The 144,179-nt window shown below is 44.0% G+C and overlaps 5 protein-coding genes across 9 annotated transcripts in view; 4 read left to right on the forward strand and 1 right to left on the reverse strand.

Moving 5' to 3' along the window:
* The first annotated feature begins 2,373 nt into the window (after window positions 1–2,373).
* Window positions 2,374–27,923, forward strand: grna (granulin a). Of its 4 annotated transcripts, none has more exons than XM_084329944.1 (14): window positions 2,374–2,672; window positions 4,361–4,504; window positions 5,086–5,223; window positions 6,040–6,168; window positions 6,585–6,669; window positions 6,790–6,896; window positions 7,949–8,102; window positions 8,802–9,050; window positions 13,162–13,281; window positions 13,384–13,481; window positions 15,843–16,385; window positions 17,098–17,334; window positions 18,074–18,334; window positions 26,589–27,923. In XM_084329944.1, exons 1-14 carry the CDS (start codon window positions 2,664–2,666, stop codon window positions 26,730–26,732), a joined length of 2,418 nt encoding a protein of 805 aa, XP_084186070.1. In that variant the 5' UTR covers window positions 2,374–2,663; the 3' UTR covers window positions 26,733–27,923. The 4 variants fall into 4 exon arrangements, with proteins under 4 accessions (XP_084186070.1, XP_084186072.1, XP_084186071.1 ...); XM_084329946.1 differs by having other exon boundaries at window positions 8,802–9,014; XM_084329945.1 differs by having other exon boundaries at window positions 8,805–9,050.
* Window positions 27,924–30,678: 2,755 nt separating this feature from the next.
* On the forward strand, window positions 30,679–45,264 carry rundc1 (RUN domain containing 1). The gene is made up of 5 exons (XM_084329949.1): window positions 30,679–31,202; window positions 36,388–36,546; window positions 39,646–39,844; window positions 39,946–40,041; window positions 40,143–45,264. Exons 1-5 carry the CDS (start codon window positions 30,807–30,809, stop codon window positions 41,009–41,011), a joined length of 1,719 nt encoding a protein of 572 aa, XP_084186075.1. The 5' UTR covers window positions 30,679–30,806; the 3' UTR covers window positions 41,012–45,264.
* Window positions 45,265–75,253: 29,989 nt separating this feature from the next.
* Window positions 75,254–82,940, forward strand: rpl27 (ribosomal protein L27). The gene is made up of 5 exons (XM_084329957.1): window positions 75,254–75,317; window positions 75,773–75,855; window positions 76,194–76,363; window positions 80,307–80,417; window positions 82,852–82,940. Exons 2-5 carry the CDS (start codon window positions 75,775–75,777, stop codon window positions 82,898–82,900), a joined length of 411 nt encoding a protein of 136 aa, XP_084186083.1. The 5' UTR covers window positions 75,254–75,317; window positions 75,773–75,774; the 3' UTR covers window positions 82,901–82,940.
* An 18,942-nt stretch (window positions 82,941–101,882) lies between these two features.
* Window positions 101,883–118,554, forward strand: ifi35 (interferon-induced protein 35). The gene is made up of 9 exons (XM_084329954.1): window positions 101,883–101,927; window positions 102,321–102,395; window positions 103,996–104,154; window positions 109,699–109,815; window positions 109,943–110,084; window positions 110,976–111,091; window positions 112,507–112,690; window positions 115,978–116,093; window positions 116,893–118,554. The coding sequence occupies exons 2-9, from the start codon at window positions 102,333–102,335 to the stop codon at window positions 117,082–117,084; spliced, it is 1,089 nt and encodes a 362-aa protein (XP_084186080.1). The 5' UTR covers window positions 101,883–101,927; window positions 102,321–102,332; the 3' UTR covers window positions 117,085–118,554.
* Window positions 118,155–144,179, reverse strand: part of LOC311241206 (branched-chain-amino-acid aminotransferase, cytosolic-like) — a 33,576-nt gene continuing 7,551 nt past the window's right edge. The window contains exons 1-11 of one of the 2 annotated variants that reach the window (XM_084329952.1): window positions 137,488–137,514; window positions 135,256–135,333; window positions 132,783–132,983; window positions 131,571–131,681; window positions 129,879–129,998; window positions 128,595–128,758; window positions 124,045–124,187; window positions 122,108–122,193; window positions 121,591–121,731; window positions 121,381–121,455; window positions 118,155–121,177 (exon numbers count right to left, since the gene is read on the reverse strand). In XM_084329952.1, coding sequence (XP_084186078.1) covers window positions 121,136–121,177; window positions 121,381–121,455; window positions 121,591–121,731; window positions 122,108–122,193; window positions 124,045–124,187; window positions 128,595–128,758; window positions 129,879–129,998; window positions 131,571–131,681; window positions 132,783–132,983; window positions 135,256–135,333; window positions 137,488–137,505 — 1,179 coding nt within the window. In that variant the 5' untranslated portion in view covers window positions 137,506–137,514 and the 3' untranslated portion in view covers window positions 118,155–121,135. Of the gene's footprint in view, window positions 121,178–121,380; window positions 121,456–121,590; window positions 121,732–122,107; window positions 122,194–124,044; window positions 124,188–128,594; window positions 128,759–129,878; window positions 129,999–131,570; window positions 131,682–132,782; window positions 132,984–135,255; window positions 135,334–137,487; window positions 137,515–144,179 lie in introns of those variants that run through there. The other variant, XM_084329953.1, reaches the window with a different exon arrangement.

Genomic DNA, 144,179 nt, shown 5'->3' on the forward strand with positions numbered 1-144,179 from the left:
CCAACGTCTGGGCGGGGCTTCGGGGCTTGTACTCGGTTTGACTGTGCAGTAGTCAGTTTGTGCTGTTTATTTTTACAAGCAGTGAGGACTCGACAGCATTTGCATTTCTGTGTTCCGTGTTGCAGGTTAGGGTTAAGGTTAGGGTTAGGGTTAGGGTTAAGGTTAAGGTTAGGGTTAGGGTTAAAAAATAAACAGCACAAACTGACTACTTCCGGGTTTTACAGGAAACGCTACTCTTCCTAATTTATGCAAATGACATGTCGTCAGCCTGTGACTGCAACTTGTTCCTGTTTGCGGACGACTCAGCCCTGCTGGTCTCTGACAAGAACAAATTGCAGGTTGAAAAAACCCTCAGCACGGAACTAGGCAAAATCTGCATATGGCTCGCTGATAACAAACTATCATTACACATGGGCAAAACAGAGTCCATTCTCTTCGGTTCAAATAACAAACTCAGCAAGACCGACGGCTTCTCAGTTACAGTGGGTGACAATATTGTCACAAGGAAAGACGAAATTACCTACCTGGGTTCCATCCTAGAGGCAAATCTTTCCTGTGACAAAATGGCATCCAATGTAATAAAAAAAGTCAACCAACGAACTAGATTCTTGTACCGGATCTCCTCTCTGGTAAACAAGAATACCCTGAGGACTCTGGCAGGAGCACTCATTCAAGGGTACTATGACTATGCGTGCACCTCATGGTACCAAAGCACCTCAAAGGCGCTTAAAACAAAATTACAAACATCACAAAACAAACTGGTCAGACTACTACTTGACCTGAACCCCAGAACCCACCTCACCCCTGCCCACTTTGCCAACCTAGGATGGCTTAGAGTAGACGACAGAGTACAGCAACTTGCAATGGGCCTGGTCTACAAGATACACTATACGACCGGGGTGCCCATGTACATGTCAAAATACTTCCCAAAGGTCAGTGAATACCACAACCACTACACCAGAGGAAGCTCAACAAATCATGTTAAACCCAGATTCGGCTCAAACAAGGGACTAAACACGTTTCGCAATTATGCCACAACAATGTGGAACGCCCTACCCAAAGCTGTAAAGGAATGTGAATCCCTGCCCACATTCAAAACCGCCCTTAAAGAGCACCTACGGGAGGCTGCAATTCGAAACTGGCCACCGTAAATGCCCAAAACCCCCACCACCTCCTAATAGACAGTCTCCTCCCCACCGCATGTATATATTCCCTCCCCGCCGTATGTATATTCCCCTCCCACCCACCCACCCCCTCCTAATGTACAGTCCCCTCCCCATCATATGTATATACTCTGTCAGGATCTAGGGGTAACAGTACTGTATATTTGAATACCGCCTATGTCACAAATGTATCAGTACTAAATACCTATATGTCCCTATGCCATAAATGTCATGTATGTTATGTATGTCATAAATGTCTATATGAATTGAAAATGGGGGACCCTGATGGAAACAAGACAAACGTCTTTCTCAGGTCTGCATCCCCTTAACAATTGTATGTATTGAGCCGTACTGTATTGTACCCATTCTGCAATCTGTTAAATAAAGTTTTCATTCATTCATTCATTCATTCATTCATTCATTCATTCATTCGGCTCAAACAAGGGACTAAACACATTTCGCAATTATGCCACATCAATGTGGAACGCCCTACCCAAAGCTGTAAAGGAATGTGAATCACTACCCACCTTCAAAAACACTCAAAAAACACCTACGGGAGACTGCAATTCAAAACTGGCCCCTACAAATGTCCTAACCCAGTTGTACAGTAAATGACCAAGTATGGCTTTGTCAGTATTCCAATGTACAGTGTCCCCCACCCCCCCCCCCCCCCCACCTCCAATGTACAGCCCCCCACCCACCCAACCCCACCCCACCGACCCAACCTCCTCCAATGTACAGTTTCTACGTCAAATGTATATACACTCTTTTTCTGGACACTTTTTGTATCACAAACAGTAGCCTACTGTATTTGCAAATCTGGTATGTCATAAATGTATAGATGTCATGTAGCAGTACTGTCTATCTGTATGTTGTGTATGTCATATATTATGTTATGATGAATAAAAAATGGAGGACCCTGATGTAAACAAGACGAAAGTCTTTCTCTGGTCTGCATCCCCTCATGTATTGAGCTGTACTGTACTGTACGTACCCATTCTGCAATCTGTTAATAAACTTTTCAATCAATCAATCAGTACAAGCCACGACGCCCCGCCCACGCACAGTCAAACCGAGTACCAAGCCCCGAAGACCCGCCTCAAACCGAGTACAAGCCACGAAGCCCCGCCCAGACGTTGGGCTTGCGGCTCTGCAGATATACCCTACTCGTCTAGTGTGTAAACAAACTTTTCTTGTTTCGCCAGGCAGTCCAATGCAGTGCAATATAAATGTAAAGAAGATATATCAGGATGACACTGGTGTTTTTCGATCACAGTCATTTTATTTAGAGAACATAAACGTCGTATTACAGAGTAGGCTACTCGACTGTCGGCCAGTGATAGATAGACCGGTAGTTAAAATAGAAAAAGAGCCACTCATGTCGAATGGGACGGCTCTCACTTGGGGGCGTGTGCACTGTGTGCAGCATTAATATTTTAGTTGAGAGACTTCCGAGGTACCTGCCATTGTACAGTAGCAGCAGCAGCCGTTGAGTCTACTATGCCAGAGGTAAGAGCAAAATGTTTTATTTGCTTTATGTACAAAAACGTTACTATAATTATAATGATTACAGTAATTACTTTTCGTGAATCAACTGCAAGAGTTTCACTATTATTACACCGGTAAAGTTGCATTAACCTAACTTTATACGTGTCTATGCACTATGCTGACCATCTTCTATCCCCAGGTCATCAGGATGCTCAACGAACAATAACACTATGTAACAACCATCAAATGCACTCACAGCACACACATCCACACGCACACAACTCACTGCAGCAACCACTTTAGAACACCTAAGCACACTTTATATTTATTGGTAAAGAATTTGCACTACAACCCATACCTCATTACACCTTACTGTAAATTGTACCTCAATTGTACCTCATGCCACTTCTGCTTTGCACTGTATAGTATTGTATGGTTTTGATTGATTGATTGATTGATTGAAAAGTGTATTAACAGATTGCAGAATGGGTACAGTACAGTACAGCTCAATACATAAAATTGTTAAGGGGATGCAGACCAGAGAAAGACTTTCGTCTTGTTTACATCAGGGTCCCCCATTTTCAATTCATCATATGACACACACGACATACAGATAGACAGTACTGCTACATCTATACATTTATGACATACCAGATTTGCAAATACAGTACTGTTTGTGATACAAAAAGTGTCCAGAAAAAGAGTGTATATACATTTGACGTAGAATGTACATTGGAGGAGGTTGGGTAGGTGGGGGGGGGGGGGGGGGGGAACTCAGTTACTTCTCTACAGGGGGGGGGGGGGGGGGGGGGGAACTCAGTTACTTCTCTACATTGAGCATTGTATGTATGTATATACTGAACACTTTTGTCTACGTACTTGACTTCTATTTTATACTTGCTATACTTATTTTATACTTATCTATTTTTGCCTAGCACAGTCTCTGGAGTGTAACAGAAAGAAGCATTTTGTATAAAAGTATTCTGTACTTCTGTATGACAACTAATAAAGAAACTTGAAACTTGAACTTGAAATGGCTGTATCCATAGAACACTACTTTAGATTTGTATTGCTCTTTATTTTATTTTATTTATTAATACAAATAAATAAATACAAATTAAATGTATACAGGGTTTTATACAACAAACTTTATACAGGATATGCATAATGAGTAACAATGATTTTGAGAGAGATATCTTCCTCTAGGTTATGTGTTTACTTGACAGAGTGAGGGGGATTTCCTTTGGAAGGGATGGAAAGTAGAAGTAATATTTTTGTTGTGCTTCACTGCACATTGAGAGTCATGGTAGGCTGCTCAGCTACCACAGTCAGCACAGATGAAACACTGTGAATACTAACCTTCGTACTTCATTCATACTATTAGGCACAATTAGCTTCTAAGTAATGTACCTTGCCTATAATACTACATATTATGCTAATGTATCTATACTATATACACTACTCAAGACTGTAGCACTCATAGTTCAACACTGTTACGGACAATGTCACTTACCCGTAGCTGCCCCGAGTTGTACCGTTCCTTAAAATGTGAATGTAGAACAGAAATAAAAGCATCACCACACACACACACACACACACACACACACACACACACACACACACACACACACACACACACACACACACAACACACACACACACACACACACCACTCTCCTATTAATCCTTTCTTTCGTCTTTGTGACCAGATGCAGATGTTGTTTGTCATCAGTTTGGCTCTGCTGGTCTTGGCCAGGGCTGATTATGTCTATCCAGATGGAGGGGCATGTGAGGATGGTCAGACCTGCTGCCAGGCCCCGGTCGATGGCTACGAATGTTGTCCATCACACCAGGTAGGTACACACAATTTTGGGGTTGCCCATATTTATTGTTGTGTAGTCAACTAACCTGTTGTTAGGGTCTTAATCAACTGAGATTATTTGAGTTGATTCGTTTATTAATATTATTATTATTATTTCAAATACTGAATGAGTTATTTGTCATTAGTCATACTGGAAAATGATACACACATCTGTGGCACCAAGAGAGGCCCTTCATGCATGACTGAGTCCATTTGCAGAAGGGCCATAATGTAGAGAAACACAATATTGGAGATTTGTCAAGTGAATCAGAATCACAGAAACGGACTATTCCTTTAGTTGCGAGGACAGCTCTAACTCGGCTGTCCTATACCTACCTGAGCCATTCATAGCAAAGTGCACGGTTGAAATACAGATGGCTCAAATGCACATACAGAATGGCCATTGTCTTTTACGCTAAAACAGATAACCCTCAATTCATACACTTGCGTTATCATGTTCTGAGGTGTTTTACTGTTTTATGAGGCTGATGATATCTCAGCCTTTATTTGTCCTGTATGATAGGGGCTTTACAACCACTTTGCTAGTCAAACTATTCTCATGGTTTCTCATAGGCTGAATGCTGTGAGGATCACATACATTGCTGTCCCGAGGGAACACTTTGCATGGCAGAAGAGTCAAGATGTGTAAACGCAACTGCATCAATCCCATGGATTGAGAGAGTTTCTTCCAAACCACCCGGACGCTCTAAAGTAAGAATGACAGCATGTTCAGCAGGTATCTTAATTCTTAAAGGTATCGCAATTAGGGGTTAAGTGACTAGCTCAAGGACACTTCGACACGCTGCTCAGGAGGAGCGGGAATCGAACCGGGAACCTTCCAATTACCAGACGACTGCTCCTACCTCCTGAGACAGTACAAAAATATTAGTGAAAATGAGCAACTCTCTCCTAAATCCAAAACTAGAGTGCTACAACTCAACTTGTGATGTCATCAAATATAAAGTCTAAAGTTGCTCCATAGACAATGAATTGGGAAAGAGTGTATAGATGACAGCATCCAGGGGAACGTTCTGAGTTCATATTTTCTGTTTCAGGGCTGTTGAACACTACTATAGAATGAAGCCCATTTGGATATAAAAAAAGAAAACATCGGTTCTGTGGGTCCACAAAATCAGTCTCTCATTCATTGTCAATGGAGCAGCTCCAGACTTTATACTTTATGACATCACAAGTTTGATTCTTACTTCTCTGGTTTCTGGCTTTGGGAGTGAGTAGCCCATGATCACACATATTGATTGAACTATCCTGACTATCCTATTTGAATTTAGAATTTGAGTGGTGTTCCACTTTAAGCCTTTCAGGTGTACTATTTTGGAATTCTAAGACTCCGTAGGTTTCCACGACCAATAGCCATCATTAGAATGTCCAGCTCTCAAAGCGCTTATCTCACACGTGAGCCTGTACACCTCGTCATTCACAGATATCGGGGGTCAGAAACACAGACATATTTGTTTACACAATCGCCCACTGTGAGTGTCACCATCTTCCAAACCCCCATCCCTCCAGTCTTTCAGGATGATCAAGTCATACATGGGTGAGGACGAAGACAACGTCTGTCCAGATCAGTCCCGGTGCCCAACCGAGTTCTCCTGTCTGAGGGCCTTCACGAGGTTCGGCTGCTGTCCCCTAGCACAGGTAAATGGTAAAAATGGTAAATGGTGCATTTATATGGTGCTTTTATCCAAAGCGCTTTACGATTTCTTTGTTCCTCACATTTTACCCATTCACTCACCGACGGTGGAGGCGACCACACAAGGTGCCAACCTGCTCATCGGGAGCAATTATGGGGGCTACTGTAAGTGTCTTGCTCAAGGACACTTCGACACGCTGCCCAGGAGGAGGGGGAATCGAACCGGGAACCTTCGGATTACCAGACAACCGCTCTACCACCTGAGCCACTGCTGAGCCACTGTCCCTGTCCCCCCCCCCCCCCCATAGCCTCGCCCTCAGCCCAGCATGGTCAAAGATCATGTTCCCATAATAAGTATGGTATATTCTCTATATGGTATATCACTGGGGTAATTGATCCATTTATATCCCTCCACTCGCAGGGAGTCCCGTGCCCCGATGGGAAACACTGCTGTCCCGAGGACCACCAGTGCAGCGCAGACAGCCGCTCTTGCGTTAAGATTAAAGGTTTGATTCTTGCACTCGCTTTCAAAAACCACTGTCCCTAGTTTCCCTTTTTAAATTCTTTTACCGTTCTGTAACGTTAACCTCTTTAAAACAACGTTTCCCCCTTTTCCATTGTCGCAGAGCCGGTCAGCGCTGTGTTGTGCCAGGACAAAGTGTCAGAGTGCCCAAACGAAACCACCTGCTGTGAGACTCCAGACGGAAGCTGGGGTTGTTGTCCCATGCCGAAGGTAAAGGGTTTGTTGAGGCCCGTTTCATTGTGCCATTGCGTAGGCATATCTATTTTTTACTATTTTTACACATTACATGACCCCTTCATTTGTAGTGTATGTCAGAGTTTCGAATGAAGAATTAGCTTGGCTTGTGCTCCGAAACCACCATGCCTAACCCCTGCTGGCCTATGGACAGCTGCATGAAGATAGGCTTTTACAGGGTATCTGCAGGGTATTAAAAAGTCTTATAAAATATTGAATTCATAATTCTCAATTTAAAGCCTTAAAGGGGAACTCCAACATTTTGGGAAATTAGCTTATTTAACATCTTCCCTGGAGTTAGACAAGAAGATACATACCTTTTTTGTCTCTGTGCGTGCATTTTAGCTTTGGTCATGCATATCAAGTTTGGTCAATGTCAGACCTTGCAATACACTGTAAGGCACTGTAAGGCTACTGTCCTGCCTCACTTCCAGTGATGAAGCTAAGCTATGCTAACGGAGCGTCTATTCCCAAAGCTAAAATGCACGCACAGAGACAAAAAAGGTATGTATCTTCTTGTCTAACTCCAGGGAAGATGTTAAATAAGCTAATTTCCCAAAATGTTGGAGTTCCCCTTTAAGCCCGGCTGTCCGGAGATTAAATAATATAAAATATATTAAATGTTTTTGTACTCAAATCGTTTTTTTTGTGGGGCTGCCGGGAGCTTGGTGCGTCTGGCGAGAGCTTGTATGGAATGCGTGAGAATTTAAATTGGCGCGCAAGTGCCGCAGCCAGTTCAGTGTCACTACTACAGTATGCGTTTTTGTTATTTTGTTAGTATGGTCGTGAAATTGGTATAACATTTTGCTCTAAGTGGTATTAAAAAGGTCTTAAATTGAACGTGTTGAAACCTGCAGATACCCTGTTTTAAGACTCCAACTTTTTGTCAGATTTGACACCAAAGTTCTCCTTTGAAATGGAATTGACATGGCCTGCTTCCCCTATCACGTTACCCTCTATCCTAACGAACACCTGTCCTGTACGGTTAGGAGCTGATGATTCCTCTTGTTTATTCACTATTCGACCAGGCTGTATGCTGTGAGGATAAGCTCCATTGCTGTCCGGACGGCAGCACTTGTGATCTGCAGCAGTCGAAATGTGTCTCCTCATCTAATGCTAAAGATCTGCCCATGTGGGCCAAGTTCCCTGCCAGGAGGAGAGCAGAATGGGAGAACCAAGACGGTGAGAGTTGTGTTTCTGCACACGGTATAATTTTCTTCTTCTTAAGTAATTCCATGGCATTTTTGCATAGCAACGCCGTAATTCTAGATTTCAATAGCGACCAAGCCAACGATGGTGCCAAGCAGCTCATGTCGGTCAGCAAGCCTGCTGCGAGGTATTGATATTAACAACAACGATGGAACTCTACCTTTGATCTTTGTTTTGTAAGGGCTGCGTGTGTGTGTGGGTCACGAGCAGATAATAGGGACTCTTTAAGTTATCCGTGTACAAATAACCACTAAACTGCTTACACAGACATTAAAGAGAAGGGGAAAATAAACAAAACAACCTTTACAGGTTACCTTTACAGGCCTCAAAGTGAGTATTTAAGAAAATAAGTAAAGTCCAAAAAAACAGGACGCCACTCAATAAAGAGGTATTGTAGAAAAATAAATAAGCCACAAAGGCAACTCCTAAAAACAGAGTTCATATTGAAAACATAAAACAATAAACCTCCAAGGGAGTTTATGTACCGTAGTAGGCAAAGGACAGTTCCAAAAGAACACAAGAAAACACTACCATAAAAGGCTCAACCTCTATAAAATAAATATGCCCTACTAAAGTCTGCAGAGGACAACACAGATGCATTCTCATCTGAAGCAGTTGACACTGTTCAAAGCAATTTCAATGAAAATGATTGTTTAAAGTCTGTTTCCACAGAAGAAGAAGCAGTGACAGAGGAAGTCGCTGTGTCAGACAGTGATGAAGGAGAAGAGGACAGTGATGAAGGAGATGAGAACAGCGATGAAGAAGAGGGCAGCGATGATGACGATGATGATGGTGGTGAGGAGGACGGCGTCGATGATGATGATGATGGTGGTGAGGAGGACGGCGTCGATGACGGTGGTGAGGAGGACGGCGTCGATGACGATGGTGAGGAGGACGGCGTCGATGACGTCGATGATGATGGTGGTGATATTCAGTTATATTTTACCTGTACGCACCATTGGTAACTTAGTACTTATCAAACTTAAAATGGGTCAGTTCAAAATTATTTGTTTGTTCATTTTTGCCTGGCACTAGTGAAACCAGATCCTGGGGCCTCGTTTATCAAAATGTTTGACTTTATCCTAGATTCCTTTATACTATAATAAAAAATAAATGATATAAAAATGTTTTTAAATAAAAACTGATAAACTACACCTATAGCATTCACACTGTAGGTAATAGTGTTAACGTATCACAGAAAAATTCATGTAAACCTCTGATTTTGACATCAAGAAGACTTTAATAAATCGTGACTTTGGCTTGGATTTGGTCATTGTAGAGGCAGAAACCAAACTTTGTAGTGGCCGACTGTCTATCCTCTGTGTGCTGACAGTCGTCCACGATGCACCTGCTTTTGTGCCTTTTCACGCTGTACCAAAGTTGTGATGTTGAATGAATTGAATGTCCAAAGTTGCCGCCGGTTCGGTTTACAGGGTTTATTGTTGTCCAAGGGTAAATGATAGTGAATTAAGGGTTAAACAGAACAGTCGTCAATTGCTCCGTGTGGTCAGTTCCAACAGTGAAACAGTAGCGTTTGAAGGTAAAACCTCGGCAGGTGCACAAGATTCCATTGATCACCTTGGCTATTTATAGTTATTGGGTGGTGAGCCCCCTAGTGTCCAAACATAAATGGTTCAGTGCATGGTTCTAATATATATAATAATAATAATAATAATAATAATAATAATAATAATATAATGATATATAAATCCACCAAGTCGGTTTCTGCCTCTACACACCGGCCCCTTAATTGTGCACAAACACAATTATAAAATGATATATGCATCAAAGAGGCAAAGAAGCCGACATAACCTACAGTCAATGCTAATGTCCTCATAAATAATCAATTTCAAATCATAGTTCTAAACACATAGAAACTTGACTGGGTCCTGTTGTTTTCACCTGTTGTCCCTGAGCATGGGAAGAACAAATCAGTTAGTGAGTCAAGTAACAGTCAATAACATTCAAAATGTTTCAAAGCATTAGGCTGTTGGTCAGGCTCCGGTCCAACAACCGGTTCAGTTATTATTATAAACATACAAAATCTATTTGAGCCAAAAACATATGCCCTTTTTCTTTTCCCTTTTTTTTTTAATAACAGAGCCATATAACTCTGATAGGCTATATGCATATGTCTATACAATGTTTATTCATTGTTCAACAGAGCCCTATAGCTCTGATAGGCATATAGCCAATGTCTACTGGTTGTGACCTTCCATCAGAGTCGTCAGGACTGTCTGCGGTAAGTCGGTCAGGAAGTCTCAGCCGGCTTTCCCAGGTTTCCCTGCTCCGTCTTCTCTTATAATTCTTTCTCTTGGAAACTGGCATGATTGCAAGTGTTTGGTCATCACCGGCCCCGGTAACACCATGCCCTGCTCCATCATCATCAGCTTCCTTGTCTTCTCCATCATCTGATGCTAGGTTGCTGCTTCCGCTTGTTTGGTGTAGATCAGTGTGAGACTGAGGGGCTTGGGTATGAGAGGTTGTTGGCAGCACATGCCGGCTTCGACCAGCAGGGGCAGCACATCTTGTCTTATGGCTTGTAGCAGTATGGCTTGGCCGCTGGTCCACCTCTTCTACCTCTTCTTTATCACTGTCCTCCTCCTCGTCTTCATCACTGTCCTCCTCTCCTTCATCACTCTTGTCCTCAGCAGGTCCTTGCAGAGTAGAGCTACGTTTACATATACGAACATGAGGCGCGCTCGCTTTGTCGTCCTCTTCTTCATCATTGACGTCATCGACGCCGTCCTCTTCTTCATCATCGACGCCGTCCTCCTCACCACCATCATCATCGTCATCGACGCCGTCCTCCTCACCACCATCATCATCATCGACGCCGTCCTCCTCACCACCATCATCATCGTCATCATCGCTGTTCTCATCTCCTTCATCACTGTCCTCTTCTCCTTCATCACTGTCTGACACAGCGACTTCCTCTGTCACTGCTTCTTCTTCTGTGGAAACAGACTTTAAACAATCATTTTCATTGAAATTGCTTTGAACAGTGTCAACTGCTTCAGCTGAGAATGCATCTGTGTTGTCCTCTGCAGACTTTAGTAGGGCATAACTGGTATGTGCAAGTTGGTAATGTCCATCACTTTTCACAGCAGAGTTCGACATAATTTCCACAAATCTTTTGTCTTCAACAGACATCTTCTTCTTTTCCTCACAACTTGATAGTGCCTTTAATGTAGCATCTGCAGCGTCAATGACAGTTTTCATCTCAAGCTCCTCTTGTAAGGTATTTAATGCTGCTTGTCTGTTTTCCAATTCACGACTTATTGCTGCTCGTCTGGTTTCCAATTCATGCTTCAAATCCCTTTGTTGTTTTTCAAGGTAATTTTTTTTCTTTAAATTGGCAAGACGTGCTATCATGGCAGCTTTTTCAGCTTGAGTCCTTTTAAGCATAGATGAGGCTGTTGAGCTCACACTACTTCTATGACTGCTTGGCTGGCGAGGCACGTACTTTCCCATCTTGGCTTCAGACAGTTATTTATTCTTTTTACTTTTTACAAATATCGTTTGTAGCTTTAAACGTTACAATCACATGGCGACGTGGTGTGACGGCAGAGCCTTCAAAGTGGGTTTATGTGCCAACGTTATCCCGTTTCCACACGTCCAGAGTAACATTAATTGCAATGGTTCCAATTATCTGTTGCACTGTCCACTGTTGTATTATATATCGGAATTAAATCATAGTTCATTGCGTCATTTAGTGTCCAGTTTTCACACGTCCAGACAATATTAATTGTGATGGTTCCACTTTCTAATACGGCGCAAGTCCGTTCTATAATCCACAGCATCACAATTTAATTAGTCCGAAGCTAGAATGCTCCACAGCGTTCGCAAGGAAGCGCACACAGTAGCAATGTCCTGAGTTGGTTCCATTCATAAATACAGCAGCGTTATCCGTTATCCAGTCAATGGAGGTTTTATTTAAAATCTTCTTACCTCTGCTTGTCCTTGGTGAGAGAGGTGATCCAACTTTATACTCACATATCACGTCCTTCTTTCACGAGGATATTTTTCCTCCTTTTCACTCGCGTCCTTCTGTCGTGAGGGTAACTTCAAACTTTGTACTCACGTCCTTCTTTCAGGAGGAGACCTTCAAACTTTGTACTCACGTCCTTCTTTCAGGAGGAGACCTTCAAACTTTCTTCTTTTCACTCACGTTCTTCTGTCGTGAGGGAACCTTCAAACTTTGTACTCGCGTCCTTCTTTCAGGAGGAGACCTTCAAACTTTGTACTCACGTCCTTCTTTCATGAGGAGACCTTCCAACTTTTTACTCACGTCCTTCTTTCAGGAGGAGACCTTCAAACTTTGTATTCCCACTTCCTTCTTTCAGGAGGAGACCTTCAAACTTTGTATTCCCACGTCCTTCTTTCAGGAGGAGACCTTCAAACTTTGTACTCACGTACTTCTTTCATGAGGAGAGCTTCAAACTTTGTACTCACGTCCTTCTGTCGTGAGGACACCTTCAAACTTTGTAGTGGCCGACTGTCATTCCTCTGTGTGCTGACAGTCGTCCACGATGCACCTGCTATTGTGCCTTTTCACGCTGTACCAAAGTTGTGATGTTGAATGAATTGAATGTCCACAGTTGCTCCTCTTACGGTTTACAGGGTTTATTGTTGTCCAAGGGTAAATTAAAGTGAATTAAGGGTTAAACAGAACAGTCGTCAATTGCTCCGTGTGGTCAGTTCCAACAGTAAAACAGTGTTTGAAGGTAAGTCCTCCGCAGGTGCATGGCTCATAATAATCACCTAGTGGGCTATATTGGGTGGTGAGCCCCCTAGTGTCCAAACATAAATGGTTCAGTGCATGGTTCTAATATATACATAATATAATATATATATATAATAATAACATATATAATAATAATATAATAATATATAAATGCACCAAGTCGGTTTCTGCCTCTACAGTCATATTAAGATCCTTTTACAAACAAGGCCCCCAGGCCGATATATGAATCATGTCAGGTGGCTGTGTGTTTATGTTTCTTCGCTCTCTGTCTATGTGTCCTTTCAGAAAGTGTAAACATGCTAGCACAAGCAATCTCCGATAACGGCCTTCCTGGAGCAGTCGCTGAAATCACGGCAGCCAATACGCAGGAGGAAGCATCTACATCGCCTGTCACTCAGGCAGAGGGTGAGAAGACAACAAATTCTTTCTTTTATTCTTATCAAAATAGCTAAGAAACAAATCTGGACCATTCTTGTGTAAAATGCCACCTTTGGTAAACGCTCTCAGGCTTTGATGTTCCCTGTGATGACACCATGGCCTGTCCAGATCAAAACACATGTTGTAGAACCGAGGAGGAGTCGTGGGCATGCTGTCCACTACCACAGGTTTGTTTTATTCTTTGTGTATGTGTGGCTATTTTGGTTTGTTGCAGTTTATCGTTTGTTTGTTTGTTGTTTGTTTAAAAAATACTTCCCGGTCTCAGTACTAGAGATGATACTGTTATGCTAAACATTAAAGCTACAATAGACCTGTTCGCTGTATACAAACTCAGTGGTGTTATGAGTTGTCATCACTAGACTGGATTTAACAAAATACACACGGCACACAGTAGAAGCAAGTTTAACAGCAGTTTTAATGTTGTTTAGGGGGAAAGGGGGGGTTAGTGTGATCGTCAGCCAGTCTGTAATCCTAGAGAAGCGTCTAGGTACATTAGCAGGGCTCGGTCCACAGAGAGCGATTCTCATACGGGCGGGGGATGATCCGGGAGAAGAGATGTCAGACAAGCTGATATTGTTACATAATTACTAAAAACGTAATAAATTAAAAAAAATTACATGCATACGAAAGCTATTGTAATTAAGAACTAAGGGGCTAAGAGTTGTATTTGACCTTGTAGGCTATATCATTCAGACTATCTTGTGTTGATAAAATATTTTTGGAAATATAATAATAATAATAATAATAATAATAATAATAATAATAATAATACACTTTATTTGTATAACATTGTATAGCATATTTGTATATGTTCTTGGGGGCACATAGTTGACAATAGTATTGGCAATCTAGCTTGCTCCTTTTCCTGTTGTTGTAAGTCTCCCCCAATCAAATAATGATAGCATAGCAGCCTAGTTGAGGTGACATGGTCTACCCCTGTTGAATGCCACATGCTTTAAGCTAAGTCGAATGGCAGAGCGTTGTGCAAAGCGAAGAGCACAGCAGAGTGTAAAAGGGTCATGGGTGCAAATTTGTGCATCTGTATATTTACGCTCATGACAAGCTAAGGACTGTGAAGCTCTGTATCCCCCCCCATGCTGCTTTAACACCTGCATTTCCCCAAGAGGATTAATAAAGGATCATCTTATCTTATACGTTCATGGATCTACCTGATAGTATCTTAGAGTAAAAGAGTAAAGCCAGTGATAAACAATGGCTATTCTTCCAAAATTATTTCCCCACATATTTGGAGAAAGTTTTATTTTTCATTTACCTCTTCTCTTTTTCCTCCTGAGACTTACTGTTCAGTTTTGCAACTAAGCCACTTCCCAATATCATATCACTATTCTAACCTCTTCCGCATTTCGAAACTTTTTTTTTTTATCCACTTTTTCTCCCATTTTCTATATTTTCTCCCATCCCAATTTCGTATCATCCAATTCAACCCTCCCCTGTCACGAACGCTGTTTCTTGCCTCCCACAAGCCGGCTGCAATGTGGACTAAGTCATACATAGCACAAGTCCCCTCCGGTACTTGAAGTAACAGCAGTCGCATCTTTTCACCTGCGCAGCTCGATCTCTCAGTGGCGAGGAGTAACGCGTGGGAGGCTCACGCTGCCCCCGACACTTCCTGATTCTACTGCGCAGGCGCACCAACCGACCTGTAGGAGTCGCTGTCCACAACGCCCAATCCCCACCCATCAGTTTCCCACCCCCTAATACGGCCAATGTGTATTAGTATGAACGACCAGCTAAACTGAAAGCAATGTGGAGCGCTGGGCTCGAACAGTCGAGCCCAGCATCTCAGCATTCGTGGCGAGCGCCTTGCACACTACGCCACGTAGCCGCCCCGCATTTCTAAACTTCTAAACTAAACTTTGAAACAGCCATTACTCGACAAAGACCATTTCATTTACATGATTGGAAGATCACCGGTTTGAGCCCTGGTCAAGGCCATTGTCAGAAAGTGGTGTTGTTATCCCACAGGGGGCACTCTGTCCTCTGGACTTGTCAGTAACAATGCCCCTGTTACGGTAATAGGGACACCATACAACTGAGTGCAAAGAGTAGGAGGTTCCCTGACGTTCCTGGCCAAATTCCCAATCAGGTCTCTGACATCAATCATCTAATTATCCCTCCCCCCTTAATTGGCTGACATCAATCCCCGTCTCCTGAGACGTTCAGCCATTGTGTAGTGTGATGTGTCTCGGGTGCCAGTGTATGGCAGCCATTGAGCCCGCGTAAGCCCAAGGTTGGGTGCTACACAGTGGTGGTGAAGGAGGCAATTTCCACCCTACATTGTGGGGAGCGCTTTGAGTCTAGAGAAAATTTAATGCTATACGTAATGATCGATCATATATTCAATCATTCAAAGGGGGTGGGACTAGGCTGGAAATCAGATCTCTCGAATCTTCCGGAATTCAAAAACGATATTTCGCCATTGTATGTACTGTATATATACTGTATTTATTAAACAGTCCCCTGCTCATGTTTAACATACACTATCATTCCCGTTTCACTCAACACAGGCTGTGTGCTGTGAGGACCATGTCCACTGTTGTCCACACGGTACCATCTGCGACCTGACCACCATGTCCTGTCAGAGCTCCACAGGGATGGTGGCCATGGTGAAGAAGGTGCCTGCGTTTACTACCTCCGCGCCTGCTAGCACAGAGACTCCACTGAGCCTGGTAACGACCACACAGGCAATGGAGCTGCAGACAGAGGAGGTGCCTGTGTTTACTACCTCCGCGCCTGCCAGCACAGAGACTCCACTGAGCCTGGTAACGACCACACAGGCAATGGAGCTGCAGACAGAGGAGGAGACTGTGTTTACTACCTCCGCGCCCGCCAGCACAGAGACTCCACTGAGCCTGGTAAGGACCACGAAGGCAATGGAGCTGCAGACAGAGGAGGAGACAGACGGTGGAGATGAGGAAGAGGGCAACTTTGACAATGACATAGAGGAGGAAGGCGACGTTCGGTGTGACTCCATCACCAGCTGCCCGCGTCATACCACCTGTTGCTTCATGAAAGCGGTTCAGAAGTGGGGCTGCTGCCCGCTGCCAGACGTGAGCTACTGCGTTCTGTTCACAACCTCTATACGAGTTCCATTTTCCATTTTAAAGTGGTCTATCACTGCATTACTCGTGTTTGTCTCTTTTGAACTTAAAGGGTAACTACGCCCAAATTCAGAATTCATATACGTTATTCCTCTGGTCTAAGACGGTCCGACTATATTAGTGAACATGAGAACAACTCTCTCCCAAATTCAAAACCTAGAGTGCTATAACTCAAACTTGTGATGTCATCATGTATAAAGTCTGGAGCTGCTCCATAGACAATAGATTGGGAAAGATGTTATAGATGACACTGAGAGCACCTGGAGGAATGTTCCGATTATACAGTCCATTTTATGTTTCAGAACTGAGAACAATACTATAGAATAAAGCTCATTTGGGTATAAAAACTCAAACAAACGTCCTGTGGGTTCCACAAAATCAGTCTCCCATTCATCATAATTTCCTGAATTTCCCCAAGGGGATCAATAAAGGCATTATATTATCTTATCTTATTGTCAATGGAGCATCTCCAGACTTTATACCTGATGACATCACAAGTTCGAATTTTATTTATCTGGTTTCTGGCTTTAGGAGAGAGTAGCTCATGTTTGAAAACATTGACTGGACTTTCCAAGGCCATGGAGTGATGGAAGCGGAATTGAAGAAGACATATACCCTTGTGCAAGTAAAACACAATGCTTCGTCTTTCACTTCTCCTCAGGCCGTGTGCTGCTCCGATGGAGAGCACTGTTGCCCGGCCAACTACAGATGTGATGTGTCATCGACCTCGTGCTCCAAGGGGGAAGTGGTCATTCCATGGTACAACAAGCTCCCAGCTCTTAATGGTGTCCAGGCTGCCCTCAACTCTGTGGAGTGTGACGCCCAGAATAGATGCCCTGAGGATTCCTCTTGCTGCCAGCTCTCCACTGGACAGTGGGGCTGCTGCCCCCTGCACAAGGTGTGTGTGTGTGTGTGTGTGTGTGTGTGTGTGTGTGTGTGTGTGTGTGTGTGTGTGTGTGTGTGTGTGTGTGTGTGTGTGTGTGTGTGTGTGTGTGTGTGTGTGTGTGTGTGTGTGTGTGTGTGTGTGTGTGTGTGTGTGTGTGTGTGTGTGTGTGTGTGTGTGTGTGTGTGTGTGTGTGTGTGTGTGTGTGTGTGCATGGGTGTATTTGTGTGTGTGTGTCTGTCTGTGTCATGACCAGACTCAAACTCTTGACAAAGAGTGGATAAAAACACTGTAAAATAAGGTTAACCGAAGATTTATTTAACGCAACTAAAGTAAACATTGTTTGATATTTGTGTGACCGATGTTTGTGAAATATAAGTGTGACCGTCATTGTGCTGAGGGGTTGGATGAGTGAACGACGTGAGGAGGTGTGTTGTAAATGCCAAAGGAAGTACAAAGGAAAACAAATAAACTAAATTGGTCAAAGGTCATGGAGGAAGTGAGAGCTAAAGGGAAAGCCTTGTGTATTATATAGGCCCCGCCCACAGGTGTCATCTGAGGTGAGTGAGAGTGAGTGAGTGAGCGAGCTTGTGTGTGTGTGTGTGTGTGCTTGTGTCAGAAAGAGAAAGAGGAGATTACTCTCATCAGCTATATTGAAATGAAAATATGAAGTGCTTTATCAGTACAGATTAAACTACTGTAATGTAAAGTTGTGACCACAAATTCACGCAGTACCCATTCATCCTCTGTATAGGCTGTGTGCTGCCCAGATAAGGAGCACTGCTGTCCACAGGGATACAGCTGCCACCTGGGCTCGTCCTCGTGTCAGAAGCTGACGGTCATGCTCCAGCTGCAGACGGTACCACTGACCCGGCTCTATGTGCCCAGGCTTGAGCCCGAGCTGTCTCTCTCGAAGGAGAAGGATGTCCACTGCGAGGGCCGGGCCAGCTGCAATGACGGAGAGACCTGCTGCAGGACGTCCGCCGTTACATGGGGCTGCTGCCCCTCTCCGAATGTACGACAGAGTGTAGATCACTAGAGTTCCTCCTGCCTCACACATATCAGTGTAGATCACTAGTGTTCCTCCTGCCTCACACATATCAGTGTAGATCACTAGTGTTCCTCCTGCCTCACACATGTCAGTGTAGATCACTAGTGTTCCTCCGGCCTCACACATGTCAGTGTAGATCACTAGTGTTCCTCCTGCCTCACACATGTCAGTGTAGATCACTAGAGTTCCTCCTGCCTCACACATGTCAGTGTAGATCACTAGTGTTCCTCCTGCCTCACACATGTCAGTGTAGATCACTAGTGTTCCTCCTGCTTAGCCTTTACCCATACATAGTCAGCTGAGGACAGCTAGGAGTGTGTCCCCACTCATTAGCAGTAATAAGTATCAATAACGAATGTTACCATGCCAAATGTCAATCTAATGCTGTATTGTCTATGTTTATCATACTTGATGTACAGTAATTCTCTCCTGTTAAGGTAGGAATTAGCTGGGGTTTTGCCCAGTGCCCTTGAAATAGGGACTACAAGTGCAAAGACTCCACTAAAAATAATACATTATGTAAAGAACATAATTACTATATACTAACAGAGTTAGTTGCTGTGCTTAGAAATGCCCCCAAATCATCTTTTGAGTACGTAAATGCAGTTTAAATTAAGTTCCTTTTCTACCCTGAGCCACGTACACCTTTCCTCCGCTACGAATGCAATAGAACTGTGGCAGTAGTAATAGAGGAGGAGTAGCGTATCGCAGCGGAGGTCGTAGTAGACCCGTAACCAGTGGTGCAGTGCTGGGCAACCGCGGTCAAACGGCGTTTGGGCTTCGAAGTGCGCGCATCCTATTATTATGCAAAGTCTAGGTGATAAGTGCCTAGACTTTGCATAATAATAGGATACCGTTTGGCCTCCGCCCATATTACGACTGCACCCCTGCCCGTAACATATCTCCTCCGGTTGACGCTAGTGTTTGAGTAGTCAAATCCCTGAACAGCTGTCATTGTTCTCCTTCCCTGGTCTCTCTATCTCTCTCTCAATTTCTCTACCGAGATCAAATGCAATGAAAATAATAACTGCTATGTATAGGGCCATCTCACAATGGAATAGGTTGCCATATATAATTAATTACTCAAGCAACAAGCAAAGAAAGGTTTAAAAAGCAAGTAAATAGGTTACTTTTGGCTACAGGCACAATGCTTGATATATAACATTTTATTATTTTACTAGGCATTTTGTAATATTTTGGTATAATGCTAATGTAATGAGGTGGGTTGGGTTGGATGGGTGTGGGGGGGGAATTATGTTTGATTATGTTATATTTCATATGGCTTTACGCTCTGCTCTATTGGAACTGTGCCTTTAATCATATGCTATCATGAAAACTTTCAACCACGTGCACGCACCTACACCTGCCTGACCATGCCCACATCCTACCAGCTCCTTCCCTACTTTCACCACCTGGAAGTACGTGCTGCAGTGCACCTCTTCAGATCAGTGCTGTAGTAGTAGTAGTAGTAGTTAGTAGTTAGCTGTGCTGACATTGTGTTTTTAATTTTTTCTCTCTCGCAAATTTGAGAAAAGAAAGATATAATGTCTTCACCACCAGAGGGTTTAGACGACTATCGTTCTGACCTCCACCGGCGCTTCACAGTCGCGGCTTCCTCCGTGCATCGTGGGGCGTTCCTGGCTCCACGGTTGTGGCAGGCAGGTGCACCTCAGCGGTGCCCGGAGGAGAGTGCGCGTCGCAGAGGGGCCGTCGAGCTCCCACCGAGTTCCGGCTCTGGTCCCACCGCCAGAGGGCAGTCAGCTGGTCTGACAGTCCCTCTGGTGGACGGTGATTTGCGACGCAAGCTCTTCGCCTCGGCTCGGATTCCTTCGTCGCCTCTCCATCTCATCCAATGGAAAAAGAGGATTACATGGAGGGGGCGGGGGAATTCTTGTTCGACGCCCCAGCGGAGACAGAGCATTCTCCCCCTCGGGGAGTGGCAGAGGATGCTGTATTTCCCTGGGGAGCCTCGTACTCCGAGACTGGGTTCGAGTCACCACCTCCGAGACAAGATGCCCTGCTATCATCCGCACTGGATGTTGGCTCCCACCTATCTTACCGAGACAGTGAGTGTAGCCTCCCAAGCGCGAGGGATGCGAGCGAAGCGGAAGAAAGTATGCAAAGGGAGTTGCGTGCTTTGTTCCCAGAGCTCATGACGGCAGCGGCCACGGGGTGCCACGGCTTGATAGTCCTAAAGGGGGACTGTTTTTTGTTAACAAAACGTGTGTTTAATTCACTGTATATTGGGGGATACGGCATGTGCAATATAAACCCACAGCTAAAAATGCTAGGGTCGCGTTCTTGCTTGAGAGTTTGTGCAAATTTCTCTGAAATTTGCTTTGGTTGCTGTTGTGTATAACTTGCAAGGCCTGTATTTCTAGCACTTAGCCAAGGGCTTATGTCCTTTCTCTCTACCTAAGCCAGTGTTCTTTCTTACGTGGTAAAAGTGAACTTGGCGGCTTCGTTGTACGATGAGGGTTGTGTGTTTCATGTAAATACGTTTTAGGATAAAACGTAGCATTTGAGTCTGCAACTGGTGTGCTATTGTTAGCTTACAGAGTTGTACATATGTAGCATGTAAACCAAGGATTTTTTGAGTCCCTCTTCAGTCTGATATTTTTTCTTTGCTTAAGGGTAAAGATAAAAAATAGCGGGTGGCAAGTTTTTCGCACATAAGCCAGAGCCGTGGATAAAAACCTGTTTTTTACACAAACGAGGTTATCGGCTGTGGTTGGCATGCAGGATGTAAAGCTATTACACTACAGGTGTATGTGCTTTCATTTTAGCACACTATAGAACTGGTGTCACGGCTCTGCCTTTTTTATTGCGTCGTATCAGGGTAGTAGGGTGAGGTAGTTGAGGGGGGTTTCCTTTACGAAACTGATTGACAGAGAGGTTGTGCCTTTCTACCTATCAGTCTCCCTGACGAAGGTGTTCTCTCTCTCATCACAGGGAGGGGGAGGGGGGGATTTACCTGTCTCCCACACCAAATTAGGATAGTGGGACACAGGATTTCCCCAGCCATTGAAGACGTCACAGGCGCGTTTTCTTATTGGCCAAGAGACATGTCTGTGAGTTACAGGGCCTGTGCTACAGACCGCTGTTATTGTAAAGGATAGATGATGCGATGCAGTCGAGACTGTTGGTCCTTCTGCTCTGCTCTCTAACAGTAGTGTATATTGGGCCGTTTTGTCTACTTAGTCCAATCTGTTACATGAACCTTTTTCAATTGTTTCACTCACGTTGAGGTCTCTCTGGGAAAACCGCTGTCTTCCCCTCTTACATAAAAAGCAGAATTGATGCGTTTTTATTCCCAGGCTCGTCGTATAAGAGCCCGTGTCTGTGTCTCTAGTACCGGCTTCCTGCTGCTCGTCCCAGACATTGTGGGGCTCTTTCTTGTTAGGAATTCGCCGTCACTGTTCTCTGGTTCTTTACGAGCATACACGCTGTTTCATAAATCAGCGTTTGGTCTTACGAGACCGATCAGCGCTGGCCCAGGGTGTTTTTCAATGATTGAATCCGCTTTTTGGGACCGGTGCGCCTTGGTTGCGTTTTTTTATGCTGTCGGCAGGGACGTTTTTTTTTATCTCTACCGAGTGCCAGTGCACTAGGTTAGACTCGAGGACTTGCGTACATCTCCGGGGGAAGATAACGGAGTACATCAAACATTGGCAGGGGGGTTTCACGCTCCTTAGGTGGGCCACCGGGAGCGGTGCGTTCGCATACTGACCATCTTGGTGGCACCCCCTGTGATGTTTTGGATCGACACGCGTACCTACCCCCCTCTTAGGACTGGGGGCGGCGGCGTGACAAGGGCACGGGACTTGTCCTGGTCGCGCCGGACCGGATCAGTTTAACCCGTTGTCCGCCGGTGAATGTGTGTGTCATATAAATGCCACTACGAGTTGCCCTTAACAGTGGTGTGCATTGGTCCATACTATGTTGTACCTTTTTGCACAATGTTAGGTGGGTTGGTCCTTCTCCATTCATTTCACCCCTCCCTCCCTGCTAAACCGGGGATGGGAGGGGGCTGTCGGGGAGGCTGCTTCTGTCAACTCCTCTATGCATCCCTGTGTAGGTCCCGGTCCTCCAGGCCCAGGTCGGGCCTTGCCCTCGTTGACCTGTTGGCCTGGGTTAACCCTTTTTTAAACCTGAAACGCCTTGAACTGCATTGTATAGCCTGTGTATACGCGCAGTTATGTTTCCGGGGTTTCTTAATGGGTTAAGGGAGCAACCATTTTCTGTTAATAAACATAGGGGGGTGGTTGTCTCCCCGGTGTGTCGGTAGCAGAGTCGACTCTCCGGTTGAGCCCGGGTCTGACCCCGGCTGCCCAAGAGTATGCCGCGCATGTTTCATGACGTCTGCCAATTGTGTCAAACTCTTTCTCTGAACCTCGACCCCGTGGGATTAATAAATTGGCAGGGTCAGGGTTCGTGGTGGAATCTGTTTGCTGGAGGAGTTGGCTAACCCCGACTCCGCGAGGTTCGTGACCCCATGAGATTGTGACATGGTGCACGGCATACCGGACACCCTTTCCGCCGGGATACTGTTCTTACAGTTAGCCCCTTAGGCGTGCCTGTCTAGTCTGCAGCGCTCCGGGCGTAGGTCGAGTTCTGCTCTTGTTAAGACCTGTCAGCCTGGATTGAGGGATCAACCTCCTTGGAGGGTTGTCTCCCCGGTGCGCCAGCTGGCCCCACGACATTGTGGGGGGGAAGCCTCCTTGGAGCACTTCGGAGCGGCGTGCCAGGTGGAGAAGGGCCTTCACCTATTGTAGGCCCTGTCCGATATGCTGGCGATAATAAATAATAATAATAATAGATCAAATTTATATAGCGCCTTTCATAGAACCCAAGGTCGCTTTACAATCAGGACAAAAAATAGGGCAAGGAAAGTAGGGGGGGAGGGGGAAAAGGGGATGAGGGAAAGTAGGGGATAATGGACCTAATTTAATCTAAAACTAACTGATGGGGAAAGCCTTGGTGAAGAGGTGTGTTTTTAGAGCGGATTTGAAGGTGTCCAGGGTTGGGGCGTTGCGGATTTCGGGGGGGAGAGAGTTCCAGAGGGTAGGGGATGCCACGCTGAAGGCTCTGTCCCCAAAAGTCCGTAACCTGGTGCGAGGGATGGAGAGGAGACCTAGATCAGAGGATCGTAGGTTCCGGGATGGAGTGTACTGGTGGAGGAGATCAGACAGGTACCGGGGGGCGAGGGCATGGAGGGATTTGTAGGTGAGGAGCAGGAGTTTGAAGGTGATGCGGAACCTGACTGGAAGCCAGTGGAGATGGATGAGGGTGGGGGTGATGTGCTGCCAGGGCTTGGTGTGAGTGAGAACCCTGGCAGCTGAGTTCTGGACATACTGGAGCCTGTCCAGGGCTTTGCTGGGTACCCCGAACAGGACTCCATTACAGTAGTCCAACCGGGAGGTGACAAATGAGTGGATCAGGGTCTCAGCCACAGAGTCTGAGTGAGGGTCGGAGACGGGAGATGTTCCTGAGGTGGTAGAAGGCAGACTTGGTGACAGATTTGATGTGGGAGTGAAATGAAAGTGTGGAGTCAAGGGTGACACCCAGGTTACGGACTTCGAGAGACGGGGAGATGGAACAGCCGTCAACGTGGAGGAGGAGATCTCCAACCTTCCCGAGCAGTGCCTTGGGGGCCACAACCATGAGCTCTGTCTTTTTGCTGTTGAGTTTAAGTAATTTGGTTGCCATCCAGGTTTTTATAGCGTGGAGGCAGTTGACTACAGACTGTGGGGGGAGCTGGGAGGATGGTGAGGTGCTGATGTAGAGCTGAGTATCATCAGCATAACAGTGGAAGTTGAGTCCGTGGTGACGTATAATCTGACCGAGGGGGAGCATGTAAATGGTGAATAGTAGGGGACCCAGCACAGAGCCCTGGGGGACACCGTGGTTGACTGGGGCCGGGGGGGAGGATGAGCCGCTGACGCTGACAAACTGAGATCTATTAGTGAGATATGAATGAAACCATGACAGAGCTGTACCGGTGATGCCTAGGTTGTCGGAGAGGCATTTGAGGAGGACTGAGTGGGATATTGTGTCGAACGCCGCGGAGAGGTCGAGAAGGATGAGGAGGCTGATGTGTCCGGAGTCTGCAGCAAGGAGGAGGTCATTAGTGATCTTGATGAGGGCGGTCTCTGTGCTGTGATGTGCTCGGTAGGCTGACTGAAGGGGTTCGTAGAGCTCATGGTTGGACAGATGTTGATGAAGCTGGGCGGCGACTGCCCTTTCCAAGGTTTTGCTTAGGAAAGGAAGGTTGGAGATCGGCCGGTAGTTGTCCAGCACCTCAGGGTCCAAACCAGGCTTCTTTAGGATGGGAGTGATGGAGGCGGTTTTGAAACAGGAGGGAACTATTCCAGATGACAGAGAGGAGTTGATGATGTCCGTTATGATGGGGCAGAGGGTAGGAAGGCAGGCCTTGACCAGTACCGTAGGCATGGGGTCGAGGGAGCAGGTGGAAGCTTTGGCTCTGGTAACCAGCTTCATGACCAGCGGAACATCCACTGGGGAGAAGGAGGAGAGAGAGCACTGGGGATGGAGGGATGTAGCTGGGAGCATGTAGTCCGGCGTCAGGGGTAAGTGAGGAGGGGAGGGGGCGGGCACCATGAGTTGTTGGTGGATGGAAGTCACTTTAGCTTGGAAAAAGTCCAGGAACTTAGAGCAGAGGTCAGGAGCATCAGTGTGGGAGGCAGTGAGAGGGCGGAGGAGACGATTTATGGTTGAGAAAAGCGATCTGGGGTTATTTTGCTGTGAGGTGATGAGGGTGGAGTAGTACGCGGTCCTAGTCTTGGAGAGAGCCTCTCTGTAGGACCTCACGTGGTCGACGAAGGCCAGACGGTGGACGGTGAGGCCAGATCGCCTGGAGAGTCGCTCCAGTCGTCGACCCACTCTTTTCATAGAGCGGAGGTCAGAGGTAAACCATGGGGCAGGGTGAGGAAAGGACACATTCCGGCTTCTGAGGGGCGCCAGAGAGTCCAGGCTGAGGGAGAGGGCGGCATTGGCCGCTAAGGTGTCCGGGGAGGTATCGGAGGGAACCGGGGCCATGTGGGTAGTGATGAGGTCAGATAGGGCTGATGCACACACTGACTTGGTGTCCCTGAATGTGAGGGTGCACGTTGGGCGCTGCCTGGGCGGGGGGATAGGGACAGTGAAAAGAATGGCATGGTGGTCAGATACCGCAAGGTCTAGACACTGCAGGTGGGAGGGGGGGTTACCGGTGGATGTGGGCGGTGGTGTCACCAGTGACCGCCTGGTGGGGTCTCGATGCCGCGGCCTCGTTGACCTCGCCAGGCCCCTTTTTCGGGGGGTCCTGGCCCCCGGGATTGGGGCTGGGGCCTCCTCCGCGCCCCGCCCGCTGCTACGGCCTTGCCACGGAATCGTTTTTTTTTACTCTGACCCCGCGATGTTGGGGGCTGTGACATGGTTTTAAAAAAATATATATATGTTTGCTTCACGTCCGTTCCCTGGTGGCGTGCGGGATGCGTGACCGAGTAGTCGCGGGCCCTTCTAAACAAAGGTGAGTCCCGCAGTCTGCTCACCCTGTGCGTTGAGGTACTGTTCCCTCTTCGCACAGTCGGGTCCGGTCTCCCTCCCGTCCTTCACTAGGGGGGGCGGGGGGGCCCGGATCCTCCCCGGTATTCTGATGGTTGTAGGGGACCTCAGCGGGTACATCTGTCGGGCTCTCCGCTCTTGTGTTCCAATAGAGCAGAGCGTAAAGCCATATGAAATATAACGAAGGTTATCATATAACCCTAGTTATATGAATATGGCGAGCGCTCTGCTCTGACTCACTGAGGACCCCATGTGTCTTCCGTTTCGGCGGCTAAAGGCTGGGGAAGGAGCTGGTAGTATGGCCATGACCCCGCTTATATATGAGCGGATGTGGGCGTGGTCAGGCAGGTGTAGGTGCGTGCACGTGGTTGAAAGTTTTCATGATAGCATATGATTAAAGGGACAGTTCCAATAGAGCAGAGCGCTTGCCATATTCATATAACTAGGGTTATAGGATAACCTTCGTTATGTATATTGTTTCGTATGTTTATTGTTGGTTTTATTTTTAATTATGTTGTTTGTTTGTATTTATTGTTTTGTCTGGACCCCAGGAAGAGTAGCTGTTGCCATTTGTAACAGCTAATGGGGATCCAAATAAACTTAACTTAACTACTTAACTTAACTTAACTTAAATACTGCTCTCCCCCAACAGGCGGTGTGCTGCAGCGGCATGAAGCACTGCTGTCCCGCCGGCTACGCCTGTACACCGCTCGGGACCTGCACCCTAAACGCACGGCTCAGCTGGGACAGCTGGCATATGTTCTTCTCCAACAGGAAGACGCCTCATATTGTGTGAAAACACTTAAGACTCATTTTTACATTGCGCTACTGTTGTTTTTCATTGCCACCTGCTTTGCACTGATTGGAGGCTATACAGGGAATATGTAGGGATGTGTAGGGAATTTTGCTACAACCACTGTTGCGTGTTTTTTCTTTTCTCAGGGGACATTTATGACACAGTCTTATGACACAGTCTTATGAGGAATTGTACTACGGAACACTTTTTCAACTTGAATCTGAACTTTGGGCACAAAGGTTTAAAGCAGCGTCATTACAAATGCTTGAAATGTGTTTCTGACTACTCTTTATATATTCAATACTAAAGATATCATACTTTCAATACTAAACATATACTTTATATTTACTTTTCTTTTCCGTCCAAAGAAAAACAACTACCCAGTGCAGCTTTAAGTTTGAGTCACTCCAAATGTGACTTGTATCACAAGGTTCAAGAAAACTTTAAACTGTCAGCAAATGGGTCACTATCTATATCCAGGTTCTTTGTACTTGAACTAAAAGGGCTGCTTGTGTGTTTAAGCCTAATTCAACTAATCAAATCCAATTTATTTGTAAAGCCTGCGATCACAAGTTAATGTCCCCATGGGCCGGACAGGTCTTCTTTAAACAAGTCAAGAAGAAACATCACAATAAATCAAGAACAAAAAACCCACCATGAAATCCAAAATAAATATAAAATAAATAAATGCAACACTCCCCAGCGACGGTAACGATAAACTCACAAAAAATCTAGCAATAGGAAAAAAGCACCACAGGCAATGTGGAGGAGAGAAACCTTAGAAGGTTTGCTCTTTGTTAAGAATACACAGTTTGCTCCTTCTAAATTAATGTACATTTTAACCGATATGTAGTGCCACCTTGTGTTAAACGAATGGTTATGCTTGCTGTAGGCCTATGGCTCTTCTGGTATCTACCTCCTACTGTATGTTCACACGGATCCAGACCCTGAATCGCTGTTCGCGATTATTTGCCTGCTTTCAAATTATTTAGTTCTTTCAAACATTTTCAGAGAAATTCCCAAATGTATGGCACAATTTAATCGCAGTTTTTACCATTGTTTTCTGATCATTTCCACTGAGTAGCTTTTGATTTTCCTTTGTATAGGTGCTATATTTTCCCGTTTTAAATGCTTGTCAACAATCAAAATAACTGTAATTGTGTGCATATTTGATTCATTAAAACATGCTGCTCTAAATGATGTGGATTTGTACCTGTATAGATAACACACAGACATGCCAGCAATGGAGGATGTGCAGCTCTTGTTTTCAGTGTTTTCATTAACCGCTGACTCGCTAAACCACAATATATGTATATATGCCATATGTTTAAACTAGGGATGCTCGATATTGGCTTTTTTACCTATACCGATATTGTCCAACTCTTAATTTCCGATATATAAATTCATATAGACATTTATGACATACACAACATACATGACATTTATAGCATAGGGACATATAGGTATTTAGTACTGATACATTTGTGACATAAACGGTATTCAAATATACAGTACTGTTACCCCTAGATCCTGACAGAGTATATACATATGATGGAGGGGACTGTACATTAGGAGGGGGTGGGTGGGTGGGAGAGAAATATACATACGGTGGGGTGGATACTGTACATTTGGAGGGGGTGGGTGGGAGAGAAATATACATACGGCGGGGAGGGAATACATGCGGTGGGGAGGAGACTGTCTATTGGGAGGTGGTGGGGGGTTTGGGCATTTACGGTGGCCAGTTTCGAATTGCAGCCTCCCGTAGGTGCTCTTTAAGAGCGGTTTTGAATGTGGGTAGGGATTCACATTCCTTTACAGCTTTGGATAGGGCGTTCCACATTGATGTGGCATAATTGCGAAACATGTTTAGTCCCTTGTTTGAGCCAAATCTGGGTTTAACATGATTTGTTGAGCTTCCTCTGGTGTAGTGGTTGTGGTATTCACTGACCTTTGGGAAGTATTTTGACATGTACATGGGTACCTTAGTCGTATAGTGTATCTTGTAGACCAGGCCCATTGCAAGTTGCTGTACTCTGTCGTCTACTCTAAGCCATCCTAGGTTGTCAAAGTGGGCAGGGGTGAGGTGGGTTCTGGGGGTAAGGTCAAGTAGTAGTCTGACCAGTTTGTTTTGTGATGTTTGTAATCTTGTTTTTAGCGTCTTTGAGGTGCTTTGGTACCATGAGGTGCACGCATAGTCGTAGTACCCTTGAATGAGTGCTCCTGCCAGAGTCTTCAGGGTATTCTTGTTTACCAGAGAGGAGATCCGGTACAAGAATCGAGTTTGTTGGTTGACTTTTTTTATTATATTGGATGCCATTTTGTCACAGGAAAGATTTGCCTCTAGGATGGAACCCAGGTAGGTAATTTCGTCTTTCCTTGTGACAATATTGTCACCCACTGTAACTGAGAAGCCGTCGGTCTTGCTGAGTTTGTTATTTGAACCGAAGAGAATGGACTCTGTTTTGCCCATGTGTAATGATAGTTTGTTATCAGCAAGCCATATGCAGATTTTGCCTAGTTCCGAGCTGAGGGTTTTTTCAACCTGTTTCAAGTTTCTTTAATAGTTGTCATACAGAAGTACAGAATACTTTTATACAAAATGCTTCTTACTGTTACGCTCCAGAGACTGTGCTAGACAAGATAAGTATGAAATAAAATAGTATAGCATGTAAAATAGAAGTAAAAATAGAGGTCACAGTGTTCAGTATAGACATATGTACAATGTTCGATGCAGAATAGAAGTAACTGAGTTACCATACAATATACTATGCAATGTACTAATATACAATACTAGTGCAGAGCAGAAATGGGATGAGGTACAATTTAGGTACAATTTACAGTAAGGTGTACGAGTTGTAGTGCAAATCCTTTACCAATAAATATAAAGTGTAAAGTGTGTTTAGGTGATCTAAAGTGTGGAGAGTGGGTGCTGCAGTGTGTTGTTTGTTTAAGTGTGTGTGCTGTGTGCATTTGATGGTTGTTGCATAGTGTTTATTGTTCGTTGAGCAGCCTGATTGCCTGGGGATAGAAGCTTCTTCTGAGTCTTTCTGTGCTCGCCTTAAGACTCCGGTATCGCTTGCCTGACCGCAGCAGTTCAAACAGGCAGTTGTTCGGGTGGCTGGAGTCCTTGATGATTCTCTTAGCCTTACCCCTGCACCGCTTGTTGTAAATGTTCTGGAGGGTGGGAAGCCCCCCTCCAATTGTGCGTTTGGCTGAACGTGTCACTCTTTGTAGTCTGCTACGGTCTTGTGCAGTGCTATTCCCAAACCAAGAGGTGATGTTGCCAGTCAGGATGCTTTCTATTGTACATGAGTAGAAGTTCTTAAGGATAGAGTTGTGCCCTTCCTGATGGCTTGTCGTACAGAACTTGTAAGTCGCTTTGGATAAAAGCGTCAGCTAAATGACTAAATGTAAAAATGTAAATGTTAAGGATCTTCTGACTGACTTGGAACTTCCTTAGGCGCCTGCAACTTGTTCTTGTCAGAGACCAGCAGCCGGGCTGAGTCGTCCGCAAACAGGAACAAGTTGCAGTCACAGGCTGACGACATGTCATTTGCATAAATTAGGAACAGTAGCGGTCCTAGTATGCTTCCTTGTGGAACACCAATCAATTCAGTTTAAGACAAAAATATTTTGGACATTAGGTCCTATTTTCCATATGTTACTTACTTTATGTTCCGTATGTTACTTTATGTTTCTAGTGTCCTATATTATGTTACTTTGTTTCTCGCATGCGCAGTAGTGCACCGCACAGACAGTACAGGGCCCCAAGGGCGTCGCACACAGGCCCCCAACGCACAATACAGGCCCCTCCTAACTATGTATGGGGCTGCGGCACTGCAGATATACCCTACTCGTTGGAAAGGGATTCTAAGGTGACGCTGCATTGTTTTGGGTCGTATGGCCCCTCCCCTCTTTGACGTAGGAATCACCCTTTTCCAAGATGGCGATGCACCTGTTTTGTCGACGGTAAAATCCTTGTTTTGTCTGCGCGGTATAATAACGGAACGGCTCAATAAAGTGAGGTGTTAATAAAGTGATCATAGCGCAGGTGAACTCCACGGTTCTGACAACATGTCTACGGAAGAGCTGTCGACCTCGGACAGCGAAGCTGCGTTCGCCGGCGCTGGCGAGAGATGGGCACCGGTCGGAGCTGTCGCCAGTCCGGAGGATGAGAGCGGGGACGTGAACACTGCTCAGCCGAAGCAAAGGCGCTCGTCTTCGGCTTCCGAGGAAGAGGTGGCCGCGAGAATGAGAAAACTAGAGGAGGAACAGGGCTTGCTTAATTCCTCGCTCCTCGCTCTCACGTCCCACTTCGCACAGGTGCAATTCCGATTGAAGCAGATAGTTCACGCCCAGACCGAGGAGAAGGAGAGGATGCTGGTGGAACTCGAGGAGTTCGCTTTCAAGGGTTGTCCTCACGTTGTGGGCTGCAGAGCACAAGATGCCCATCAGCTGGAATTAAACTCGGTGAGTTCTTGAATGGTTATTCAAATGTGTGATATGGACAGGCACAGGCACAGCATTGGCACAATAATAGACCAATATTCGACTCACATACACATGGGTTATCCATTTGACCATCAGTACTAATACCTGTATGTCATGTATGTCCCTATGCCATAAATGTCATGTATGTTGTGTATGTCATAAATGTCACTATGAATCCTAACACAACCCCCCCCCCCCCCAATGTACAGTAAATGACCATATGGTCTTGTCAATATTCCAATGTACAGTTTTGCTTGTTCAGTTGTACAGTTTTGCTTGTTCAGTCCCCCACCCACTCCTCTTACCCAACCCCCCCCCCCCGCCAACCTCCTCCAATGTACAGTTTCTATGTCAAATGTATATACTCTCTTTTCTGGACTCTTTTCATATCACAAACAGTACTGTATTTGCAAATCTGGTATGTCATAAATGTATAGATGTAGCAGTACTGTCTATCTGTATGTCATGTATGTCATATATGTTATGATGAATTGAAAATGGGGGACCCTGATGTAAACAAGACAAAAGTCTTTCTCTGGTCTGCATCCCCTTAACAATTGTATGTATTGAGCTGTACTGTACTGTACCCATTCTGCAATCTGTTAATAAAATGTTCAATCAATCAATCAAATAGAAAATGGGGGACCCTGATGTAAACAAGACAAACGTCTTTCTCTGGTCTGCATCCCCTTAACAATTGTGTGTATTGAGCCGTAGTACTGTATTGTACCCTTTCTGCAATCTGTTAAATAAAGTTTTCATTCATTCATTCAAACAGGATATTACAACTACATGACGACGTACAATCATCAAAACTACGCCTACGTTAATTATTGTAAACTGCACCCCACCACAGTATAGCCCAATCGCATGTACTGTAGCTGGTTCCGGGTCAGTGGTATAGTTGGTCAGAGGTTCAGAATCGGAAAGGTCTTTATTGCCAAGTAGTTTTCAGTTTTCACATACAAGGCATTTGATTTAGTCGTTTTTTGTGCGACAGACAATTACGGTAGAATAAAATAAAAAGGTGGAATATAAACTAAATTAAAATAGAAGCACAATTTAATTGAATTGAATATAATTATAAAATAATAAGACAAATAGGCCACGGCTGTACTGTACAGCTGTCTGATGCCTGATTGATTGTTGTCCAGCGGTCTCACTAGAAAGGCTTTCGTTCTGCTGCACCTGCCACCACTTACTTAACCCTGGCCATCACTTAGCAACCCGCATATACATCCATGCTCATACAGACAGGACTCTCTCTCATGGCAGCAACCGTCTCATTAACTCATTGGATGGACGCCATCGCTTAAGTGCGCGAGAGGGCGCTAGAGCGCCACCGCTTTAATCAATGGGAGGACTGGGAGATTTGCGAGTGCTTAAAATATATCTTAAATTATGGCTATGGGTCTAATACACCCGTCGATTATCAGTGAGTTTCTTGCAGTCAACATGTACAAAACAGATTGTTTTTTCATCGGTACATTTCCGTTTTATACCGTTTTGAATACGAGTATAGTTTTGGTGATTTCTAGTCATTCCAGAGAAAGACGCGATAATATCCCTTTAGTGGAATACACAAAACACATTGTCATTTTTTGGCTGATTATCGAATCTTCCTGAAATCAACGCTAGATCATCATTATTATCCTTCCTCGTGCATACATGAAATGGCCCTCGTAGCACGGCGCCCCCCACCTCCTGCACCCAACGGAAAACAACCACACATACATACACACACAGATACAGCGTCGATCGGGGTAGAAATACATATCATATCAACCATCAAATTTATATATAGTGTTCTTACCTTGTATCTGATGTAATGCAAAAGAAATCGGAGGTCCGTGCCACGTTCAACAGCATTGCATATGAGGGGGGGGGGGGCAGCCTCGCAGATGTATAGTTGAAATCAGGTTACCTCACCTGAGTATTTAAACCATGCCCGTAAGGCTTGGATCGTCCCAGAGAATAAACTATACCATTCCCAGTGGAGTGCAATACCAGCCGGAAGGCGTAGGGGGCGGTATTTGCCCTTTTGCGAGCTCAGACCCATTCCCAACGATAACATCAGGCTGGATGGATGAACATTTATGGATATCGCTAATAAAATAAATAACGATTAAAACCCGGCGACTATACTCGTGATTGGCGCTCAAGCGATGGCGAGTTAACCCTTGACTATCATCGTGACTGGCGTCCAATGAGTTAATAGGAAATTAAATCATCCCGCAGACCCGCAGGCCCGGCTGCTTTGGCCAGGCTCGTCACATCAGGGCTCTGCTCACCTCTGTTTTTGTTCCCGAGATCTGTTATCTCTGGAGGCGAACGCAGAGAATGCTGCTATCTAACTTGAGTGGGTGACTCACAGAACACGCCCCTATAACGTCACATTTCTTGTGTGTACACACACAGCTTCATTAAACTAAACCACTTTGGCCTCACCATTGTTTACTCTTCTGCTGTTTACCATTCCAGGGGAGGAAATTAGGCCACTTTACTCGCCAAATGCGAGTATTTTTTACGTTTGGCGAGTAATTCATGAAGAGCACTCGCCAGTCTGGCGAGTACTTGTAATTACAAAACAAACAAAAAAATCATTCTGCAATCTGCTGATTCGCTCACTGGCACAAGCCGAACTCTGACTCCCCCCTTGATTCCTCCCATTTGCGCCTCAATCCAACCATAACCAATGAACATCATCGTTGTACAGATGCGCTCTAAGCTCCTCGAATGAACACTCATTTTCTAGAAGATGCCGCCCATCTAGGGGAAGTGGACAGATCACTGCGCGCGGACCTACAGACTCCTGCCACCGGCTTGACAACGTAGACAAACTTAGACAAAAACACATCAGTGGATGAAAATGTAGTGTCGTCGCTTTCGGATATCAGTGCGGTCTGACATGGGGGCGAACAACAGCATGCGACGCGTCTCCTTCGAGTCGGATGAGAATGACAAGTCAACCAGGCACCAGCATTAGCCGGCTAGCTACCTAGCATGTAACAAGCTACCATAACGCGCGTTCAACATAGTGGACGACTATACTGAGCGGCTTTGCTTAAATGCAGCCGAGTGACATTTTATTATTACCGGGTTTCCCCCCATATCACCACTCGCCCATATGCCCTTCACAACGGTGATGTTGTCATACTTGGCATTCAGAATACACCTGCTGAACCCCTAGCGTTGTCGATTCGGTTCCAATGTATTGTCATCTTACAGCACAAGTACAGTACAACCAGAATACATTTGGCATACAACCAGAGTGCAAATGTAACAAGTCAAGTTGTTTTATTTAGCTATTACATTACAGTGAAATGCTTGGTTCTTTCACTGCCCAACTCAGTCCAACCTAGACCAGTCCAACCTAGTCCAGCCCAGCCCAGCATCTTTCACTGCCTAGTTCAGCCCAACCCAGTCCAGAATAGTTCCCTCTTTCATATTAATATGTGATATCCTAATATTTTGAAGAGTAGAGACAGTGTGATTAATACATGTTGTATGCTAATATTGTGAAGAGTAGAGACTGTTATTAATGTTTTATGCTAATAAATATTTTAAAGAGTAGAGACACGGTGTGATTTTTACTATGATTGAAAATCAATTTAGACAAAGACATACAAAGAAGTAATTATCACAATTAGCGATTTTTTTGGGCTGGTAAAAAATCAGTTTGTCTGGTAAAAAAAATCAGATACTCGCCAGTTGGCTGGTAAGCCAAAAAGTTAGTTTCCTCCCCTGCCATTCTAACCTGAGGATGCCTTTTTCTTGGTTACATAATCATACCTCTCTCACTTGTATCTCGTTATTTCTTGTTACATGCTTTACATGTAGGAGGACCTGGTGAGTATGACTCTTTGAACAGATGTGTCCGGTACTTGGCTTGTGTATTTTTGTGTAATGATACTGTCATGATAAAAGGCAGAAAAGTGCTGGACAGGATTCTATGGACGTTCTCGGGACTTTTTTTTTTTTTTTTTTTTTACTTACATTTTTATTTACATTTATAGACATACAACACTTATAGACAATACTTAAAATGACATCAAACACATAACAATACATTGACATGGGACCCTTGAATTCCTATGTAATGGCTGTGTCCAGCAGCCCAGACCCCCTTAAGAGAGACCTCCCACCATCCACCCCGAGAAATAGGACTCCCCCATATCCCAGGTCCGCTATAACCAGGGCCGAGCACCCAGCGACACAGGACCCTTGAATTAAATTGGGCTAGGCTCAGTAGAGGGGAAGGAGGGACTCCCCCTCACGAGCCAAGCCCGCTACCCCCCCATGTCACCAAGAACCCCACCCCACGCACATCGACCCCATAACATACAAGACCCCACTCTCCCGGGCCGAACCGCCGAAACAATGGCCCCCCTCCCCCGACAGCCCCCCCCCCTCACTGAGCTAAGCCCGTAGGACTCTCCCAGGTCCGCTACGCGCGGAGCTGAGTACCCAGCGACACGGGTCCCTTGAATTAAATTGGACCAGGCCCAATAGAGGAGAGGAGAGGAGAGGGCACACCCCCCCCCCCCACCGAGCCAAGCCCGCTATCTCGGGACTTCTTTATGCCGTCTGTCCCAAATGCCCATACAGAAATTGGAAAAAGGGCATTTATGTATTCTGCACCCTCGGTTTGGAATACGTTGCAGAATGCCTTAAAACTCAATTAATTTATCTAGCTGAATGCTTTTAAATCCAAAATGAAAGCATTAGAGGCAAATTCCTTAGGATGTCAATGTTTTTCATTTATCTGATTACAAAACTGACTCCTGACTCCATCGCTTTGGAAATGTTGCTTCTTTTTATATTAAAAATTAATAAATAATAATAATTGTCTCCTTTTGTGTTTTATGTCTGTAACTGTGTTCATTTTGTGCTACTGTCTGTCTTGGCCAGGTCTCCCTTGGAAAAGAGATTCTTAATCTCAATAGGACTTTCCTGGTTAAATGAAAAGAATTATGATAATCGCCTGCTACGTGTTGTTTGCGGCCAAGATTATTGTGATGGGAAACTATTAATGTAGCCTTATGCTACCCCCACCCCCCACCCCACCACTGTCTCTCATTGTACAGCAGGTTACCATTCTTTGCCGTAGCCCCCGAAAATCATTGTTTTTCTTAACACCATAGTGTGCCGTTTCCCCTGACAGAGTGAGAGAGAGAAGAGGGAGCGCCTGGAGGCTCAGAGGGTGAAACAGAAGGATCTCATTCTCCAGCTAAAGACCCAGCTGGATGACCTGGAGCGCTTTGCCTACCAGGAGGGCAGCTATGACTCCCTACCCCAGTCTGTCCTGATGGAGAGACAGAAGGTAAGATAAGATAAGATATTCCTTTATTGATCCCCTTGGGGAAATTCAGGTGAGAAGAATAAGTCGATTTCTTTTATTTATTGATTTTTTTAAAGGGCCACGTCGCTGATTTTCACCCTTAACTCAGCTATTAGTTAGGGCCCGCTGTAGCTAGGCCGCGCTTTAAACGATAGGACTGAGTCACATTGTTTGTAGAGCTATAACTATATTCTATATTATAGCTATGGATACAATACTATGGCCCATTTGACATCACCTATCTATCGTTCAATATGTGAAAAAGAATTAATTTTTCCATCCATACGTTCCCGTGTTATACCGTGGTGAATATAAGTATGGTTTTAGAGTGGTCTAGGGTAATTCATGAAATGCTGAGTTATAGCCCTATACGTCAATTCCACTATAGACTAGGGATGGGTACCGTTCACATTTGAACCAATACGGTACCGGTACCTGTGAATCGATACCGGTACCCAACGGTACCTTTTTCGGTACTTTAGTCTCTAAAAATGTAATCTACCTACCTCAGTTGTAAAAAAAGAAATCCAAACTTAATATTTAATAAATAATTAATGTTTTATTATTATTTACATCTTGTAAAGCACTTTGAACTGCAATCCCCTGTATGAAAGGTGCTATACAAATAAAGTTATTATTTATTTAGAACAACATATATATATATATATATATATATATATATATATATATATATATATATATATATATATATACACACAGTCAGTCACACACATATCAAATTATTCTTTTCATAAATTATGTATTATCTGCGAGACAGCGCCAACATGCAACCTCAACTGCAAGCAGGAGCAGTGTCTCTGTCACTCTGCATGTCGACTGCTCCACTGTCTGTCAACTGAACTCTGCTTTGGTCCAATCACATTCCCCCACCCACAGTCTGCGAATCAGAGGCAGAGTAAGGCGGGTCTTCACGACATTTTGGTTGTCTCTCACCCGGGGAAGTGCAGATAATATAATGAATTTCTTTAGAAGGCTCTGGGGCAGAGTAATGCATAATTATGTTTATTATATCTATGGTGTAGCGTATGTTAGCGTTCCTCCGTCATCTTACTACACTTAGTAAGTAAAGTAACTTACTCTCATGCTTGCTCGCACACACACTCTCTCTCTCTCTCACTCACTATGAATTGAAAATGGGGGACCCTGATGTAAACAAGACAAACGTCTTTCTCTGGTCTGCATCCCCTTAACAATTGTGTGTATTGAGCCGTACTCTATTGTACTGTACCCATTCTGCAATCTGTTAAATAAAGTTTTCATTCATTCACTCTCTCTCTCTCTCTCTCTCACTTTCACTCTCGCGCGCACACACACACACACAAAGTGCCAACGCTTGGTTTGCACAAGCTGAACCGCTTAACGTGTGGTTTAATTTTTGCGGTAAACTAAATAAATAAATAACCGAAAATTGGCACCGTTGGATCTCACGTGAATCGATACTCGGTAGTACCGACGTGTTTCGGTAGGTACCTTTTAAAAGTACCGAATTCGGTACCCATCCCTACTATAGACGTTGCCATTTCTTGCCTGTATACACTATTATCCCGAAATCAAATCTATATCATAGGTATTATGTTCCATCATGAATGCATGAAAGGGGGGGGGGGGGGTCGTTTCTGATTATTTGATTGTCAGTAACGGCATTCGTATTGAACACTAAAAATGCTTATCAGCCTGATCGGTATAAAAGCATTGCAGGATCAAGCTAAAATTGACGTCGGATCGTTCTTACCTGTGATCGGGAGTATTCCAAAAATAATATTCCAATTGTTTGATCGCCATCTGGTACATCCAATGTCCATTTGGCCCACGGCATAATCCACCACAACATATGGATCGGGGATATTTGACACGCTACAATGGAACCGGCAGAACGGCTGCCCTCGCCCGACAAGGAAACATGAAACCGGAGACGTTTGGCCATTACACAGGCCAAGATACAAGGTTACAAAGGGTGCTTGATACCGCCGTCTAGCGGGATGTGGCCGGTATTGCAATTTGGCGACCTCATACTCATTCCCTATGGTAACACAGAGGTCCGTGGATGAATAATGAATAAAAATATCGAATAAAGGACCAAAACCCGAGATATCCCGGGATATCTCGGGTCTGGTGCCGAATGTGTTAAATCCTATCGTTCTGTTGTGAGGAGGACATGTGATAATCGAACATGTAACGTACCAACGTGTTCTGTGTCTCTGCCACATCGGCCCCCGGCTTATCCAAAGCGCTTTACAAATTATATCTCACGTTCACCCATTCACTCACACATTCACACACGGACGGCGGAGGCAACCATACAAGGTGCCGGCCTAGGGCGGTTAGGTGGCCGAGCGGAGATTGCGTTCGTCACCAACCCCGGAGCTGTGAGCTGGATTCGCCTGTTCGAATCCAGCTCACAGCTCCGGGGTTGTCACCAGCTTGGCTGGCCGTCTGCACTAATACAATTGGCTGTATTAGAGGGTGGGAGAAGCTGGCGGGGTGGGTCCGGGTCGTTGTAAACAGCGACTCCTACAGTTCGGTCGGGGCGCCTGCTAAGCGCGGATAGGACTCGAGGGGGATAGTGTGACCTCCCACACGCTACGCCCTCTCGATGAGAATCCGCGCTGCCAGGTGAAAAGAAGCGGTGATTGGCTGGACGTGTGTCGGAGGAAGCACGTGGTAGCCTCCACTCTCCCAGATGATCTGACTGTGGGGGGTAAGTGCGCAGCGACCAGGAACTTCGGGACTGGGAATTGGCATACGACTAACATTGGGATGGGAGAAAATCGGAGGAAAAATGGAGGGGGAAAAAAGACAAAAAAAAAAAAAACAAGGTGCCGGCCTGCTCATCGACACTTCTATTCCGCTGCCCGGGAGGAGCCGGAATCTAACCGAGAACCTTCAGATTACCAGATGGCTGCTCTACCGCCTGAGCCACTGTCACCCCCATTACATTACAGCCGGCTGCCTCTGACCACGGAGGAACAACGCTCTGTGCACCTTGTACAACGTCTCAGTGTCTCATGTATATACAAGTATATATATATAGCCTATAAGCACCTACCTTACATGTTTCAGATGATCATTGATGAGCTGATTAAAAAGCTGGATGTGAACCTGAACGAGGACATTGGAAACCTGACGACGGAGGAGCTGAAGCAGAGAGTTGACACTGCCATCGCACAGATCGTCAACCCAGCCAGGGTCAAAGAGCAGCTGGTGGAACAGCTCAAAACCCAGATCAGGGACCTGGAAATGTTCATCAACTTCATCCAGGGTACAGACCTGTTTTTTACGCATTGCCATTGTGACCAATTTGGTCATTTATATATCATGTACATGTATTCTGCTAGTGTGACGACTTAACTTCTCCAACAGACGAAGTGGGGAACCCTCTCCTGTCTGACGGTGAACACAGCCAGCAGCCACAAGCAGCAGGGACCAGCACCAGAGCTCCAGGAGCGAAGAAGAAAGGTCAGTCGATGGTGTTGTAGTCGGAACTAACTGCGGTTTTCACATTGTACTATGAATTATAAGTAAATCCCTATGTTCTAACTGTGCTCTCTTCGCTCCAGTGGACCCAGAACAGGCCCAGAAGATGCGGGAGACGGGCCTGCAGCTGATCCAGAGGGCCCTGGCCGTGCTGCAGATCTTTGCCGTGAGCCAGTTTGGCTGCGGGGCGGGCCAGGTTCCCCAGAGCATGTGGTCTCAGGGGGATGGGGGCCAGGACTATGGCCTCCTCCTGCAGCGTCTGGAGGCAGCGGTCGACAAGGTGCGGGTGCAAGCGTCGCGCAGACAGCCATCCATCGAGCATGTGGTCAACTACACCAGCAACGCTGCCCTGGGGCCTCGGGATGAACTGACGACCTCCGTGAGGAAGGAACTGGCCATGGCCCTGAGGGACCTGCTGTCCCACGGTCTCTACACTCCCTCCCAGGGCATGAGCCTCGTGCTGGCGCCCATCTCCTGCCTGCTGCCTCAAAGGACGGCCCCGCAGACCATGCACCCCTGGGAGCTCTTCGTCAAATACTACCACTCCAAAAACGGGAAGGCCTTCGTGGAGTCGCCGGCCCGCCAGCTCTCGCAATCTTTCGGTCTGCCGGTGGGGGGCGGCGGCGGCCCGGTGACCGTCACCCCGAAACAGTCCCTGCTCTGGGCCATTCACACCGTGCTGCGGGAACACGGACGCTACAAGCGAGGCGCGGACTCTGAGTTCAAGGCGCTGGTGTGCATGGCGCTGAACGAGCAGCGGCTGGTGTCGTGGCTCAACCTGCTGTGCAAGTCGGGGACGCTGGTCTGCCCGCACTACCAGCCCTGGAGCTACATGGCCCAGACAGGCTTCGAGGGAGCCCTCCGCATCCTGGGCCGCGTCAGCCACCTCAAATTCAACCTCCCGGTGGACCTCGCGGTCCGGCAGCTCAAGAACATCAAAGACGCTTTCTAAAGCGGGGGACCAGGGAGGCGACGGCCGCGCAGTCGCTGAACGGGCAGAGCAGGGAAGGAGAGGATCAGTCTCGGAAATGGATTGTTATTTATTGGCCATAGTGTTCGTACCTGGTCGTCAGGACTGAAAGCATAGCTTTTTCCTCTAAACACTGCACCTTGGGTGATGCCATCCTTACCCTTCCTAGTAAAAAAGAAAAAAGGCTGTTAAAACAGCCAGTCAACCAAAGTGAAGTGCAAATGTAATGTGTAGATGCATGGGTGATTCTACTGTATATTGTGTAAATCAACTTTAAATATCACTAACCATGGTCTGCATATTTACCATACACTAATCCAGAGACATCTCAAGGTCTAGATACGATAGTTAAATGTACTGTTACATGCCTTTTTAGAATGGAGATCGAGATTACCTCATTAGCGGTAAGAGCCTCTGTGACCCGTGCTTTTCATACCATATCTCTATGTAGGTTATATTGCCCCTGTCCTAAGTGTTGTGTGACGATGAAGTGGTCTTTTACAGTAACGTACGTAATACTGTAATGGTCATCAGTAGCAGGGGTGGTCACAAAGAAACCACTCTAGTATACTACAGAGGTAAAAAGAAAAAAAACTAAGAACCATAATGAAGAACGGTGCTCTATACGACAGCTACACAGTGTACAAGGACTCTTGTATTTTTTTTTTCTTGTGTAATGTTCCGGCGCTTGTATTGGCCCATAATCGAGACGGATAGTGCAAAAGGTTTCCACTATTGAAGGAATTGCTGTGGTTTTTCTGGGCAGTCAATCTTTGTCGATCACTGGCTACACAATGCACTCGGGTCAGTTTGAGATGCCGTCGGTCTAGACTTTCCATTATGGTATAACAACATGGTAGAAATGTAAGGAGGAAAAGTGTTAGGTGCGGTTACTTACAAATATGCAGGTATCAACTTTGAAATGTGGTGTTTTATTTAATTTTTTTTAATGCAAAGCATCTCTATAACTCAGTCATTCATTCAGTAATTCATTCATTCTCACACTTTGCCCCTAGTGGCAGCACAACCACATGACACTTTGTAAGACCAGTTCAATCTATACTTGACATCTCGAGGGGGGGCACCCAACCAGAGTTAACCATCTCAACACCACGTTCTATGGTATAGAAAATGATTACATTTCGTAGAACACCATTACATTTCTACTGACATTCTAAGCCGTGTTCGTAGGTTAGCGAAGTATTAAAAGTTCACCATTGCCTATTTGTTGATCTGAGAGGAAGAGAGAGGGCTCAGCCTCCCGCTCATTGTGTTTTCCATTTCGTAGTCGAATCGCAATGTTACTCTTTCATCACATAATGCATGTGTATTTGTTGTGTTGGCTAATCTCTGCGCAACGGGCACCAGAGCTAAACAGGACACAGATCGCGGCTCCTCCCCCTTAACGCCTGTGACGCTCCTCATCTATGACACCACGCGTCCTTGTTCTCCTTCTGAATCTTGAAAGCTACTATCAGTTTTTTGCACTTTGTGTATTGGGGGCATGGCTAACCTTTTGACCCTGTATCAACTGCTGCTTTTTCCTACTTCAATAGTAGGGATTTTTTTTAACGATAATAATGATGTACAGTGTGATTTAATTTTTTTTTATTCAATTATACTTATTTATACAACAGGTAGGTCGGATCATGCATTGTGATTGGTCGAGAGCATTCTAAACAGTGAGTATATTCATGATACACTCACGGTTAAATCACCATGAATATACCACTGCGCTGGCTTTAAAATGTTGTAGATAGTTTCAACTGCCATTCATCAAACGGAAACTGTGTCAACATGACCTACTCCGCGGACAACGTTACGTTTGAGCTTCGCTCTCGTGGCTGCCGGCGCATCACAGCCGTGGCAATATTCATGACATCCCATGGCTTCTCGTGTATTATTGCTTGCTTAATACAATATTTTTGGCTGGGAAGAAATATAGAAAAAGTTTATTTGAATCAACTCGATTCAATCAACCATTCAAATCCCATGATCGATCTTTTAATCTATGCCTATTTTTTTCAATGGATGTGTGAAGATTTTTGCTAAACGTTATTTCAAGCGTACCTCCCGTCCTGCAGATGGACGGCCGAGTTTCTGCTTAACCACTACAAAAACTCGGTTGACCAAATTTACATCTTTTGACAACAATGGCAGGTGCTGGCGCCCCCCGAAACAAGTGCCATTAAGCCAAATATAACTAAATCAGGACCTTGTGTATTGAAATCGAGCCGCGTAATCAGTGCCGATACCCAGCCCTATACAATATTTTACGTTTTTAAATTGTGGGATGTAAAATGTTTTCTTTCTTTTTCTCGCTCATCGTTTTATTTTCTAGGATGAGCAAGTTAAACCTTTTTATCCTCCCGTGAGTCACATAGTTTGTTTGTCCTTAAATTATTGAATGTACCAAACCATAAATGCTGTTATAACTCAAATTTGTTGCTCCTTTTCCTGCACAGTTTATTTATTTCCACGGTATGATTCCCCGCTACCTTCCTTGTGTTACTGGATGTACAAATGGTGAACTGAAACTGCTACTCATTCCTGGATGTGTGATTTTTTTCCGTAGCCTCTGTTTGCGAAGATGCTCTCTGATTGGTTTAGCTCCGAAGGGCTCTGGGATAGAAATGTCCGCCTTGTACATATATATTCTCTGCCCTAACCCTAACCATAACTCTAAGCATAACCCACTTCGAAAGAGGGCCAAAGCATAACCACTTCGAAGCAGAGAATATGTACAAGGCGGAAGAGACCCTTCGGAGCTAAACCAATCAGAGGGTCTTTTCTTCGCTGTACGCGGGCTAGTCAATCAGAGAGTGTCTTCGCAAACAGAGGCTACGGGAAAAAAATCATGCTTCCTGGACCCATACATGTCGAGGCTTCTAAGAGTAGAAGCGTTGATATAAGTATTTTCAGAAGATTCCAATAGATGGGTTTCTTACCAACATTGCTAGGTGTGCTCGCATCCAGGAAACCATGTTGATAAAGTCCCTGATGATGGAGAATATTGATCAGTGTGAGTGATATTTTGTTAAAAAAATTTGTTAAAGGGGCACTTCACCGATTTTCAACATTAACCCTATCTGTTCTGTTGTGAGGACGACGTGTGATAATCGGACACGTAACGCACCTGTGTCTGTCTCGAGAGCTCAGCCACATCGGCACCCCAGGACATTCCTCCGGGTGACGTCACAGAGAGGAGAGCAGACCTGCAGACACCATTTCCTTGAGCTGGGCCTCTACTCCAGTTGAAAATAGTTGAGGAAATAGTGTCTGCAGTTTGCTAGAGGTCCGCTCTCCTCTGTGACGTCACCCGGAGGAATTTCTGAGCTCTAGAGACACAAAACTCATTGGTGAATCACATTATCACTTGGCCTCACAACAGAACAATAGGATTAAGGTTAGAAAACTGGCCAAGTGCCCCTTTTAATACATGGATAATGTTCGAACATGGAGTGCATCACAAACTCATTCACGGCCAGCCATTTTATCCATCCTTGTACTCAATGGGCCACGCTTTAAAAGATAGGGATTTTCACTGTGCGTCGCGGTGTTATTATTATTATTATTATTTGATACATGATGGTCCCAGGACTGTTTTTACTAATTCATGCCGTGTTACTGTGTTGAAATGAAATATTGTTTGTTCTGCTCTTTTGGTTTTAGTCTGTAGACAGCTTTTCCCCCTTTCTTTGTACTTTGTTCAACTCTTATGTTCTGAAATTATGAAAAGACACATTTCTCTACTGGACAGCATGTTTTCGCTCTAATCTAATCTGAACATTTCAAAACATTAAGTTGATGAACTGTAGTAATCCATTACCCAGAACCACAGGCAGTTTCATTTAGATTTTATGTGGCTAGTCATAATTGTTTTTTGTTTGACCAAAAATAAACATTGGGAATATATTATATAATATTATTTCATGGCGTTTTAACATTCGCCGAAATGCTTGATTGTGATTGGTCAATAGCGCTTGTCAGAGGTCCGTTATTACTCGATAACGGACCTCTGCCGAGCAATAATGACCGCTGTGCGCAGCTGTAGCAATCAAGCCCACTGACACACATTGCATCAGTGCAGCCAATCAGACACACCTGCCGGCTGCTGGCGAAGCTGCCGGTGATGACAGCGGAGCGACGGAACAGAACTGCGTCTGCATTTGATCTCGTCTTGTCGATGGTGTAAAATGAATTAGGTATATTGTTAGTAAGTTAGCCATGTAATAAGCGGGATAATGTATAGCTATACTCGGTCATTGTTGCAAAATAATTGACCTTCACTACGTTTAAAACACCTCGGCGAGGCGCCTCTGTGTTCTAAACTCCGTGTCGGTCAATTATTTTGCGACAATGACCGAGTATAGCTATACATTATCCCTTACATATATTTTCACAATATATTTGGAATGTGTCTTATTTCTTCTCCAATTGTTCTGTTTTTTAACTGCAAGTTTGGTGAAATAGTGCAGTGCACATAGTTTCTGTTGAATAACCACAGTATATTAATGCAAGCAAATTAAACATTTTCATCAAATGCTGTTCCCTGTGAGTATGCATTATTGCATCATATTCAAAACGTTTTTAGCAGCAGCTTGATTTTATTTTTTGTGACCAACTTTTTATTTTGTCTTTTTTTTTTTTTAAACAAGTTCAGAGGAAAGAGACATTCACATCAGCATTTCATATTAATTCATACAGTGGCATAAAAAGTGTCTTTTCAGTACAGTATATAGATTGTCTGTCAGTATATTCATATACTGTGTAGCCTGCCTGTTTGCAGTTGTGACAGTCTTTTCCTCCGTTCTGGCGGTCCTATGGCTGCGAGACAGCCCAGGCCGCTTCTTAACCCCCCTTCCAGCCCCCCGGGTTTGCATAGACATTTTAGGAAAGGGGGAAACCATGATGCATACATGTATAGGATACAATTAATTAAAATTAAAATGAATCATAATTATGTTTGTTAGATAACCTCTGATCCCGTTACAAAGTAATAGGGAAAAATACAATTTAGAAACAAACAAATATAACAGTAAACTGAAAAAGAAAAGATAAAAAAAACAACAACAACATGATTTTTGTTCATTCTCTGGTGTCAAGGTACAAGTGTTCAACCTAGTGGAGTACTGATTTTACCTTCTGGGCCGCAGTAAGTAATATTTGGATCGATTCTGTCCTTGGTCCCTGTGCTCTAGCACTGGATGCCTCTAATCACAATACTTCGTAGAAGGACAGTTTCCAACGGTAAATATTGAGACTATGAGGTGGTTTCCATCTCATTACGAGCATTTTCTTTGCTGCTGTTAAACCGGCCAGAAACACTCTTTTTGTGAGGTGTTAATTTTAGAGATGAATCATCAATCATCATAAAATGTGTGGCAGCTTGATTTAATTTTTATTTATTTTTTATCTACTTTTTCTCCCCATTTTCTATTTTTCTCCCATCCCAATTTCGTATTATACAATTCTACCCTCCCCTGTCTCGAACGTTGTTAGACCAATGCTTCCACTGGTCGGCTGCAATGTGGACGAAGCCTTGCATCACGTGTCCCCTCCGATACACGAGGAGGCAGCCGTCGTATCTTTTCACCTGCACAGCGTGATCTCTCAGTGGCGAGGAGTACCGCGTGGGAGGCTCATGCTGCCCCCGATACTTCCTGATTCTGCTGTACAGTTGCACCAACCGACCTGTAGGAGTCACTGTCCACAACGTCCGATCCCCACCCACCGGCTTTCCCACCCCCTAATACTGCCAATTGTATTAGTATGAACGACCAGCCAAGCCGGAAGCAACGCCGAGAGCTGGGCTCGAACCCAGCATATCCTGCGTTAGTGGCGAGCGCCTTGCCCACTGCGCCACTTAGCCGCCCAGATTTATTTATTTATTTAGAAAAAAGTACATTGTACTAATAAACATTTTCTTTTTTTTAAACTTTGACCAGTCAGCTGGTTCTTTTAGCGTTTATCGCTTTTTCTGGTCAAGCATGACCGACAGAAACAGGTTGAATGGGGTATAGATCGGGGGAAAGACACTCTGAGAAAATACGGCGAGTCCGGGAGTCGAACTCGTGTACCCCAGATCCGTGACGCGCACGGTTGTCCCCGACGCCGAAATAGCGTTCGAGGTACGCGGTGAGCTACTGGAGCTCCCCACTAATAAACATTTTCATGTAAATATGCCATTAATGTATCTTCTCAATGATTCTATAGCTATATGATCGTTCTCTAATGTATAGTGGAATAGCTGCTTACTCTGCTGTTGTATCACGTTATAATAAAGAGTTCATTCATCTGATTGGTCCTTTGGAAAATCACGTGGAGGCGGAGACAGCGCTGCGGGTGAAAACGGTTCTGACCGTTGTTTTATTGGAATATCCAACAGCTTAAATTATCTGGTTCACAGCATCAATTATTTTCTATCTCTAATCAGCTTTTCCCGGAGGGCTTCTTAGTGGCGTCTCTTATTCTCGAACTGGTGGGGTGGTTTCTCCGTCTCTGCTTCTCCGTTCTCTCTGCGTGTCTCTCTGCGTCTCGGTGTCTCTGTCTCCCCTCCATCATTCAACCTGTAGGTTTTATAGAGAAGAGAGAATCCCCCCCCACCCTTGCCCCATCCAGTGCCGTCACCCCAGAGAGCCTGCTTTTCTATTGGCTAGAAGGTCTCCCCTCTAAGTGAGTCATTTGGTTCTTGCGAAACAGCGTTACAAGGTGACCTTACAGAGGGGATATGAACTAGTTTCCTTTTAGAATGATTTACCCAAGTGTCCCTGAATGCGACCCTCATACCGATTGAAATAATGGGCTGTTTGGACTGCTTAGCTAAAGTAAACAGAACTCGGGGGCTGGCCTTCAGGCCTGACTTAAAGTTAAGTATTGGGCCCTCCATCCCTGTTCATTGTGGAGGAAGATGTGTCATCTGTTTGCCATTTGATCTGCTCTTTTATCTTTATGGCACTCTGGGCCTTTCCTATAACTGCTAAGTGAAGGCTGAAGGGGTGCACTGTTAGCTTTTTGACTGAGTTCTCCTGTGGCTTTTTCCATCAACCGCTAGATGATTTTAATCCTTCCTGTAATGCTTATATGGGTCATTTTGATCCATTTCGACTGAGGCCAGTTAACAGCCTTCTTGTTGACTCAAATGTATGGTTAACCTAACAGGTGATTTGGCATGGCTGTGAGTCTCTATTTTTCTAAGAGAAAATAACCTAGTTCTTTGCTATTTCATATATGTGCATAATTTCTATTGTTTAATTTACAGGTTTTATTTAGATAAATATACGACAATCCACCCTTAGTGGGTTTCATAACCCACTATATAGCACCAATATGTTCTAAATTAAACATGTTAAACCATAATTATCATTTTTGCTAATATTTTCAAAAAATTCAAAAAATCCAAAATTTACACAAATCGAACTACCAAACCCATTTCCGTCTGTACAGTTACAAAATCATCATTCACTCTTTCCGTTGGCTTCTTCCCCAGTCACACACAATATCAGTTATTACTATGACTTTAGACTAAGAAAGCTGTTCCTGTTTTTACAAGGAAACACTCTTTCAATAACAGTTTTTTTTGTTTAGACTATTTTATCCATGTTTACTTAGCTTCAATGTGTCTGTTTTGTGTAATTGACTCTGCAAGAAAAGATTAATACATCCTACCCAAAAGATTAACACTCTAAACATCGAGGGAGATTCAAACAAGCAAACATAAATCATCTCTTCTCCTTGAAAAGACCACTGAGGCCTCAATTATTCTTCGCTTTCATCCCTGTCAGTTATCCCTGTTTAAACCTCCTGAGGTCTTTACGGCTACCTCGTTTTGACTGTTTTCTTCTTGTTGTATTTTGTGCTAACCACAGCCTCTTCTTTGTTGTATGCAGTTTTTGGTACTGCTCCGATTTTCCACAGAAGGAAACGATTTTCCCTCTGTCCTTTTTTGCATTTTGGATTGTTATTTACAAACACACAATGGATTGGAAGTTCTCTTTTCCGCACAGATACATCTTTACTGTTCTGTATTTGACAACACTCTTTTTCCAAATTCGTTATCTATATATTCCACAGCTTCAATTGTTAATATTCAATCAAATCACCTTTGTCTCATTCATTTTTGTGCTGTACTATCTTACTAGATCAAATACCTCAAGTTCAACACAATCACCACTCCACCCTTGAAAGTGGAATAACCATTTATTACACTATCAATACCTTGTTTCCAGACAGCCTCCTCGGTCCGGACAGCCAGCTCTAGACGAGGCCAACCACCAACAGAACCTATGTGCATGGTAACAAACCACAGCCCCTTTAAACACACATCCCACACACCCTGCCAGCCTTCAACAAGCCGGTGCAGAGCCTCCCATAAGCCAATTATCAATTTCACACGTCTGCACCCTACTTGTAAACTATTTGGCCAATGGCGACCAAAACCTACAGAGCTTACCTATAAACAGAGAAACACGTTCGCCCAACACTTACCAAACCCAAAAACGTGACACAACTCCCCAGATACTACTCCTGGACTCTCAATGAGCGGAAAACTAAATCATGAACCAGCTCCCGTCCACCCTTAGTTTCCAGCCCATCATATTAGACATTCCTACCAGTCCCGCTGTGTCACCACCACCTGCTATCCCTGACCGGCGAGAGATCCCTCCCAGCCAGCCAGTTCCTAAAAAAAAATAGAGTGTCAAACAAAAACAAAGAAAATTGCAAACAAACATAAACAAAAATTCGTGAGTGCCTTCATGCAACACACCCATCAACAGAACTAAACTATCAGCTAGAGGCATAAATACCCCCGCATAATCACTTAAGAAATAAAAATTAAAAAAGAAATTAAGTAAAGAAATTAATTTTTTTTTTTTTTTTTTTTTTTTTTTTTTTTTTTTTTAAGTCTCCTTGACCACCCTTGGATCAAGTATGTATAATCACTACTAAAATAGTCCTTTGTTATTAACTCTGTTTAATATTATGTCTAATATCAACTGTTTAACCCTTCTCTGACACCGTCTGGTTCAGAGTTCACATGACCACAAGAGCCATTGCGGTGACAATTTTTCTCTCTCTCTCTCCAATCTGTGCAGCCGGGCCAGGCTGCACAGGTGGGAGATACCAAAAATCGTCCACCATACCATTCTCCCTTACGTTTTCCTCACTGCCACAGCAAGAGTTGATCAGACACACTGTAGCAAAAAGGAAAACCCATGATTGGTCTATTAATTAACTGTTAGTACGATTGGCTCATGCATCTGTCAGTCATTTCATCTCTCCCTGTTAGTTGCACATCCATCTTAGTCGCTTCCACTCATAACCTAATGTACCAACGCTTCTATATATTTTTTATTCTATTTTTATTCCAATCAGTCCTTTTTCCCATTTTAACTTATTAATAACTCTATTTTTCCGAGCACTATTAGCTTCGCTTGTGCATTCCTGCCTCGTTCTTATTCAACCTATGGCCTTTGCAGACACACCCTCTTTACACCCCTTCTGAAAATGTCCCAACATTCCACAAGTCCAGCAACTCTGTTTTCTGATGGACTCTTGCTGTCTATTGGACTCTTGCTGAGCCCGCCACCCTTTGCCACATGATCGAGCGAGATGGCCGATTTCTCCACATTTCCAGCACTCAGTTGATGCCGGCCATCCAAGCGGTCCCCCTCTTTGTCGTCCATTCCCTCCTTGGGGCTGCCAGTTCTGTTGTCTGGATGAGAGAGGGACATACCTGTTCTTCCCAGCCGCCGCACCTTGGGCCTTTTGTTGTTGGGAGGGGCCTGGAAACTCACCCCCCCTGCGGCTGTCATCATTCCCTCGCTGCTCCGCTCCCTGTTCAGGTAACAGGGCAGGTGACTTCTCTTGTTCACTGAGTCCTTGTTCTGCAGTACGAAACATGATTTCCAAAATTACATCACTCCTGATCACAGTCTGTTTCGCCAGCTCTTGTTCTAGCACCTCCCTCTCGCGTGTGACTTGGTCAACCGCCAGCTGCTTCTCCACCAGTTTTCTACGGACTGTCTCATGTCTTTCGGACGCTTCCGTGAATGCTCTTTGTCTTTCTGGAGAGAGGCACGTCATCCTCTCTACCTCCCCCCTGGCCCCCGCTGGCTGGCTCCTCGTCACCGGCCCACGCCTCTCATCCCGGCTTTGGTCTCGAGGGACGACTGGACATGGGAAACAGGTGGGCTGTAGAAACTGTTCATGTATAGTTCCATACCTGCTGTTGGTCTCTGTACCAGCCGTACGGCCAGAGTAGACTTCGTGGGACTGCTGTAACAACGCCGCTCTTCTCAGTCTCTTTCTCTGTCCCTTGGTTAAACTGCAGTCGCCTGCAATGGACACCCCAGTGTGGCTCGGTTCTGGTTGGAGTAAAACCGTTGTCTCTGGTTCTCTCTCCTGTAAGACCTCCTGTATTGGAATCAAAGTCATTATTTCCAGTCCCTCTGTCGTACTGGTCACCTGAGGAAATTCCATCACATCCCACTCAATCAGATTAACTTCAGATATCAATCTTTCTACGGGAGTGTCTGCAAAGGTTGTCAGCCTATTGCTATTGTCGGCATTACTTCTTTTCATCGCTTTTCGTGCTCTCCTTTTCTGTTTTTTATTTTTGTTTCTCAATCTATAACAGCCTCCTTTTTTATACTTAAATACAAGGTTTTGTAAAGGCCTGAATCTCTTTGGCCATGGCTTCTTCACTTCTATTGTGATATTTCCAGTCTTTGACATAGACAGAGTGTCTACTTTTGCTATTGTTATTGCTTCTAAACCTTCAGTTGTTCCTATCAATGTTCCACTAAGGTGAACTTCCTGTGTACCCGACATTCACCGCTTTGACCCTTTTAACCTCCTTCCAGTTAAGAGTACCCTCCTCCCGTTCGGATGCACTCCTTCCCCTACTTAGATGCACCTCTCCCCATAAGGTTTAGGCAGTCCGCTACGACGGTACAACCAGCTCCTTTCTTAGGGCTGCCTTGTCCGACACCGGCCCCTCTCCCCCACAGAGATGCAGGTCTCCACTTCCGGCGGTAAGGTCTCCTCTCATGAACGGAAGAAGTCCCCTTATTTTACCTTCAGGTGCAGTTTAAGGCTGGGTCCCTTTCCAATCTTAGGAGAGACAATCCAGATTCCTCTGAATTGACACCCCTCATCCCTCTGCTTCCCAGCATTTTCTTTTCAAAAACACTGATCACAGAAGCACAACTCGCCTACTAACCCTGTATCGGCTAGTAAGGTTACTGTGGCCTGACTGTACATTGAGCCAGGTGCATTTATGGTCTCTGCCATAACGCTCTCCCAACCGGCTGGCGACCCAGTCGATAGCGACCTCATAGTCCGTCATCAAGTCAGGACCCCAAGCGGCTGACTGTCCGTAGTACCTATCAGCCACTCAGTTTAGAAACCGACGGTCTTGTCCCCACCCCGCTTGCTCTGGGTATGGAAATATTGACCGTTTTCGCCAGCCTTGCCTGTTCACGGCAGGAGCTGTGCCCCCTCCGGTGCACCGCCCTGCTCCTAGGTGTGGACTGTCGTCCACGTACCACCCAGTGCCCACACCAACTTACGTGCGACGTTTCCTGGGCCGACTAGGCGGTTCCACAGTGGTATGTTAATTCATACCTCGTTACGCACGGAGGCCTTCAGTAACTCCTCAGCACTATAGTTTGTGTTTAACGTGCGCCCAGACTCTTGCGAGCCCACTGCCGCCTGCTAGTGGCTAGAGGTTCGGGGTGCCTAATCCCCTCCCTAACCACTTCCAAACACACCTGCAATCACCGTTTGGAAGAACAAGTTTCTCTGTGTCCAAACCTATTTTTCGCTACTTGAGTTAAAATTCACCCACACTATCAGATTTATACCGGTGCAGACAGGGATTGACAATTTTCTTATCATTCATACTATACCAAGGCTCATATAGCCATTTCCCCAATTGGTATTGAAATCGCCAGAGCCCTAGTCCTCGCCGAGCCTGTGCAAAAAGAAAGCAAAAACATAACACTTAATACAGTGGCATTTCCCTTGTCATTTCCTCAATATTTATGCATTGGAAATGTCGGGCATTCCTATACTAATTCTTCTAGAGAGATTCGGTGTGATCTACTTGAATATAACGATACGGCTTTACTTGTTTTTGTCCGTTTGTCCAACCGGAAACTGGAGGTTCCAATCCTTTGTGTGTTCCCTTCACCTTTGGTTCTCTGGGGAACATAATCATTAAGTTCCACACAACCTATCAATTCTAACAAATGGTAAACTTGGTTAGCCATCTGTTCCAATTTCTTTTTGCCTTGTTGAAATTGTCATAATTTATACTTTAAATGACTGCTCCGCGTATTAACTATGTATAAATGTAATATTAACTTCCCTACTTGCTTTCTACTATGAAAATCAAAAACTATACTTCTTCCTACATTTCTCACCACATTTACATCTCACGCCTTCATCACATTCTTCATACAACACCATTCTACATTATATTTCCACACATACCCCCTCACACCACCAAAAAAAAACCTTTTGGTGGCGTCACTGCTTCCAACCACTATCACGGGAAAAAAATGTATCTTTAGCAACTTAGGTCACTAAACCCCTGACCGTTACATAGCCCAGTTGTCCACGTTATTAAATTCATGAACCCCAGTACTATACCCACCGCAACATTTGCCATGATCCCTGAATCCACCGAGACCCGTCATTTCACAGCCCAAAGCATCTTCCCTCAGTTTCGAACCTGAATGAAAACACCCCAAGCCCCCTTCCAAGGAATATCACAACTCGTCCAACCACCACCTGTACCGGCACCTATTTCACATACATAACAGCTACGTAGTTTAAAACAACCACCCAACCAATAACACACAACAAGACGCAAAGCCAACCCTGCCTCCAAGGACCCCAACCGAAGGGGGAAACTAGGGGACCGGCACCTTCCCTAAAATGAAAAACAAAAAACACGCCACAACCATCTCTAACCAAAACCACCCTAATGTAAAACCCATCTCCCTTATAACAAATGCTCAAACTCCTTGCCCCCAGCCCAAACACACACGCCACTCTCAAGAGGGCCAGTCTGGGGGTTGGAGGGACCCCAACTAGAAACGGTCCGTAACGTACCCACAATCCATTCGAAGGCAAAGCATCGAGGGGGGGCGCACGTGGAGAAATGAAGGGAGGGAGAGAAGGAGAGACACAGGGAGAAATACAAGAAGAGACAGAGGGGGGGAGAGACATACATACGGAAGAGGAGTTCCCAAACGACCATGAATATCAACTTATCCTTCCGAAAATGGGGGACCCCGATGTAAACAAGACGAAAGTCTGTCCCTGGTCTGCATCCCCTTAACAATCGTGTGTATTGAGCCGTACTGTATTGCACCCATTCTGAAAAAGTTTCCAATCAACCAATCAATCAACAGAGTCCATCTGGGAGAGAGGGATAGACAGAGGGAAGGGGAGATACCGGGAGGGAGGGAGGGAGGGAGAGCGGGAGGAAGACAGGGAGGGAGAGAGGGAGGACAGATGAAGGGAGGGGGGGCACAGACAGATGAAGGGAGGGGGGGAGCTATGACAGGAGGGGGGGCACAGAGAGGGAAGGAGGGGGGGATGCTATGAAGGGAGATTTATTTATTTTCTTTCTATTTCCAGAATCAACCAGCAGACTTCACCGTACAGCCTGGTCCAGTTAACCCACAGCTTAATACAACTAATGGTCTTTGCATGGAGTTCCTAAAAGCCACCACTATACCCCAAGGGACGGAGGGAGGGAGAAGGGAATGGGGGAGGGAGGGATGCAGGGAGAGAGGGAGGGAGGGAGGGAGAGGGGGAGAGAGGGAAAGAAAAAGAGAGACGGCGAGACGAAGGGAGGAGGGGGGGACGGGGGAGGGAGAAGGCAGGCCGAAACCCCACCTGTCCAAAAAGGCCTTCGACTGTCAGCCCCCTATTTTAACTTTATCGCCCTCGTTTTTTAAATCCTTTGTTTATTCTATGTTTCTAATTAACCAAGTTCTATTCCTCCCCTATAACTGTTTTAAACCTGTAGCGTAGCACTCTGGGATCCCATCGAACAAAAAGCGCATCACAAATCCAATCCATTATTATCACTATCACACGTGTGGCTGCCGTCCTGGCGGACATCTGTGCTCTACTGAGTGCACCCTTCTAGTCCAGCGAGAGCGCTGACGCTCCGTATTTGAGCAGGGTTGCCGTCTGTCAACACAAGTTGGAACCCTGGAGGAAGCGATATAAGGAAACAAACTGCCAATAACTGTGAAGTTATCTTCGAACCCGTATCAGGAAATAAGCCTCCACACATCTGGTTAAATTAAATGCGAAACAAGACCTCCTGTGCGTCTCATGTTACAAACTTGTCCTCGTGAGCAGAGCGCATCATAACTACATCTAAAGGTGCATTGTTTGCAAACATTAGAACGGACACGTGACTCATACGCACACAGGAACGGGAGAGAGGGAGGGAGGGAGAAAGGGAGGGAGAGAGGGTGGCAGGGAGAAAGGGACGGAGGGAGGGAGGGAGGGAAAGAGAGGAGAGGGAGGGAGGGAGGGAGAGAGAGGAGAGGGAAGGAGGGAGGGAGGGAGGGAGGGAGGGAGGGAGGGAGGGAGGGAGGGAGGGAAAAGAGTACTATATCTGCATGGGGGGGCACACACTATGGTATAGAGGGAGATGATATCTCATCTCTACAGTGGGGCGGGGGGGGGGGGGGCACACACCATAGAAGCTATGAAGGGAGAAAGGAAGCATTCCAGGGAAGGAGCTGTACCATAGGGAGCTCACACCATATAATAAATGGAAGGATGGAATGGAATGTGGTACCCACTATGATAGTGCAGGATGGATGGAAGGGGGGAGGGGAAGGGGGCACACACTATGATAATGCAGGATGGCACCCATTATAATAGTGCAGGATGGCCCATTATAATAGTGCAGGATGGCACCCATTATAATAGTGCAGGATGGCACCCATTATAATAGTGCAGGAGGGGGCACACCCTATAGGGAAGGCTACAGTGGGGAGGGGGGGCCCTGATGAAACTCCTAGTATCCTCTCATATACTGTACCATTTTAGCCATAAAAGGGGGAAAAAGGAGGGAGGGAGTGGAAATGGGAGGGAGGGATGGAGGAAGAAAAGGAGGTGAGGGAGGGAGAGAGAGAGAGGAGAGGAGAGGAGAAGGAGGGAGGGAGAGAGAGAGAGAGAGAGGGAGGGAGGGAGGGAGGGAGGGAGGGGGGCAACCTAGGGAGAGAGGGCGAAGCAACAGCAGAGGTGTATCCATTTCAAAGACAACACCGCCCCCTGCTGTCTCTATTCGACAAGTGCGTCATCACGCAGCCACTCCTCCCATGACGTCAGCCGACGTGCTCACACAACATGAACCCCAATTCCCAGAATTCCCTGTACCGAATCGTAGTCCGGCATTAAGGATGGCTTCCCGCGAGACGTCGCCACAGGCTTACGTCACGTTTACACTCACGAGGTCTCGCTGTCAGCCAAAACAGCATCACGCGATATTCCCCGAGACTCCCAGCATGCAACATTGTTAGCACAGGTAGCTTTAGCATGTTAGCATAGTTAGCTTAGCATTTTTAGCACAGTTAGCTGTCCACTGCTAACACGATTAGCTTAATACTGTTAGCCCCATTAGCTTAGCTCAATGTTGCTATCGCTCGATCAGCCTAGCACGGCTAGTTAGCTTAGCCTAGCCCCTTATAATAGCGTTTCCTACACGGCCCATTATCCTGTTGATTTGAGCGGCACAACACATCGCGACGTTTTGCACAACCCAGTCATATTTTATAACATAATTTTAACTTTATTAAGCATTCGTTTATAAATCCTACAGTATCAGCCCCGGCCGGCTCCGTATTTTAAATCTAACGCTCCCGATCCAGCCCGGTATTTCAAATCTAACGCACCCCCTCTAGGCCCCCACCAAGCAGACGCTCCTAGTGACGTCATCAGTGGTGGCCGCGATCTGCCATTTATTCCTCGAAGCAGAAGAAGAACCCTGCTTTCTTTGATCTTTACCACATTAAACCACGACCTCATTACCACTGATTTAAAAAATTCAAATAACGTGACACATCCTTTTGGTTCCATCTCACTCGCCATTCACTCAATTCATTCGATATCGCAACGCAGCGTCCATACGGTATGTACGACGTTCTCGCGGACAGTGCTATGGTGTCCCCGCGGCCGTACCCGTCCCTAGAGTTATCATAATGATACAAAAAATACCGGCATCCACTCCATAACCTCTAGCAGACTCATTCACACACATCCTCTCTCATCCACACAGTTACACTCATACTTCCATTCAGCAACCTAATCATTCTTAGCACTGGTTAACCTTGTACATCATGCAGCATCATTTGGTAGCCTTTCAGCCACCATGGATGAAGCTATAAGTTCCGTCATCTCAACACATCAGTCGTACTAAACATTATTAGCCCCAAGCATTCCCTGTTAGCTTGCAACGTAGCTTAGCATGTATTAGCCCTGCTTTGTATAGCAGTAGCTTCCCGGGTATAAAACGGCTTTATTCCGTATTGGTTGTAATATAGTAATCCGCGACGTTTAGCGTTATGATGACGTACGTTTGATTATAGCCATGATACCATGCATGTGTCATCCTATTTCATCTAAACAACATATATACATTGTTACATACCAAAGTCCTTATATAATGCCTCATCGCTTCTAAGTGCAGTTTTTTTGTTCGAACATAAGCGCAGATCTTTATAACCCCCCAGTGCACAAGTGCTAATTTTTCCGAGGTTTAAGAGGACTACTTTACGCGCTCCAGACCTCTTGTTCCGTAAGAATTAAACGGATTCGTACGACGTTGATTTGTCTCCCCTTCATTTCATTAGTGCCGATAAGGCTTTGCGCTCAATCGTTTAACCCGATCGCGCCAATCCCCTTCATTTCATTAGTGCCGATACGGCTGTGCGCTCAATCGTTTAACCCGATCGCGCCAATCCCCTTAATTTCATTAGTGCCGATACGGCTGTGCGCTCAATCGTTTAACCCGATCGCGCCAATCCCCTTAATTTCATTAGTGCCGATACGGCTGTGCGCTCAATCGTTTAACCCGATCGCGCCAATCCCCTTAATCTCATTAGTGCCGATACGGCTGTGCGCTCAATCGTTCAACTCGATCGCGCCAATGCAACCATTCCCTACCCCTGTTCGAAATCTGCCCAAACAAACCCCGACAACACAGACACATCTTCAACTCACCGTTTGGCCTCTGCTGGTTGTTGTTGCTCGAGGATGGTGTAGTCAGGCGTCGTTGCTCTGCTCTGAGAGTTTTTGAAGTTCTGTTGTGTCCTTGTCCTGGGTTCCGTTCGGATGTACAGACCGGCAGTCACGGCGCCAGATTAATGTATCTTCTCAATGATTCTATAGCTATATGATCGTTCTCTAATGTATAGTGGAATAGCTGCTTACTCTGCTGTTGTATCACGTTATAATAAAGAGTTCATTCATCTGATTGGTCCTTTGGAAAATCACGTGGAGGCGGAGACAGCGCTGCGGGTGAAAACGGTTCTGACCGTTGTTTTATTGGAATATCCAACAGCTTAAATTATCTGGTTCACAGCATCAATTATTTTCTATCTCTAATCAGCTTTTCCCGGAGGGCTTCTTAGTGGCGTCTCTTATTCTCGAACTGGTGGGGTGGTTTCTCCGTCTCTGCTTCTCCGTTCTCTCTGCGTGTCTCTCTGCGTCTCGGTGTCTCTGTCTCCCCTCCATCATTCAACCTGTAGGTTTTATAGAGAAGAGAGAATCCCCCCCCACCCTTGCCCCATCCAGTGCCGTCACCCCAGAGAGCCTGCTTTTCTATTGGCTAGAAGGTCTCCCCTCTAAGTGAGTCATTTGGTTCTTGCGAAACAGCGTTATAAGGTGACCTTACAGAGGGGATATGAACTAGTTTCCTTTTAGAATGATTTACCCAAGTGTCCCTGAATGCGACCCTCATACCGATTGAAATAATGGGCTGTTTGGACTGCTTAGCTAAAGTAAACAGAACTCGGGGGCTGGCCTTCAGGCCTGACTTAAAGTTAAGTATTGGGCCCTCCATCCCTGTTCATTGTGGAGGAAGATGTGTCATCTGTTTGCCATTTGATCTGCTCTTTTATCTTTATGGCACTCTGGGCCTTTCCTATAACTGCTAAGTGAAGGCTGAAGGGGTGCACTGTTAGCTTTTTGACTGAGTTCTCCTGTGGCTTTTTCCATCAACCGCTAGATGATTTTAATCCTTCCTGTAATGCTTATATGGGTCATTTTGATCCATTTCGACTGAGGCCAGTTAACAGCCTTCTTGTTGACTCAAATGTATGGTTAACCTAACAGGTGATTTGGCATGGCTGTGAGTCTCTATTTTTCTAAGAGAAAATAACCTAGTTCTTTGCTATTTCATATATGTGCATAATTTCTATTGTTTAATTTACAGGTTTTATTTAGATAAATATACGACACCATATTATAGCCAGAGGCTCATTTCCGTCTGTAGTCCGTTTGTACAAATTACAAATGTACACAAACTGCATAATCACAAGAACAGACAACAGTACATGTACAAGTTACTAAACAACTTCACAACCATAAGAAACAGACAATGACAACGCAATATGTGATGTGGCGAGACAAACCTGGAAATAGGAAGACTATATGTTTCAGAAGGTATTTAGTATAAATGTATACAAAATATATACTAAAGTGAATAAACTAAACTGAACTTCATAAAAGTCAGTCAAACTTGACAAAAGCTCCAACAGTGATCTCCAAGCCCACGTGGTTAAACTCAAACAACAGAATAAACCTCCCCCCCCGGATATCCTTTACGTAACTGATTGGCCGGGAGGTTTTGGAGACTATTGGTTCTTCTGCTTTGCTCCCTACCAGTAGTGTATATTGGGCCGTTTTGAGTTTTCAGAGCCTCCTCAGAGAGTTTCAGAGCCTCCTCCTCAGAGAGTTTCAGAGCCTCCTCCGTAGAGAGTTTCAGAGCCTCCTCCTCAGGGAGTTTCAGAACCTCCTCAGAGAGTTTCAGAGCCTCCCTGATTGATTGATTGATTGAAAAGTTTATTAACAGATTGCAGAATGGGTACAGTACAGTACAGCTCAATACATACAATTGTTAAGGGGATGCAGACAAGAGAAAGACTTTCGTCTTGTTTACATCAGGGTCCCCCATTTTCAATTCATCATAACATATATGACATACATGACATACAGATAGACAGTACTGCTACATCTATACATTTATGACATATCAGATTTGCAAATACAGTACTGTTTGTGATACAAAAGTGTCCAGAAAAAGAGTGTATATACATTTGGCGTAGAAACTGTACATTGGAGGAGGTTGGGTGGGTTGGGTGGGTTGGGTGAGGGCTGTACATTGGAGGTGGGGGGGGGGGGGGGGTTGGGTAGGGGACACACACACATTTTACACTGTACATTGGAATACTGACAAAGCCTTACTTGGTCATTTACTGTACAACTAGGTTAGGACATTTGTAGGGGCCAGTTTCGAATTGCAGTCTCACGTAGGTGTTTTTTTGAGAGTGTTTTTGAAAGTGGGTAGTGATTCACATTCCTTTACAGCTTTAGGTAGGGCGTTCCACATTGATGTGGCATAATTGCGAAACGTGTTTAGTCCCTTGTTTGAGCCGAATCTGGGTTTTACATAAATCAAATCAAATCAAATTTATTTATAGGGCCCGACAACACACGTTAATGTCCCCATGGGCCGTACAGGTCTTCTTTAAACAAGTCAAGAAGACAACATAACAATAAGTCAAGAACAGAACAAGAACACTAGATGAATGCAAATAAATGAAAGAATGCAAGCACTCCCAGACATACCCCACGCGAAGGTAAGGAAAAACTCACTAAAACCTAACAATAGGGAAAAAAAGCTCCACAGGCAATGTGGAGGAGAGAAACCTTAGAAGGGCCGTTCAAGGGGGGATCTCCCTTCTTAGATGTCGGTGATAGTAGTGTTGCAGACGGACAGTTGGTAAGCATGCACTCATGTGTGTGGTGAAACACAGATGAGTGCATGCAATAGCAACTGTACATTTTGAAAAATTTAAGATAGAGCTAATAGCGATAGCAACTGAACATTTTGAAAGATTAAAGATAGAGTTGATAGCGGATCTATTTGAGGCACAGGGGCGGCGCAAGAGGGTCACGTCCTCCCCGTCTTAGTCACGGGACATTCAACACTCCGGTCGTTGCTCAGGGACAGCCGGAGACAGGGGGAAGGGGGGTGGCGCAGAGAGGGTCGCGAACTCCCCGACATCATCGCGGGACATCCGGCACTCCGGTCACCACTACGAGACCTCCGAAGACAGGGGGGCACGCAGAGGGGGTCGCAATCTCCCGGCCTTCGTCACGGGACGTCCAACACTCCGGTCAACACTCCAGGACAGCAAGTCATAGGAAGACAGGGAGACGGGACAGGCGTTAGACAGCTCATGAGATTGTAGTAGGCGGACATAGCAATAGATACAAGTGGTAGGCATATATGTGAATGGAGTAGATATATGAAGTAAGCGTATTATGTGAATAGAATAGAAGTACTTAACCCAGCAATGAAACCGCGTTGACTGTTAATCTGTTAACAGTCTGTTAATCAGTTGACAGGACCACGGACAGACGGCGGTGAATAACTGATCCAATGCCTCGGAGGTGCATGTAGAGCAGTCACTACAAGCTTGGCCAAGACCCCGAGGCATCCATCACCTTGGTCAGCGCCAGGAGACGGGTACTCAGAGAGAAGAGGGAGGGAGGGGGGGGGGGGGGGAGAGGGGGGGGGGGGAAGAGTTAGAGAGTTCCCATGTTTGTGGTGCTGCAAAGGAGCAGACATGTAGTACCCTGTAGTGCCATGTAGTACCCCGTAGTGCCATGTAGTACCCTATAGTACCCCATAGTGCCATGTAGTACCCCGTAGTATCCTGTAGTACCCTGTAGTGCCATGTAGTACCCTGTGGTGCCATGTAGAGCTATGTAAGCCATGTAGTACCCTGTAATGCCATGCAGTACCAAGTAGTACTCTGTGGTACCATGTAGTACCCTGTACCCTAACTAAACTACCCTATAGTAAACTACCCAGTGGTACCATGTAGTACCCTGTACCATAACTAAACTACACAGATTAATCTAAAGGTCAGTCCCCGACCAGGTGAGATCAAGGTAGGTTGAAGGAGAGAGAGAAAAGATGAGTCTTAAGCAGGGATTTAAAAGCTTCGACAGAGCAGGCGCCCCTGATGACGGCAGGTAATTTGTTCCACAGGTAGGGAGCGCGGTAGACAAAGGCTCTGTGGCCGGCGGATTTCTTTTTAACCCTAGGGGTCGATAGAAGCCCCGCATTTTGTGAGCGCAGAGCACGAGCGGGCGAGTATCGGGAGATGAGATCAGATAGATAGAGCGGTGCAAGCCCATTTAAAATTTTGTAGGTGAGGAGTAGCACTTTAAAGTCAGAGCGGGCTTGGATAGGAAGCCAATGTAGGGCGGACAAAACTGGTGTGATGTGATCAAATTTTCTAGTTCTAGTTAGTATCCGTGCAGCCGCATTTTGCACGAGTTGAAGATTTTTGATGCTTGAATTAGGTAAGCCTGAAAAAAGTGCATTACAGTAGTCCAGACGTGATGAGACAAAAGCATGAATCAGGGTTTCAGCATCAGCCAGAGTTAAAATGGGGCGTATTTTTGCGATATTACGAAGATGGAAGAATGCAATTTTGGTGACATTTTTTATATGTGCATTAAATGAGAGGGAGGAATCAAAAATGACTCCGAGGTTTTTTATGGTGGAGCTCTGGGATACATGACAGGTATCAAAGTTGAGGGAGATGTCCTGAAACAGGCCTCTGTGGTTTGGGGGGCCAACAATTAACATCTCAGTTTTATCTGCATTAAGGAGTAGAAAGTTTTGCGACATCCATTTTTTGACGGCAAGCAAGCAGGCCTCAAGGTTTTGTAGTTGGGAGGAATCATTTGGCTTAATAGGTATATATAATTGGGTGTCATCAGCGTCAAAATGAAAGTTTATGCCAAATTTGCGTATGATATCGCCGAGGGGTAGCATGTAAATCGAAAATAGCAAAGGGCCCAGGACAGAGCCTTGTGGGACACCACATTGCACTGGGAGGGTCTCAGATGTTAAATCATTATAGACCACGCAGTGTGTTCTATCAGTTAAATAGGATTTAAACCAAGCTAGTGCGAGACCCCGAATGCCAACATGGTTCTCAAGCCGACCTAGAAGAATCGAGTGATCGATAGTGTCAAAGGCTGCACTGAGATCAAGCAATAAGAGCACAGAGGTGAGGTTTGAGTCAAGAGAGAGCAGTAAGTCATTTGTGACTTTGGTAACCGCCGTTTCGGTGGAGTGTAAGGCTCTAAAGCCAGATTGAAATGATTCATTAAGATTATTGTTTGATAAATGGTCAGTAAGTTGCGTTGCGACGATCCGTTCTAACACTTTGGATAGGAATGGGAGATTGGAGATAGGTCTGTAATTTTTCAAGATTAGAGGGTCGAGGTTCGGTTTTTTAAGTAATGGTTTAATGACGGCTGATTTAAAGGCCAGGGGCACCACGCCAGTAGACAAAGAGGTGTTGAAGATATTGAGTAGGGCAGGGCCTAGAGTTGGAAAGAGTTTTTTGATGAGAGTTGCTGGGAGAGGGTCAAACAGACAGGTTGAAGGTTTAGCCGCGCCAACCAGTTTAGAGAGGGCACTAAGTGAGACGTTTTCAAGGCAGCATAGCGTATGACTGGAATCAAAGTCAGGGGGAATGCCCGTCAAGGGTTGGGAGGGACTCAGATTGTTGAGTAAAGCAACAATTTCATCTCTAATGAGGTCAATTTTCTTGGTAAAAAATGTCATGAATTCATTAGCCGAGAACGCATGGTTTAGGGCACTTGGTTGTTTCTGCGTAAGTTTTGCAACTGTGTCAAACAGAAACTTTGAATTGTTTTTGTTTTCATTTATGAGCCTGGAAAAATAAGAGGTTTTGGCAAGTGAGAGTGCCTTTTTGTAGTTACGTAAACTATCATTCCAGGCGAGGCGGAATACTTCGAGTTTGGTCGAACGCCATTTATGTTCAAGTTTGCGACAAGCCTTTTTAAAGGAGCGCGTTTCCTCCGTAAACCAGGGAGTTAGTTTTTGCGGAGCACGTTTAATTTTAGGTTTAAGGGGAGCGACAATGTCGAGGGTGCTACGAAGGGCGGCATTAAGTTTGTCTGTAAAGAGATCAAGGGGGCCAGAGTAAGAGAGGAAGGGAGAGAGGGTGTCTGGTAGGCAGTTAACTAGAATTGGGACAGTTGAGGCGTTAATACGACGGCTCATGTAGGATTCTACACTGTCTGGGCGAGAAACCGTCAGATCAATTTGAAATTTGATGAGGTAGTGGTCTGAGAGAGCAGGAACATAGGGGGAGACGGTCAAATTTGACACAGTGAGACCGCGGGCTAGGACTAGGTCAAGGGTGTTCCCACCACTGTGAGTGGGTTGGTCAACGATTTGAATGAGACCGACAGAGTCAATGATGTCGGTAAAAGCCTTATTTAGGGGATCTAGAGTTTTATTGGAATGAATGTTAAAATCACCAACAATTAAAAGTGGAGCTCCCTCTGGTGTTGTGATCGTGGTATTCACTGACCTTTGGGAAGTATTTTGACATGTACATGGGTACCTTGGTCGCGTAGTGTATCTTGTAGACCAGGCCCATTGCAAGTTGCTGTACTCTGTCGTCTACTCTAAGCCATCCTAGGTTGTCAAAGTGGGCAGGGGTGAGGTGGGTTCTAGGAGTTAGGTCAAGCAGTAGTCTGACTAGCTTGTTTTGAGATGTTTGTAATTTGTTTTTTAGTGCCTCAGTGAGAGAGTGTGGTAACATTGACATGTACATAGAATATACGACAAGAGCCTCCTCAGAGGAGCCTTCTCCTCAGAGAGTCTTAGTCTACTTAGTCCAATTGTTACATGAACCTTTTTCAATTGTTTTACTCATGTTGAGGTCTCTCTGGGAAAACCGCTGTGTTCCCCTCTTACATAAAGAGCAGAATTGACGCCGCTTTTATTCCCAGGCTCGAGAGGCCATTGAAGACGTCATGAGCGCGTTTTCTTATTGGTCAAGAGACATGTCCGTGAGTTACAGGGCCTGTGCTACAGACCGCTGTCATTGTAAAGGATGGATGATGCGATGCAGTCGAGACTATTGGTCCTTCTGCTCTGCTCTCTAACAGTAGTGTATATTGGGCCGTTTTGTCTACTTAGTCCAATGTGTTACATGAACCTTTTTCAATTGTTTTACTCACGTTGAGGTCTCTCTGGGAAAACCGCTGTCTTCCCCTCTTACATAAAGAGCAGAATTGACGCGGTTGTTATTCCCAGGCTCGTCGTATGAGAGCCTGTGTCTGTGTCTCTAGTACCGGCTTCCTGCTGCTCGTCTCGCGTACATCTCCGGGGGGAGATGACGGAGTAGATCAAACATTGGCAGGGGGGTTTCACGCCCGTTAGGTGGGCCACCGGGAGCAGTGCATTCGCGTACTGGCCGTCTTGGTGGCGCCCTCTGTGATGTTTTGGATCGACACGCGTACCTACCCCCCTCTTAGGACTGAGGGCGGAGGCGTGACAAGGGCACGGGATTTGTCCTGGTTGCGCCGGACCGGATCAGTTTAACTCGTTGTCCGCCGGGGCGCAGACAAGTTCTGGTAACCCGAAGGACCCTGAGCTTTTCCGGGGGGAAAATGCCTGGGCGGGCCGGACGTCACAGGGGTTGATGTCATGAATGTGTGTGTCATATAGGTGCCACTACGAGTTGCCCTTAACAGTGTTTTTGCACAATGTTAGGTGGGTTCGTCCTTCTCCATTCGTTTTCACCCCTCCCTCCCTGCTAAACTGGGGATGGGAGGGGGCTGTCGGGGAGGCTGCTTCTGTCAACTCCTCTATGCATCCCTGTGTAGGTCCCGGTCCTCCAGGCCAAGGTCGGGCCTTGCCCTCGTTGACCTGTTGGCCTGGGTTAACCCTTTTTAAACCTGAAACGCCTTGAACTGCATTGTAGCCTGTGTATACGCGCAGTTATGTTTCCGGGTTTTCTTAGTGGGTTAAGGGAGCAACCACTTTCTGTTAATAAACATAAGGGGGTGGTTGTCTCCCCGGTGTGTTGGTAGCAGAGTCGACTCTCTGGTGGAGCCCGGGTCTGACCCCGGCTGCCCGAAAGTATGCCCCTGCATGTTTCGTGACGTCTGCCAATTGTGTCAAACTCTTTCTCTGAACCTCGACCCGTGGGATTAATAAATTGGCAGGGTCAGGGTTCGTGGTGGAATCTGTTCGCTGGCGGAGTTGGCTAACTCCGACTCCGCAAGGTTCGTCGCCCCATGAGATTGTGACATGGTGCACGGCATACCGAACACCCTTTCCGCCGGGATACTGTTCTTGCAGTAAGCCCCTTAGGCGCCTGTCTAGTCCGCAGTGCTCCGGGCGCAGGTCGAGTTCTGCTCTAAAGACCTGTCGACCTGGATTGAGGGATCAACCTCCTTGGAGGGTTGTGTCCCCGGCGTGCCAGCTGGCCCCACGACGTTGTGGGGGGGAAGCCTCCTTGGGAGCACTTCGGAGCGGCGTGCCAGGGGGAGAGGGGCCTTCACCTATTTTAGGCCCTGTCCGATACGCTGGCGATGTGAGGGGTGGTGTCACCAGTGACCGTCTGGTGGGGTCTCGATGCCTCACCAGGCCCCTTTTTCAGGGGGTCCTGACCCCCGGGATGTGGCCTGGGGCTGGGGCCTCCTCCGCGCCCCGCTGCTACGGCCTTGCCACAGGGTTTTTTTTTTTTACCCCGACCCCACGATGTCGGGGGCTGTGACAGGTTTTTTTGCTTCACGTCCGTTCCCGAGTAGTCGCAGGCCCTTCTAAACAAAGGTAAGTCCCACGGTTTGCTCACCCTGTGCGTTTGAGGTGCTAAACCCTCTTTGCACAGTTGGGTCCGATCTCCCTCCCGTCCCTCACTAGGGGGGGCGGGGGGGCCCGGATCCTCCCCGGTATTCTGATGGTTGTAGGGGACCTCAGCAGGTACATCTGTCTGGCTTTCTGCTCTGCTCCACTCTTGTGTTCCAATAGAGCAGACCGCAAAGCTATACGAAAAATAACGAAGGTTATCCTATAACCCTAGTCATTTGAGTATAGCGAGCGCTCTGCTCTGACTCACTGAGGACCCCGCGTGTCTTCCGTTTTCGGCGGTGAAAGACTGGGGAAGGAGCTGGTAGTATGGCCATGACCCCGCTTATATATGAGCGGATATGGGAGTGGTCAGGCAGGTGGGTGCGTACACGTGGTTGAAAGTTTCATGATAGCATATTATTAAAGGGATAGTTCAAATAGAGCAGAGCGCTCGCTATACTCAAATAACTATGTTATAGGATAACCTTCGTTTTACAGTGCTCAAGAAAGCACATAAGACTCCACACATGTCCTTCATGTGTGTTTTGACCTGCTGCCAGCGTTGCGTTGTTATTATGGGCTGAGCCGCCACGCAGGATAATGACGCCGCGCGCACGCGCGCGCGCACACGCACGCGCGGCCCCGCGCGCATGCGCATATGTTCCCTCGCGCACAATAATACACTTTGTTTGTATAGCCTTTCATACAGAAACTGCAGCTCAAAGTGCTTCACAACAGAATTAAGACAGGCATAAAATGAGCACATAAAGTGCAGACATATAAAATCAGTTTTTCACATTAGGATCTAACATCCCAACAGGCAACCTTGTTTATGGTTTAATTCAGTTTTAATATAAATAATAAAAATAAAGAGAAGATTAATTAATTATCTACTCAGTCCCGAAGTTTGTGATGTAGATATGGAATGTCCCGGGTTGCTGCTGTTTGCAGAGTGTGTTGTTGTCCGGGGGTGAGTGGTGGTGGGTGGGGGGTTGAATCAAAACAGTTGTCAATTCGGAATTGACGGCTGTTTTGATTTGGCCCTTCGTTCGCCGTCGTTCACCTTTGGACGGCGGTGCACTCTGTGGGCAGCGGCAACTTGGGACGTTCCATATTTACATCACAAAGAGTCCCAGACTGGTTGAAGACACCAGCCTATAGCGGCTATTGTTATGATAATGCGAGGTAGCGCCGCAGGTAAACACAACGATCCGAGCCGAGCGCAGCGCGTTCTCGCGAGCGCGTGCATGTGCGTGCACGCGCTTCTGCTCAAATCTTTAATACTCAGTGAGGTACCACTGAGTGGTACCCCGTGCCATGAACAACGCATGCCTGCCTGCTGCCCTCAGGAAAGCGCTTTAAACAGCCTGCCTGTAAAACAAATGGAAGAAAGTTTGGGTTTGTTCCAGAGGAATGGTCAGTTTACTAACATGCACCCTTTGACCCCTTGATTTAATTTTTTTTTTTTTATTATTATTGGACGTGACAGATCAACAATGTAGGGATCCCGTTCTGGCAGTGTCATGTCTCTTGTGCCTGTTTTGTCTTGAATGTGTAGAAATGCAGCCGTTTGCCGTATCATGCTCTAAATTGCCCCTTGCCGGACTAATAACGTTTTTTTTATTGAATTGAATGTATCTAATGGAGGTGATGATCATCATGTATCTAATGGAGGTGATGTTCATGTATCTAATCGAGGTGATGATCATGTATCTAATCGAGGTGATGATCATCATGTATCTAATAGAGGTGATGTTCATGTATCTAATGGAGGTGATCATGTATCTAATAGAGGTGATGTTCATGTATCTAATGGAGGTGATCATCATTGATTCCTTTTTTTTATGGATGGAAGAGCCGCACATTGACGGGCAAAGAGCCGCATGCGGCTCGCGAGCCGCGGGTTGGCCACCCCTGGTCTAGATAAACGATGACGCCACAGCTCACTACGCATGCTCAGACTGTGGCGGGCCGTAATAATATCTGGCCCGTCAGATTGTTTGGCGAATATTACTTTACTATTTCTCTATATATCAGACTGACTATAGGCTAGCTAGGCTATATATTTCAGCTATAATGTCCTAACAGAGAAACTACCACCACCTAAAACATCCTTATTACACCTAGCGCTTTGAAGTAATAATAACTTCGGTGGACTTGGTGCTGAAATGTCATTCAAACTATCCTTACTTATATATGCGACGACGGCACCACATGTACAATGCAATTAATGAATGTCTTGTTGTAATTAGTATATATATAGTTTGTGATAAGGACTCGCCATATTTAGTTTCAGAATCCGGAGATTGTTAGCCCCTTTCGTGAATGTGATGCACCGAGTGAATCCACAGTCACTTGCTCCTCAATAGGAAACCAACCTAGATTTACCCTGAAGGACTGGTTCTAACCGAACCGTTCGTTATACAAGTATCACAGAGAAATGTCAAAGGTACTCACAGTTGCACAAGCGTTTTGAACAGAGATACGGGATGGTTTGAAAGCTCGGCGTTGCTAATAAACATTTTAAATATCTTTTATAAACTGCTCAAAACGGCATTATTTCCGGCGTTGGCTGCCTGGTGTGATCACAGCGCATGCGCATCATGCACCCAACGCCGGAAATAATGCAGTGTTGACCAGTTTATAAAGAATATTTAAAATGTTTATTAGCAAGGCGGTTAGGTGGTCGAGCGGAGATTGCGTTCGTCACCAGCCCCGGAGCTGTGAGCTTGGTTCGCCTGTTCGAATCCAGCTCACAGCTCCGGGGTTGTCACCAGCTTGGCTGGCCGTCTGCACTGATACAATTGGCTGTATCAGAAGGTGGGAGAAGCTGGCGGGGTGGGTCCGGGTCGTTGTAAACAGCGACTCCTACAGTTCGGTCGGGGCGCCTGCTAAGCGCGGATTGGACGTGAGGGGGATAGTGTGGTCCTCCCACACGCTACGCCCTCTCAATGAGAATCCGCGCTGCCAGGTGAAAAGAAGCGGTGATTGGCTGGACGTGTGTCGGAGGAAGCACGTGGTAGCCTCCACTCTCCCAAATGATCTGACTGTGGGGGGTAAAGCGCAGCGACCAGGAAGGGACTGGGAATTGGCATACGACTAACATTGGGATGGGAGAAAATCGGAGGAAAAAATGGAGGGGGAAAAAGACCAAAAAAAAATGTTTATTAGCAACGCCGAGATGTCAAACCATCCCGTATGTCTGTCCGAAACCCTCGTGCAACTGTGAGTATCTTTGAAACGTCTCTGTGATACTTGTATAACGAACGGTTCGGTTAGAACCAGTCCTTCATGGTAAATCTAGGTTGGTTTCCTATTGAGGAGCAAGTGACTGTGGATTCACTCGGTGCATCACAGTCACGAAAGGGGCTAGGAGATTGTGATCTCAACATTGACATTGTATCTCTCCGTCGCCCAGTGCGCAGAAGTAAAGCATTGAATCGTGACATATCTAGATTGGTTGTTTCCTCTGGACTGCATAATCCTCCGCTATATCTATCTATTTATCATCTATGTATGTCAATATAGCCAATGGAAATGATATCGCTTATCGCCACCTACTGGCCCGCATGCTTGTTGGAGCAATTTATATGCGTTTATGTGTTTGCGTCTGGATCAGGTTTTTTTTTTAACACTGTCGTGTGGACGAGGATTTCTTTTTAAACGGAGCCTGAGAATATCCGTTTGGCAAAAGATCCAGATACGTGGGGACATGGCCTGAGGCTTCCGTCGTGAAAGTGGGGGAGGATGAGGAGGAGTGAAGAAGGCTCTCGCCGTGATTATGACACATACTGTAAGGAAGAGAACTACACAGACATTCCATACAAGTATTGATTGTGATTGAAAGTTGTCCTATGTCACTATTGTGTTGCTATGGAAACGGAAGGCATATTGCAGTTGCAAGAGTTTAGTTTATTAGGATCCCCAATAGTTGACCTAAAGAGCGCTGGCTAATCTATCTGGGGTCCGACTTACAAAACATACAATATACAAAAGTACAAGTTCAGAGAAGAACTAATAAAAACGAGCAAGAATTCATAATCGGACAGAACAAGATGGATGTCTATGTGACTATGTTAATGGGTCAATGATAAACACCAGACCTTCTGTTCCCATAGCAACAGACTATAGTGAATACTGAATAGGACAAGTGAGCCCGGTGCTAACTGCCCTGTCCAGTTCCTGAATGTAAAATCAAGGTATGTGACATCACAGGCTGTACCCCCCCCCCCCCTCCCTGTTCCTAAGGCTACATTTAAAGGGGAACACCACCTAAATTAAGAATTCCAATATGTTATTTCCATGGCCTTGGTAAGTTCAATATTTGTGAACACTAGTCTGTCTATGGTAAAAAAGGCGAAACAGCGCCTCTACCACCTGAGACAATTAAGGAAGTTCAGAGTATCAGGGAAGATACTCCACTCCTTCTATTCCGGGGCTGTATGGCATTCTGACTGGGAACATCACTGCCTGGTTTGGAAACAGCATGGCCCAGGATAGGACGGCCCTACAAAGAGTGGTGCGCTCAGCAGAATGGACTATGGGTATTGCACTACCACCCCTGCCGGACTTATACAATAGGAGGTGTAAATCCAGAGCCTGCTGAATAATGAAGGACCCTCACCACCTCAATAACAGCCTGTTCAAGCTGCTGCGGTCAGGCAAGCGCCTCCGTATACACGCAACAAGAACAGAGAGACTGAATGAACACAATGAACACTGATCTCTCCACACACAGGCACACATGAACACACACACAACACAACATGCTGCACTTGCACACACACAAACGCACCACAGGTCACTTTAAACACACAATAAACTGACAATTTAAAGGAAGGAAAAGGACACTTTAAGAAAATAACTTGTTCTGATTGTTGTATAGTATAATTAGTAACAGCAAGTATAGCATAGGGACATAGAATAAAAACTGCACATTGTATAGAAATGTACATAGGATCCAGTGCCTTTAAGCGATTTATTAACATTTATGTCTATTCTAGTTATCTTTTTATTATTATTACTTACTATTACTATTGTTTTATTGCACAATTGTAGCGGGCATGACCAACCACATTTCACTGTATGCCCTGGCATATATGTGATGAATAAACTCTTGAATCTTGAATCTTAAATCTTCAGTAACAAAGACCAGAAAATTAACAGGGCTTGACCTCACTAACCAGCCCTGGTCCAGCCCGGTAGTTGATAGCGGATGGCTTCTCTACATGGTTTTGTACAGGGGAGATTGATGAACACATGGTCATCTTCCTCGACATATATGCTACTAAGGACACGGTGACCAGGGCTGGGATTGTGATTTTCCAGCACATTTACCACGCACCGGGTACTACTTTGGGTGAAATACGATAAAAATGTTCAGACAGGTGCAGCTGCACAGCATTCTCTCCGTGCCTATCTCCAAACCCGGGACTGGATGCTGCTGCTGCAGAGCATGTCTTTGGACCCCAGTGACTGGATGGATGGTTCATGGTTATGAGCCAGTTCCAACACTCATGAAGCATTTGACATTGTGGATAAGTATTGTTTTCTAACTTAATATTCGAGATATTAAAATAAACAAATAAAGCTACTTTTTTATTTACATTTAAAAGTGGGTGTGGCCGTTTTTCCACCAAGGAGTGGTTTCCATACAAAATAAATGTTTGCAATCCATTCAGAATCATGAAAAAACCCTAGTTTGATACCTCACAAGGTGCTTATGGCAAAAATAAACATTTAAAATTTGTCACAGATAAGGTTCCGGGTACTCCAACTTTCAGCAGCTGTCACAGGTTTTCCTATGGGAGTTGAAATCTTTTTACGTGTTCAGTGTTTCCCCTATATGCATTCACAGACGCTGCTATGAACTACTAGACCAGGGGTGGCCAACCAGTCAGAGACTAAGAGCCACAAAAAAATTACTGTGGTACCACAAAGAGCCACACCATATACCAGCGTTTCTCAACCTTTTTTTTCAGTCACGGCACCCTTCATGTGTTTATAGGTCTCACCCTCTGGCCTCTGAAGTTGCTAATGTCTTTTTTATTTGGGCCTCACAGGGTTAAAAGTACCCTGTGAGACCCACGGTTGCAAAATTACAAAATCACTTTTAGCCATTTAAAAAAATAATGTTTATTTAAAAAATGTTAAAGGGGAACTATTTTACTATTTCTTTCACTATTTGGGCACTTTTACACAATTCCTGTGAGTCTATGGAACACCTAGGTTTTTTCCAAAAAAGAATTCATTGTTTTGTATTTCTAATCAAGTACTAAAAACCGCATTTTTCTACCTCAAGATCTTAAGCCGTTTTGAGGCTGGGCTCCAACCACTGTGTGGCCTGGTGCCAACTGCCACATCAACTGCCACATGATTATGCAGCTGAGAAATCTCTGACATCACAGATATGCACATTTTCAGATGACTCAGTTCAGTGAGGGTGAATATTGTGAGAGGAGAATTGGAAGAATTCGCCAATATGAGAATTAGAGACATATATCCTATTAATATAAGTCCACATAGCTAAGAAACAATGGTAAACACTGAAAAAAGCCATTTATAAGATAGTTCCCCTTTAAGCACATGTATAGTCAATTGGTCCTGTTGTTCAGCCTCACAATGCTATTTGATAGTAAATGTGTTTATATGTCCCACCCTCTGGCCTCTGAAGTTGCTAATTTCTTTTTAATTTGGGCCTCACAGGGTTAACCTCTTAAGCCCGAGATATACAGTAAAAGTGTATATTTTCAGCATTATGTTTGTTTACCAATTATTTTAACTGTTATTAGTGAAATATAAGATTATAGAAATCTCAGGGCATTGAGTCGGAAACCGGCGCATATTGACAGGAGGAAGTGGCACAGCCAAAAGTGAGTGTAGTCTTTTGAAGGAAGAGACTCAGGGCTTTCAAATTTCGAAAAACTACCCTACCCAGCTCACACCAGCCCCTGTCAATCATCTGACTTCTGGATTTACTTTTTAATTTCTCTTATTTTTTGGGATTATCTCCCACAAACCTGAACGTTATTGCCATAAAACAGAACGCAGTTAGTTTCTCTACCTTTCTGTGAACGTCTTGCAAAAAACAGTGTTGCAATATGATGAAGAATGGTGGAGAAATTTACATTATAAAAAAGATGGCAGAATTCAGTACTGTATCTACAAAACCTTCTGTTTAATCATCTTCCCTTTATTCATTTGCTTAGATTTTTCAGGTCTGGTCAATTTTAGCATGGTGTTATTTACAGTCAAAGATAATTTTTTATTTTTATTTTTTAAACTTTATTTTTTTAGCGTTTATCGCTTTTCTGGTCAAGCATGACTGACAGTTGTAGGGTGAAACGAGAGAGAGAGCAGGGGGAGACATTCGGCAAATGACGGCGAGTCCGGGAATCGAACTCGGAGTCAACCAGATCCGTGACGCAGCACGGAGTCCCGCGACTCAGCGCGGTAACATGGTGTGCTACTGGAGCACCCCGATAATTTTCTTTTTTTTAAATAGAATTGATATTCTCCTTTGGTTCATTACAATTTACTCAAGCCTAGTAACAGACACACTATTTCTGACACTGATCCATATATGTCCCTAGATTCAGATACCAAGAACATGCAAATGGACCATTTAAAAAAAAATTGTAAATGTTTATTCTACGTCCTTATGGAATGAATGACATAAAAAAAAGCAAAAAAAAAAGCAAGAAAAAAAAAAAGTAAATTTTTTTTTTTTTTTTTTTTTTTAATTTTTTTTTTATGGGTGGAAGAGCCGCACATTGACGGGCAAAGAGCCGCATGCGGCTCGCGAGCCGCGGGTTGGCCACCCCTGTACTAGACTATTAAAAAAATATAATATATATATTTTTTTTTATCATTTAATTTGGGTTTGGGGGTGCTTAATGTAAAAGACTGACCTGAGGAAAAGGCTGCAGGGAGAAAGCACTGCAGTCTAGTCGATTTTGTGTTTTGAGCACAAAGTTCATCATAGATCTAGCGGCCTCTTTATTTTGCTCTCAAAGTGCACCAGATTGATGCATTTAACTTTAAAATGAAAAAAAAAAAGTTTTCAGGGGAAACACTGTGTGTTATTACTAGACACATTTACAAACACACATTTCTTGGTAAGGAATTTATTCCAAGATATTTTTTTTTAGATGTCCCTGACTAACAATGTATATAAGTGTTTCCTAACTGATTTAAATAAAGAGAGCGGAAAATAAAATAAAATTACCGTTCCGGAAGTGACGAATGTTGCTGCTGTGTGAAAGGTCACGAAAATCTTTTTTTACTTCCTTTCCTGTAGACGGTGGCCACAGAACAGCACCAGTGAGTTATATCCCCATTGAAATAATCCTTAATCATCCTTCTAAATGCAGCCGTTTAGATAGTTTCAGCACATCACATCTAGAGGAAACATTTTAAAGGATCAGACACGTATATTATTTAAACGTATTTCAAGTATGCAAACAATACAATTAACAATAAAGTAGCACTGCGTTCATCTGGACAGCATTTCAACATGGCGGCTTCCTTGGTGTTAGAAGGGCTGCGTCTATAATATTTCGGAGCAAATGTCACATTATGCTGGGTTTATACATCTGTGATAGCCATGCTATTGAAATGTCTTAATGTAAATTAATGTTGGTAGCGTTCATTTGTCGTCGGATACCATACCCGGTCAGAACGTTAGCTCAGCTGGCTAACCAAGCTGCGTGACGGTCGTTACAAGTTGTATAGCTTACACGCAGATTTGTTTAGAAATATTCTTCTTTCTGTACTAGAGATGGGCAAGTTCATGAAACCCGGGAAGGTGGTTATGGTCCTCGCTGGACGCTACGCAGGGCGTAAAGCCGTCATTGTCAAGGTAAGTGCTTTGCTAAATGTATAGATGTATGTCGTGTATGTCATATGTTATGATGAATTGAAAATGGGGGACACTGATGTAAACAAGACTAAAGTCTATCTGGTCTGCATCCCCTTAACAATTGTATGTATTGTACTGTACCCATTCTGCAATCTGTTAATAAAGTTTTCAATCAATGCTGCAGCTGACTGCGCAATGGCTGCTCTCGCAAATGTTCATTCTATTATTTGTGGACAACTCTGCTGTTTACCGTCTAGAATTGAGCTAAATGCGTTGCATCTCTACCTAGCAGTTTACATGAAGTACACTAAAATATGTCTGCCTCTTATTTTTTACAGAACATTGATGATGGCACATCTGACCGCCCCTACAGCCACGCTCTGGTCTCGGGCATTGACCGCTACCCACGTAAGGTGACCACAACCATGGGCAAGAAGAAGGTTGCCAAGAGGTCCAAAATCAAGGCCTTCGTTAAGGTGTACAACTACAATCACCTCATGCCCACCAGGTGAGTGTCGGAAGAACAGTGTTGACGAGCTGGTGTGAATGTTTTGAACGGGTGGCAGTTTTTAAGGATATAAAATGGACCTGTTTCTCACATTCGTCACCATCATATGAACATCACACATTGCACCAGGGAATTTAATTCGAGAACCAAACAGTTGCTCGGCTGATTAAAAAGCTAGCTTGTAATGTCTCTCCTTGCATACAGGTGATGTTGAACATCAAACCCTATACACTAGTACACAAGACATTTATCTTCTGTTGTAAATGGCAGTCTTACCGTATGCATGAGAACCTCCCAGTATAACCCTGACACAAATGACTGGATTAATGATGGATCAAACTTTGAATAATGAATGGCCTTGATGCACAGTGCTTAGTGGAGCTCTTGCCAGTTTAGTGTCATCGCTCTCTGGATATGCGTCATCCTGTGGGCAATCTGTTCAACAAGCACTTTTAAGACGCCACCTAAACATTCTCAAATGTTGGGAGGAAAAACATGACATCGATTTTGCCTGGTCATGCAAGGCCATTATTTTCAGTTGGCTGAGTGATTTCTGACCAATGCCATGCGCTGAGCGTTCCATTATTTAGTTAATGCTGAACTAACGTTTGCAATCCGTTTTGAAGCTGCCTTTTAGGGGCCAAGTTAATGTGATCTTTTCTGTACTATTTTCTAACATTAGAGCAACTCCAATTTAACGGTGTATTGTAACGCATCAGTTCCTACTCCAAAGTATGTCTATCCAGACCAAGCATTTCACTAATGTACTTTATACGTGACAAATAAAAGCAAACTTGATATAAATACACCTAATGTAATATAATGAGATACCTTTCAGGGCTCTAGACTAACCTTTTTGCCTGTGGCACTGACGTGAACCACTTTCTCAGTTGGTGGCACCAGCACAGGAGTTGTCACTTTTATTTCTTTTTTACACCGTAGCCTATTCAGTGATGCCATTTCTTTATGTTTATTTTCTGCCATGAGAAATGGTTGAAGTTTTCAGTGACTCCAGTGTTTGACTGGACTAGATGCCCATTTCATTCTCCTTCATTTAACAATTTATTTTCATCTAAGTGCTGAATCAGCTGGGAGTATTTGTGTGAATAGTCCAGTCAAATATAGCACTTCCGCGGGCTGCGTTTCTGGCGTTATTTAGCTTTTTAAAACTAACACCTGTAAATCGCTTTGTTTGGCACTAGGAGGCAATAGTCTTCTGAACAAGTTGTTTTTGATCTGTGCATGCAGTTTCCTTGACAGAGGATACAAAGCATGTTGGACTACGCAAGGTTACCAGTAGCCTACCTAATGTCAAAATATACTCCCAATAAAATAGATTGCATGACTGCATCTTTGTTTTAATGAACGATTCTGACCCCCCCCCCACAACCACACTCGTAATAATGCGACCAGGTCAAATATTGGTCTCATTGAGCCCTGCCTTGTGTGCAGTTGGCTTGTTCCCATTTTAAACAGGCATTTTTTTATTGTCTTATCTAATGATATCATATCAAGCTCAAAACACTGGTATTGTGAGTGATGGCACTGCTCTGGATATTGTCAACTAACCACCTTTTTTAAATTTGGAGCTGTGCATCCGACATCTCAAATTGGGAAGGCAGGACTATCCCAGGAATGTAGGATTAACAAAAGCAAAAAAAAATAATATTTTTTATTAACCTGAGTTAAAGTGTAGTTGCAACAGTCATCTGAACGTTGCGAGGACTAAACACAAGAGCTGGCCCAGTGGCCTGGACACATTTCAGGAGCCAAGAAACCAAGAATCTCACTCCTATGATGTAAAAAGACAGGCGTGACCATTATGATTTAAACACTAGTGACCAGCAATCATTCAGTTTTTAAACTCTTAAAGGCCCAAAAGTTTACACTTGGATGAAAGTTTATTTTTAATTACCCGTCGGCTGCACATCTGAACTCTTTATCGGTTTGAATTTGACCGTATAACATTGTCATGGAACGCCACCCGCTCCATTTAATTGCTTCAAAGCCTACAGAAAATGTTAAGTTGGATGAAAGTGTTGCATAGAGTGCCGAAGTCCTGCTATTTTATTTAAAAAATTTTGATCCACTTTTTCTCCTATTCTGTATTTTTCATCTCATCCCAATTTAGTCGTTATGCCAATTCCCCCCTCCCCTTCCTGGTCGTTGCGTGCATTTCCCCCCTACTTGCCGATCTAGGGAGCCCTGAAGTCTATCGCATGCTTCCTCCGATACATAGGAGACAGCCAGCAGCCTCTTTTCACCTGACAGCGCGGACTCCGGATTCGATACCATACTGCACTTAGTCCGCTGCGCTACCCGGCCGCCACGTATCTGGATCTTTAAAAAAAAAAATCCTTGTCTATGCGGCAGCGTAAAGAAAAACCTCCATCCAGACGCAAATACATAAACGCATATAAATTGCTCCAACAAGCATGCCGGGCCAGTAGGTGGCGATAAGCGATATCTCAAATACCATAGCGGTACCGAGCGGACAGGACGATTGAGAAACGATGTTTCTCTAAGTCATTCAAACTATCCTTTTATATATGACTGACGATATGTGAACACTAACAATGTAATTATTATACCTAATGTAGTGGGTCTTCTTGAAGCGGATTCAGCTTTTTTTGCCATCAGTTTAAAACCCCCTTTTCATTTGTTACTTCATCTTTCAATATCTTATTTAACATTACTGTATGATATAAGTGTATTAAAAGACGGAGCTGGTAATGCGTATGAATGTCTGTCCACGGGCAAGCTATATTCACGTAACTTGCATATTCAAATGATTCCTGTACAGTAACTATTCAACTACCGGTATGTCATCCTGGGACCACTCACGTGTGAGGCCGACATCCTCAAACTATCTGCAACATCTGAGCATCAGGTGCAGACCTCTGTCTGGCGTCTTAACTAAATTTAGAATGCAATTTGGCTTAACTGACGCCGGGCGCAACAAAATATCTTTGGAACAGTTTGTGATAAGGACTCCTTATTTTGTTTCTGAATCGGGATAATGTGATTTTGACATTGTACTCTCCGTGAGAAATAAGCAGACAACGGAAAACCTCACTCGCCACTTAAAGAAATCAAAAGCGTGTATTTAATAACCTCAAACGTTCGAAACACGGTTTATATTAACTTAATAAATAAACAAATGTAAAATCTACTTACCGGTATGTCAACAAATGTCCAGTAGGCCTAACTAACATACGCAAGCAACGCCTGATGGCCGAATCTGTCAGACGGCACTGGAGTAGATGTACAGTACTGTTACATCCAGACATTTATGATACAAGATATACAAATATACAGTACTGATTAAGAGGCAGAGATCAATAAAAGAAAATATATACATTAAAGGGGAAAGAAACGACATGCTATTTCTGTGCCATTTCAGCACCAGACGCTGTCGATCATTATTACCTTCATGCGCTTCAAGGCTGCAGGCCGCCTATTGCCATAGAACAGTCTGAGCATGCATGGTGAGCTGTGGCGTCATCGTTTATCTAGACTATGCGTTTACAGTGGCTACACGGATCCACTGAACTGATATTTTGGAAAATCTTCATTTAAAAATGCGTTTTCAAATCGCCGTTTACGTTTCGTAAAACACTGTTTACGTGTGGATGAAAGGACCAAACGTGGAAGAAAATGTGCTTTTTGCAAAAGATCTGGATTCGTGTGGACACGGCCTAAGATCATCAGGGAATGGGGAGGAGAGGAATCTCGACCTGAGCATGACATAAGAGCAAAATGACCCATGGGTATATAGTCAATTTCTATGACATACACAGTGACTACTCTATATTGGAAGTGTTTGCAGCTTTTTGCCCAAACTTCCATGCAAGAAAAAGTTTGGATAAAATTTGTTGTGAACGTTGACCCTTCACCTGCGGTGCAGTGTTTCATCCTTGACAGTCTTCATCTTTTCACTCAGATACTCCGTGGACATTCCTCTGGACAAAACCGTTGTCAACAAGGATGTCTTCAGGGACCCTGCTCTGAAACGCAAAGCCAGGCGGGAGGCCAAGGTCAAGTTCGAGGAGAGGTGAGTCTTTCAAAGTCTCTGAAAACGTTAATTTATAATCTGAGATTATTGATTAAATGGGTGCTAGGTTTCTGACTGCTGCTGAGATGCATTGCTTGACTGATGCAATTTGCGCTGGGCTTTTTAATTTCTTTTGTGAGAAGCAGGATTTTATTTGAGTTAGAGTTTGTACCTTTAAAAAAAAATATATAATATCCCTCGGGCTGATACCTGTTAAACGTTGTATTACAATATTTTTTTATTGATTTATAGGGTGACTGTCTGACCTACGTACAGATGTCTCCTTTTTCAAAATTGTTACTTTCAGAAAATATTACCCATTTCTAGGTCAATAAAATCCTCACGTCTACGTTGGAAGCTGAATGCACAATGTTAACCTGGCAACTAAATTGCAATGTTCTATGATTGATTATTCTTGGTCTATACTTGAGCGATGTGATGTTCTGAAAGGGGGTGTGGGTGTATATCTGGTTGTGACTACGGCTGCTGCGGTATTGATTTTTTCCTTACCGCACGAATTAGCGAAGACATTCAAACCTCCACGGTAACAAATACATACAAAATAAAAAGTATATTAAAATAATTGGTTCCTAAATAAACTTTTCGGATGCATTTATTTTCTGTAGTTTATTCTTTATAGCCTCTAGTCCAGGGGTCAGCAACCTTTACTATCAAAAGCAATTTTTTCCCCCTCCCACAAAATAAAATTCCTCTGGAGCCGCAAAACCAATTTACCCTTAAAATGAAGGTAACGGTGTATAACTTTTTATATAGTTATCCCCAAGCATACCCCACATTTAGCATAAAACGCCTGACAATTGCATACCCAAAGCAATTTGTGATTTATTATACTTTATACTTATAGCACAGTTTGTTGCATTAATGGAATTATAAAGCAACAAAAAGAAAAAGTTTGACTTTATTGCTGTTTTTACAGTTATAACAAAGGAAAACCTCAAACTCTTAGGAATGGGAGATAAAAAGACTGGCTGTGTAGACCTACTTTGAAATAAAACAGAACTATTCAGGTATATTTGATAAAATAAAAAGTAAATTTTGTTCACACATTTCTCACCACATATCAGGCATACAGGTAAGCAAATTAATCTGTCCATGCTGAATTACACCCTCTAGTTTCCTCACTTTGGGGGGTCGGAAGCTCAAGATTAGCCACTTGCAGACGGCAGGGAGAGGTGCGGGGTGTGACGTACTGTATATTTTAGTTGACTAAATATTTTAGTTGATATATTTTTTCAGTGCAGTATGACATCGATCTCCAAAAATTGATTTTTTTTTACCAGGGAGCCGCAGCTGATTGGCTAAAGAGCCGCATGCGGCTCCGGAGCTGCAGGTTGCCGACCCCTGCGTTAAATGTCCAGTGTTGTCATTAAGAGGACGACATTGCAGCAGGAATATTGGTTGAAAACAGCTGGTTGAAACTGCTGTTTGCGGTAGCTAACGTTAACCAAACGCTTGGTTCAATAACCAACTAGGAATTAATTGACTGTCCTATCTATCTGCATAACCGATACTAACGTCATGGAATCTTTACTTTGTTCAACCCGGTGGCCAGCGAATTAACACCAGCTAGTGATGCATTTGGTTATTACATGGGGCTCACTCAAGAGTTCAACTGCTCAGTGCTCAGCCCTATCGTCACATTAGATATCCAACAGTTTAATCCCTAACGTTATGTGTAGCTGGCTATCCTTCAACACATACCATAACACGGCCCAGGAGTACATTTCAGCATATTCTACCAGGTGGCGCTTTCTACCAACCTGTTAGCTGTTACAGACCCGAGTTTATACCCAGCAAATAGACGGAGCCAACTTGCTAACGTTTACGTGGGCAGCTGCACTCTGCACACACGCAATATATACTGCTCCTGAACAGAACCAGAACTTACCTGTCCTCGCTAACAGTGTCTTTCGGGATCAAAACGCCAGCATTTACGACATCCGCCTTTTGATTGGGTTTCGCTACAAGATCCATGTTTTTAGCAGAATTTTCCGTAGCACGTTCTGGAGTTCGATCAGAATGTTCACTGCGCAACGGCGAGTGGAAACTTTCAAATACATGGTGTGAAGAAAATAGGCTACACATTATTATAAATAAAAACAGTCTGTGATGTGGTAGTGAGCTTGACTCTGCGGGGAGCAGGACGTGATGGCGATACCACGATAATGTGGTAACCGCGGCAGCCCTAGTTGTGACTACAGATCATTGATGCACTTAACACTGGATATTTGCTGTGACATTGGGCTAAAGTAACATTTAGCTTAAAATACACTGCACTGATTGATCTTGATCAGAAGTGTTTCCTGGTATGGCTTTTCCCTTCCTTGCATAATAAGAGCCCTTCTTTTCTCTGCAAAGGTGTTGATTTCATGGAATGAACTTTATGTAAAATATATTTTCCTCTCTTCCACAGGTACAAGACGGGCAAGAACAAATGGTTCTTCCAGAAGCTCAGATTCTAAGCTCCCTCAGTTTTCCCAAATAAAATGTATAAAAAATGTATCCCACGACTCTTCTTTGCTTTAATTGAATAGAGTTTAAGAGAAAGGGATTTGTTACCTATAAAAAGGTATTTATTTCAGGAAGTATTAATTAATGCAAACATAGTTTAATGTCTTGATAATTAAAGGGTATTATCACTGTCTGTCTACACAGATTCTTGGTTGCTATCCGACAGATAAGTTCACAGAACGATTCCTGTTGTGCTCAACTATTTTTAATTTCTTGATCATCAGATAGATGTGTAACCATGGAATTCTTCTGAGTTATCCATCTCGGCAAATTGTCCACATTTACAGCATCCAGAGGTGAATACGTTCCTAGTTTGCAAACACGGTCTAGCATCAGGATTTGTTTTATTTTTTACAAGAGACATCAGATTTCAAAGGGTACATTGGAAAATAAGACTTAAGTTCGATTCCCCGACCCGGCGTCTTTTGCCGAAAAGAGACGCTACAAAAAGATTCAATAGCTTCACTGTCATACAGTGTATAGTGTCACCAAAATCACTGCACACATCTTCAATGGTATCCTATTGGTTATACTAAAACACTTAAGATTAAAAAAAATTATATATATATGCTTTTTCATAATTTGGGATTTTTTATTGGGGGAAATAGTATAAAATAGTTCACTCTTGTACACTAGTACAGGGGTCGGCAATTAGGTCTGGCCACGGGCCAAATTTTCCCCAAGCCATTGAATGGCGGGCCAGGAGTCCAGGACCAAAAACAATGGCTAATTTAATATAATGATGGTGAAAAATGCAGCACCGCGGCCGGTGCATACACATAATAATAATAACTTTATTTGTATAGCACTTTTCATACAGGGGTTGTAGTTCAAAGTGCTTCACAACAGTAAAAAAATACAGGCATAAGAGAGCATGATGCACTCGCAAATGGGGGACCCTGATGTAAACGAGACAAACGTCTCTCTGGTCTGCATCCCCTTAACAATTGTGTGTATTGAGCCGTACTGTATTGTACCCATTCTGCAATCTGTTAATAAAGTTTTCATTCATGAACAGCAGATCACCGTGGCGAGTGAATAGCAGATCAGAATGCATGAGAACACGACTCGCCATAACTGCCCTGGGCTTGTTTCAGTCCTCCAAAATCCCTGCTAATGTTTGAAACATGTCAAATATCCACTCGCCGCCCTCTAATTCCAGATTGGCGTTGCATGCAGCTACTTTATCTGCCAACTTGAACACGGTTGTATCTTGTCGCCACATATTATGCAGAGAGGACCTCTGCACGCAAGAATCACCGACCTGTTGCGATAAACCCGTATTTTAAGTGACTCCTGTTTATTAAAACAAGCTTTGTCTTGTAGGTCGTAGGCTCCTCTTCTGGCTCCTCAGTTGGTATTTCCCCGTTGCAAAGAAGCTATCCAAAGAAGTTTGTTTTGTTTTTGCGCACATTTTTGCTAACGTTACTTAATCGCTTGCATCCCGAACGCGGAAGTGAAGTGCGTTAGGGAAAATATACACGTGGCCCGGTGGGACTATTCCATTGGTTCTCTCAGTCCACGTGACCATTTCTAGCATTTCAATTGGCTATAGTGACAGACATAGATATGATGAATAGATAGATACAGCTTCACAAAGACACGTCACGAGTGAATATTTCCCATGCGTAAAATAAATATCATTCTCAAAATAAACTGACGGGCCAGAAATTATTGCTGGCGGGTCAATGTCGGGCCGCCTGTTGCTGACCCCTGCTGTAGTACCATCAAATTCAGTTTGAAAAAGCCTTGCAAAATCATCACAGTAGAGAAAAAAGATTGCACATGAACATTATTGCACATGTCCCAACATCTGTCATATTGCACATACAAGTATATATTATAGTGAGGTAGATGTGGCAATAGGGGGGGTGGGGGTGTGATTGTTCAGTTCAGTGATGGCTCTCGGGAAGAAGCTGTTATGCAGCCTGTAGGTGCAGGCTTTGAAGGGCCTGTATCGCCTCACAGATGGTAACGGGGAGAAGAGGTGGTGCGTTTCATCCTTCAGGATGCTGCTAGCTCTGCGGAGGCAGCACGTTCTGAAGATGTCATCCAGTGTGGGCTGGGGGACACCGATGATTTTTTGGCAGGTGTTTATCACTGGAGGGACTTTCTTTCATATATGGTGCAGTTTGCGTACCATGCTGTGATGGAGTATGTTGTTGGGGTGGCTGGGGTCTCTGATGATCCTACAGGCTTTGCTTGCACACAGATGGTTATTTTTGAAAATGATTTTGTTTATAAAATTCATTCTTATTATTAATTTATATATACGTATAAAATTCATTTAAAAAAAAATTAAATTCAGAGTTCATAACTTGATACTTTAGGGAGTGCAATTAACACTCCCAAATAGTTAAATTTTTCTATCTAATCCCCTTAGTGTTACTTTAACTCGGGTTTTGGAGTTAAAGAAGGAACTGGCAGAGTGTTAAATGTTTAACTATTTTACAAGTGTTAATTGGAGCTATATAATCAACTCTGGGAGTTAATTCAACACTGGTCTTTTTGCTGTGGGCCTGTCCTTCAATGTGTCCAATAGACTGCTGCAGTCTGTCTGTAGTGGCCAGTGTCCTCTTCTATGCTCGTGGGGGCTACATCAACTCAAGGGACACCAACAAACTGAACAAGCTGAGCTCTGGTGGGAGTCGAGCTGGTCAGACTAGAGGTGATGGCAGAGAGGGGGATGAGAAGGAAGCTGGCTGCTATCCTGGAGAATCCCTCCCACCCCCTCTACGAGCTAGTCAAGAGGATAACCAGTAGGATAACATTGATGTGTGCAGTGAGTTTGGTGACACTACACTCTGTAAGAGTGAAGATATTTTATGTTTTTTCCTATACAAAACCCCCACAATTATGAAAGCATTTTTTCCAAATAAGTGTTGTAGTATAACACTATAATATAATACCACTCATGATGTGTGCAGTGATTTTGGTGACACTATACACTGTATGACAGTGAAGTTATTGAATCTTTTTGTAGTGTCTCTTTTCGGTGTTGCACTTTTTAGACTGTACCTGGCTGCGCACTTGCCTGAAGGCCGACTGCACATATAGATCAATATTATTATTAAATGTACAGCTCCGAGGCCGGCTCGCCTCGTTTAGGTGAAAATAAGGTTGTAGCTCATTGTCTACCTTACTACGATAGGACAGAGGTGTCCTTGTGTTTTAAAAACATTTCGCTTAAGAATTATTGACCGCGGAAATTCGAATCTGTGAATATCTTTCTAACTTTACCTAAGTCTCCCGATTGCGATACAATAAAGCGAGTCTTCATCACAAATCATAATCTCAAAATAATCTGACGGGCAGATATTATTGCTGGGGGACCTATTTCGGCCTGCGGGCCGCCTATTGCCGACCACTGAACTAGGATATCTGTATAACGTGCGTTTAGACAACACTATTTGGGACAGACCACACAGGCTATTTCCATATTATTAGGCTATTACTTTACATAAATCTAAATGAAATGCACAAAACAAAAAATGTATATCATAACGTTACCCTGGTATAGATCTGTATGCATGTATTTATGTATTTACTCATAACGTTATACATATTCGTTAACGTTAGACCGTGCATGGCTTTTACATTGAAAAATGTACTTGTCACGTGGTTCCGCTCTCCATTCTTCACATCAAAAACGAACTATCAAAACGTACACGGACCAAAATCGGCCCATTATTTACTCCTTTAAAAAAAATATTCTGACACCAAAATACGAAAAACAGCTCCGTATTTCAGTTTTTCCCTGTTTTTTTTTTTTATCCACTTTTTCTCCCATTTTCTAGATTTTCTCCCATCCCAATTTCGTATCATCCAATTCAACCCTCCCCTGTCACGAACGCTGTTTCTTGCCTCCCACAAGCCGGCTGCAATGTGGACTAAGTCATACATAGCACAAGTCCCCTCCGGTATTTAAGGTAACAGCAGTCGCATCTTTTCACCTGCGCAGCTCGATCTCTCAGTGGCGAGGAGTAACGCGTGGGAGGCTCACGCTGCCCCCGACACTTCCTGATTCTACTGCGCAGGCGCACCAACCGACCTGTAGGAGTCGCTGTCCACAACGCCCGATCCCCACCCATCAGTTTCCCACCCTCTAATACTGCCAATTGTATTAGTACGGACGACCAGCTAAACTGAAAACAATGTGGAGAGCTGGATTCGAACACACGAACCCAGCGTCTCCACATTGGTGGTGAGTGCCTTGCCCACTACACCACCTAGCCGCCCAGTTTTTCCCTGTTTTTTTCGATTTTGGTTTCAAACGCAAATAGGAAAACACCTCGTATTTCCGTTTTTTCGTATTTCCGTTTGAAACGTACACGGACCTTAGTTGTTGCCCATTATCACTGGCAAATTCACTATTACTAAACTAGTTACAGTAGGTAGCTAGCTACATCTGCGTCCACGTCTTGTGTTGAATGTCGGACTGGGACTTGACATGATATTACCAATGTATTTTTTATTATTATAGTTTACCAATGAGGACGGTCAACAGGCTACTACCGGCAATCCATGTCTGTAATAATAATAATAATAATAATAATAAAACGAGAATAAAAACAAATGTAATTCCAAAAAAATAAATATTGAAATTGAATTTCTTTTTTTTTTTAATCTAAGATTACATTTAGGGGGGCTGAAGCCTAGAACTAGAACTGCCCCAATCAATCAGATTATATTTCTTTAAATGTGCCTGCTGGCAGTATGATTCTGGAATGAATCATCGAATGAGATCTTGCTAGCGAAAATAATTATTTCAACTCTTTCAGAATAAGTAGATAAAAACAAGCCCAAAGCGTATCTAATTGGTATGAATTAATAGATACTTATGGGGATATGTAGGTATCATGTACTATATATGTGTATACATGTATGTAGGAGTTTGAATGTGCACGCAAATCTATGGGCGGATCAGTATGGATGTATGCATTTCATAATCAGAAATTCAATAAATTGAAGCAGTGAAACGAAATTGTGTGATTCTCTCTTCTTATCATGAGTCCACCTTAATCATTTTCTACAAAGTGGCAGCGCAGCGGACTAAGCATCTGTCTACGATGAATTGGAAATGGGGGACCCTGGTGGAAACAAGACGAAAGTCTTTCTCTGGTCTGCATCCCCTTAACAATTGTATGTATTGAGCTGTACTGCACTGTACCCATTCTGCAATCTGTTAATAAAGTTTTCATTCATTCATTCATTCATTCTACCACCGCAGAGACACTGGTATCGAATCCAGCGGTCAGCGGTGCCTTCGGCTGGTAATCTGGTCGTTGTAAACAGCTACTCCTACAGGTAGGTCAGGGCGCCTGCACAGCGAGGAAGGGATCTGGGTGAGGTAGTGTGCCCTCCCACGCGTTACACTCACCCAATGAGAGTCCTCGCTGCCAGGTGAAAAGAGGCTGCTGGCTGTCTCCTATGTATCGGAGGAAGCATGTGATAGACTTCAGGGCTCCCTAGACCGGCAAGTAGGGGACAAATGCGCGCAACGACCAGGAAGGAGAGGAGGGAATTGGCATAACGACTAAATTGGGATGGGAGGAAAAATACAAGAAAAATAGGAAGAGAAAAAGTGGATAAAAAATATATAATTTTCTACAATAATGATATGCTATGGTGTACTAATAACACTGTCATATAATTATGAGTGCTTTCAACCCTCATAGTTGCAACCCAGCCATCAAGAGAACATGGGAGCAAGTAAAAACTAAGCACAAAAACATTAATCAGAATGGTGAGTGAATGAATGAATACAATTTGTGCCATGGTATTGTATTGAACAGCTTGTCTGTGTCATATCCTTCATATTTTAGCAAACAAAAAGAGGGCTGATATGGTCAAGATGGGGGGAGGACCTAAGACTCCGGATTTTACTCCTGCTGAGGAGCTGGCACTCCAGCACAATAGGGGTAGACTCATGGAGGGCATAGCTGCATGGGGGCAGCTCCTCTGGAGAGGTTGGCAGTAATGTGAGGAGCCCTTATCTGAAAGGCATGCACTTCATTCTTTCATAATTAGTAATTTGGTTAACGATCACATTTTGCAGTGGCTGGACCCAGGGGCGGATTTAGGATTGTAGGAGATCCAGGACTTAGCCCAGATAGGTGCCCGCGATAGCGGGCACGGATCTTTTTTACTTCGACACCACAATTTTTTACTTATACCACCACCTTGAAAGTTGTTGTGAAGGATCAGATTAAACCGAATATATATATTTATTTATGGATATATATTTAATAGTATTTGTATATCGTTTGATATCCCTTGTATATTCCTTGTACATATACACTGAATATCCCTTTAGTCTACTAACAGCCCATAATAGTTTCATTCTCTCATTGGACAAGAACTTGGCGCCAGCAGCCAAGCCCCTTGGTTCAAGTTCAATCGTGCCGACGAACATGTCGTTACTAGCCCCGGTTCCGCGTAGGAATACGTCTACCGAAATACGAATGGTACTATTTGTTCACAGCGCATATATATATGGCGCAAGTAAAGTAGAACTTTCTTTTAGTCCCTTAGCCCTTAGTTCTTTACCCTCCAACCTAGTGGCAAGACGTTAAGCCTCACCCACGATACACGTGTGGTGCAGTATGGTCAACTTGGCCTCAGAATGGCATTGAGACATCGTGTGGATTAATAGTTGAATTGTCATAGTTTGGCACTATACCGTCGAGTGGGACGTATTTCTATTAAGTTAATAATAGTCTATTATGTATGGTGCATCGTTCGGTTAGAGTTATAAAGTGAGCAGTACCCCCATCGTTTTCCTCGCGTTATCTAGAGTCTTAACCAGGCTGGGCAGACCACGTGTGGTGCTTTCATCCGAGGAGTTCTGGGCTAGGACGAGTGGACCTGCACATTGGATTACCTTACCCGGACGACGGCGAGCCCTACACGGCTTGGATTATCTACTTGCTTTGGGTGCTTTGATTTATGCCATGGATAACAGCCAACACTGGTGAGTGTTGGAACTACCCCCGAGAGGAGCCCAGGTGAGACGGCGCTCTACCCCGAGTGAGGTCGCCTCACGTCTCTTTGTTGTGGACCGGCAGCTACCGTCTACAAGAGGGCCCAAGCATATTCATCTGTGGACCAAGGTTCTGTGGGCACCGTGTTCAGCACTCTGAATTCTCCCAAGAAATCGTTGGCCAGATGGGATATCGCCGACGGCTCTCCTAACCCCCCCCCCCCTCTACTGACTTACAACCAGCAGGACCCCCCTTTAGTATATCCAGCTATAATCATTAAGTACCATCGCTATAGTCCCCTAAAGAACCAGGTTGTATACTTGCTTCCTGCGTAACCAGAGATTGGACATTCAATGTTGATTTGCCTACGAATACTCATTTGCCTTACAAGTGCATTCAAATCATAAATGTCATTACGTGAACGTTGTATATACCCTTTGCTATATATTAAATATTCGACGGATACATTTGTGTGGACTTGGTTTCATGGTGGGAAAGTGTTCATCATATCTATATCATGTACTGTGTGGCCAGTAGTTAAAGTACATAAAGCGGTAGTGGTTTAATGATACCATACTTATCAATACAGTCAGGGAATTGTACCCCTCAGTTACAATTGGTCCTTCGAGCCGGAGGGTAACTAGTGTAATATTAATATAGTGTTATTAATATTGAAATGGCCTATGATGAACACTCCACGAAACGGTCCTCCTAACGTAGAACGCCTGCGGCGCAGACGACAGACACCTCAGTACTTAGAGGATTACGCTGTCAGTCAACTACCTAGCCTTCGACAAACGGTAAACGCGGTAAAAGTAGAAAGTAAAATTATGTCTGACCTTAACGACCAGGTTACCCCGACCACAGAGGCCCTAGTGGGTTCTAATGTAACTGACCAAGCTCACGGTGGGGACCAGGAGGGAGCTGACATGCCTTTACCCCCCGCCAATACCGAAGAAGTAGTCCCCGACCAGCCCCGGGAGGAAGACAACCCTACAGAGAGAGAACTCTGCACGGAACAAGATGAGGAGAGCGCCGAGGAGATAGAGCTCCAGGACTCCCCAACGAGGACAGCCAGGAGCGGCTCACCTCTACAAGCGTCTTCCCCCAGCGAAGCGGAGAGGATGCTATCACAGGCGTTCCTCGTCAGCCTGACAGCCTCTACCGAACGCGATCGACTCCAGGGTGAACGCGATCGACTTCAGGGTGAACGCGATCGACTCCAGACGCAGCAACGGAGCGAAGAAGAGCGCATACGCCTGGAGATGAGACGCCTTCAGACGGAAGAGAATATGGCAAGAGACCGAGCAGACACCCAGCGTGCCGCTGCCGGTGCCCAAAGAGAAACAGAGCGCGACCTCGCTCTCATCCAGCGCGAAACCGAGCGCGACAGACTACAGGGCGAGCGCGACAGACTACAAGCCGAGCGCGACAAGTTACAAGCGCAGCTAATGGAGCAGCTGATCACCAAGGCAACACCCTCTCCCTCCGCCAGGGGTTCAAGGAACTCGTCGAGACAACAGTCAAGGGCAGCATCCCCTAACCGAGCAAGCGACCCTGAACTTGACCAACAGACCAAGCCTATACCCCCCGCAGACCCCCTTCCCCGACCGGTCCAAGCGAGACCCAGCTACAAGGAAGGAGCGGCATACACTGCGGAGAAGCTAAATAAACGACTACAGGATCTAGAGGACCTGATAGAAGAAGAAGAGGGAGAGGAGGAGAACCAAGCCCGACGACAGCACAGTACTCCACCGGACCAGGAGGTCCAGTACAGCCCAGGCTATACCCCCGCGGCGCTGCGCTACAGACCCCCGACTCTATTCACGGGTGAGCATGACGCACGACCAGCCCAGAGGAATAGCACCTGGACCAGCGGGCCATGGTACCCTGCCGGTACCAGCCCACAGAGAGGCGCAAGAGGAGACTCGCCTAGGAGGCCTCTCCCCCAACGCTCGCCGATGTATCAGCCATCCACGGCGTCATACATTGGCACACCGACGTTTCCAGACTTCACCTATGAGAATCGAGCACAGTACACGGAGCTCCGGATGTGCTTAGAGACAATGATGGTGGATGTCGCTGATGAACGCCACAAGTATGCAATATTACTGAAGCACCTGAAAGTACCCCGAGCGCACAATATAGCGCTAGCCTATGCCACCTCTACGACCCCATACACCGCGGCTCTAGCAGCGCTGGACCAGAGATATGGACGTATATGGGATTACGTAATCCAAGAGATAAGGCATATTGACCGCCTACCCCCAGCAACAGACAATCGCTCATTAGACGACCTGTCTATAAAAGTGCAGTCCCTGGTAGGGATGCTGGGAGCGCAACGAGAAAAGGGTATGCACGAGCTATACGCCAACTCTAACGTCGAGAGGATTTTAGAGAAGCTGCCCCCCGCCAGACAAGAGCGCTTCAGGCGGCAGAGAGACCACCGTGATCCTAACGGTCCCGAACCATCCCTCCTCGATCTAGCCGACTTCCTGGCGAGAGAAGTCAGCAGCCTACGACTGGATACGTTCGTGCGGAGCACACCAAGCTCCAGAGAGGGACCCAGGAGAATAAACGATGGAAGAAGATCGGTGACTGTCATGCACCAATCAGAATCAGTACCGAGCAGTAAGAACCACAGTACCCCCTCGAGAAAAGAGAAGTGGAAGATGGTGTGCCCGTACTGCGAGAAGGAACACTGGCTGTCACAATGTGACCTGTTCACAAAGATGAATGCAGAAGAAGTGAGTCAATGGATAAAGTCCAACAGGCGCTGTTACCGATGTGCGCGCAGTCACATGGCAGTTGAGTGCCGCCTAAAGAAGAGGTGCAGTCGGTGTGACGGAGCCCACCTAGATGTCCTACACGACAGTAACAGAAGAAAGCCTGCACCTGCACCATCGAGCAGCACAAAGGCAAGTGTCATGTACATTGACCCCGCCAGCAGCAGCGGCGCCCAAGTGCTCTTAAAGGTAGTCCGTGTAACATTGAGCTACCAAGATAAAGTCATGGACACTTACGCCGTCCTTGATGACGGGTCAGAGAAGACCCTTCTGCTCGCGTCCGCTGCGGCCCAGCTGGGACTGCGGGGGAGCGAGAACCAAATGACGATTCGGACAATAAGAAGAGATTTAAAGACGATAAAAGGCGAGAATGTCTCCTTCACTATCGCAGCAAGCGGGCAGCCAGAGCGACGGTATAGGATTACAAATGCTTTCACCAGCCAAGAAATAGGACTATCACAGTACACCTACCCCATCGCCAAACTGATGGATAAATATGTGCACCTGCGTCAACTACCTATCCCGCTCATAGACGGCGCCACCCCGACCCTGCTGATAGGCTCCGACCATGCAGACCTCATAGTCCCGATAGACCGGGTCCATACAGGACCCAGAGGCTGTCCTGCAGCAGTCGAGACCCGCCTAGGATGGACATTACAAGGCCCCCTCGCTAAATCTCTTAACCGAACAGCAGCCATTAGCTGCCTCCACTCCAGAGTGACAGAAGAAGACACCACTCTCCTGCAGCATGTCGAGAGGCTATGGACACTAGAGACAATGCCCTTTAAGAACGAAAAGAAAGACATTCGTTCTAAAGAAGACATTTACGCCATAAACCTCCTCGAGCAGGGGACAAAGAGAGTCACAGCCAGCGGAGTGATGAGATACGCAACTCCACTCCTGAGGCGGGAGGGAATGCCCACCTTTCACGCAAAGAAAGACGCTACGGAGCGGTATCTATTGAACACAGAGCGGCGCCTAGCCAAAGACCCCGCTCAAGAGAGTGTGTACCGCGCTGAGATTGAGAAGCTAATCACAGCGGGACACGTGACAAAGATTGACATTAAAGAGGCCGATCAGACGACCGAATCATGGTACGTGCCGCACCACAAGGTCCACCACAACGGCAAGGATCGCATTGTGTTTAACTGCAGCTACCAGATCGGATCCCAAAATCTGAATAAAGAGCTCTTGCCCGGCCCCACACTCGGCCCCTCTCTACTAGGCGTGCTACTACGCTTCCGCCAGGACAAGGTGGCTATCAGCGGGGATATCAAAGGGATGTTCCTGCAGGTGAGACTAGTGGAGGAGGACAAGCCCCTGCTGCGGTTCCTATGGAGAGAGAGGATCGGAGATGAGCACCCCGCCATCTATCAATGGGAAGTCCTCCCTTTCGGAACTACATGCAGCCCGTGCTGTGCTACATTTGCACTACAGAAACACGTCGCAGAGGACCCAGCAGCAGATGAAGAGGTCCGACACAGTGTGAAGAACAGTTTCTACGTGGACAACTGTTTACAAAGCGTTTCGACTCAAGAAGAAGCCGAGGCTCTCCTACTCAAGCTACGCGCCTCTCTGATCAAAGGCGGCTTTGATCTCAGGCAGTGGGCCAGCAGCGACCCGCACGTATTGCGCAGCCTCTCCCCCGCAGACAAGGCTGCCAGCAGCGAGACCTGGATGGCGACAATCCCAGGAGAAGCCCAAGAAATGACACTAGGACTAGTCTGGCGCTTCAAAACAGACTCGCTCCACTATAGACACAAACCCCTGACCACGGAGCAGGGAAGGTCGACGGCGATACCGACCACCAGACGGAGTGTGTACAGAACACTCGCCAGACAATATGACCCGTTGGGATGTATTCTACCTTACACCACCAGGGCAAAGATGATTGTACGAGCACTATGGGACAAGGACCAGGGCTGGGACGACCCAATACCCGCACCCCTTGCCTCCACATGGAGAGAGTGGGAGACGGAACTCCGCTCACTCCCAGGCGTCAATATACGCCGCAGCTACTTCCCACCCACAGTGAGGCCAGAGACATGCAAGATGGATCTACACGTCTTCAGCGACGCCTCCGAAGTAGCCTATGGATCAGTGGCCTACTTGCGTGCCCAAGAGAAGGGAGGAGAGATACACACCGCTTTCATCCTGGCTCGCTCAAGAATAGCCCCACGAAAGCAACAATCTATCTCGCGTCTAGAGCTCTGCGCAGCCCTAGCAGGAGCGCATCTAGCCACGTTAATCCAACGTGAACTCACCATTCTGGTGCACAGAACAATCTTGTGGTCAGATTCCACGACAGTACTCACATGGATCAAGTCTGATTCATGCAGATACAAAGTCTTCGTGGGAGTCAGAGTCACCGAGATTCAAGAGTTAACAGAAACAGCGAGCTGGCGGTATGTGGACACCAAACACAACCCAGCTGACGTCATCACCCGGGGAATGTCCCTAGATGACCTCACCCGTCACAACATCTACAGTGACGGACCAGAGTTCCTCAAGCTCCCGGAAGAAGAGTGGCCTACGCCCACCCCACGGGAAGCGAGTAAAGAGGAGGCTGAGAACAAGAAACCTATGTTCTGTGGACTGAGCACAGTCGCCTCCACAGACCCCAACATAGATGATTGCATTACCCTACAGAGTGCGCAGCTAAAGACATTCCTGTGGCACCACCCAGAGATTCAGCCCACTGCCGACATTTCGGCAGCTGACTACGAAGAAGCAGAACTTCTTCTACTACAACGAGCCCAGAGAGACTCGTTCCCCGACGAGCTAGACTGTCTACAGGGAGGAAAGCCCGTCCCATCAGACAGCAGATTGCTCCACCTGGCACCCGAGAGCGACGCCCATAATCTCATCAGAGTGGGTGGTCGTCTGCGGAGGGCCCCCAATCTACCGGATGACGTTAAGTACCCGATAGTCTTGAACAGCCGACACAAGGTCACAGAGCTGATAATAAAGAAATACGACGAGGATGTGCATCACGCAGGAGCAGAGAGAGTCTTCGCGGAGATCAGACGTCGCTATTGGATACTTCAAGGGAGAGAAGCAGTGCGACGCTTCCAGCGAACCTGTCTAGACTGCCGAAAGTGGCGCGCGCAGCCCAGCATACCCCGGATGGCTGACCTACCTCCCTGTCGCCTCCGACTCGGCGACAAGCCATTCCACTCCACAGGCATGGACTGTTTTGGCCCGTTGTATATAAAGAAAGGAAGAGGAACCGAGAAGCGGTGGGGTATTGTATTCAAATGCATGACCACCAGAGCGATACATATCGAACTCCTTCCAACCATGAGCACAGACTCATTCCTTATGGCCTTCCGAAGATTCACATCACGGAAAGGAAAACCGTCTACATTGTTGTCTGATCACGGGACAAACTTCAAAGGCGGAGAAAGAGAGCTGAGAGAGAGCTTCCAAGCTATGGGCCCAGAACTTAAGACCCACCTCGCTCCATCCCAGATTGACTTCCAGTTTAATCCCCCGAACGCACCCCACTTCGGTGGAACCTGGGAACGAGAAGTACGTTCTATAAAGACAGCCCTGTACGCCGTGCTTGGGGCCCAGACTGTAGCGGAAGAAGTCCTAATGACAGTCCTCACGGAGATCGAGGGAGTATTGAACTCCAAGCCCCTCGGCTACGTCTCCAGTGATATAGCAGATGTCGACCCAGTCACCCCCAACACACTCTTGATGGGGCGGCTGGGCCCCGCGCTACCCCAGACAATGTACAGGCCTGAAGAAGCGAACGGCCGAAGAATGTGGAGGTACAGTCAAGTACTGGCCGACAAGTTTTGGAACAGCTTTCTACTCCACTACCTACCGTCTCTACAGACCCGCCAGAAGTGGGTAAAAGAGAGAGACAATTTGACAGAAGGAACAGTCGTCATGATTATCGACCAGTCACTACCCAGAGCTATGTGGCCGGCTGGCCGCGTAAGCCAAGTGATCACCGGTGCCGATGGCAAAGTCCGAGCAGCTGAGGTGCTCGTCCAAGGGCGAACTTACACACGACCCGTGGCGAGGCTAATAGAACTGCCCAGACTCCCAGACACTATCGATGACGACCATGACCCCACGACTTTGTGAGTTGACTGACCCTTACAGCGGACCTTGAGTGGTAGACAGTGCGGTTAATCTGTCTCTGCTTAGCTAATTAGGTGGGACTAATTAGGGGGCGGCTGTTGTGAAGGATCAGATTAAACCGAATATATATATTTATTTATGGATATATATTTAATAGTATTTGTATATCGTTTGATATCCCTTGTATATTCCTTGTACATATACACTGAATATCCCTTTAGTCTACTAACAGCCCATAATAGTTTCATTCTCTCATTGGACAAGAACTTGGCGTCAGCAGCCAAGCCCCTTGGTTCAAGTTCAATCGTGCCGACGAACATGTCGTTACTAGCCCCGGTTCCGCGTAGGAATACGTCTACCGAAATACGAATGGTACTATTTGTTCACAGCGCATATATATATGGCGCAAGTAAAGTAGAACTTTCTTTTAGTCCCTTAGCCCTTAGTTCTTTACCCTCCAACCTAGTGGCAAGACGTTAAGCCTCACCCACGATACACGTGTGGTGCAGTATGGTCAACTTGGCCTCAGAATGGCATTGAGACATCGTGTGGATTAATAGTTGAATTGTCATAGTTTGGCACTATACCGTCGAGTGGGACGTATTTCTATTAAGTTAATAATAGTCTATTATGTATGGTGCATCGTTCGGTTAGAGTTATAAAGTGAGCAGTACCCCCATCGTTTTCCTCGCGTTATCTAGAGTCTTAACCAGGCTGGGCAGACCACGTGTGGTGCTTTCATCCGAGGAGTTCTGGGCTAGGACGAGTGGACCTGCACATTGGATTACCTTAACCGGACGATGGCGAGCCCTACACGGCTTGGATTATCTACTTGCTTTGGGTGCTTTGATTTATGCCATGGATAACAGCCAACACTGGTGAGTGTTGGAACTACCCCCGAGAGGAGCCCAGGTGAGACAGCGCTCTACCCCGAGTGAGGTCGCCTCACGTCTCTTCGTTGTGGACCGGCAGCTACCGTCTACAAGAGGGCCCAAGCATATTCATCTGTGGACCAAGGTTCTGTGGGCACCGTGTTCAGCACTCTGAATTCTCCCAAGAAATCGTTGGCCAGATGGGATATCGCCGACGGCTCTCCTAACCCCCCCCCCCCCTCTACTGACTTACAACCAGCAGGACCCCCCTTTAGTATATCCAGCTATAATCATTAAGTACCATCGCTATAGTCCCCTAAAGAACCAGGTTGTATACTTGCTTCCTGCGTAACCAGAGATTGGACATTCAATGTTGATTTGCCTACGAATACTCATTTGCCTTACAAGTGCATTCAAATCATAAATGTCATTACGTGAACGTTGTATATACCCTTTGCTATATATTAAATATTCGACGGATACATTTGTGTGGACTTGGTTTCATGGTGGGAAAGTGTTCATCATATCTATATCATGTACTGTGTGGCCAGTAGTTAAAGTACATAAAGCGGTAGTGGTTTAATGATACCATACTTATCAATACAGTCAGGGAATTGTACCCCTCAGTTACAAAAGTGTTAATATGCGTCTTTGTTTACGGTTTGATTATCACTGATACAAAGTAAAATAGTGCAGTGCAATAAAATAGTTAGTAAAATAGAATAAAATAATGCAATAGTGCATTGCAATAAAATAGTTATCGTATTTTTTCGGGAGGCCGGTAAGGAGTGCATTACAGTAGTCGAGTTGGCTTGAGATAAAGGCATGGATCTGGTTTTCAGCGTCCTTTTGATTTATAAATGGCCGTACTTTAGCTATGTTTCTAAGGTGGAAGAATTAAGTTTTTGTCAACTTGTTGATTGTGATTTAAAGCTTAGGTCTGAGTCTACCATAACACCAAGACTTAACTCACTAAAATACAGTTAGCAGCTGGATAGACCACAGATGGAAATTAGCTTCTGCTAAATCTGGTGCAAACATATTTTCATGTAACAATGATGAATTGTCAAAAAGAAAAGTAATTTTTTTTCTTTTTTTGAAAATAGATTCAGGCTTTTCAGAAAACATTCGGGGCTTGAGCCCAAGTAGCCACCCCCTAGCCCCGCCCCTGGCTGGACCTTCTGTCACATTGCTGCAGCCACCACCCATGTTGGTCGGAGGACAGGAGCCCACTGATGTAAGTTGATATTGCTGCATCATTGTGTAATGATTCTATATATTTTAATAATCAGGTTAAATTAATGATTGATGTCGAAATTGGAACGTGTGTATGAAAATGAAATTTTGGGAGTGCAATTGACAAGAAACTAAACTGGAAATCACAAAATAATGTATAAAGAAAAATATCCAAAACCATTGCAATATTATATAAAATTAAATATATTTGAAACAAGAACTCACTCTATTTATTGTACTGTTCGCTCATAGTTCCATACATAACGTGTGGAGGTATGGGGAAACGCATATAAAACAAGACGAGACAAAATAATTATAACTTTTCTTAATGCCATCGTCCCGAGTTGAGCAGTGTGACGGGGAGCTCCGTTATTAGCATTAGCTGAAGAGCTATTTGAAAAGCTAGTTTTAGCTTAACGTTACCTTGGCAGAAGCAGAATGCAGAAGCAGAATAATTATTATTATTATTGAAAAGTTCTGGGTTTATAAAGTCGTATTTGGGGGCAATTGACCAATGGTTTGCTTTCAACCCATGAACTCCTTCCTCTCTCACCTTTTTATATATATTTTTTTATTTTCTCTACTAAAACTGTATTGTATTGTTTGTTTTGTAAAGTGTCTTTGAGCATTAGGAAAAGCGCTATATAAATCTGATGTATTATTATTATGAATGGTAGGCTTTTTTAAATGTTTCTCATCTGGGTAAGGGTTTCTTATCTGGGTAAGAGTGCTCTCGACCACTCTTAGAATTTGGTCTTGCCTAAGAGAAAAGCAAAAATAAGAAAACATTGCTGAATCCCAGGTAAGAACAAAATAAGAATAAATGCTAGTTAAGAATGAAATCTGTTCTTATATCGCTTCATGAATGAGGCCCAATGTGAGGGGAGGGCTGAGTTTAGTTGGCATCTGACCACCACACTGAACAAAGTTATGGTTTTATTAAAAAAATATCCCACAACGACCGCGAAGATGTGCGGACTCTGTACAAGCGGTACTTGCGGACAGAGATCGCTTACTGCCCGCTCAAAATGAGGACGATCCACAAGGAGATTGCATGCTTGATCGGCAGCTGAATGTAAGTGTAACCATGTAAAGCTTTGCCTAAAGTATTTGTGAGCTTTGGCATGAATTGTAACTGAACTGAAATTCTTATTTCTTGTGCACCTTCATTTACAGGCTGACCAATAGAGTGCAAATAAAGGCTTTATTCTACAACATGGATCTCTTGAATTATTCTTGTACATGTTCCTCTATGAATGGGTAACTTAAAAGCAAAAAGAGTGGCAAAATATACCCATTAACCATAGAAATAAAACATGCAAACATAAAGAGAAAAACATAAAATGAGTCCAACATTAAAACCTCTTAGAATGCAACCCACATGTGGACCCTCTTGAGGACGATTTGCCCACCGGCACTTTGGCGACATCTAGCGGTCCAGGCGACAAAATCCGTTCAGTGGTTCTCGAGTTACATGCCGATATGTGAAGCGTGCACCGAAGTAGACGGCAGACTTTTAATTTTTTCAAATACCACTCCTGACTCTCGAGCTGTTATCTCTCGAGATAAAGCTGGGAACGAGGTTACTCTAGTCTCGAGCCTCTACCTCCGTCAATCATTTGGCGATCTCGAAAATTATTGGACAGGGTTGTAACCAATGAGTACCCCATGGAAATGAGCGAATCAGGGATCTAGGTGAAAAGTCACAAGCCAAAACAGGAAGAGAATTCTCAGTCGAATGCATTGAAGTCTATGATAAAATCGTTTTCTGAGCTCTCACTTTTTACCAAAACCACTTCTAATCACTCATTTCTGAATGGATATTTATAATTTGGACATGTACTACACAAGACTTCAGGCTATGGACCCAGGGTGTTTTTTCAGCCATATACTGTACAATTTTTTTTGGAAATACTACTTCTGGACTACTAACTACTACAGAAAAACGTGAGTAACAAGTTTTTCTACAACTCAAGTTCAGACCTATGTTACGCTATTTCATTAGCACTAAAAGTGAATTTTATTATAAATAATAAATATAATAATTATAGATAATTTATCTTTATTTTATCGGAAACTTCAGAATGTCATCTTTCAAAAGAGACCAGGCTCATGCATGTGCTATAAGTATAGTATTTTGGTTTGTAAAAAAGTATGCGGTCCTCAAAAAACGAAAACGAAAATTGTCACTTTTGGGGTCGATTGTTATATACCCATTAACCATAGAAATAAAACATGCAAACATAAAGAGAAAAACATAAAATTAGTCCAACATTAACCGAAATCATCTCAACACCTAACTCAAATGATGGTGGGCATTTCTGTCCCTTGCAGCCCGTCCAGTCTGCTCGTCCAAGTGGACTGGCTGTAGGTCATCCTCAGGATGGTCCATGATGATTGGGACCCTCTCCTTCCTGAATATACAGGACTATATACAATATAAACAATAGCTAAAATGAAATGAATGAGTGAAATAAATATAGAGGTAAAAGAACTCAGTGCAAATCTTCTAGCAGCAGTGGTACATAGTAAATATAAATATGGCAGTAAACTAAAATAATGACATTAAAGTGGCGGTGAGTTGGTAAAGTGGCAGTGTGTGTGGGGGGGGGGTTAGTCCAGAGTCGTTAGCTCTAATTTAATTTCTTTTGTTTGTGTTTAGGTTTTATTTTTATTATTATTTATTGGTATAGGGTGGTGATGTTAGGGTTGGGTATTTTGTTTTGTTTGTTCTGGGTTTGTTGGTTTTTCTTTATTGTTTTCTTTTCTTTGCCGGGTTCTTGCCTTATCCGCTCCAGTTGCTGGGTTGTACAGTAGGTGGCGGTTTGCACCATTCTGTGGTTGCGACCCGCCATTATCTCCAAAGAAGAAGAAGAAAAGAACGTTAGCTAGCTCTATGGTTTAGCGCCCCTCCTGGAGAAAAGTTGTGTAGACGAGTAGACTAATGTATCAGAAAACGAAACCGAAAGGGTGTGTGGGATACAGTTGACAGTCGGTGCTCGTCAGGTAAGTTTAGACTTTATGCTGCTTTTCTGTAAAAAATAGCGACAATAGGAAAATAGCATATATCCACCATTACACTGGTTACCAGTACGCAAACTATTCGGATGTTTTTAATTCAATAAAGTAGACTACGCCACCACACTATGTGAGGCGGTTGTGATTGTTTATTTGAAATGGGGCCAAACTACGTTACATATTAATGACGTGTAAATGGATGTTGTAAAATTGTGTGTGTGTGAGACTGATGAAAATGATATATTATTGGAAATACGTAAAATAGACCAGTCGTGTCCGTAATTACGAATACGCAACATACACATGACAAATAAAGTAAAACTGAAAATAAAGTAAAACATAACAAATTTGTTGAGAGACTATGTTGTTGACATCTTTCAGGATTTTTCTCTAATGATGGCAGACCAGCCGACTTCTGAGATTGACGGAATACAACAGGCTATTGCCAAATGCAAGGTAGAATTTATAATCTGTAACAAAACATAGGAACATTATTTTCTCAAAAGAAGCATGCTTTTGAAAATAAAGTTGTGTTGCTTGCTAATGCTTTCTGTCTTATTGCGGAAAACCCCATGACAGTTGTTGAGTGGTTGTGTGCTCCAACTAACGTCTCAGTTGAAGTTCTGGTCTGGATACATTCACCTCTTATAAATATACCTCGGTATCTGGTTAGATAAGATAATACACTTTATTTGTCCTCTTTCGCTAAAAAAAGTCAACCAACGAACTCGATTCTTGTACCGGATCTCCTCTCTGGTAAACAAGAATACCCTGAAGACTCTAGCAGGAGCACTCATTCAAGGGTACTACGACTATGCTTGCACCTCATGGTACCAAAGCACCTCAAAGGCACTAAAAAACAAATTACAAACATCTCAAAACAAGCTAGTCAGACTACTGCTTGACCTGACTCCTAGAACCCACCTCACCCCTGCCCACTTTGACAACCTAGGATGGCTTAGAGTAGACGACAGAGTACAGCAACTTGCAATGGGCCTGGTCTACAAGATACACTACGCGACCAAGGTACCCATGTACATGTCAAAATACTTCCCAAAGGTCAGTGAATACCACGATCACAACACCAGAGGGAGCTCCACAAATCATGTTAAACCCAGATTCGGCTCAAACAAGGGACTAAACACGTTTCGCAATTATGCCACATCAATGTGGAACGCCCTACCCAAAGCTGTAAAGGAATGTGAATCACTACCCACTTTCAAAAACACTCTCAAAAAACACCTACGTGAGACAGCAATTCGAAACTGGCCCCTACAAATGTCCTAACCTAGTTGTACAGTAAATGACCAAGTAAGGCTTTGTCAGTATTCCAATGTACAGTGTAAAATGTGTGTGTCCCCCCTACCCAACCCCCCCCCCCCCCCCACCTCCAATGTACAGCCCCCACCCGCCCAACCCCACCCCACCCACCCAACCTCCTCCAATGTACAGTTTCTACGTCAAATGTATATACACTCTTTTTCTGGACACTTTTGTATCACAAACAGTACTGTATTTGCAAATCTGATATGTCATAAATGTATAGATGTAGCAGTACTGTCTATCTGTATGTCATATATGTTATGATGAATTGAAAATGGGGGACCCTGATGTAAATAAGACGAAAGTCTTTCTCTGGTCTGCATCCCCTTAACAATTGTATGTATTGAGCTGTACTGTACTGTACCCATTCTGCAATCTGTTAATAAACTTTTCAATCGATCAATCAAGAGTTGTTTACACACACCTGCAACTGTCACCCAGCCTTTCAACTGATTGTAAATGGTCTATTCTGCTTCATGTCTTCATTTTATTCTCATCAGACAGAAACCTGCAAATAGTCTTTTATAGTTAAGTTAATGTCAGACATTTATTTATATAAATTCTCTGCTAATTTTATTAGCAATTCTTGCTATACAAATACAGTTTATTATTATTATTATTATTATTATTATTATTATTATTATTATTATTATTATTATTATTATTATTATTATTATTATTATTATTATTATTATTATTATTAGTTTATCAAGACATTCTCTTGTGTCCACAGGCACAACATTATGAGCTACTGATTGGACAGAAGGCAAATTCCAAAGCCATGGATCACCACCGGAACATGACTGAACAGTTCAGAAAGCGCTCTGCCAAACTGATCAAGGATATGGAACAGGACCAGCGTTACCACGCCAGGGATGTTGAAAATCAAAAGGTATGAAGAAGAGAAAACTACCAATTGACCTATCTCAAACCCACCCTCTTTTCTTGATCCTCTAATTACAACTGTCGCTTAGGTAAATTCAGAGTTACAATTGGGATCTGTCATTTGAGGGCATCATTGATTTGAAGCCCCTTCAGGGTATTGCCTTAGGATTCAGATTCTAGTGGATACAGCTACTATCAGAACCTGTTGTTGTGGATGTGACGCACATATACTGTATGCAGTGTTGGGAAAGTTCACTTTCTACATGAACTAGTTCAGTTCACAGTTCACAAATTTTAAAATGAACGTTCAGTTCATAGTAGTTCATAATAAAAAATGTTGAACTAAAGTTCATGGTTTCAAAAATTAACAAATTTATAGTTCTTTTTTCAATACGTTGCTGCAAGCTATAATTTTTTTTAAATGTATTGCCACAACCCAGAATACTGGCATTTCCATAACGCTTTGCTGCCGTCCATTCAGTCCACACTAGTAGCAGCTGCAGCTTTCATCTCTACAGTATATTTTCAAAAACATGACGAAAAACGTACCGTAATCTAAATATACTTAAAGTACCAAAAGTGAAAGTAGTCATTGTGCAAACAATAAACATATAACATTATAAACATGTGCCGACATAACTCTGTACTAACACAACACGAGGTAGGAACCAGGCTGAGGTATGAAACTAAGGTTGTACCTCAAAGTTCAATATTCAAAGTGCAAAACATTTACTGACTTTAACTAAAACTCTTTTAAATGCTCATACTGTACGCCGACGCCACGTAGAGTCTCGCTCTGAGAGAGTGCAGAGCCTTCTAAAAGTGCAAGTGCTTCTGCTATACTCCCCGAAGCTCCGCCCAGAGCGGTTGGCAGATTGGGTGGTTTTCCGCATTATTTTGAAGCCTGTTTACGGTGTGTTTTAACTGGGTTTTCGGCTGAAAGGCATATGAAATCTGGCACACTTTTGAACGCCGTTATAATATAGTGCTGAGAATGAACGCGTTCTCAATTACGTTCATTTAGCGGAAATACAGTACATTCAGTTCACGTTCGCCCAAAGTACCAACGTGTTCACGAACTATCGTTCATTGAACGCGTGCAGGTACATCACTGACTATGTGGTCACAGTGTTTTTATTTGTTTTGTATGCATATGCTATGATTAACCTTTTAAAGGGGACATGCATTGCTATTCCTAGCACTATTTGGGCAACTTTACACAATTCCTGTGAGTCTATTGAACACATCTGTAAGCTTTTATTAAAATTAATTCATTGTTTTATATTTCTAATCAAGTACTCAAAAGCCAAATTTGTCTCACTTTGGATTTCATGCTGTGTTGGCCTGACTCCGCCCATAAGCGCTGTGTAAATGAGTATGTGCTACTGCTGCTTCCCCGCGAGGTCCAGGTTGTGTGTAAATGAGTGTGCTACTGCTGCTTCCCCTTGTGAGGTCCAGCCCAGCCCAGGTTGTGTGTAAATGAGTATGTGCTACTGCTGCTTCCCCTTGTGAGGTCCAGCCCAGCCCAGGTTGTGTGTAAATGAGTATGTGCTGCTTCCTCGCGCGCAGTTTGTTTCCCCGACAGAAGCTCCTCTATCTCTCTCTCTCCCTCGCTCATTGTCTGAGGAAGTGTCGGGTTACACTATCTGCCTCACTGTTTGCTGTCGCTGTCAACCATAGAGGGGGCGTTAGTTATGCAAATCAGTGCTATATTAACGTCAGCAAAACCGTCAAATCAGAACAGCTTAGTTGAGTGAGGGAAGATCTTGTGAACTCGAGACTAGACTGATGAGTCAATATGGTAATTAGAGACACAGACCCATTGATACTAACCCATATTACTATAAAACCATGCTAAACACAGAAAAAAGCCATTTATAATGCATGTCCCCTTTAACACTTTTAGTGCCTTTGATTAATGTCCTTGGATGCCAGCATCCACTTCAATGATAGCGTTAAAAACACATAATCTATGTTTTAAATTATGGCTATGTGTCTAATCTGCCCGTCGCTTATCAATGACTTGTTTGCAGTCAACATTGTCGAAACGGATTGTTTTTTAATCGGTTCATTTCCGTTTTTTATAGCATTTCGAAAAAGCTATCGTTTTCTCGAAAATTTCAGGAAAATAGAAAGATTCCGTCATAAACGGCATTTACTGGAATATTCTCGAATACACTCGACACGTTGTCATTTGTCGGCCTATTTATGAATAGTTTTCAAATAAATGCTAGATTATCGATAGTATATGTGTACTTATGCACGCTATAGAAGCAAGCTGAGAAATCGATTCTCTTATTTCCTCAACAGCACACACACACACATATGGCACACGCTGTTATCTCAGTGAAAACGGCTCTGATTATCCTAAAACTGGTAACATAGACTCCTTACCTTACATCAGATGTTCTCCAAAAAGATTATTCCAATTCCTGATCGCCATTCCAAATATCGATCTCGTTTATTGATTGATTATTGGCTGCTGTAAATATATATTCCAGGCTGCTTTCCGTCTCGCAATCACTTCCCTCTTCATCAGACGGCTCGCCAGCATAGTGGAGTGAGTAGGCTCCCCCCCACCCATCGACCTGTGTAATCGAATGGGCTGCAGTTACACAGGGATCAGGGGAGGAAATTAGGCCACTTTACTCGCCAATTGCGAGTATTTTTTACGTTTGGCGAGTAATTCATGAAGAGCACTCGCCAGTCTGGCGAGTACTAGTAATTACAAAACAAAACAAAAAAATCATTCTGCAATCTGCTGATTCGCTCACTGGCACAAACCGAACTCTGACTCCCCCCTTGATTCCTCCCATTTGCGCCACATAATAATCAGACCATAACCAATGAACATCATCGTTGTACAGATGCGCTCTAAGCTCCTCCAATGAACACTCGTTTTCTAGAAGATGCCGCCCATCTAGGGGAAGTGGACAGACCACTGCGTGCGGCCCTACAGACTCCTGTCACCGGCTTGACAACGTAGACAAACTTACAAAAACACATGAGTGGATGAAAATAATTGCATGTAGAGTCGTCGCTTTCGGATATCGGTGCGGTCTGACATGGGGGCGAACAACAGCACGCGACGCGTCTCCTTCGAGTCGGATGAGAATGACAGCATTAGCCGGCTAGCTACCTAGCATGTAACAAGCTACCATAACGCGCATTCAACATAGTGGACGACTATACTGAGCGGCTTTGCTTAAATGCAGCCGAGTGACATTTTATTATTACCGGGTTTCCCAGCATATCACCACTCGCCCATATGCCGTTCACAACGGTGATGTTGTCATATTTGGCATTCAGAACACACCTGCTGAACCCCTAGCGTTGTCGATTCGGTTCCAATGTATTGTCATCTTACAGCACAAGTACAGTACAACCAGAATACATTTGGCATACAACCAGAGTGCAAATGTAACAAGTCAAGTTCAAGTTGTTTTATTTAGCTATTACATTACAGTGAAATGCTTGGTTCTTTCACTGCCCAACCCAGTATTGATTGATTGATTGAAAACTTTATTAACAGATTGCAGAATGGGTACAATACAGTACAGCTCAATACACACAATTGTTAAGGGGATGCAGATCAGAGAAGGACTTTAGTCTTGTTTACATCAGGGTCCCCCATTTCAGTCCTGTTTGCTTAATGCCTTGTCCACTTCCTCCACACTCCAATATGTTATGATGAATTGAAAATGGGGGACCCTGATGTAAACAAGACGAAAGTCTTTCTCTGGTCTGCATCCCCTTAACAATTGTATGTATTGAACTGTACTGTATTGTACCCATTCTGCAATCTGTTAATAAACTTTTCAATCAATCAATCCCTTCAACCCTGCTCCTGTCAAACCTGCTCTTTCCATTCCCTCCATCATGTCCCCCCTTTCTGATGAATATTTCCTGCACTTAAGAGTCAGACACACATTCCTAGTAGTTGAGCTGTGATGAATGAAAACTTTATTTAACAGATTGCAGAATGGGTACAGTACAGTACGGCTCAATACATGCAATTGTTAAGGGGATGCAGACCAGAGAAAGACTTTCGTCTTGTTTACATCAGGGTCCCCCATTTTCAATTCATTTTCAATTCATCATTCAGTATAACCTAGACCAGCCCAACCCAGCATCTTTCACTGCCCAGTTCAGCCCAACCCAGTCCAGAATAGTTCCCTCTTTCATGTTAATATGTGATTTAATGATGTAATATTTTGAAGAGTAGAGACAGTGTGATTAATTTACTATGATTGAAAATCAATTTAGACGAAGACGTACAAAGAAGTAATTATCACAATTAGCGATTTTTTTTGTCTGGTAAAAAATCTATTTGGCTGGTAAAAAAAATCAGATACCCGCCAGTTGGCTGGTAAGCCAAAAAGTTAGTTTCCTCCCCTGACAGGGATAGACGATAGGGGGCGGTATTTTCCCATCGGAGCTCATAGAGGGGCTGCTGTACCAACGGGAGACTCGGTTGATGAAATATGAATTCAGATCGCTAATAAAAAAAAAAACGACAATTAGCATCGTCGGCTCAACGGGGGGCATGAAATAACGATAAATCTCGTCGTCGGCATTGAAAGTGTTAAGGGACTTTTTAGTTTAGCCAGCAGATGGCAGTGGAGTGTTAAGCCACAGCGGAGCTGTACCTATTACTTCTGCGCGTGTTGCTTCCCGTCATTCTGTGACAGGAAGCCAATGGGAAACAATAACAATCTTCTGTCTCCTTATTTCATCTGTTTACAAACAGGTCAGTAGCATGAAATAAGCACTCAAAACATTCACAAAATGTATGTAAAGCGATGATATGGATGTGGACATTGTTTATTGTATAATTTCGTAACAGATGTCTGTAGATGAGGAAAATGTGGATGCTAGCTAGCAGTCACCTAGCAAGCTGCTAACAGTGGAAAACGTCAGTTGGTTATTGTGTGTGCAGGACAGGTGTAAATGAACGTCATAGCTGCTCGTTTCGTACAGTTAGAGGAATATTATTTTCTATACTGTTTCTTCATTTGCCTCATTCATTTACAATGAGTTATATGATTATATATATATGTTATATATATTTACTGAATCTGTTACAGGTCTCGGGTGTGAGACCTGAACAGATAGGATTCTGTTTGTAAACAGATGAAATAAGGAGACAGAAGATTGTTATTGTTTCCCATTGGTTTCCTGTCACAGAATGCATTTATTAAAATACATCTGAATCCAACTCTTTTGGTATAGATATCTCAATTAAATAAAGAACAATTGCAAATATATATAACATATATATATTTAACCATATCACTCATTGTAAATGAATGAGGCAAATGAAGAAACAGTATATTAAATAAGTGTATACTTCTTCCTACTCCTTTTCAAACATGTAAATTGAGTTACCGTATGTTTTCTTTTTGTTTAAATATTTTTTTTTCATTTCATTGCTATATATCAATGATTTGTTTTTTGTTTTATATTGTTTGTATTTACATGTGCGAAATAAAGATTTCAAATCAGAGGTGCTGTCGTATCAAGAGACTGAGGTGTTTTCCTCCTCTTCCAGGAGAGACAGACGGCTCTTCAGCCGCAGGAGAGCTGCTTGAGGAGAGAGCTCTCCACGGCAGAGGATGACCTGCGCGAGTTGGTGAAGAGTAACGACAGTCTCGCGCTGCAGATGGATGTAAGTGCCAGACCACACACTAGAATATAGATACTTGTTGAATGTGGCCATTCAAAGCCACCGCAGTGCTCCATCATCTCACTGTGTAGAGGACTGTCTCTGACTGCACTGTGTGATCTGATCACAGGTGTCTAATGCTGTGCCAGAGAAGGAGGTTGTCTTCGCTGGAGTGACGGGAGCAGTAACTGGTGGTTACTTTGAGACAAAGCCCCGTATAACCTATCCAATGGAGGGGGGAACCGCACTGATTACCTTTGAAGAAACCCTGGGTGAGGTTGCACTGGGGATTGGATTTGCTCACTGTTTTACTAGGTCTGCTGATCTGAGACCAGTTGTTAACATACCCTCCCCTTATTTTAGCCCCAATTTACTTTCCTGACAAACGTTAAAAATTTAGCTGACTCCGAATTAGTGTTAGCGAAATTTCGGGCAGTCAAGATTGTAGCAGAGTGGCCTAGGTAAATGGGTTCTTCCCCCATAAGACCAGCAGTCTAATTGCCATATACTGTAGGAACACAGCTGAGATCAGTGAGAGAGAGAGAGCAAGAGAGACATGGGAAATGAGAGCATGTCAACATTTTTGAATTTGAAGTAATTGAAAAGCCTTTAAAAAGTATTTGATTTAATCCAGTAATTATTGTATGCAATGTATTTCATGTTCTTGCTCAAAGAGTTTAGTTAATGATGTGTTAAATGGTCATTTTACAGGTTCATGATTTTACTGCTAGAAGTCTTAGAAATTCCATTGGACATACACCTATATGCTATATACGGTATCTCTTTGGTACTGAATTAGACAAGACATTAGATCCCATATCTGTGAAGAGTGGAAGACTGCTAAACTGGAACAAACAAAGACCTCCAACACTTGACAGCGTACATATACACTTTGAAGAACAAGGAGGATGTCTTTCTTAGAACTTGGGAACCCTTCATAGACCTCTGACTGTCCACCAACATCAGTGTCTTGTGCCTTGATGTAATGTGACCATAGATATTTTATTTATTTATTAATTAAATGTAACTTTTTCGCTTTTACTTTTAACTTTTATTATTATTTATCATTGTAAAAATAAACAATGAAAAGACGAAAATTGGAAGTTAATAAAAAGTTGTAAACAATAGTTTTCCCTAATATCATTGTATTCCTCGCTTCTCAGTGGCAAATAACATCCTAAAGCTGAGGGAACACAAAGTGGATCTGGTAGAAGAAGCCGCCTGCTACATCACTCTGGAGGCCAAGCCTGTCCTCTTCATGATGCCTAGGTGTTTGGAGGTATGAGAGGAGCACAAGATAAACAAGAGATGATATCAGCCGCACGGTTGAAGCTTTCGGTCGTTTACCAGTTACCGTTGACCATAATTACGTCATGCTCAGGTTGGGATTTCTTTCCACCCTATTCCCTTACCTACTCTCACTAGCTACCCTGCTGACCAGTATAAATACTACCATACTGTCTTTATACGTATCACTGTAGGGAGACTGGGGTAAATTGAGGATGGAGTCTGTGAAGGTAAGAGCCACATGGCTAAAGTGGTTAGACATGCATGTCCAAAAAACTTTTATCACTCATGAAAGTGAATTCGTACTTTACTGTTACATTTGCACTCTGGTTGGACGGCCAAACCTCCTTTCGTTGTACTGTACTTGTGCTGTATAATGACAATACATTTTTAAATCTAATCTAAAAAGGAATCCCAACCTGAGCATGACATAAAAGCAAATGGCCGCCATGTGAATATGGTCAATGTGACTCATTAACACATTGACAGCCAGCAGTAGGGGGCGCTGATCCCCCTTCATCACCAGGTCTTTATTCAATGGATATAGTTTTAGACTGTGACATTTGCGAGTGCTTAAAATATATCTTATATTATATCTATGGGTCTAATAACGCCATCGACTGTCAGTGAGTTGCTTCCAGTCAACATGCCCAAAACAGATTGTTTTTTCATCCGTACATTTCCGTTTTATACTGTTTTGAATAGAGTATGGTTTGGGTGCTTTTGAGTAATGCCAGGAAAAAGACGAAAAAAAAAGGCATTTTACTGTAATCCAGTCATCACGTTGTAATTTTTCGGCTGATTATCTAATCATCCTGAAATCAATGCTAGATTATCATTATTATATCTCGTCGTGCATACATGAAATGACCATCGTAGCGTCGTAAATATCAGATCAACGATCAAATTTATATATAGTGTTCTTACCTTGTATCTGATCGCCATTCCAAATACTGCTCGTGGAGGTCCGTACCACACTACCGACCGTTACATATGGGCGGGCGGGCGGGGTTACTGTTCGATGCCATCGTTGTATAGAACTGGCTCGCCTGAGTATTTAAACCCCGCCCGCCCGGCTCAGATCGGCTCCTAAAACACACCACCCCATTTCCAATGAGATGCAATAGCTCCACATGGCAGTAGAGGGCGGTGTTGACCGTCTGCCAGCTCAGACGGGGTCTGAAGGGTATACCAGAGGCTGCAGCTATGAATTATGAATAGATATAGCGAATAAACTAAATAACGATCCCAAAAATGAGTTAACTCGTTTCTGGCGCTGAACGCATGGCGGGCAACAATGAGTTAACTCGTTTCTGGCGCAGATTGTGTTAACATGATATGAAAAACAGCTGTGTGTACTTGTTGTAATCATTTGGCTTTTCTTCTGTTTGTTTGTGCTTCTCTCAGATGGACACCCATGTATGCCCTCGACGTATCCTGGTTTCCAACCTTCCCGAGGGGGATAGTGACCATCTGCTGGACAAGCTGGAGATCCACTTCAGCAAGAAGTATAACGGAGGAGGAGAGGTGCAGGAGAGAGAGATGCTGCACGACTCTGGCAACGCGGTCATCGCGTTTGTAGAAACGGGCGGTGAGTTCTCATCCGCGCGAATGTCATTTGACTTTATTGTAACCAAGTCGAATCAGAGCTACAGTGGAACCTCACTATACCTTGGACATATACCTTGGAAGTAGAACCTGGGATGTCAACGCGCACATATGCTGAGATGCTGGTCTGTAACTTGGGGAGTTTTAAGATAACGGTTACGGTTTGTTTGATTTAGTTTGTTTTGTTCCCTCTGCTGTCCATTGTGAACAGTGTTGTAGTCACGAAACCTTTTCCTGTAACAAAGAGATCTTGTTATCTCATTACAGTTACTGATCTAACAAACAGGCCATCGCTCGCTTCACATACGTTATTGTTCCCTCTATGTTGTGAAACTGGACTTGAAGAAGTCTTATTTGTAGCATTGATTGATTGATTGAAAACTTTATTAACAGATTGCAGAATGGGTACAGTACAGTACAGCTCAATACACACAATTGTTAAGGGGATGCAGACCAGAGAAAGACTTTCGTCTTGTTTACATCAGGGTCCCCCATTTTCAATTCATCGTAACATATATGACATACATGACATACAGATAGACAGTACTGCTACATCTATACATTTATGACATACCAGATTTGCAATTACAGTACTGTTTGTGATACAAAAAGAGTCCAGAAAAAAAAGAGTATATACATTTGACGTAGAAACTGTACATTGGATTGGGTAGGTGGGGGTGGGGGGGGACTGTACATTGGAGGTGGTTGGGTGGGGGGGTTTGGGTAGGAGTGGGGGAGGGGGGGTTTGGGTAGGAGGGGTGGGTGGGGGACACTGTACAACTGTACAAACAAAACTGTACATTGGATTATTGACAAGACCATACTTGGTAATTTACTGTACATTGGAGGGGGTTGTGTTCGGACATTTACAGGGGCCAGTTTCGAGTTGCAGTCTCCCTTAGGTGTTTTTTGAGTGTTTTTGAAAGTGGGTAGTGATTCACATTCCTTTACAGCTTTGGGTAGGGCGTTCCACATTGATGTGGCATAATTGCGAAACGTGTTTAGTCCCTTGTTTGAGCCGAATCTGGGTTTAACATGATTTGTGGAGCTCCCTCTGGTGTTGTGATCGTGGTATTCACTGACCTTTGGGAAGTATTTTGACATGTACATGGGTACCTTGGTCGTGTAGTGTATCTTGTAGACCAGCACACATGTGAGATGGGCGACACATAGGACACACACGCCTTTTTCTTTGGGTCGCCAATGAAATTTCCTCTCTGTGCTTGACCCATCCTATCGTCTCGCTTGGTTCCTTTTTGCCGCCATGTCACTGAAGTTAAAGGTGCTACAGATGACATTCAGCCACCCAATGCCGCACTAGAGCATCAGCATGTCGCACTAGAGCACCAGCATGTTGATTGATTGATTGTTGCACCAAAACAATGGTGTGCTTACATAGGATACGATAATTATTGGGGCGGCTACGTGGCGTAGTGGGCAAGGCGCTCACCACGAATGCAGAGACGCTGGGCTCGCCTGTTCGAGCCCAGCGCTCCACATTGCTTTCAGTTTAGCTGGTCGTTCATACTAATACACATTGGCCGTATTAGGGGGTGGGAAACTGATGGGTGGGGATCGGGCGTTGTGGACAGCGACTCGTACAGGTCGGTTGGTGCGCCTGCGCAGTAGAATCAGGAAGTGTCGGGGGCAGCGTGAGCCTCCCACGCGTTACTCCTCGACACTGAGAGATCGAGCTGCGCAGGTGAAAAGATGCGACTGCTGTTACCTCAAGTGCCGGAGAGGACTTGTGCTATGTATGACTTAGTCCACATTGCAGCCGGCTTGTGGGAGGCAAGAAACGGCGTTCGTGACAGGGGAGGATTGAATTGGATGATATGAAATTGGGATGGGAGAAAATATAGAAAATGTGAGAAAAAGTGGATCAAAAAAAGGATACGATAATTATTGTAATTATCATACGCTGTACCATCGAACTGAGTTCAGATCAAACTGTCAAACTAGTTTATACAACCTAGTTCATACTAGTTGTCAGAAACATATTTTATGTTCAACTTTAGGTTGAAAAAGAGAAGGTTGATGAGGGAGCAAGCCGCCATTTTCTTTTTGAAGAGAAACAGGCACCTCAACTAGCAGCACGTTTAGCCAATCAGGTGCATTCCACATGGGGAAATGGGAAGTAGGGAGGGGACACATGCACGTAAATAACATTGATTGAACATTTCATTAACAGATTGCAGAACGGGTACAATACAGTACAGCTCAATACACACAATTGTTAAGGGGATGCAGACCAGAGAAAGACTTTCGTCTTGTTTACATCAGCGTCCCCCATTTTAAATTAATCATAACATATATGACATACATGACATACAGATATACAGTACTGTTACATCCAGACATTTATGACATACAAGATATACAAATATACAGTACTGTTTATTTACAGACAGAATTTCTAAAAGTACATTCATCTGACCTGCCAAAATGTTAAATCAATCAAAAGGGTCACTGTCACTGAACTGAGTTATGGAGGAGGACAGAAACACGATGGTTGGCCATGATGGGACACTGTGAGGACACTGCCGACTGTAAAGTGTCACACTCTCTTCCCCAAAGAGCACCAGGCGGAGCCTGACTGCCCTCCTGGCCCCATCGAGCATGATGCGTCACAAGACACTTTAGGGCAGTGGTTCCCAAACCTTTTCAATCAGGCCCCACTTGGGTAGTTGGAAATATCGTCGAGCCCCACCTAACCTGGTCCCCACCTAGATGTAGGCTAGAATACATTTTAGGCTTCAAACATGCCATTTCCTCTACTACTAACAAGACAAGATTAACATAACAAGACACAAAGACACAATTATACTTTTATTTGAAAATGAACAAAAGCTTGGCAAATGATCCTGTGCCACTGTGAAATAATTAGGCCTAATTAAAAATGTAGTTGTAGGCTAGGATAGGAGATTTATTTTCATTCAAATAATAGTAATTTGCCACCTTTTGTGGCTAAATGTATTTAGGCTTCTGAATGTGCTCTGTATAAAGAATAACACATGACAGTCTGTTCATTTTAGTTGACATTGGCATTTACCAGTTTTGGTAGGCTAAATTAATATTATAAAAAATAAATCACTCCCCACTAGGAGTGGTTCCCACACTTTGGGAACCACTGCTTTAGGGCTCGAATTACTTAGAACTGTAGAGAGAAGTAAATGTGGAATAAATTAGTTTCTTTTACTTAACGGCCCCTGATCATGTGTACTGCATGTTTTTTCATGATAACTCAGTCGATGTTCTTTCCGCCAACAGTTGCCAAAAACCTGACCAACAAAGACTCGACATCCCATAATGTGGAATTTGGCAAAGGGACGAAGCACAGCGTGAAGGTGACTCCTTTCCTGAATGGAGAAATCACAGCCTTCCAGGTGAGCACATTTCAGGTCAAGGTACACTAGAGAAAGATTATCATCAGTGCACATAGAGCGAGTTGGAGAGAGTGAGTCGGTCACATCGGATTAGTGATCGACCGATATGGGTTTTTCAATGGATGATAGCGATATCTGCATTGATAAAATACAACACTTAAATAATAATGTAAAATAAAAAGAAGACACAAAAACATATTTTCTTTAGTCTGCAGTGCACTCTACTTAGTATTTTATGTATCAAACTAAATAAACTGATTTAAAAATTAAAATGAGACATTGACACTTGCCAATCATAATGTTAAAAGTAGTGATGGTTTGGGTGTGATAGTAATGGAAATGTCACTACCGTGAATGGTATCCTGTCAGACGGGTTCAGAGAACACTAAGAACGTTCATGACCCACTCTAGTCTTTATCGCGTCCCCACAGTTCTATTCCCCCTCGCTAACCTACAGTCCTTCATGACCCACCAGTCTCTATCGCGTCCCCACAGTTCTATTCCCCCTCGCTAACCTGCAGTCCTTCATGACCCACTAGTCTCTATCGCGTCCCCACAGTTCTATTCCCCCTCGCTAACCTGCAGTCCTTCATGACCCACCAGTCTCTATCGCGTCCCCACAGTTCTATTCCCCCTCGCTAACCTGCAGTCCTTCATGACCCACCTTCTCTATCGCATTCCCAGTCCTATTCCCCCTCGCTAACCTGCAGTCCTTCATGACCCACCTTCTCTATCGCGTCCCCACAGTTCTATTACCCCTCGCTAACCTGCAGTCTTTCCCGTTTGTTCCTCTTGCCAGACCACCATGTCGCAATGTGACCGCACCGTGCTTCTGACGGGAATACCTGCCGTCATGGACCAAGAAGACCTGCAGGATCAGCTGGAGATCCACTTTCAGAAGTCCGGAGGGGAAATTAGTAGCATCCTGTATAACCCACTGGGTCAGCAGGCGCTGGCCGTGTTTGAGGAGGACCGTCCCACTAAAAGCTAGAGCCACTGAGGTCGCTGCGGCGTACGGCTCAATAATTACATGAGACGTTACCAAAATCACACAATGGCCTATAGTGCACTATTCAAAACGCGGGAGGCTACAATATTTGATATAGAATGTGCTAAATGCTAAACGTGTCTCAATATACCATTTTAAATTCTGTATTTTGGTAGGCGGCTGGGTGGCGCAGCGGAGATTGCGCTCGTCACCAATGCAAGAGACTCCGGTCTTGAATCCGGGTGTCAGCATTGCCTCCGGCTTTGGCCAGCCGTCATACTAACTCAATTGGCAGAGTTAGAGGGTGGAAGTCGATGGGTGGGGATTTGGACGTTGTGGACAGCGACTCCTACAGGTCGGTTGGGGGACGCCTGCACAGCAGACAGGAAGCAGCGGGGGTAGTGTGAGCCTCCCATGCGTTACACCTCGCCACTGAGAGTCCGCGCTGGCAGGTGAAAAGATGTGTCGGGCTGCCTCCTCGTGTACCGGAGGGGACACGTGATGCAAGGCTTCTATCCTCCCTACAACCGACCAGTGGGGGGCATAGTCGAGCAACGTTCAAGACAGGGAAGGGGAGAATTGGAAACACGAAATTGGGATGGGAGAAAAATAGAAAAATAAGGAGAAAAAGAGGATCCAAAAAAAATATCTGTATTTTGGCGCTACATGAATAGAATAGAATGGAAATACTTTTATTATCCCGAGGGAAATTTGAAACAGCAAATCGCTCAACATTAAACATTTAGACAGAACGGGTCACGAATAAGAATAACAAAACAAATCAAATTGCATAAGATAAGAGTAAAATAAAATAGAATAAAAATGGAATAAAATATACAGTAAATAAATACATTAAGTTATGCGCTTTCAAGTTAATTTAATCTTAAAAAGGATATTCCACTTTAGTTGAACTTGTCAAGTTTCTGCAGTCTTACCTCTTATGCACATCTATAAGTAAGCTAGCAGCACTGCTGTCCCAGTCATCCGCTGTCGACACCACCATTCCTCCAAGGTGTCAGGCTCCTCATTAATTTCCAGACTGGAGTCAATGTTATGTGTTTTTCCCCTCGAAGCAACAGGATCAAGAAAAGAGGACGGGGCTTGAGATAGGTCAATGAATCAATCAGTAGGCCTAGTTGAGTTTTTCTTCTCATACTGTAAGTCCAATCATCTCACATCCAAGTGAAGTCCACGACCACAACACCAGAGGGAGTTCCACAAATCACGTTCAACCCAGATTCAGCTCAAACAAGGGACTAAACACGTTTTGCAATTATGCCACAATAATGTGGAACGCCCTACCCACAGCCGTAAAGAAATGTGAATCCCATTCCCTACCCTCCTTCAAAACCGCTCTCAAAGAGCACTTACGGGTGGCTGCAATTATAAACTGGCCCGGTAAATGTCAAAATGCAACTCTTAACTCTGTTAATTCTATTGTTTATGCTGTTTATAAAATTGTTTCTCTCAAAATGTTTATATTCCAAATGTTATTGCCTATATTTATGTCTTTCTACTATTACCATGCCCATACCTGTACCTCCCCTCCCCATGCTGCTATGACGCCAGAATTTCCCCAAGGGGATCAATAAAGGAATATCTTATCAAAGTTACGTTATGTTAAGTAAATAACCGGTAAATTCATCTGTAGACACAATTTCATAATAAACAAGTTTGAAGGAGTGGTGAGAAGAAAAAAAACACATGCGGTTGTTGACCACAAATCATGTTTATTGTAAAAACAGTTGACGGCAAAGTAAAGTAACAATGTCCCACAAATATAACTCAACTGACTTGACTAACTTCAACAAAAAAGGATCCAGGAATAGCCCCTAGTGCAGTAACTATAATAACGTAACACAGGTTAAAATGATCCACAGGACACAGGACTACACTATAGGTCAGGCACTTTAAACAGATGGGGACAGGCGTATGGAGTGAATCTTGTGTAAAAAGTAAAATACATTAAAAGAAAGGAAAAGCAGCAAGGGAAGGACATAAAATGCAAGATATGTACGGCAAATACTAGATATACAAGCAAATACTCAGGAAGACAGTTCCAATTCTATACCCAAACCAAGAAAACAATAATAAAAAAAAGGACTCACTCAAGGTTATTTTTTCTTTAAAAATAAATCCATCTTGTTACTATACATCGTTTACATAATGATTGACACAGGAACTAGTGCATGGGCCACTGCCAGCGCATCTAAATAGTCTCTCTTTCTCATAGGAGCTACATCTACCACATGTAGGGCAGGCAGGCCTAATGTTACCCCTCTTATTTGTGCATTACTTAGGTTCACCGTGACCTCTCTCTCTCTTTTTTTCTTTTCATTTTAAATCAATCTTTAGGGACAATATTCTGTCCTCAGTAGCATCTTTCCGATCCAAACAGACAAAGACACAAAAGCCGTGTTCCCGTTTCCTTTCTAAAATAAAACCTCAGTCACACACACGTGTTCACGCCTGACATCGCCATGATCAGAGTAAACCTACAAACACTTAAATAAAAAATAAAAAGCACCTCTGGAGTCATAACGTCATGTATTAACATTTGTATACCTGGCCCCATGAAAGCTAAAACAATACTTTTTTTTATTTTTTTTTATAAACAGCTCTCTCAGCTCATTGTGTATTTACGTCAGTAACAAAGTCAAAATGACATCCCATGATGTCCGATCTCCTACAGTTCTTATCCGTTACCGCGTCACCGTACTGTAACATTTCATGTTTCACCAACAAGATTAAAAACGTAGCCAATGGAAGTTGTTCCTATGAAAAACAGTATTTCTAAAATGCATGTAACTCATGGATGAGCTAAGTAATGCCCCGCAAAATAAAGCAGCCGGTTCTGTATTGCATACGGAATATAATAAAACGGCGTTGAGAGCCTATTATTGAGAGATGCCAGTTTGTGCCTATTTGCAAGGATGATCACATGGGTACACTAATGTATTGTTTGTGCCATCATCCTCGAGGTGTATTCTCCTCAGCCTTAAAGCTGCTATATGATAGGATATCAGAATCAGTGAATTATTGATCATGTTCTTGACATTCTTAAAGAACCAGTATAATTATGTTAATTTTCAGTTAAAAGAAGCTCATTGTGGAATGTTAATGTCATGTGAATCTGGCTTTTCAGCTTCAGATGTATCAAGTGTTTTAGTGCACCCTCTCTGAGCACGGCCAACTCTCTCAGTAGGTTGAGGGGGCGTAGCCCTCTGTTCATTGAGAGATGTGAGGTTAGTATCATAATACATGACACTTTCAAATGGATGTGAAGGTTTTTGAGCAACGAAAGCGTGTTGGATATCGGAAATGTTTTGATTCTGTTGATATCCAGGGGGATAGTGATCAAAGTGGCTTTAGTCATCACTTTTACAACAGCAACGCTTCTAACATGTTGGGTAGTTTTACAAAAACATACCTTCTGTAAAAGTATGCAATGAGATTGAAAAACACACGTTTCATCACACTGAATCTTTAAATAATACACTTCTAAAAAAGGGTCTCGCTTACTACTGGCAGTACAACTGACCTAGCCAGACATCTTTTCTAAATAGACTCCAGTTAGACATAGATTTGGATGAGCCCATAGTAGGTATTGGGTTTAAATGAGTACCCAGTATTGAAGCAGTAATGAATATCAGCGTTCTCGATAAAGAAAACCGAATGAATTACATGAATATAATTATTATTATTATAATTATTTTGTAAAGACAACTGGTTACCCCCTGGTATATACTGCATACCCTGTTAGGGTTAGTAGCGTGAAACTGACAAAAGCACAAAATAGTCAACATTGCATATTATTACTATTGCTTTCGAATGTAAGTTGTTACATTCAAAAGACTAACCGTGTTCCTTCCGGTCCACATGGGAAACACATGAAACGGATATATATATAAAAGTTGCGCGAGAGGAGCGACAAGCGGTCCGTTTCCTCTGGCCAGCCCATCTGTAGGAGTGCATTAGTGGGTTGAAAGGAGGGGGGGTTGCTGGTCTTCAAAGCTGGAATTATGGGGCTATTCTTGATAGTGCAAGTGGCCAATTAAATGACCAGTGGAGCCCATTCACTCTGTTTACGTCCATACTGGGTTAGGCAAGGGAGAGCGAGAGCAAAGAGGGGAGAGAGGCGAGGGGGGGGGAGAAAATATTATTAAGATGAAAATAGCAAAATAATTTTTTTGCTGCTTTGAGACAACTGTTATTGTTGTCTATAGTATTGTTGTTATTGTTGTCTGTAGTGGGTAAGACAGTAAAAGCAAAGCATTAGTGTCTCTTAAGGCCATTTACCTGAATATCAGTCAGCTCTTTGTAGAATCTCTTGGCCAAATCTGGGCCATTCTGCATAGTGGGGATCTGGTATGTCTGGAGGAGAGAGAGAAAACGGGTACAAAGTATATCAACATCTTCTTTGAGGATGAATGGGAGATTTTAAAGCAGAAACAGCCTGACACAGATACGGGGGGGGGTTAGATTTGGTACCAAATATTGGGGCTATACCGTTCCTTTGTAGAGAAGGCTGCCGACGGGGCAAACGACGCAGGCCGTCCCGGCGCCGAACACCTCCAGAACCTTGCCGGAGTCCACGGCGCCGAGCAGCTCCTTGATGTTCATCGTGCGTTCGGTCACTTTAAATTCCCCCTAACGGGAAAAAAAGAAATGGAAACAATTCAACATCCTCCCTTAATTGATGGGTCGGTAGGAGCCACTCCGCATCCTCTTCCGTTCCATTTGTACCGAGCTGGGCTAGCTGTCAGGCGGATGTCTTGTACATGTTGCTTAAATGAGCTTTGGCTAAGAGGAGTGCTCTCGTCGTGGCCAGCTAGGAGACACACTGAGGAAGAGAAGGAGACAATGTGCTGGGTGGGGGCCGTAGCCCCCCCGGCCTCTCACTTAGGTGTGAACTAAGCTATTGTTTGTACCGTGCACTCCTTGTCTGACTCCGGAGAAGACGGTAAAGGCGCATTTCCCGCAATGTTGAAGTTTACCACCTCAAATCTGTCCCTCGCTCTCTTACCCATTGTCTGGCCAGGTCCAGCAGAGACTGTCTGGTGACTCCCGGGAGGATGATGCCATCCAGAGGAGGGGTCATCAACTCCTTCTCTGCAGGTGGACACACACAGGAACACACATATCATTCAAAAGCATACAGTATACAACTACACAGAAATATAGCTAATGAGCCCCCCCCCCCCATATCAGATACTTCTATTATCTGAAACTGAAGCACTTTGAGCTGACATTTTTGTATGAAAGGTGCTATACAAATAAAGTTTGTTATTATTATTATTATTATCAGACACGCCCACTGCTCTCACATGTCACCACCCCCAATCATGTGACGACTGCCACAACTGCAACACATTTTTGTGATGTGTATATTTATCTTGCCAAGTTACAATGCATGAAACAGACTCCTCTGAAAACCCTTCCCTCTTGCTGTTGGAAATGGCCACCGGGTGGCGCCATCGGATGAGAGATAAAACACTGGAGAGTATTTCTGTTCAATTAATAATAATAACAATAATAATAATAATAGATTTAATTTATATAGCACACTTTAAACTCAGTGAACTCTCAAGGTGCTTCACAGCAGAAGGAAAACAAAAATTTAAATAGAATAAGAAGGTTTAAAACAAGAAAAACATTCAAATGAATAAAAATAAAAAGATAAGAATAAAAAAGGTTTATTTAGTTTAATTAGTAAACAATCTGGGTCATCAGCCATGTGTCTGCATCCTAAGCTCTGGATAGCTAGCTTTTTTTTGTAAAGATCATAATAAATCATAATTAATCAACAAATGATGACAACATTACTGGGGAAGTTCCATTATGCTAGGATTTATTATTTCTATATTGATACAGGTATTTAAGTCAAAGCTGTTTAATTAATGGCAATTCTGTCAACATTTTAATTTGTTTTGAGTGGCTAGATTTGGTTCCTACATTTTCGAGAATTGATTCTTCAAATTAATTTAAGAAATAATGAATAAACTATATTCATTTGATATTAGGAAATAATTAATAAACTGAACTATAGTAATTTGATATTAATAAATAATTAATAAACTCAACTATATTAATTTGATATTAGGAAATAAATTAATAAACTCAACTATCTTCACTTGATAATCACGAAGAATGTTATTTTTCATGATTTCATCTGGAGGCATAGTTGCATTTGCTATAGTATTCAAAACAGAATGTCAAAATCACTACTACGGACACATATCTTTCTTTTATAGTAGTACTTAACTGGAATGAGATTCCCCTACATTTACACAGTAATGCACCTTTAAATAGCTGTGTAAGAAGCTCATGAGGCAATACTTGGGACGGACACACTTGTCTTCCTTTTCTCTCTTAACCCTTTCACTACCACACTACAAAGGGTTAACCCTTTCACTACCAACTATTACATTTCCTTTACTTCAACCCCCTCTGACTTCTCTTTTACTGCAGGACAGGAACCCTCTGAAACCCCCTCTGACTTCTCTTTTACTGCAGGACAGGAACCCTCTGAAACCCCCTCTGACTTCTCTTTTACTGCAGGACAGGAACTCTCTGAACCCCCTCTGACTTCTCTTTTACTGCAGGACAGGAACTCTCTGAACCCCCTCTGACTTCTCTTTTACTGCAGGACAGGAACCCTCTGAAACCCCCTCTGATTTCTCTTTTACTGCAGGACAGGAACCCTCTGAAAACCAGTACTTTTTCTGAATAGGGCCCAAAGGTATTTTAATTGCATTTTATGGTGTTTGTATTTTTTTATCCTGTTTAAATACATTAAACTAATGAAAGGAAAAACTATATGATCACTATTATGTACTCAACTAACCAAGGTCCACAAACAGGGGGGGGTTACACACATTCCTCAGCAATGGCTAACAAGACACTGAGCAAACAGACAAGACAGTTCAACACACAGACAGACAAACAGACATGAGGTCTGACCTCCGTTTTCATTGGTCCAATAGATGAAGAGGTTCATGGTGCCAACCTCTGTGATCTCCTCATCCTGGCCGTACAGCCACAGGACCTGCTGGCAGCCCTGCTTCACCGCCTCGTTCTGCACCGCTATCGTGGGACCGTAGTTACTGGTGGGGGTGGAGAACAGGGGAGTATTATTGACACGGGGTGGAAAGGAATCCCAACCTGAGCATGACGTAAGAGCAAAATTTCAGACATTTCAAACACCAAAACGGCCATAAACAGAACTGCGTGGCGAGTGGCCTAGCTCAGGTACACGGCAAACAGAGGATCATATTTAAAAGGGGATTACTGTTATTAAGGCAACAAGCTACACTTTATGTTAGCTTTATAGGGAGTGGGTATAGTTTAAATGAACCCATTCACTCTGCTTGCAGAGCGTGTGTTTCACTCCATACATTAACCGTTTGCCGCCAATCTAATAACGCCAATAACGAGTTTACTCGTTTTTATGATCCGTTATTTCCTTTATTCGCTATTGGCATTCATAATTCATCCAGAAAGGCTCCGGGAGACTGTGGACTCTGTCGGATATTGCAACCGCTCAATACCGCCACCTGGTGGATTTCGGGTGAGTTGCACTCCACTCTCAACCGGATGGTGCGTTCTGTGGATCGGGGGAAATGTTCCGGGCAGAGCTATCTTGTTATGTGGATCCAGACAAACACTCTAGTGCATTGGATCGCTTTCGAGACGCAAGAATCAATATGCTTTCGCCGTTTATTGCGTCGTACAAACGGAAAATGGATCTAGCAGATGGAAGTCAAATAATTGGAATATTTTTTCTCCAGACTCATCGGCCACAGGTAAGAGGAATCTAACGTTAATTCCAGCTCGATTGTCCATTTATGATGTCCTACTAAAGAAAGCCGTTACTGACCATCAAGGAATCATAAACGACCCCCCCCCCCTTTCCTTCACGCATGATGGAGCATAATGTATACCGATCATATGCATTTGAATTGTTTAATATAGCGCGTATAGGAACGAAACGCCAATCGATTATGTATAATGTGCGTCGGGGCCTATAACTCGCGTTCTAGGAATTACTGCTCTAAAACATACTTATATTCACAAGGGTATTAACACGACAATGTATGAATGGGAAAATATAACGTTCCCACATCAGGAACGATAGATACCCGATGGTGAATGGGCCATAGTAATGTCGATATAGCTATAATATTTAAAAAGTTATAGCCCTGCAAAGAAGGTGAGCGACTCCATAGGCTTACAGTACTGGCAGTGAGAGGTATAAGATGCTCATGATGCGTGGCGCTCATTGTGTTAAGCACAAAAAAGAAAAGAAAAGGCTGTTCAACCACAAATCCTTTACTACTGAGCTATAATTGCTCTCTAGGGTGGTCCTCAACTAAATCAATTGTTGACTTGTTTAAATACTTGTTTAAAGAGGCTGCGAGTGCCTTACAAGAGGGTGGGTGATCCACGATTGTGTCAATGTGCACAAAATATGTCCTTTTTAACACTGACTCAAAAATTAAGAGGGAGCGGCTCAGAGCTACCTTATCAGTGAGAATTCCTACCAGATCCGCCATAGTGACCGTCGCCGTCTTTTGACAGCTTTTGACTGAGACTGACGAGATCCCATTGAGTTTTGTCCTGACAACCGGAACAGGCTCTGGTGTAGAGTGTGATGAGTCATGTCGGAATCGGGCCTGCGATTAGAGACTATATAGGTTGTATATGTATATTGTAACGTTCCGCCCGTTACTGGACTGTTCTCCCCTGCTCGACCTCTTCCCGTCCCTGTATGCTTGTTCCTCGTGTCCCTGGCCCTCAGTGTGCTTCCCCCCCTCTCTCTCATGCTCTCTCTCTCTCTTTCTTTTTCTCTCTCTCGCCCTTCATGTTCCCCTGTTAGGCTATGTGTCCACTCAAAGCCTTTTTTTCAAGGCGGACCGCTTTGAAAAAAGAAGAAAAAAAAGCTTCTAGCGTTTTTCTGGGTCTCCCCAGAGCTCGCACCAGCCGCTTCCTCGATGAGTTACATTGATGAGCGCGCTCCTTTCCAAAAAAGTTTAACTAGTTTAAACTTTATGAGCTGGGAGCGCTCCGCCAAAAAAACGCTGCCGTCGAGAGCTCATAAAATGCGAGGCGCGGCTCTGGGAAGAGGAGCGCGCCTGACGCTTCTCCAGCATAGAAATGAATGACAGAAAGAAGCTGACAACTCATAAAACGTCGGCTATGGACACAAGCCCTTAGTCTTTTGTTCCTGTTTGTTGTGTTATATTCCTAGTGTGTTATAGTCCTAGTGTTTTTCTTGTATTAGAGTTACTGTCTAGTCTTAGTATTTGGAATTTACTGTCTAGTCTTTGTAGTTGCTGTCTGTTAGTGGGTTCTCTATTTGGTGTCTGTAGTCTGCTTGTGTTTTCCCAGTGTATGTCTTGTCAGCCGGAGTTGTAGTTCTTTGTCAGCCTGTCTCCCCTCCCAGGTGTCTCCAGTGGTAATCATCTCAGGTGTTTCTCGTTTGTCATTTGTGTCTGTATTTGAGTTCCTCGTTTCATGTTCTCTGTGTGGGTTCATTATCATTTCTTATTACATGGCGTTTTAACATTCGCCGAAATGCTTGATTGTGATTGGTCAATAGCCCCTGACAGCGGTGAATAATTTTTCGATAACCACTGGTGATTATTGTTTTTCGCAGCTGGAGCAATCAAGCCCACTGACACACACTGTTTCAGTGCAATCAGACACACCTGCCGGCTGCCAGCGATAATAATAATCACTTTATTTGGGCTGACAGAGCCACAGAACAACTGCGTCTGCATTTGATCTCGTCTTGTCGATGGTATAAAATGAATTAGGTATATTGTTAGTAAGTTAGCCATGTAATAAGCGGGATAATGTATAGCTATACTCTGTCATTGTCGCAAAATAATTGACCTTCACTGACGTTTAAAACACCTCGGCGAGGCGCCTCGGTGTTCTAAACTCCGTGTCGGTCAATTATTTTGCGACAATGACCTCGTAGCTATACATTATCCCTTACTTATGGCGTTTTCACATTCGCCGAAATGCTTGCTTGTGATTGGTCAATAGCGCGCGTCAGAGGTCAGTTATCAGACAATGACCGCTGTGGGACAATAATGACCGCTGTGCGCAGCTGTTCACAATCAAGCCCCACTGACACACACTGTTTCAGTGCAGCCAATCAGACACACCTGCCGGGCTGCCCGCGATAATAATAATCACTTTATTTGGGCTGACAGAGCCACAGAACAACTGCGATTTGTCAAATGAATTAGGTATATTGTTAGTAAGTTAGCCATGTAATAAGCGGGATAATGTATAGCTTTACTCGGTCATCATCGCAAAATAATTGACCTTCACTGACGTTTAAAACACCTCGCCGAGGCGGCTCGGTATTTTAAACTACGTGTCGGTCAATTATTTTGCGACAATGACCTCGTAGCTATACATTATCCCTTACTTGTTGGTTCCTCTGCGCTTGTTACCCCGTCCATTATCTTGTTTTATTACATGGCGTTTTCACATTCGCCGAAATGCTTGCTTGTGATTGGTCAATAGCGCGCGTCAGAGGTCAGTTATCAGACAATAATGACCGCTGTGGGACAATAATGACCGCTGTGCGCAGCTGTTCGCAATCAAGCCCACTGACACACACTGTTTCAGTGCAATTAGACACTGCCGGTGTTCTGCTGCCGGGGAAGCTGCCGGCGATGACAGGGGGCGGAGCGACGAGCGGAGCCAGAACCAGTGTTGCGAGTCGATGTAAAATGAATTAGGTATATTGTTAGTAAGTTAGCCATGTAATAAGCGGGATAATGTATAGCTATACTCGATCATTGTCGCAAAATAATTGACCTTCACTGACGTTTAAAACACCTTGCCGAGGCAGCTCGGTATTTTAAACTCTGTGTCGGTCAATTATTTTGCGACAATGACCTCGTAGCTATACATTATCCCTTACGTAAAGTAAGTGTCTCCATGTAGTGTTTTCTTGTGTAACCTTTATTTAACTTTTTGCCCTCTGACAGCATTGGCTGAGAGGTTTTGTTTTGTGTTTTGAAAGTACTCTTGTTTGTTCTGCTTTAGTTTGTTATAAATTAAAGCTCTTTTGACGCGCTACCCACCTGGTCTTGTCTGCTCCTGGGTCCTATCACCACCACCACACCCAAACCGTGACATATATGTTGTATAAGTCAATGACGATTCCATTCCTCTCATCTGTTGCACTATAAAATCTATCTAAAAGTCTATACATTTATAGACTTTTATAAAGTGTAATAGGTATACACAATTGTTACTAATTTGGTCAGCAATAATTAGATATACTATACAAATTATGCAATCAATGTTAAAACGAAGGTAGTAATTCACTGTTACAATGTTTATAAATCCAATAACATAAATGGGAATGAATTCAAATGATAAATGTTGTCGATACAATATACAGTACAGTTTGAGTTCCACATTGACATTGTGACACATCGACTAGTTTTAACCCTCCCCCAATATGTAACGTGTGTGAAACTCACCCTCCCATCTTATACGCTCCGACGCCTCCTTTCCAGGCCCTGACGTACGCAGGGTCTGCCAGCAGGGAAACGGGGTTGAAGGACCCTGTGGCGAAGTAGGGTCCTACAGGGCCCACGATGACGAAGAGCAAGGCGTGTCCTGCTCGGGACACCCCCAAGGAGGGCTGAGGAGAGAGGAGAGGGGAGAGAGGGGAGAGGAGATGAGAGAGGAGAGGAGATGAGAGAGGAGATGAGATGAGAGAAGAGAGGAGAGAGGAGATGAGAGAGAGGAGATGAGAGGGGAGAGGAAAGATCGTTAGGAGAAAAAACTAAAGCCACATGGACACTGAAGCTAAAGGCGGTTGTCACTCCTCATTTGAGTGCTTTTAATCCTGTTCACACAGTTTGCTTATGAAGGAGAGTGACAACCATATTCTACAACTAAGACTGAGCGACTAAGACTGGACGACTAAGACTGAGCGATTAAGACTGAGCAACTAAGACTGAGCGATTAAGACTGGACGACTAAGACTGAGCGATTAAGACTGAGCAACTAAGACTGGAAAACTAAGACTGGGTCGACTAAGACTGGAAAACTAAGACTGGGTCGACTAAGTCTGGACGACTAACTGCTAGTTGGGGCAGTGGCCAGGGGTAAGAGGACCGGGGCAGAGTTGTCTCACCATCGTAATCCTATAATTCTGTCTAGTGACAGGATGTTATAACGTTAATGACCGTGGTAAAAATATATATACTCAACAAAAACAACATGAAGATTATAATAATAATTTATAATATTACAGTGACACAATCTATAGGCATATATACGTACTCTACGCTAGCCTACTTATTTATGTCATGGAAGAATGAAATAACAAAACCAATGCACATTTTGTTGATAGTTGCCAACTTGCTATGGTTATGGTTTCATTTACAGCTACTGGGAAACTGGTGGAGTGGAGTGACCCCTGTTGCTCATACACACAAACACAAACACACACAACCTCTCCACTCTGCCCTAGTGTGTACCCTCTCCATCATAACATTGGGTGTTACTACCCAAAAGTGCCAGTGTGTACATGGCCACGGGTCCATGGTCCCTGTTTCACAAAGCCAGAGTGCTGGTCTAGAATCTGTTTGAGACTGGACTGAATAAGGTCATAAAGACACATGGTCTTGTCCACTGACCTCAGATCAGCACTCCTCCTCTGGGAGGTTTTGTGAGTGTTTGTGTCAGAGCAATATTAATTTGAACCACTCCCCTGTACTATCAGGGAACTCAAGTGTCACACTGCTGCTGCTCACCTCGATTCCTATGAAGGTGGGTCTGATGTAGAGACTGGCGTCCAGGGAGTGAGGAACCCATTCCTGATCCACCTCCACCAGCTTCCTGATACACTCCAGCAGCTCCGCCTTGTCGAACAGCTAGAGAGAGAGAGAGAGAGAGAGAGAGAGAATTACTGCTGTAGTTTTTCCGCAGGCCACAACTCCTAGCAAGCTAAGGCTAGCAATCACCTGGCTATAGAAGTTATCCCAATAAAACCACAAGAAGGAGGTCATTTTGGAAGATTAAGGTTGCAGATCTCTTTTTCAGCTGGCAGCGCTTCTGAGCACTGGTTTTGGCTGCCGTTGCTAGGGTTGCTTCCGACCGAAAGCGTGGCTTTTTCTTTGTTTGAAACGGTTTCTTAACGCTAGGCGACTACTGAAAACCCATCAGAGGTGCAGCGCTCTTTTGCTAAAAGTTGAATATTATCACTAACACTCCAGCACATCGTTTCCATTGAAGCAAATGACAGAGAAAAGCTGAAAAGACAAGGTTATCAGTGGACATGTTGCAGCATTGCTCGCCTGCCTCTCCAATTAGTTTTGTGTTATGTCATAGCTGTAACGACCACAGATGCCTAGACATTAGGGGTGTAACGCTGCATCGATTAATCGAAATGCATCGATTCTAATGTGACGATTCAACTGCATCGATTTGAAAATGTTAGAATCGATTATAATCTAAATTAATCTAAATAAAAGAGAGAAATATATATATATTTTTTTTTTAATGTTTTTTTTGTGTGTGCGTATTGTTTTTATTGACCTAGTCCATTCATGCTGAGTGAATCAGTTCCCCCAGCCACATCAGAGCCATGAACAATGAACATTGAGTGCTCAGAACATTGAACTATCCACACACAAGCACACATGAACACACACACGACACGCACACTGTGCACGCTCACACACGAGCAGCCACTTAACACTTTAACATGAGCGGGCACACACTCATGTCGCACACACGCACACTTATGGCCAAAGGAAAGGACACTTTAAATTAGAATAACAGGAACAGTGTATTGCACTACCAAAGCTAACTAGCATGTCCCATATGCTCTGTAAATAACTATGTACAGATACCGAGATGTCACTCCATGTTACCTGTTACCTGTTTACTGCACAATGTTGTTTTTTCTTTTTGATTCTATTATATGTACCACTGTATTGCACATCGTTGCGGGCAAGACCACCCGCATTTCATTGTATACCTGTATGCCGTGACAATTAAAACTCTTGACTTGACTTGACTTGATTTGTGTATTCAAATTTTTTTTGGGAATTAACTGATAGAAAGTTTATCGAAAATGAATCTAATCGAATTGAGGTCAAATGAAGAGATTTCATGATGCATTGAATCGTTGCCTGAATAATCGTAATCAAAATTAATCGTTGTGAGGTCGCATCGTTACACCCCTACTAGACATGCTTCCTGAAGGAGGGGGGGTAGTGTAACGACCACCGGTGCCTAGACTCACTAGCCCTTAGCTAACGGGTTGTACCCTTTAGCTGACTGGTTAGCGCTGTCGCCTGTGGTCTGGGTGACCTGGCTTCCATTCCCGGCTGACCCCTGAATTCGTATGTGTGTGTGTGTGTGTGTGAGACGCAGTGTCCCCAGATGTCTTTTTAAGTAGATGGAACGTTAGAAAATGGGGAACTCAGTGGTGAACTCACAGGCAGGCAGCTCCGGTCCGCGCTGCGGTGCATCCTCTCCATGTTCAACATGGGTCTGAACAGACGCACGTGGTTATCGACGCCCCGGAACGCCTTCATTCCCTCAAACAGCTGGCGGAGAGATGGGAGGACAGGGAGGGAGGGAGAGAAACCACAAACACGTTAACAACTTAGTACAAAATGGACAACAAATATATCCCCTGCATATTTCTCAAGAGTTTAGGGAGATCAGCACTAGCGTAAGATCATTGTGATTGGAACACACACACACACAGCCAACACTAACAAATAATAGAAATAATCTAAACACAGTGCTCAAATCAAGACAAACACAAACGTAGCTTCAAAATAGAACAAATAGCCACCAAGAAAAGCACAGCAACTCATTAAAGTGGACTAATATGAAGGATGACAGCATCTGATAACACAATCACTTCATCATCATTGGCACAGCGGCCATCACCTCATGGGGCTTTCTCCGGTCATACATCCTTTCAGGCCATTCAGCATTGCCTGGATCGCTATTAACGCAAAGCACGGGTGTCCTTGAAGTCAACAGATATAGCTAGCTAGCTTGTTAGTTATGTTAGCTAGCTCGCTTATTCTTTTGCGGTAGCGTTCAGCGCCAGGTAGGCAGCGTATAATCACAACGAGGTAAAGCCAGCCAGACATTGGTCGCTATGGTAACCACTATGTGATCAGTGTCACTCATAGAAGTTTCGAGATAAACCGAATGTCGAGGACTCCGTCCTTGACAACAACCCTCTCTTAAAAGATGCTGTAAGTGGCATTTTGTTTGTGAAGATAAGTGGTCTACGTGTTAAAATAAGTGGTCTACATGTTAAAATAAGTGGTCTACATCTACATGTTAAAATATCTAGGGTTCTCTCTCCTTATTGGATAAAGTTGGAAGGGATACCAGGACATGTATTTTCTGTTTACTGCAGAGCGGAGGGACTGGGAGACCCATGTTACTGACCAAACACTCTATATCAGTGATGGCTGTCGGAATGTAGAATTGAACACATTATAACACAAAGAAAACACTTACAGCACCTTTAAATCGTTCAGACTTGAAGCACTTTTAATAATCAAGTGAAATGGAATGCGACTCAGCTTTATCGTCAGGCAAGCCTTGTGTACTATACGCTAGACAGAAATAGATGCGACGGAGGCCTACGCTATGCGACCGGACGACCGGTCCCCTCTCACCTCCACAGAGTAGTGCAGCGCAGAGGTAGCGGGGTGCAGGGACAGATTCTGAAAGGGCTTGATCTGAGGCACCTCCCACCCGTCTTTCTCTGACCAATAGATGGTCAGCATGTGGTCAGAGAACTGCTTGCCGAACACCAAGGTGGAGGGGTCAGGCTTAGGCTTGTTCTTTGTGTTGAGCTCAATGGTGAGGTCTGCTGCCTGAGAGGGGAAGGGGAAGGGGGGGGTTGGGCAAGACGAGAGAGAGAGCGAGAGAGAGCGAGAGAGAGAGAGAGAGAGAGAGAGAGAGAGAGAGAGAGAGAGAGAGAGAGAGAGAGAGAGAACAGACAGAACAAGAACAGAGCAAGCGAGGGATCACACAATGATTTTCTTGATCGTTATTGACAGGGCATGCTTCTTTTTTTCTTTTTCTTTTAACATCATAAGGAGCCAATCAAGCAATTAAACTGAATTAAATAGCGGCATCATGCGAGAAGTGAAGGGAAGTGAGAGAGAGGGAGCGAGGACACGTCGACAACACGAGAGTTCCTTCCTCCCTCAAGCGACCTGTAATAAACACACAGGGTTCTGTTTAAAACCCTGGGCAAGCACGGTCATGCAAAACTAGTACAACTGCCAGTCAATAGGCCTTTGACACGGTCAATCACTCCATTCTGATTGACAAGCTAAAAGCAATTGGTTTTGATAGTCTATCAGTGAGCTGGATGCAATCCTACCTTGAGGGGAGGGAACAGATGGTGGAGGTAAACGGTACCCTATCCCCCCCCCTCACAGTGAGCTGTGGTGTTCCACAAGGAAGCATACTAGGACCGCTACTGTTCCTAATTTATGCAAATGACATGTCGTCAGCTTGTGACTGCAACTTGTTCCTGTTTGCGGACGACTCAGCCCTGCTGGTCTCTGACAAGAACAAGTTACAGGTTGAAAAAACCCTCAGCTCGGAACTAGGCAGAATCTGCATATGGCTCGCTGATAACAAACTATCATTACACATGGGCAAAACAGAGTCCATTCTCTTCGGTTCAAATAACAAACTCAGCAAGACCGACGGCTTCTCAGTTACAGTGGGTGACAATATTGTCACAAGGAAAGATGAAATTACCTACCTGGGGTCCATCCTAGAGGCTAATCTCTCCTGTGACAAAATGGCATCCAATGTAATAAAAAAAGTCAACCAACGAACTCGATTCTTGTACCGGATCTCCTCTCTGGTAAACAAGAACACCCTGAAGACTCTGGCAGGAGCACTCATTCAGGGGTACTACGACTATGCTTGCACCTCATGGTACCAAAGCACCTCAAAGGCGCTAAAAACAAAATTACAAACATCTCAAAACAAACTGGTCAGACTACTGCTTGACCTTACTCCTAGAACCCACCTCACCCCTGCCCACTTCGACAACCTAGGATGGCTTAGAGTAGACGACAGAGTACAACAACTTGCAATGGGCCTGGTCTACAAGATACACTACACGACCAAGGTACCCATGTACATGTCAAAATACTTCCCAAAGGTCAGTGAATACCACGATCACAACACCAGAGGGAGCTCCACAAATCATGTCAAACCCAGATTCGGCTCAAATAAGGGACTAAACACGTTTCGCAATTATGCCACATCAATGTGGAACGCCCTACCCAAAGCTGTAAAGGAATGTGGATCACTACCCACTTTCAAAACCTCTCTCAAGGGACACCTACGGGAGACTGCAATTCAACACTGGCCCCTGTAAATATCCTAACCCAATCATTCCAACCCCCTCCAATGTACAGTCATTTACCTAGTATGGTTTTGTCAATAGTTCAATGTACAATTGTGTTTGTTTGTACAGTGTCTCCTCCCCCCCCCCCTCAATGTACAGTGTTACTTGTTTATACAGTGTGCCCCCCGCCCCCCCAACCACCTCCAATGTAAATTACCCAGTATGGTTGTCAATATCCCAATGTACCCAACCCCCCCCACCCAACCTCCAATGTACAGTTTCTACGTCAAATGTATATACTCCCTTTTCTTGACTCCTTCTGTATCACAAACAGTACTGTATTTGCAAATCTGGTATGTCATAAATGTATAGATGTAGCAGTACTGACTATCTGTATGTCATGTATGTCATATATGTCTATATGAATTGAAAATGGGGGACCCTGATGGAAACAAGACAAACGTCTTTCTCAGGTCTGCATCCCCTTAACAATTGTATGTATTGAGCCGTACTGTATTGTACCCATTCTGCAATCTGTTAAATAAAGTTTTCATTCATTCATTCATTCATTGGGTGTGTGAGGCTATAGCAAGGAGGTCTACAGGCCTCCAATTCGTAGTTTTAAAAAGAAAAGAGTCCCTGCTGCGTGTGATCGCTAAATAAACACACACACACGCCGGGAGCACGTCGAGGAGTGGTGTGCCGTGTGGTCGGTCCTCTTTGTTTGTCCTGCACCTGGTTACCCGGGTGGATGTGCGTGCTCTCGTTACCTTGAAAGAGGAGGAGCTGGCGAACCGCAACGAGCCCAGGGAGAAGGGGAGAGCCTGGATGAAGCGTCCATGGAGTGCCTGTGGAACAACGGAAAACTCACAACCTCAACAGCCGCTCATGCTGTTCTCACGACATGTCACCGCATGCATTTCCAATGCCATAATTGGAGCCCATTGGCCACGGTTGTCTTTTAATGTTGATCACCTGTTGTTTGACTACAATCGCCGGTTGTTTGACTACAATCACCTGTTGTTTGACTACAATCACCTGTTGTTTGACTACAATCACCTGTTGTTTGACTACAATCGCCTGTTGTTTGACTACAACGCCTGTTATTTGACTACAATCGCCTTCTGTTTGACTACAACGCCTGCTGTTTGACAGTTTGACTACAATCACCTGTTGTTTGCCTACCAAGATGTCTACTACAATGATGATGGTGTAATGGGATAATACTATACAATCAAAATGAGGCTTATGTATGTATGCGTGTGTGTCTGTTTCCTTGTGTTCAACGTTAAACTTAAATAAATAAATAAAATTAAAATCTAACCCTAACTAACCTTACCGTCATGCACTTGTCCTAATAAACTAACCTAGCACTCGACACCTTGATGAACATTGTTACTCAGCTGTTAGAGTTGTGCCCTTCCTGATGACTTGTCGACCAGATCTTGTAAGTCGCTTTGGATAAAAGCGTCAGCTAAATTACTAAATGTAAAAATGTAAATGTAAACTACTGCGCAACCTTATACACTGTACTTAAATCGGTAACGTATTTGGAACATTACAGCAAATGGCTTTCTTTATTGCAATTTGCTATCCAGACCATCCCCTGGTTGCAACTAGCCAACTAAGCACCATTTATCTATTTTGTAAAGTACTGAAAGCTGGTCAAATGTAAGATTTTAAAAAGCATTGTTTTTTTTGCCTAAAAGAAACATTTCAAATCGCCTTACTGCCTTGTTGTTACAGGCATACAGAGGCTATTTGCAACATACTGTCTTTCAGCCAAGGTGACACAGGCCTGTCACTCAAACTTATGGGGACAGGGGACAGCCCAAGGCCAGCAGACGCGCCCATTTCCCACATTGGTCGCCTGTAAGTGGGTGTGTCTTCAGTACCTGCACTTTCGTGTGTATAGGAATACATACTGTAGATATAACGACAGCTGGAGCCAAACAGTGTGCTCTAAATAGTATCACACTCTCTCTCACCCACGCACACACACATAAACAAACACGTGCACACATTTTAAAAATATATTATTTACCATATAGATGTGGAGTATATTTTCATAATCGAACAGTGTGCTTTGAATATTGGAAATAAATACTTTTTGAAACGTTCTTACTCCACTGCGAATCTGAATAACAGGTCAATAACAATGACACAATTACTGTAGCATAATAACTCATATACCTGTTATCTGTCTAGTTTTAGTCATTCTATCAAGAGCTCAATCAAATCAACATGAGAATGAAAACGTGTCTCTATTCTACTTTTATTGGGGTGGAGTGGAGCTGTAACCCAGTTGTTTGCGTTGGGCTCACGGATTGTTTTCAAACCGATTGAGCTCTTGATAGAATGACTAAAACTAGACAGATAACGGGTAGTTATTATGCTGTATTTATGTCATTGTTATTACTGACCTGCTGTTATTCAGATTCGCAGTGGATTAAGAACGTTTCATAATAGGACTTGCGCATCCAAGTGTGGCATATCTGATTCTGAAAAAGCATCCCTTCCAATAAGCCAGGCATTATTAAATCGCATGCACTGCATTTTTATTTCGCTATACAAAACAAGCGAGCATTGTTGTTGTGTCCTAAATGATACGTGGAAGAAGGCGAATATTACATCATCCAAGTTATCTTTTTATTATGCTGGCGAGTTTAGTTTGTACCAGAGACAACGATGAAGTGACTGCTGCTAGTTGAGATTAACTTAAAATATATATATATAAGAATGCAAATAAAGTTGTGAAAGTGATATGATGATAATAATAATGTTGTTATAACATGCAAAGGCATTCCACCAACCGTTTCCCCGTGTTGCTCATTGCCGTTTGCACGCGAGCCAACATGTCAATCTGAGTAAAAAGAGGCAACTAAAGATGCATTATCTAGCTATTATCGATGACCACACTGCTCATTCAATGTTAATCATCTACAGAGAAGGCACACATAAACAGACAATAATAAGAGATAAACGTTGATCTTTGGACTCACCGTCCTCAGGGCTGCCATTGCCGCTCTACGTCAGAATGAATGAATGACAATAGTTGTTCGTGCAGGAACAAATCCCGCGAGCGGATGTCTTTTAGAGTTCCGGTATGATTTGAGCGTTTATCCAAGAAACTACTATACTTTCCACCTTTAGATGTATTATTATTATTATTATTATCATTAACTTTTTGCCTTTTAGGAATTTACTTTTATAAATTGCAGAATTATTTTCCACTAATATTATAATTCCATAATAATAAAAACAAATATTTGTAACTATCTGGGGAATAATATATCCATACAACTGAGATTATAAATAACGATGGAAAAGAAACGTCTCTATTTGTGTCTTTAGAAGAAATATGTATTTGCAAAAGCGTAGGCCTACAGTCACCTGACTACACCGACAGTGACCTGTCAGAATAAAGAGTTAATAGGAAATAATTTGTAGGCGTGACAAATGCTTAACATGTGGTTGGACCAAACAAGTAGGATGGGGAAAGGGGAGGGTCAATCGAGTTCAAAGAGGTTAATGACGATTGGTCTATGTGTGGGGAGTGGCAGAAGTCCTGTTGTTTGATTGGCTGTGTGGTGCTGAAAGGTTGGCCATAACAAACACAGCAAACCAGTGAGTTAAAGTTACCATTCATTTTATTGGTTTGAATACAGTAGTAAGAGATGGCCTAAGATGGTCCTGGAAAAAAAAAGTAAACATTACACTTTGGTTGTGGTTACTGTGTCATTAAACAACTTGGTTAAATGAGACATGGCTATACAGCACGAGAGCCTTTCTGTTGTTGGAAGAAGCAGAGTAGGCCCCCAGGTGGTTACGATGTGATCTGACTCTTGAAGCCATAGTTGAGCTCTGCTCCGCCACTGAGCATCAACTCTATCCCGGTGCAGAAGGTGGCGTCGGCAGCCAGGAACAAGGCCGCCAGCCCACTCTCAGCCTCGCTCCCCATTCGTCCCATTAGCTGTTGGGGGGAGAGGAGGAAAAGTAATAATTGCAGATATAGCAGTCAAAGTGATCTCTGATCCTTATGCTCCCAGGATCCATTATCCACCCAAGCCCGACACCAACCGGGTGTGTCCTGGATGATATCACATTAGATTAGATTACATTAAAATGTATTATCATTATAGAGCACAAGTACAGTACAACAAAACATTTGTTAGGCATCCAACCAAACATAGTAAAGTGCAATAGTGATATACAACGTACAGGTGATTAAACTGGGTATACAATTATTACTACTGAGTGTAGTGCTAATCAGATGTATGTACATAGTTGTAATATAATATGTACAGCGACGGGTATAAAGACAGTATGGTACTAATCATATTGGTCAGCAGCGTAACTAGTAAGAGTAGACCGGGATATGTATAGTATATATTATATGTATATATAGATATTTAGGTGAGAGCTTCAATGCTAGCGGCTATATTCTTATTATTCTCCTCGTAGACATGTACTTCCACTGGTGGTTTGGTTAAAGAGTAACACCACTCAAATTAAGAATATACAAATATGTTTTGGCCATGGTCTAAGAAAGTTCAGTCAATATTTGTTAGCATGAGCTGCTCTCCCCCAGGCGGACAACAAAGAAAGACTAAAGACTGTTTATTGTTTATTACCTGTAATAGTCAATGACTCAGTAAACACAAATTACACTGGCTCTATTGTCCTATGGTTTTTATCTCATTTACGTATTTATTTTTTTGTCCTAAATTGTATCTTGTTGTAGCATTTTGCATTTTTAGATTATAATTAGATTAGATTTATTATTAGATTATATATTGCCTATATTTAGCATTTCGTTTTTTTTAGATTATATATTAGATTAGATTTAGATTATTATATTATATATGGTCACTATATTTATTGTAGGGCAAAATAACTGAGAGGGCATGCATACCCTCATCGCCGCACCTTGTTGCCCATATGCGCATGTCCAGAGTTAATTATATTGTATATTGTTTACAATGCCTTTTTATTCTATTTTTATTTTTACTTCTCCACTGTAATTCTGTGACCTGTACCTGTATGTCTTCTACTACCTGTACCTCCCCTCCCTCCTCCCCCATGATGCTATGATACCTGAATTTCCCCAAGGGGATCAACAAAGGAATCTATCTCATCTTTATATGCTTATAAACAACAGTTAGGTCACAGGCAGAGAGAGAGAGAGAGAGAGAGAGAGAGAGAGAGGCACGATTATAGTTGGCCATTGTATAAAAGTGGAATTGTATTTCAAAGGGGAACACCACCCAAATTAAGAATTCCAATGTGTTATGTTCATGGCCTAGGAAAGTTCAATCAATGATGAGCAACTCCCTCTCCAAAAGCCAGAAACCAGACAAGTAAGAATCAAACTTGTGATGTCATCAGGTATAAAGTCTGGAGCTGCTCCATTGACAACGGACTGATTTTGTGGAACCCACAGAATGTTTGTTTGCGTTTTTATACCCAAGTGAGCTTTATTGTATAGTAGTGTCCTCAGCTCTGAAACAGAAAATGTACCTATGAACTCTGGGTGTTGTCAATCAAATCTTCCCCAATTAATTGTCTACGGAGCAGCTTTAGACTTTATACTTGACATCTCATTCTTGGATTTGGGAGAGAGTTGTTCATATTTACAAATATTCTTGTGTACTGTTTTAGACTGTAGGAATGTATGAATTCTGAAATTGGGCGTAGTTCCCCTTTAACTTCAAGGTATCTTGACAAGACATACCATTTCCCCCCAATGTTTTAGAAATGGTTCGGGAGCTGAAATAGCACACTTTTTAACTGGTTAATAAGTGATAAACCCTATATCGTATTTCACAAAAATCTTCATAGTATGAAATAACTATAAACTCACTAGAAATACTAATTTAGTAATGTTAGCTTTGCTCGCCTTTCACAACACATTGTTTATCGAAGGTTTTAAATTTAGAACAATTCAGTATTACAAAATAATTTATCATATACTATGCCCTCCCAAAATACAGTAGATAAAAATAAAACAATATATACCATAATAAATGTGTTATTTTATTTGGACGAATGCCCCATGAATTGAAATCTGAAACAACCCTGTCCCATAATAATGGGGGTTTTCAAAATGCTGACGGGTTCTCTACGGGGCCTGTCACAAACACCACTCGTCTGCGTTTCTTCCACCATTAATAATGCAGTGGGTGCAGACAGTGCAAGACGAGACATCCTTATCTTTCAGTGCAGACATACACACCCTGCTGAGTTCAAAGACCCACCTAGTTCTGTTCCACCTTTGGACAAAATTAAAGCGGCACTTCACCAAATCTTTATTTTATTGATCTCAACACACATCCAAAAACGCAAAACAGTTTTGCGCACATTCATTTAGTTTGACAGTTAGTGAGAGTAAATTAGTTTGAATATGGCCACCAGTGATGTCATCAGAGACATTGACTCCTTGTGTTGTGTTGATTACAGCTCCATGACATGTTTCTAGGTAAAGGTGCAAGGTGAGTGGAGGTGAATAGGCTAATATGAAAATTGAGCCAAACCTCTCAGTAAGAGCAGGTGCAGGCGTTCGCTCAACCAGTTCTGTAAACACACCATCGCATAAACCTCTAACACTTAACAGGTAAGCCATTAAACTCGGAAATGTAAAGAATGGATTAGAGCTACAACACAGTCACAGCCTGAACTTCCAATGCCTCACATTGGGGGCTCTATTCTCTCCTTGTTCATGCTTCTAACGTGGAGGTTAAAACCCATTATTCCCAGTTGTCCTGAGGATGGTTTGTACTTGTTGCTCGTACCATTAACCGCTGCCATTTTCAAAGCCTTTTACCTCTTTCTCATCACCCTCATGAAAAGGTATCATGGTAGTTTGATGGTCATTTCAGTTTCACCATGATACCAGTCGTAGAAATAATTTATTGTCATTATTACACAGCACATGTACAGTACAACGAAAAGAGGTTTGGCATCCAACCAGAGTGCAAATGTAACAGTAAAGTGCAACAGCAATATACAATGTACAGGTAATTAAACTGGGTACAAAATATATAAATTAGTACTACTGAGTGTAGTGCTAATGTATGTACAGAGTTGTAGTATAATATGAATGAATGAATGAATGAATGAAAACTTTATTTAACAGATTGCAAAATGGGTACAATACAGTACGGCTCAATACACACAATTGTTAAGGGGATGCAGACCAGAGAAAGACGTTTGTCTCGTTTACATCAGGGTCCCCCATTTTTTATTCATATTGACATTTATGACATACTCAACATACATGACATTTATGGCATAGGGACATATAGGTATTTAGTACTGATACATTTGTGACATATGCGGTATCCAAATATACAGTACTGTTACTCATAGATCCTGACAGAGTATATACATATGATGGGGAGGGGACTGTACATTAGGAGGGGGTGGGTGGGTGGGAGAGAATATATACATGTGGTGGGGAGGAGACTGTCTATTAGGAGGGGGTGGGGGGTTTGGACATTTATGGTGGCCAGTTTCTAATTGCAGCCTCCCGTAGGTGCTCTTTAAGAGCGGTTTTGAATGTGGGTAGGGATTCACATTCCTTTACAGCTTTGGGTAGGGCGTTCCACATTGATGTGGCATAATTGCGAAACGTGTTTAGTCCCTTGTTTGAGCCGAATCTGGGTTTAACATGATTTGTTGAGCTTCCTCTGGTGTTGTGGTCGTGGTATTCACTGACATTTGGGAAGTATGTTGACATGTACATGGGTACCTTAGTCGTATAGTGTATCTTGTAGACCAGGCCCATTGCAAGTTGCTGTACTCTGTCGTCTACTCTAAGCCATCCTAGGTTGTCATGTACAGGTAGTACCATAGTCATACTGGCCAGAAGCATAACTAGTAGGAGTAGGACATGTACGATATATAGTAAAAGTAAAGGGGCGACAGTGCTCGGGAGGTAACGCAGTCGTCTGGTAATTCCAGAGATTCCCAGTTCGATTCCCGCTCCTCCCGGGCAGCGTGTCGAAGTGTCCTTGAGCAAGACCCTAACCCTAACCCCTCCCAATGAGGAGGTTGGCACCTTGCATGGTCGCCTCTGCCGTCAGTGTGTGAATGTGTGAGTGAATGGGTACAAATGTGAGGAACAAATTGTAAAGTGCTTTGGATAAAAGCGCTATATAAATGCATCATTTACCATTTATGTGCAGGTAAGTACGGACAGGTGTGGATAGGTATGTATGCGGTGAGAATATATATATATATATGCAGTGGCGTTGTGCAATATTTCGGGGCTCCCCCGCAGGTCGGACCATGGGGCCCCGCCCACTCCCTTAAATCAATAATAAAGTGACATTGGATAGACATCGCAGCCACTTAAAGCTTTTTTTAAATGTTAATTTTTTCAGGCATCATTCATTGACAAATACAAGTGGCTTTGTATTTTTTGTAACATGAAGGTATTGTAGAACAGCCATATCATAATCTGAGTTCACACAACGGAACGGTTCACATAACATAATTCTGTAAAAAAGAAAAGTAGCCTACAAAAAACAAACAAAACACAGGAGTCAGGAGCTGCTTTCTATTGTAGTAGGCCTATTCTTTTATACGAGCACGTCTCCTGGCATTCTTCTGCGCAAAGTCCAACACTCTTTAAATCTAGACTGCGTGCGCGTCGGCTCTCAATACTAGAAACGTTAATAATAATAATAATAATAATAATAATAATAATAATAATAATAATAATAATAATAATAATAATAATAATAATAACAATAGCTTCATTTTATATAGCGCCTTTCAAAAGACCCAAGGTCGCTTTACATAGGGGGGAAAATAACAAAAGTAACAAACATAGTGGACAGACACACATAATGTTGTGCTGGCTGTTCGGTGACAGACCGTCTGCCCATCACCTCCACCAGCGTGGAGAATAGGAATAAATTATTGGCAGGGTCTCTCTAAAAAGATTAAAGAACACAAATTCTCTCGCTCTCATTTGGCAGCATGTGTCGTTTATGATCCGCGGAAACATAATCTGACCATTGACGCGCAAATATCATCTGATAGTTTTACGAGAGAGTTGGGGTTTTGGACCGAGGTCCTAACCAGAATAACTGACGTTAGTACACTAACACTGGCCTCTCGCAACTCTGCTTTCAGGAGTCAGTGAGAGAAAATAGGTGATAGGATAATGGTAATTTCTTATCTACCATAGAACTTATGGCACGTTATGCGCACAATTTAAACCATGTACTAAAAAATCTACGGATTCGATTCCAATTGCAATGTAACCTGTAGCCTACTCATACTGGTTATGGCGCCCTCTGCGCCCTGTTCCCACGTTACGAAATCTAAGAGGATAGCCTACAGTGGGGGCAGGGCCCCCTAAGCTCCGGGGCTCCCCCGCACCGCGGGGGGTGCGGGGGCCTCCCCTACGCCACTGTATATATGGTATATACAGCATTATTGTATATGCTATCATATAGAGCAGTGTTTCTCAACTGGTGGGTCGCAAGATGTGCCATTTTGGGTGGGATGTGTGTAAAAAGCTGCTATGTTAAGCTAAGAAATCTGCTAAGAAGCAGATATAATTTATTATTATTTTATTTCATTGGGTTTTTAGCCCTAGTTGCACTTTTTTGTGTTTATTTCATGTTTTTAACAGTGCATGAAAGATTGTGTATTACTGCAAAAAAAAAAAAATGTGTGGTTC

The sequence above is a fragment of the Notolepis coatsorum genome (genome assembly GCF_963971535.1).
Source record: "Notolepis coatsorum genome assembly, chromosome: 14".
NCBI classification, from domain to species: Eukaryota; Metazoa; Chordata; class Actinopteri; order Aulopiformes; family Paralepididae; genus Notolepis; species Notolepis coatsorum.

Excerpts from the sequence above, each read along its gene's own strand:
- grna (XM_084329944.1), top strand. Across the intron at positions 9,051-13,161 it reads CGATGACGTCGATGATGATG|AAAGTGTAAACATGCTAGCA; the intron begins GTGGTGATATTC and ends GTGTCCTTTCAG. Across the intron at positions 13,282-13,383 it reads GCCTGTCACTCAGGCAGAGG|GCTTTGATGTTCCCTGTGAT; the intron begins GTGAGAAGACAA and ends AAACGCTCTCAG.
- rundc1 (XM_084329949.1), top strand. The coding sequence starts at position 30,807 with ATGTCTACGGAAGAGCTGTCGACCTCGGACAGCGAAGCTGCGTTCGCC. Across the intron at positions 31,203-36,387 it reads ATCAGCTGGAATTAAACTCG|AGTGAGAGAGAGAAGAGGGA; the intron begins GTGAGTTCTTGA and ends TTCCCCTGACAG. Across the intron at positions 39,845-39,945 it reads GTTCATCAACTTCATCCAGG|ACGAAGTGGGGAACCCTCTC; the intron begins GTACAGACCTGT and ends CTTCTCCAACAG.
- rpl27 (XM_084329957.1), top strand. The coding sequence starts at position 75,775 with ATGGGCAAGTTCATGAAACCCGGGAAGGTGGTTATGGTCCTCGCTGGA. Across the intron at positions 76,364-80,306 it reads AATCACCTCATGCCCACCAG|ATACTCCGTGGACATTCCTC; the intron begins GTGAGTGTCGGA and ends CTTTTCACTCAG. Across the intron at positions 80,418-82,851 it reads AAGGTCAAGTTCGAGGAGAG|GTACAAGACGGGCAAGAACA; the intron begins GTGAGTCTTTCA and ends TCTCTTCCACAG.
- ifi35 (XM_084329954.1), top strand. The coding sequence starts at position 102,333 with ATGATGGCAGACCAGCCGACTTCTGAGATTGACGGAATACAACAGGCT. Across the intron at positions 102,396-103,995 it reads AGGCTATTGCCAAATGCAAG|GCACAACATTATGAGCTACT; the intron begins GTAGAATTTATA and ends TTGTGTCCACAG. Across the intron at positions 112,691-115,977 it reads CGCGTTTGTAGAAACGGGCG|TTGCCAAAAACCTGACCAAC; the intron begins GTGAGTTCTCAT and ends TTCCGCCAACAG.